The 140,223-nt window shown below is 57.4% G+C and overlaps 3 protein-coding genes and 2 pseudogenes across 10 annotated transcripts in view; 4 read left to right on the forward strand and 1 right to left on the reverse strand.

Annotated features, from left to right (window-relative positions):
- The first annotated feature begins 1,377 nt into the window (after positions 1–1,377).
- LOC140712472 (uncharacterized) lies at positions 1,378–58,356 on the forward strand (annotated as a pseudogene).
- LOC140712473 (uncharacterized) lies at positions 58,182–60,126 on the reverse strand (annotated as a pseudogene).
- Position 60,127: 1 nt separating this feature from the next.
- On the forward strand, positions 60,128–102,085 carry ADGRA1 (adhesion G protein-coupled receptor A1). Of its 3 annotated transcripts, XM_073019482.1 has the most exons (7): positions 60,128–60,423; positions 61,009–61,211; positions 69,915–70,042; positions 71,613–71,736; positions 75,277–75,422; positions 98,782–98,880; positions 99,818–102,085. In XM_073019482.1, exons 2-7 carry the CDS (start codon positions 61,209–61,211, stop codon positions 100,998–101,000), a joined length of 1,683 nt encoding a protein of 560 aa, XP_072875583.1. In that variant the 5' UTR covers positions 60,128–60,423; positions 61,009–61,208; the 3' UTR covers positions 101,001–102,085. The 3 variants fall into 3 exon arrangements, with proteins under 3 accessions (XP_072875583.1, XP_072875584.1, XP_072875586.1); XM_073019483.1 differs by lacking the exons at positions 60,128–60,423; positions 61,009–61,211 and adding an exon at positions 65,802–68,740; XM_073019485.1 differs by lacking the exons at positions 60,128–60,423; positions 61,009–61,211; positions 69,915–70,042; positions 71,613–71,736; positions 75,277–75,422 and adding an exon at positions 93,770–95,390.
- LOC140712434 (uncharacterized) lies at positions 102,053–103,516 on the forward strand. Its single transcript, XM_073019486.1, has 2 exons — positions 102,053–102,622; positions 102,927–103,516. Exons 1-2 carry the CDS (start codon positions 102,053–102,055, stop codon positions 103,023–103,025), a joined length of 669 nt encoding a protein of 222 aa, XP_072875587.1. The 3' UTR covers positions 103,026–103,516.
- Positions 103,517–119,944: 16,428 nt separating this feature from the next.
- KNDC1 (kinase non-catalytic C-lobe domain containing 1) overlaps positions 119,945–140,223 on the forward strand; it is a 78,395-nt gene continuing 58,116 nt past the window's right edge. For 2 of the 6 annotated variants that reach the window (XM_038009757.2, XM_038009760.2), the window contains exon 1: positions 131,994–132,468. In XM_038009757.2, coding sequence (XP_037865685.1) covers positions 132,367–132,468 — 102 coding nt within the window. In that variant the 5' untranslated portion in view covers positions 131,994–132,366. Of the gene's footprint in view, positions 120,471–131,989; positions 132,469–139,465; positions 140,140–140,223 lie in introns of those variants that run through there. The other 4 variants (XM_073019487.1, XM_038009759.2, XM_073019489.1 and 1 more) reach the window with 4 other exon arrangements.

Raw genomic sequence — 140,223 nt, forward strand, 5'->3', positions numbered from 1 at the left:
AGCTCACTGCGAAAACGGACTTAAACTGCTCTGCAGAATTCAGTTTGAATCATTAGCTACAAACTCAGAAATGCGCCTGTCACGGGCAACTCTGGGTTTCTGGCAGCTCGAAATCATTTCCACCAAAGGATCCCTCAGCTGCAGCGGCTCTGGGCCGGAGGAGAACTGTTTCCTGCCTCCCTCCTGCCCCGCCGGTGTCTATTAGATTCTCCCGAGTCCTCGGGAGGCCAGCCTGCCCTGAGCCATTGGAAAAACAATTTATTTGTAAAGAATTTGCTGAGCTCTTGTCACTGCTCAGGGGACGTTCCCAGGAGCCCTTTGGCCTTGGAACCCAGTGGAGATTTGGGCTTAGGATTGTCTCAAAATGGCCGAGCAGGTGTCTGAGCCTCACTCCCTCTCCCTTGTATCTCTCCGGCCGGGGCACTTTAATCAGCACCTTTCAACTTTGCCTCCTCGAGCACAGGAACGGAAGGCACCGCCTGTGCCCTGTGGAGCTGGTCCAGGCCTCCCCAGGCACTGGCCAGCACCTGCGTTTCCGGGAAACGTCCCCCCGGCCACCCACACTCGCAACCCAAGCCTGGCCGGGCCGTCTGCAGCACGTCTCAGCCAAATAGAAATCGGTGACACCAACCTGACCACGGCAAGAGTGAGCTGGAGTGGAGCCTCCGGCAGCCGTGACTGACTGACGCGGTTCGCAAACACACGCACACCTTCCAAGAACGCCAGGCTGGCCTCACACGACCGGGGCCTCACCGAGTGCAGTGGGTCCCTGGGTGTCAGGGCGGCTGCCCAGAGCTGTGGCTGCTCCCATCTTAGCCTCAGCCTGTGCCCGGGGCCCTGTGGATCCGCGTGGGGTGGCGGTGTTCCAGGTCCACGCGGGGCGGCGGTGTTCCAGGTCACAATGGAAGGAGGTGGGGCCACAGACGACTGTCCTGGGTCTCCAGCCACTGAACCTGCAGGTGTGATCACTGAGGAGGGCTCCTTCTTCCAGCCCCAGGATCTTTGAGCTCCTGCTCCTTCCAGCCCTGGGGTCTTCACTCTCGTTGCCAGGATGAAAGTGTGAAAGACGTGGCTGGGTGGGGGCCCTCGCGTTTCCTGTTCACAGAAAGGCACCTCCTCCTGAAGGCGCTCATGCTGACCTGAGTGTACTCCAAACCGGGGCGGAGACGTGGGGACTGGTGAGAAAATGCCCCGGCTCATGACGACCTCATCTTGCTAGAAACACACGTTCTCCTCTATGACAGCCAAAACCCAAAGTTTCCCTTTAAACATGTTTCCAGGCAGAGGTTTTCTGGGGGTATGAAGCCTCCAGGGGCTGTTTGGTGACTCTGGGCTTTGCCGAGGGCCGGGTGGCACCGTTCCGTTGACTTAGATCGGATGTGGCTGCCGGAGTCCTCGTCGCTCCTGCAGCTGGAACAGCATCTGCCGTGGCTGGTTCGGGGCCACCGCCGCCTCAGTGTTTCCGAGAGGTCCTGCGTTGTCTCGGGGATCAGTGAGCAGTTTGGAGGCAGCATCCTACTTTTACACTGCTTTTGATTTTTTTTTTCCTCCCTAAATTGAACACTTACTGTCTCTGAAAACTTGAAATCGGCTCCTTTGTCTCCAGGAAGCATAAGTCAGTCACGTAAAACTTTGCCCCAAGCATTTCAATCGCTTTTAAGTAACAATGGAAATGTCACTGGATCCGCTCTTGCCGCCTGTGAAGCTCTCACTCCTCCCACCTCAGAAAGCGGCCGGTCTGTTCCCGCCAGTCTCAGGGTCACACACCCGAAAACAAAATCAGCTCTGGAGATGCCGGGAGGGGCCCCAACTAGAGTGGCAGCAGCTGGCACTGCAGCAGGCTTGACGGCCTGTGGGGTGTCCTGGATCTATGGCCACGTTATTTTTACCATCTCCGTTTGCCGTGAGACCCGGCGGAGCAGTCCCAGAGTAACACTGCGGAGATGCGGGCACGGGGCTCCCTCCGCGTCCCTCGAGGCTGCAGCCGCTCCCGCTCCCGCCTGACTTTGGGACCACAGGGTGTCACGTCCAGTGTCTCATTTCCGTAACACTGGGAAAGGTACAGGCAAGACACGAAGACTATGGTTTTCGAGGTGAGCCCTCCGATCTCCCTGAGGCTCCCTGGGGCTTCCTGGAGAGGCTGGACACCCTGTGTTATCTGATCAGCACGAGGGAGTGAACCTTGGAATGCGGCAGCGCCCATCACGCCGGCTCCCTGCCTTCTGTCCAGCAGTTCCCAGCCCTGTCGGGACAGCACCGGCGCCCATCACGCCGGCTCCCTGCCTTCTGTCCAGCAGTTCCCAGCCCTGTCGGGACAGCACCAGCTCCCATCACGCCGGCTCCCTGCCTTCTGTTCAGCAGTTCCCAGCCCTGTCGGGACAGCACCGGCGCCCATCACGCCGGCTCCCTGCCTTCTGTCCAGCAGTTCCCAGCCCTGTCTGGGGACAGCACCGGCGCCCACACGGAGGACGAGGAGGGCTCGTGAGAGGTCTCCACATGGCACGAGGCGGTGTCCCGGGGCCACGGCTCCCGTTTGCAGCAACACCCTGCATCCCATCCCTTCACACAGCAAGGCCTGCAGGTGCACAGCGGCCGGCGGGTGGGGAGTCTTCCTCCGGAGTCCGGGAACGGCCGACACAGTGTGGCATTTTGGCATTTGGGGACACCCTTAATCTTTGGTTTCTGTTTATCTGCCAAGAGTCTGTTGCACACCTGTGAAGCCCAGGTCCAGCTTGGGGGAGGACGAGGCAGGAGCCCCCGGTCCCCCCCTTGCAGTGATGGGCTCAGAGGCACCGTCAGTGAAGCCCAGCTGAGGGCAGGAACAGGTGTGGGAACCGGAGGGGTCTGGGGCGACAGAGCCTTTGCCAAACAAAGATGGAAGGAGGGCCCTGCCGAGCATGAAGCATGGAGTGTGTAGGTGGGGAGGGTCCTGGGGGGGTCAGGGAGGCCAGCCGACCCCAAGGAGAGCGTCAGAGCAGAGGCCGGTGTGGGCAGACGCGGGCCCTGGAGAGAGGCGGGTGGAGGACGAGGCCTTGCTTCTGAGTGAGAAGCCAAAGGGTGGGACCCACAGCTCTCGGGGAAGAGGAGCCGGGAACAGGGCAGCCCGTGGCCTGACGCAGGCTGGGCTCTGCACGCTGGGAGCCACGCAGGGCAGTGAAACTCCCAGGTGGGGCGTGGGAATGTGTTCTGCTGGGGAGGCAGGTTTCCTCGGCACACGGACGTTGGCAAAGAAGGGAATGGGGAACCCAGGACTGCAGCGCCCATCTCTCTTCTCAGGCGCAGGGCATGGGGCACCCGCTTGGCTCCTCCAGGGGGGCCCCTCAGGTGCCACAGTGACGCCCCATGGCCCACATCATCCACCTCCTCACAGGAATCCCAGCGGCACCAGCCTCCTCTGCACCAGCAAGGCAGGCCCGGGCTCCAGTGGGGCTTTGCAGGGGACGCGTCCACAAGTCCCAGGCCACTCAGTGCCCCGCTGGGCGTGCTGCCTGCCTTACGATGTGTTCCGGGTACAAAACTCAACAGTTACCAACCGCCCCTCGTTTCCTGGCGATTCTTGCCTTTAAAACCCTGATGTTACTTTCAAAAAGTAAATGGTTGAAACAGGCTCACATGTATTAATGATTTACTGTGCTGGCTTGCAAAAATGAGCAGGATGTCTCTTGTCCAGCGGCCACACAGAACTGGACACACATGGCTGTCAGCTGCAGCTGGGGCCGGTTGAGTCTCTGAGTGGCCTTGGAGCCACCTAGTGCCCACCCCCTTTCTTGCTTGTAGTTCTCAAGAATCACTGCAGATTCTTGTTGGAAACTTCTCAAGAATCACTGCAGATTCGTGCTGGAAACGCAGCATCCTGAGAGAGGGAGGAGCTGGCCTGGCAGCCGGGCTCTGTTCCTGTCCCCCATAGAGCAGGTGTGCTGCAGGACCGCAGCCAGAGCAGGGTATCCAGAAGCACTGCAGCACATCCAGAGCAGGTGTCCTGCAATACTGAAGCCTGGTGCGTGCTGTCCCCTCGGTGTGGACTCAGAGCAGCACCTTCTGGATCCCTCCGCAGCAGTGCAGCATTAAGCAGATGAGGCCCGTCCTGCCCTGGGCTCCTCTCCTGAGCCCGGGGGACCAGCTTGTCACAAACCCTGTGAGCCTTTGGGGCCGGTTTGCCATGAACCCTGGACTTCTGCCCTCCCCTGCTGCCTGTCTGGGTAATCAGGTTGCTCCTCCTAACTTGTGTGAGTGCCCTGCCTCGCCCAGCTCAGGCGAACACTCTGATCCCCATGTGTGTGAGTTGCGCGGTGTTTCGAGTCCTCTCCTGAGGTTGGTGCCTGTGCACTGGGAGCTTCCCAGAGCTCACGGACAACAGCTTTGCCTTGAAATCTGAGCTGAACCCGTGGCACAGAATGTGGAGCCCGTGACCTCCGCAATCTAGCTGTGAGGGCCTTGCAGGGAGGCAGGTGGGCTCACAGTCTTCAGGTCCCATCACGTTTGTCATTTGAAAAGTCAACTGCAAGTGCCTTTTCCTTCTTCTTTCGTAATCAGTTGGCCAGTAGTCAGGCTAAGCATGGATCGCAGGACCAGCCTTCCAGAGCTCTCTGACGTGGGACTCAGCCCAGATGTGGCTTCTCTGATGTGGGACTCAGCCCAGATGTGGCCTCTCGGGGAGCTCGTTTCTCCTCTCCCAGCCCACCCCTGGAAACAAGAATCTCTTTTGTTGGAAATACTTTCTCCCTTCTGCACTGACGTTTATCTCAGTGTTTGAGGAGTCAGTTACTTGTGCCGCGCCTGGAGGCTTTGATTCTGGAGAGCAGGACGTGCATGTGTTTCATCTCCGCACCTCATTGTACCCGGGAGTCAGAGGGGCTGGATGTGTCTGTTGAGTGAACAGCAGGATGAGTGGATGAATGAATGGATGGACGGGTGGGTGGATGGATGAAGAGGAAGGTAAACAGATGGATGGGTAAATTGGTGGGTGAGTGGGAGGGTGGATGGAAGATGGGTGTGTGTGTGGATGGGTGGATGCATGGGTGGATGGGTAGATGGATGGATGGGTGGGTGGAGGGATGGGTGGGTGGTTGAGTAGATGGGTAGGTGGCTGGATGGGTGAATGGATGAATGGATGGATGGGTGGATGGGTGGATAGGTGGGTGGGTGGATGGGTGGATAGGTGGGTGGGTGGATGGGTGGATAGGTGGGTGGGTGGATGGGTGGATAGGTGGGTGGATGGATAGGTGGTGAAACTAGGGGGCTATTTCCTTGGGATAGATAGCTCTGGTGAGGACAGGGGTGTGGGCAGCAGGGTGGCCGTGCTCTGGCTGAGGCCTCTTGGGAGCATGAGACCCTGTTATAATTCACTCATTTAGGATAGAACATGGCTGCGTAGAGCACCCCTGGAAACTTGTCCAACCCCTGGGTCCTCTGCCCTCCTCCTAGATGTCGTGAATAATTTAGGAGCTTGGCATTTCCCTGGCAGGGCCATCACCCCCTTCAGGGCTGCCCAGTTCACACTGAGTGAGCCGTCCCAGGATCAGGGCAACACAGTTGCCAATGGACCCGTGGGCGGGTGTTGGGAGGCCAATCTCCGCTGCGTCCCATCAGAGGGCACCTGCAGAGGGTCCGAGGGCAGCCACAGCCGGCCCACCTCCACCTCCACAGGCGCAGCTCCTGGGCCTCTTCCCTAAGGGTGAGGGTCTAGGTTGCCCTGGGGAGACTCGGGTTGACCAGGTGCCGGCCGAGCCATGGAGCAGCTGAGCCTCAGCGGCCGCGCCTCCCCTAGAAGCCAGCGCAGTGCACGCGCCTCCCCGAGAAGCCAGCGCAGCGGACGCGCCTCCCCGAGAAGCCAGCGCAGCGGACGCGCCTCCCCGAGAAGCCAGCGCAGCGGACGTGCCTCCCTGAGAAGCCAGCAGCTTGCACCAGGTTTGAGCCGAGGCCCAATTCTCACCGGCCACGTTCCCAGGCTCTGGGTTTAGGGCTGCAGAGCTGTAGGGCCGTGCAGTCCTTTTCAGTGTGAATGTTTTCACCTTCCTGTTTCACGTCACCAGGGAATGAGGCCATGCCCCCACCCGCTTTCCTTCGACTTCTTTTCAGGGAGCTGATTCAGGGGAGCCTGGATGCCAGAGTCTCGGGGGCCGGGAGTGCCAAGCCGGAGTCCCCACGAGATGCAGAGGAAACGGTGGTGCCAGGAGGCATCCCTGTTGAACGGGCAGCTTAGTTCCGGATCACTGGAGGCTCAGGGCCATAGTGAAAAATTCAGCATCCTAAATAAAACATGAGAACGTTTAGATGAGCCAGCATTTTCCATTCTTTTCTTCAACAAAAATTGCGTGACAATATTGAACCAGGATGTGGTCCGAGTGCCACATGTCCCCTTCCTGGGTTCTCTCCCCGAAGGCAGAGGCTGCTCCTGAGCCTTGGGCCGAAGAAATTCAGGGCGTCACACTCCCAGAGGGCCGTGAGACCGTCAGACTCCTCGCCACATGCCTGGGCTAAACTGCTGTCGCAAGAACAGAGATTGCTGCCACCCCAACAACGCACCGGGAAACCCAAACCACAGGCTGCCCCTGTTACTCCGGGACCGTGAGGCCACGCCCACCATGGGGGAGGCGCCGGGGTCCCGTGTGCCGGGGTCTCTCAGTGACACAGGGGCTCCTTGTCCACAGGGGCGCATACTTGAGTCACCTGAGCTTCACCATGTCCCAGTTCCATTGCAGAACCCATGGGCAGTCCTCGAGCTCGGCTCCAGCCTGGTCCCATCGAACTCCTGGGTGTCCGAGGGCTCTTCACAGACAGACACACCCTCATTCCAGCAGGTGCAGGCGGGTTGGGAGACGCACAAGAAGCTCTGGAAGCTGGACTTCAATTCGTCTTTTCTCATTCAACACAAAGACGTCACTCATCCGCAGGAGGGACCGTGCCTCCCAGGCCTGGACCCCAGTCGCTGCGATTGGACGTTCCAGTTAAAAATACAACTTCAGAAGCACATCATTTGAGCTGGCCTCGAGAGCAACTAAATATTATTGCACAGAAACTCCAGGACCACTCGCAGCTAGCACCGGTAAATGCTGTTCTCTTCCTCTAACAGCAATAGGTTTGTTAGAAAAAAAAATGTCCACACTTTCTAACAAAAGCCAAGGGCGCCTGTCACTGTGCAGCCATCAAAGGGAAGGTGGATGCATCCCTCGTTATGGGCCGGCCCTCACAAAGTCCGCTCCATTTTATTTTTGAAGCATGTATCAAAAGCCCACTGGTTCCTCCGGTACTGAAGGCAGCGATTCAATAATGCGGCTCAACGGGCCCGCCCACTGCTGGCCGGGAAGCCGGCTACGAGCTGCCTTTGAGGACGCACCTGCCGCCGGCCGAGCTCCGTGGGGCTCTGAGGTCTGATCTCCCAGCAAATGGAAGAGTGGAAGGAACATCGGAAAGACAGGCGCTGTCTCCTGGGATTGTAGCTGGAGTATGCTCCGTGCCGCGGAGGCCGCGTTCGAGGCCCAGGTGGCCTTTATAATTGATGGTGGATGAGAAGATGGGCGCGGGTGGCATGTAGGCACCTGGCACACACGTTGTCTTTGACCTGCCGTTAAAGCGCATTCCCACGTGTCGCAAACAACGCCGTCCCTGGCGTTTCCTCATCAGGAGGTGTGAGGTGCTTCGGCCAGTTTCTCCTCCGCTGAGGACGCAGGCCGGGAGTTTGCTACGCTTTTTCTCATTTAAAGTTTTCATTGTCTTTCTTCACCCGGAGCCTGTGTTCTGCTCTCTGTGTGTCTTCCAGCGTGATTAGCGAGCTGTGGGAATGAGGGCAATTTTTCTTCCAAGCTCCCGCTCCCGGGGAACTGCAGGAGCCATGCTGGCGGCCGGAGATGCAGGAGGCTCTGCTCTTACAGCAAGGTAGATCCCCAACCGCGTTTGCCATTTAGGGTGAGGTCGGGGAGGGGAGCTGTGCTCCACGTCCCCTCCAAGGGGCCCGGCCACTGGTTGACTTGCCTGCCTGGCAGGAGGCACCTGCCCAGCCTTGTTCCTCTCCAGCCCCACAGATCTCAGGCCCGGCATCCTCAGACCTGGACAGGGTGATGGGACTCCCGGCGACTGCAGGCTCTCATCGCCAGAGTGGGGACAGGCCCTTTCAGGCCTCTCCCTGCTGAACGGGGCTGCACTGGGCCGGATCCGGCTCCTGTGGGCCCCTACGAGGCTCCTGGCTCCGGCTCCTGCTGGCTGTCCATCCGCCTGGCCTGGCCACATGTCCCTGCTCTGATTTCTCCAAGCCCAGCTCTTTCTCGCCCGGGGCCTGTGTCCTGGCTCGTCCCCCTGCCAGGAATGAGCCTTCCCCGCTCCTGGTATGGGGATACAGCACGGCCATTACCCCACTCCCCAGGGCTCGGTTCAAGGCCTCTCCCAAGAGAGGCCGTCCCGTCTCCACACTGTGTGCTCACTGGGTCCCCCAGCAGGAGCTCCGAGGACGGGGCCAGTCTGACTTGTCGAGGCTGTGGTCCCAGCACCAGCCCAGTCAGCCCGTGGAGGCTCCCACAGATGCCTGTCAGATCAATCAGTCAATTGGCCTGGAGCCCGGGGGTAAGGCAGGGGCATCCCACCTGAGTGGATCGGGGAGCAGGCACCCAGCCGTTGTGACGGCTCCATCCTGGGACTTGAGCTCTGTATGTGGGTGCAGGAGGCGGGAGGCGTGTGGGGTGGCGGGGGCCTTTGACCGGCCACCTGGCATGTAACAGGGGCAGGAGCTAGCCAGGGCACAGAGGCCATCACCGGGCACCAGGTGCTGAGGCACCAGATAGGTGGGGCTCCAGGGAACTGGCACAGAGGGCGTCTTTGTCAAACAGCCCAGAGTTTCTATCGTAGCTCCCACCTGAGCCCACAGCCTCATGGAGCACAGCGGTGGGAGGGCCATGTCACTGGCGTGGGGAGTGGGGAGTGGGGCTACCTCTCCCGGAGGCCCCCAGGCAGCTCACGCTAAAGGCCAGCCCAGGAGGAGCCTCTCTGTGACGGACACTGTCCTCTCCCCGCCCCCTTCTCCCTCCACATGGGAATGTGGCTATCCCGGGTCACTGTGGGTCGGGAGAGAAAGTGGACACGGGTGGCCCTGGGGGCAGACTCCTGCAGGTGTGCAGAGAGCAGGGCCCGGTCACAGCCCCCTGGTCATGCCAGCCCGGGAGACCCTCCGCTGTGGTGTGAATGTTCGTTCTTCCAGCCTCGTGTTGCACTGTGATCCCCCATGTTGGAGGTGGGACCTGGTGGGAGTGCATCAGTCACAGGGTGGATCCCTGAGGAAGGGCTTGGTGCCCTCCCTGGGGCAGTGAGTTCTTGCTGTGAGTTCCCCACAGAGCTGCCTGTTGAACAGAGCCCGGCACCTCCCACCCCTCTCTCTTCCTTTCTCCATCCCCATGAGATGCTGGTTCGCCTTCACCTTCCACCAAGTGTGGAAGCTTCCTGAGGCCTCAGCAGAGGCAGGTGCCAGGGCCACGTGTCCTGTGAAGCCTGCAGAGCTGTGAGCCAAAGGAAGCTCTTTTTAAATAAATTACCAGCCTCAGGCATTCCTTTATAGCAACACAGACAGACTAAGACCCCCTCTCTTCCAAGGGGGTGGGCGCCCCAACCCTCCGTGCTCCTCATGCAGCCTGGGGGCCTTGTCAGCAGACCCCTACCCAGCTCTTCACGTCTGAGACCTGACCCTGTCTGCATCCTCCGGGCTGCAAAATCAGAGCTCGGGAAGCATCAGAGGCCTAAAAAAGCCGCAAAGCAATGGAACCAAGTCACCAAGTCAAAGTCCCAGTGGAGGGAGATGCAGGGACATGGGGCTCCACAGAGGTGCTCCTGGGGAAAGAACAGAAATGCAGGACAGAAAACACAAAGCCACGAGTGACGAACGCAGTCCCGAAACACCCAAGAAGACGCAAGGGCACGGCCAGCAGAGGCCTCTCCCCACAAGGCTCCCGGATTGCAGGGAGACACGGCATCCTATGGGTACTCAGGCAGAAAAAGCAGGTTACATGTGGGGAGAGAAGCCTGTCCACAGGCTTCCCACAGAATCCCAAGACCAAGAAACATGTGAATTCTGCATCAGGAAACTATGGCCAAAAGTGGAATCCCAGGCAATAGACAGCAGCAGGAATTTCTCACATACGAGGGCACCGAGGGGATCACACCCATGAACTCCTCTCCCACGTGGAGGGAACGAGGGAATCACAGCCGTGAACCCCTCTCGCACGTGAAGGGAACGAGGGAATCACGCCCGTGACCTGCCATCACACATGTAGAGAATCCAGGGACTTGGGCAGTACAACTGCTCTTGAAAACTGACTCTTGCCCGAGTCCACCCAACCAAGACCAGAGCTGGAAAGAACCTCACGTCCGGGTAGTCCCAGCCCCATGATGCTGCCCGGGAGCCCCTTCCATGCTGAGCACCGGGAGAATCATGGCTGTAGGAGCCAAAACGAATACTGTGTGCTTTGCATGTTCACGTGGTTTGGCTGTGTTCCCTCCCGAATCTCCCCTTGAATTGTAGTTCCCATAATCCCCACGTTTTGCGGGAGGGCCCGGTGGAAGGTGGTTGGACCGTGCGGCGGTTTCCCCACACTGTTCTCATGACAGTGAGTGAGTTCGCACGAGAGCCGGGCGCCGGGCATCTCCCTTGCTTGCACTTTTCCCTGCTCCTGCCTTGTGAACAAGGTGCTGCTTCCCCTTCAGCCACGACTGTGATGAGGATGAAGCTCTGATTTTTTTTATCTTGCCGAATTCCTATCTAAGGAGTCTGGGGAGTCAATGCCCTACAAACCATCAATTCTCATCAGATGGGTTTCATTTAACCCTGTGCATCATGACTTCCTTTCCATTCTGACTCTGGCAGAACAAGGGAAAAAATCAAAATGTTTTACCCTAAAATATAGTTTCTTGCCGTATCTTGAAATTGCCCTCCAAAGTCTCCTGTGGGAAAAATCCGCGTTCTACCGAGAACCCCTTTCCCCTTTGTTTTCTTTCCTTTCTTTCCAGGTTCGGTAGATAATCAGCTAAGAGCCAGGCACCCTTTTAGGTCTAATAAGAAACTTTTTACAACCTGCTCTCTCTCTGAAGTCTGCTATGGGAGAGCTTCCTCTGGACGATGATAAAACTTGGTCTCCACAATCCTTTATCTCAGCCTGAACATTCCTTTCCATTGATCTCAGGTCTTCAGATAAACTCAGCCAATTGTAATCCAGAAAATGTTGAAATTCACCGATTGCCTGGAAGCCCCGCTTGAGTTGTCCCAACTTTCTGAACCAAACCAATGTATTTCTTCAGTGTATTAGATTGCTGTCTCACGCTTCCCCAAAAATGCATAAAGCCAAGCTGCACCCGACCACCTTGGGCACCTGCTCTCGGGACCTCCCGGGGCTGTGTCATGGGCCGTGATCACTCACATTTGGCTCAGAACAAATCTCTTCCAATGTTTTACAGAGTTTAATGCTTTTCATCAACAATTTCAAGTAAAATTCATTTGTAATGTTTTGTTGAAATAGTATATTATTCCAATAATCTGAAATAAATTCTTTTTTCTTTCGAGCTATGAGTATGTACAAAGAAGTATCTGATTGTGTGGTTGGATTTTAGGCAAGTTTTTACTTTCTTGGTAATTTTCTGCACAACTTGAATTTTTCTGAATGAGGAGCATTATCATATTTTACAAACACGATTAAGTCATTGCTATGAAAAGAGAATATCATGCAATGAGATGACGGACTGAAAGCAATAAGCCGTCGCTGCTGTAGGAACTGAGGGACTCAGGTACCCTCCCGGGGGTCTGGCTCCCCACTGGATCTGAGCGGCCTCCCCCGGGGTGGGCAGAGGGAGCTGAGCCTTCGCTCTACCACCCTGTGTGCCTGGTAGGCCAAGGTCTCTTTTCTCCCCCCCAGAGCAAGACGATGATAACACCTGCCCAAACGCCTTCCCAGAGGGTCCTTTTTTTTTTTTTATAGCTCAAATGAGATGCTGATGTTTGTAAAAGAGATCCACAGACAGTAAACAGCCTCAGATATGCCTGGGGTCCCGGGACGTCAATCAGTCTGTACTAAATGAATATGCTAATTTAACAAACCTTCCCCTTGCAAGGAAGGACTGCTAACATCCACTAAGAATGTTTTAAAAATCATTTACGATATAAATTTTTAAATGAGTAAACACATTTTTGGTATGCAGAGAAAACCCATTGTTTTTAGAAACACATTAATGTTTAAAGTATATGTAGATGAGGACAGAGATCTATCACCCAGTCTAAGAGAGCTTTAAAATGTAAGCGTTTCAAATAGAAGCTAATGAATTTTTAATTGATTTAGTTGCAAGTAAGTGCAGTTTCAGAATATTTTAGTGTAAAGCAAAATAAAATTCTAAGCCCCCCAACTAACTGGACGGATCCCCCTTCGTGGCCAAGGGAACCTGAGACACGGGATTCCCAGCCATGGTGGGAAGAGGCGGACACCTCTCGTTACGCCCCCTCCCCTTTGGTGTCCGGGCACCACTGACCAGCGCTGATGTTACAATAGAGTTCTTAGGATGGACAGACAGACTCCCGGCCTGACTCTGGCGCAGCCTCCCACACAGACGGCAGACGGCAGGCCCTGAGGACGTGGACACGGTGCTCGCCACAATACATGCCTTTGGCTTGTCTGCTGCGGGGGAAAATTGCATCTTAGAGGGTCTCCTCCCCTTTCTAGGTCTTTCCCAGACCTACAGAGGACTAACCAGGAGTCCGACACCTTTTAAATTTGGAAGAGAGATTTCCACCCTCCGTTCTCTCCGAAGGCTGTTTCCTACCTGGGAGCCTCAGCTGCTTAACAAGAACCTCAGCGTCTACAGCCCACTTGATCCCAACCCAGGCTTTTCTGTCTCCTGACTTCTTAAGGCTTAGACGAAGCTTAACTCTTTCAAGCAACTGCCCACCAGAAAACCGTTGAATCCAGGTGCAAGTCCCCACGTCCCACCTGAACCTTCCATGGACTGACGGACATCTTTGCCTGTAACTTCCGTCTCCCTGAAATGCATAAAACTGAACTGTGACCCACCCACCTTAGGCACATTCCCAAGACCTCTTGAGACTGTAGCTCAGGCCACGATCAATCATACTGGCTCAGAATAAACCTCTTTCAATATTTTACAGAATTTGGCGCTTTTTTTTTTTTTTTGGCAACATTAGGAAAACCTTTTAAGATACACTTTCCATTTCTGCCAGAATATCACACTTTACTTCACACTGATACAGAAGACAACATTATGGAATTAAGCGTACGCCCCACCCCAAAATTCGGAAAGACGGTAGAAAAAACTTGAGGTAACTCAAACTAGACCGTTTTCCTTTCCTGAGAAAATCCTCATGTCCTTAGCTCCAAAGTAAATTCCAATAAATAGTGACAATGTAACAAAGTAAATTATGCCAGCACTGTTGAACCTGTCTGTTGGGGAGCGGCAGGGCTGTGCTGGCTCCAGGCCTCTGCGCCTTGACGGAGTCGTCCCATGACGCGGGAGTGTGGGGTCCACCCTGCCTCGTCGGCACTGACGCTGTCCCACACACAGGCTCACCGTGTAAGGGTCCCTCCCGTACAGGGATGCAGAAAGCCGCAGCCTTGCGCAGCTGCCTGACTCTGCCCAGGCTGGGAGGGTCTGAAAAGAAGCCCCTGGAGTCTGGATCTTAGACGTGAGCCCCACGGATCATGGCTGTGTCCCTGACACCTCCCCGGAAACACCGGCAGCTCTCTCACCTGGCCTCAGCTGCCCTGAGTCCGCATGTGTTCCCCTGGGAGGCCAGCCCTGCACGCAGCCGGTCCACCACCTCCCGGAGGCTCACACCGTCTCCGCTGGCAAAGCCCACGTTTGGGGTCTCCGGAGAGAGACCCTTCCCATGCTGGATCCTGCTTCTCTTGCAATCCCAGCTCCCAGGCCCAGGTGCTCACGAGGAGGGCCCTTCACACAAACCTCGTCCTCCTGTCTGCTGCTGGCTGCAGCGTCCCCGCCCCCCTCACTGCACCAACTTCTTCCACCTCCCTCCTGGGTCCACCTCTCTCCTGGGTCTGAGCAGTGGGTCCCTGGGACTGAAGAGTGTAGCACATTGAGTAACGATCCCCAAAGAGATGTGTCTCCATCTTAACCCCAGAAGCACTCAGGTTTGGAAAAAGGGTCTTTTGAGGCAAGGTCATCCTGGGTTGTGGGAGCAGCCCTAATCCAGGCGCGAGTGTCCTGGTAAGGGAACATGCATCTGGGGGCGTCGAGGAGGCCGTGCACTGGGGCTGTGCTCCCCGCCGAGGCTGGGACCCTCTGCAGCTGCGGACGTGGCCCCACGCTTCTCTCACCTTCCCGCTTCCCACAGTGACCTATGACCCTGTCATGACTTGGTGCCAGCCCCTTGGAGACACTGGTGTCCCTCCAACTCCACTGCCTGGGGGTCAGCAGAAACCGGAAAGAGAAGAGCACGGCCGCCTCTGCCCGCCTGGTCCCCGGAAGCCCCTCTGACCCGGAGCAGCAGCCGCTCCCTGCAGCCTGTCCCGGAGACCAAGAGCCACCAGGGTGAGGCTGGAGCTGGGCCAGGAGGCTGCTCTGTTGGACGTGGAGTCTCTGAACCTGCTCGGTGCACGTGCACGCTCCCCTGAGCCCCACTGTTTTCCTTACAGGACCCTGTTCTCATCCCTGGGTGGAGGTGGAGAGAGGCTGAGCCGTTTGCAGGACAGTCTGAGGGGCAGAGCCCCGTGACTTTGAGACTGTGCAGATCTCCGGGACCTGGGGACCAGGTAAGGTGGGTTGGGGGCTCCCTTCTGCAGCCCTGAGATTGGAGCAGGCCTCAGGGGAGCCCCGCAGGGCCAGCACTGCCCAGGCCTGGGACTGGGGAATGGGCCAAGGGTCCCATCTGTGGAGCAGCTGTGAGACCCCTCGCAAGCCGGTGTGGACACTGGAACCCCATGTGCAGAGGCTGCTGAGCAGAAAGGCTTCCTCGTGCGCCTCCGTGCTGCCCCCGGGGCTCGTCTGCCCGACGGCCTCCCCAGCCAGGAGCACCCAGGCTCCTCCGACACAACGGGGCTCAACAAAGTCTGTGTGGAATGGAGATGAGATCACGGAAGCCTCCAGCCCCACTGAGGCAGGAGAGACGCGGCACCGCCCGGAACAGGGGTCTCTTATCAAAAGCCCTTGGCTTGCGGGGCCATTAGGGATTCTATGCACACAACCGGAGTGTTGAATAATGAATCAGACTGCCCTGGTGTGATGAGATTTCATAAATGAGCGATTTGCATATTGTGATTGATCACGGCCGCAGTCAGAAGCCTCTGGGGCTGGAGCTGGAGGAGCCGGTCAGGTGCCAGCTTCCATGTCCTCAGCCGGTGCCTCAGTCCTGCCCCAGGGGCTGCAGGGACGCAGACTCCCCATGGCATGTGGACCCTGCCCCGGGCGGCCGCTGGACTTGAGACTTGGGGAGGAAGCAGGCGATGTGGAAACGCAGGACCCCGGCAGAGGCCTCCAGAATCCAAGGGGACCGTGCTGCTGTCCTCTCCGCCGAGGGGATGAGGGCCACGGTCCCTCTGAAGGTCCCTGCCTTTGGGGGAAGCCAGGGTCGGTCCTCAGCGTTTGTGAGACGCAGCTCATGCCCTCTGCCTGGGAGCTGTGCCCTTTCTGGCCAAGGGCTCAAGCCCAGAGGTCGCTGCCCCCACCCGGCTCTGACATTCCCACACCTTCTGGAAGAATTCCAGCAGTAATGACGGCAGCCGCTCATAGAAAACCCAGGGCAGGCCGGCTCAAGGCAAGTCAGGCCAGGCGGCTGCAGGACTTAGCAATCTTCCCACCCGGCCTAAGCAGCCTGGAAACCGCATCCGCCTTCACGCAGCTAAGAACAGCCAGCTGTCCCTGAGGATGTGGGATGCAGTGAGGCCAGAGGCACCCTCGGGGCAGGAGGGGCAGGAGGGGCAGGAGGCCATGATGAGGTTGCTGAGTGGAGGCGAGAGGGACCCGGGACACCAGCAGCTCGGTGTGGGGGGCTGTGGGTGAGGCAGAGGGCGGGGAGCTGTGGGCGGGGCAGGGGCGGGGATGTGGGCGGGACAGGGCAGGACTGTGGGCGGTGCTATGGGCGGGGCAGGGACTGGGCGGGGCTATGGATGGGACTGTGGGCGGGGCAGGGGCGGGGATGTGGGCGGGGCAGAGGCAGGGCGGGGCTCTTCTTCAGAAGCGGACATTGTGATGTCCACTGTGGGAGGAGACACGGAAAGCCCAGGTCTGAAAGGAGGCCCAGGCCAGGCATGGTGCCTCACACCTGTAATCCTGGCACTTTGGGAGACTGAGGCAGGTGAAGCACTTGAGCCCCTGGAGTTTGAGACCAGCCTGGGCAACACAGCAGACTCCATCTCTAGAAATAGTAAAAAGATTAGCTGGACACTGTGGTGCACGCCTGTGGGCCCAGCCTCGAGGGAAGGTGTGGAGGGAGAGTCCTCACGCCCAGAAACAGCAGTGAGCTGAGATGGCACCACTGCACTCCAGCCTGGGTGACAGAGACTCTGTCTCAAGAAAAACAAAAGAAAAAGGAGATTCAGTTCCTCACAGACCAGCGGAGCAGGGATCAGGGCTGGGCCGTTCTCTGTGGCCTTCTCAGGGGTCCAGAGAGGCAGCGGGGCTGGCATTGCCAACCTTCAGCCCTAGGTCCAACTCCCTTCAGGGGTGGGGGGACCCTAGACCCATCCTCCTGGGAGGGGCTCCTTCACAGCAGCCCACCCCACCCACCACGCCTGGTTCTGGACACGTGCACCTTGTGAAACCCTCACCTCAGTCCCCGGGGACTGGCAGCGTTCCAGCAGGGGCACCTGGCAGGGGTCCGGGAAGGCAGGGTCCAGGAAGGCAGGATCCGTGGGGACAGGCAGGGTCCATGGGGTCAGGCAGGGTGTCCCACACGATGCAGCCTGTCCTCATACGGGGAGCCCTGAGACTCCCTGCGTGAGATGTTTGGGGGCAGAGCTGTGAAGACACAGAAGGAAAAGTTGCCGTCTGCACCAGGTTCCCCACTGTTGGTGGCCCTGTTGTCCATGGCCCTGTGGCCTGTGGCCCTGTCTGATGAGGCCACACCACATTCATGTGGACAAGCACCAGGAGCCCCGGGTCACGTGAGAACACTGTTTCCTCTGACCTGACTGCCTCTCTGCCCGACGGTGTCTGAGCCAGCATCCAGCCGGCCTCGGTGAGGTCTCCTGTGACATTGCCCCAGAGGCTCTTGCTGTGGGGCCGTCCAGTTTACGTGGGGTGACCTGCACCCTGAGCACAGCCCAACAGTTGGCCACACCTTGGGGGCCCGAGGGGCTGAGCTCTACCCAGAGCAGCTGGAAGCTCACAAGGGACTTTTCCCGCCTTGGTGGGAGCCAAGTTCCCCTGGGGGGCAGGTAGGCTGCTCAGCTCTGAAAGGCCTCAGTGCCACCGACACGCTGGGGCCTTTTGTGCAGACAGAGCCCAGGAAAGCACCGCGGGCGTGGAGCTGTGCTGTGGAGGCAGGGTACTGAGCCGATTCCCTGAGAGTGACCGTAATAAAGATGGCTAAATAGAGCATATTAGCACATTTTTAAACATTTATCAAAGCGAGCCCTGGCAGACACCCTGGAAATGCAATTTTCCCTCTCACTGAGCGTGTCATCAATCCCGGGCCGCGGCCGGAGCTGGGTCGCGATGGAGATGGCGGCTCCGTGGCTCCCCCTGATGCTGACACAGATCGCTGTTCCCTGCAGCTCTTCAAACCCCTGAGAGAAATTTGAGGGGAGCTTTGGCAGCTCTCTAAACATCTCCAGCTCAACTGGAGCCCTCTGGAGTCAAAGTGAAATCTTTCTGTCCGGGTTCAGGACAGGGAAGCATGCTGTCCAGCTCTGTGGCAGGCAGGGGACAAAGCCTGGACGTCGGCATCCTTGAGACCAGCCTGGACGGACGTCCCCCTGCTTGGACACCCCTTGAATGGACATCCCGTGCCTGGACACCCCACTACCTGGACGCCCCCATGTCTGGATGTCCTCCTGCCCGAAAGCTTCGCAGCCTGGACGCCCCCATGCCTGGAAGCTCTCCCTGGGCTGGGACAGTGCACTGCACTGAGTTCTGGGTCACATGTCATGCGTACTGACCCTGTGACCCTGGCCCCCAGGCGCCTTGGAGAGGCCTGGGGAAGGTCAGGTTTGGCCCAAGGAGCAGGCATGAGGCTGTAGCATCGCAGAACTCCTCCACTTAGGGACCTGGTGGGAAGTCACAGCCCACGCTCATGTGGGCATTGACCAACACAGCTGACCGTCCCCTGGGGTGCTGTCCAGGCTGCCCTACCTGCCCTCAGGTCTCCTTGACCAGTGGGTAGGTTGGGGAAGTGGGGCTGGAAGACCTGAGGGAGTCTGGGGTCAGGGATGGCAGCCAGGCGGTGGGGGCTGTGACCTTCCTTGTGAACGTGGAGACTGGAGACCCCCAGGCCCCCTGCTTCCAAGCTGTACCCCTGCAGCCCCCTTCTCCACCCCCCAGCTCCCCTCCCCGGCCTCCCCTCCCCTGGGGCCTGAAGCTGAGCCCCACAGCAGCATCCTGACACTGCCCTGTCCCAGGGACCGGGGCCTTCTGCCTGCTCTGCCCACCACAGCACAACACAGGGCCTCACCCTGCCTCGGGTGGGGGTGGGCGGTGTCCAGTAGTGCGGAGGCTTGAATGGGCTGGAGCTACCTTGATCCCAGGTAGGAGCTGAGCACACACGGGGAGCCTCATCCTGAGGCCGCTGGGAGTTGGGGTCAGTCATCGTAGGGGCTGACCCCCAGTCGTCCTTCTCAGGTGCATCCCCTGGAGAAAGCCCATCTGAGCACTCCGGCCACAGACTCCTCGGTAGGGAAGAGCTCCTGCTCCCCCCTCCCGGCTTCTCTAAGCCCAGATGAGACACAGAAGCTCATTTTATTCAAATGCAAACTTTTAATGGATGAAATTCTTCAACAGTGACTTTTTGGCTTTTCGTAATGAGAAAAAGATACGTTCTCTCCTGGCAACGTTCTAAAATTTTGCGGCAAGACATTTTTAGAGCCTCGGAGTCTGAGGCTGGAGGAGGCTGAGCTGTCCTTGTGCCCAGGGCCAGGGCTGCACACAGGAAGGCCCAGGGTGGGAAAGCCAGGCCCCCCTTTCCCACTGGACTTCCAGGGTGCTCGGTGGAAGGACGGCGGGGAATGGAGGCAGCAGGGGCAGGACGGGCTGCTCAGCGGGACAGTCAGGTTGCCGCCGGCCCAGAGGGAGGCTGCAGCCCAGCGGGGCTGAAAGGCACTGCCCTGGGTCTGACCTCACTAAGCCGTGGCAGCCACGCGTGGTTGTGCTGGCTGGAAGCACCCGTTTGTCAGAACAACTCACAATCAGGCCTGGCCCTGGAACTTGCCTTCCTGCCCCCGTGTCTCTTTGTCCTCCAGGCAGGGGCACCTCGTTCTGACCACAGGGCATCTGCCGTCCCTCAGGTCACTGGCTCACTGCTCCCCAGCTCCTGGTCTGCCCCCAACCCATGGCCCTGTCCAGGGTTTGCCGTCCCTCAGACCATGAGGCCACTGCACCCCAGCTCCTGGTCTGCTCCTGCCCCATGGTCCTGTCCAGAGTTTGTGAAATCATCACGGACTGATGACTCAGAATCAGATCAAGATTCAAAGTGTCCTGTGTCCCTTGCTCTCTAAGTGGCCTGGGGGTGAACCCATGAACCTCTTGAGGCCTCAGAAATGTGGGGAGAAAACAACATCAGCTGTGACATGAGGAGTCAAGCCATGGACTGAGGACATGGGGCTGGTCCACGCTGAGACACTGAAGACACGGGGCTGGTCCACGCCCAGACACTGAGGACACGGGGCTGGTCCACGCCCAGACACTGAGGACACGGGGCTGGTCCACGCCCAGACACTGAGGTGCCGAGCCTGCTGCTCAGAAAACACATGAAAGCTTCCTCTCTGCACGCAGCCCTGTCCCGCTCACCCGGAGCTCCAGGCCTGGCCCTGGTAACCAACACCCAAGAAACTCAGAAACTACATTCAGCTGCCCTCTGGGAGGGGCAAGACGGTCACACATCAGTATGTGTGTGTGTGCACGTGTGTGTGTGCAGGTGTGTGTGCATGTGTGTGGCTGTGAGTGTATGTGTGCATGTGTGTGCCTGTGTGTGCCTGTGTGAGTGTGTACAGCAGGCGTGCATGTAACTCCTCTCCTCCCCAAGACAGAAAGTCCCCACAGGCTGCACATGAAGGCATCTCGCTGCGCCCCACCCGAGGACGGCCCCAAGGGACTTGGCACCCAGCAGGTGTTCACGTCCTGGAGCAATCGTACATGCCAGGACATTCTAGATCACTCTGCAGGGATGTGTTAAGCTTCAAAAGTAAAAGGAAGAAAAAGCTGCAGGGCACAGTGGGGCATTCGCTGTTCTTTTCAGTAGGAATCTGCTGAAAGATTCCCGCCAGGCAGGCGGTCGCCCGTGCGTGGTCTCCAACCTTGGTGCTCAGCACAGCCACACGGATTCCTGCTCTCCTGACTTCCTGGAGCTGTCTCCTGCATGTCTGGCCTGCGTGGGCGTTATCGTGAGGAGTAAAATCCAAACTCTGATGACACCTGCCTGGAGGCCAGCTAGGGCTGAGTGTTTCTCCGAGCTGCTCAGTCCCTTCCGTGACCTGCTCCACCAGCAAAGGCTCTCGGACCTCGGAACGGGGGCGTCTGCTCTCCCCGCCCAGAGCGTAGCCCCCATGCTGGTGGTCCTGGGCCCCTGAACGAGGAAAACAGCCCCTTCACCTGATTCTAACTCCACGCCTGGTCCTCTCAGCAGCATGAGGCCTCTTCAGAACTGGTGGAGCACTTAATTGAATCTGCTCCCAAACTGCCAGCTAAATGTGCACTAATTAAATTTGCCAATGAAGCCAAGACAGAATTCCATGCGTCGAGGTCCCTGGCTCGGTGGCCTGTGAGGTGCATCCCAATTGGGGACTCAGAGGCTCCTCCTGCACCTCTCGCCCCGTCCCATCTCCCAACTGAGTCACTGGACTCTTCAAAGCTGTATTCATGTCAGAAATAAATTGGCTTTTTTTTTTTTTGGTTTTGCTTTTTTCATGGGAGAAGAGCATCTTCAAATGAAAACTGCTTTAGCAAATTAAGTCCAAATCAAGAAAGGAAGCTTGAAATTAATTTTTTAAAAAGCCTTCCATGCGTTATTGTTCAGTGCCCAGGCCAGTGGAATTGCAGCAGCGCACGAGGCTGATTCGGGGCCGGCTCAGGAATCGCTCACCAGGAAGGGGGCAGCTCCAGCAAACTTGGGCTTCTGTTGTTCCCTGGGAAAGGTGCCCGGAGCGCTCGGTGCACCTCAAAGAACAGTTGCTGGGAAGGCCCCAAAGCAAGTGTTTGGTTGGGTTGAGGGGTCACAGATTTGAGAACGATGCAACTATTTCCGTGTCCAAAGCGCAGAGGTGGTTTTCTCCGTCCGAGCTCGATTTGACCAGGGCCCCCTGGGCAGAGTCGGGCAGTTCTTGGGGAGCAGCTGTAACCACCCAAGAGTCTAAGTGTCCCCCCGACGTGTCCTCCCAGGCGTCCCCCCCAGGCGTCCTTTCCAGGTGCCCCCCCAGGTGTCCCCTCCAGTCACCCCTTTCCAGAAGCCTCCCCATGCAGAAGCACAGGGAAACGCGACCCGCTGAGGACTGTGTGCATCGCTCCGGATCTCCGTCTGTTCTGAATTTTGATTATTTTCTACTCAGGGCCTCAGAAGCCACCTTGCGATGCTGCCTTCGCGCAGCTGGCTCTGGTCAGCGCCCACCTCGGCTCTGACGTGGTCCACACCTGGAGTCCTTCGGGACAGAGCCTGCCCAGTGCACACCCGGCCCTTGGGCCCCCACTGCCCACTGTCAGGACTGGGGTCTGGACGCCTGGCCACAGCTCCAGGACAGCAGGGCCCAGCACCCACCCCCCCGCCCTGTGCGAGACTCTCAGATTCTGACGCACGACCGGCATGTGGCCTCCTGCACCCGAAGTAACCTCCTCTCCCTGCAGAGGCCGACCGCACACTTCAGCCGCCCCCCTCCAGTGTCACCAGCCAACGGCACGGCAGCGCTGCTCCATTCACGTGTGCGCCCGGCTCCTGCCTGCGCGTAGGCCCCGTCAGCTACGTCTCAGGCTTCTCGGGGTGCGGCTGTGCAGGCAGTGGCCTCTGCACGCACCATGGCTCACCGTCTGTCCGTGTAGAACTGACTCTAGACGCTCTGTGATGCTGAAGCTGGTATTGATCCACGGGGCCATCTGTCAGTGACGTCACGCCACCCACAGGCAGCGACGTCTTCCCGGTGTGGCCTCTGTCGCTCCGTCAGGCCTTTTGCCCACAGGACAGAAGCGTCAGCTCCTGCTCTGAGATGCGTTTGAACCCGCAGCAGAGAGCACAGACCCTGGGGCCTGTTCCTGCCTTGTCCCTCCCCGGCCGACTCAAGGCCACCCTGCACCCAGCCACTGGCTCTGTTCAGTTGTTTCTAACATTGGGCAAATGATTAAGAGGCCACTCGTGTGTTGACAGGAGAGAGGAAGGACCTCGCCGGGGCCAGAGCCGGAACTTTCTTCTCTTAAGTTCCAAATGTCGACTGCACACCAGGAAGCTCAAGTTGAGACGGTTCCTGGTTCCACTCAGAGGCAGCAGGGACTCGTCTCCTGCCCCGTGACCCAGGCTCAGAGAGCAGGCATCTGAAGTGCTCTTGGCAGCTGCTGGGAACCCCACCCTGCACCCCACGACCTGAGCCTCCCATGGAAGTGCCGCTGGTGCAGAGCTGGCAGCAGAGAGTCCCCGGCCTCCACCGGGTCCCAGGCTCCGGACTGCAGGTCCCACCCGAAGGTGCAGCTCTGTGGCCCAGAGGGTGGAGGCAGCAGGAGGAAGCCGTGGGACATGTGGGCTTGGACCTCACCCCCGCCGACCCCACCAAGGACACGGAGGCTCTCTGTGTCCTGAAAATGCAAAAGCTCTGCCGTTCACGTTCCTGTCTTCATGGCAGCTTAAATACTCCTGAAAATGTATATTTGTCCTTTCTCATCATCCATTGATGTGGTGGTTTCCTCCAGTTCTGACGGACAAGAAACGGGTGCTTCCCAAGCTGCTTTCCCGGAACAGCAGGGGAGGAGAGGAGGACGCCGCTGCATCCCGAGGAGGATCCCACCTCCCTCGGCCGGATGCTCCTGGGCACAGGGCGTGGGGTGAGAGAGGACAGGACTCCCGGTGTCAAATGTGTGAGCAGAGAGGGGACAGCGGGGTCCAGAGGAGCACAGGGCACCCATAGCATGAGGGTCACACAGGAAGGAGTCAGGGCCACGCCTGTGACAGACGCCCCCACCCCGGAGCTTGCTCCACAGACTCTGGGCTCTCCACAGCTCCACAGCCCTGACCCCCACCCCATCCGGACCCACAACCCACCCAGGCAGGGAGCAGCAGCCGTGGAGCCAAGTCCCCAGGCCCTCATCACCACGCGCTGAAGCCCATCTCCTGTAACCCGGGGGCTGGACTCACACGGGACTGCAGCAGGAGAGACAAGTGTTCTCCTGTCTCCCATTCGCCTATCTGTCTCCCGAGTTCCACCCAGCGTGAGAACCTGCGTGTCCACCTCCCAAAGCAGATCCGGAGTCTGTTGGTATCCTCTGCTCCAGGAATGCCCAGTGTCCAGCCCCTTCCCGGGAGGCGTCACGCGGATGCTCATTCAGACGGCTCTGCTGTGCGAACACACGTCGTTGTGAAGCCACCGGCTCTGCCCACTGCCCGTCAGCCCCGTTCGTCCTTCTCAATCAACAGGCAAACAGCTAACCCAGGGACTGACTGGGCCTTCGTTCACCCCTGAGCTCCCTGGGGGCCGAGGGGAAGGGAGAAGCCAGCGTGTTGGCCTGGAGAGACTTGTCCACATCCTTCCTTCCTTGACTGACGGCAAGGGTCGTGTCGGCCACAGCCACGGAGCGGGCCAGCTCCTCCAACGGGGTGGACAGTGCCTGGCACAAAGACCCTTCTGAGGCACCTCAGGCTGGCCCGAACCTGCTGCAGGTTCCTCTTTGAATCTCTGCCTCCACCACCTTGCAGACCTACTGGCAGCACTGGTTGCAGGGTCTGGCCTGGACTCTCTTCTCCAGGTCTGAGTTCCTCTCACGAGAGGCCTCTTGGTGCAGGCTCTGCAAGCCCCAGAGGGGCCATGTGCGGTTTGGAGGGCCCCCAGCAGACCAGGAAGCGAGGACCCCACCATGGGCCCACCTCCTGAGGCTGCACCTCCCAGCCTAGTGCCCGTTGGCGCTGGGAGAGGCCTGGCCCCATCCATGATCTCCCCAAGCCAGCAGGGCCAGGGAGGGTGGCTGAGCCCCAGCTCCAGGAAACCGGCCCTAGGTGGACGGGTGGTCCCAGAGGCTGGCCATGCTGCAGAGGCTTAGCCGCCCGCCCTGGTCCTTCCTGGAGACTCGTTCAGCCCAGCTTCCAGGGCCATGATGGCTCGGAGAGATCATGGATGGAGTGGGGGATGCCTCCCAGCACCAGTGGGCACAGCCTCAGGGCATGGGAGGGGCAGTCAGCTCTCCTGAGCGGCTCTCAGGGCCTCTGTCAACAGAGCTGCCCACCCCCACCACATGAAAAGAGGAGTTTCCCATCTGCATGAAGGCCCTACGCCCCCACCTCCCCACCAGCAGGCAGCTGTGAGCCTCAGGTGGACAGGAAGAGGGGCTGGCACTGCCCGCAAGTCCCCAGAGAACAAAAACTTGAAGGACAGATTTACGAGGACACGATGCGTTTGGTGTGGGGCCAGGGCTGTCGGCCGGGACAGGGGGCCTGGCCCCCGAGGCAGGGAGGGCAGTGGGTTTGTGTGAGGGAGGTCCCCACGGCGAGCCGCTCTGCCCAGCGCTTTCTGATGAGGAAGAGGGCAGGGGGCAGCTGCTTGGAGCCTTGCCAGGTTGCAGGCCACCCCCAGATGCTTTTATCAGGCTGGACAGCAATTCAGCTGGGGTCCCGGTGCTGGTGTCTAAATTCCGGCACTGATGTGGGGTCCTGGACACTGGTGTCTGGATCCCTGCACTGCCTCTGGGACCAGGCTCGGCAGCTCCGTGGCTCCGTTCTAGGGCACAGAACGCCAAGCCCCTTCCACATTCGTTTGTTCTCTCTGGCCTCACAGCGGTGGCCCCGCATCAGCGCTGACCACAGAAGTCCAGCAGGCCTCACAGCGGGGGCCCCGCATCAACGCTGACCACGGAAGTCCAGCCTGGAAACAGCGACGGGTGGGGATGTGGGTCCTGCAGGGAGGTCGGCCGCCCAACGGCACTGACTCCAGCACTGAGGTCAGAGTGAGTTATCTCTTCATTTAAATGCAGATTTCACGTGAAACCAAATCATTTTCCTCTTAAGAAATTGCCAACCTAAGAGTGCATGCTGAATTAGAGCAAGATAATTCCAGGTTATTTGAAAATCACTTTCTCCATCATGATTTTCAGAGGAAAAGAGGACAGCCGACGAGAGCCCTGCTCAGCCCTGAAGTCTATTCCCGGGTGGCAGGGCCCGCGACTAAGATCTAACCGCCGGGCTTCCCAGGACGGAGCACTGACTCCCCCAGGCTACTGACAGAGGCCCAGCAGCCCCCTGAGGAGGCCTCCTGGCTGGAGGGTTCTGTTTGCAGGGCTGCGGCCTGCGCGTCGTGTCCTGGGTGGTGTCTGCAGGGCTGCGGCCTGCGCGTCGTGTCCTGGGTGGCGTCTGCAGGGCTGCGGCCTGCGCGTCGTGTCCAGGTGGCATCTGCAGGGCTGCGTGTTGTGTCCCGGGTGATGTGAGGCGCGTCAGTCCAAGAGGGTCATCAAGGTGACTCCCTGGGCTCTGAGGGCCACGTCCAGCCGCTGCCTGAGCCTTGAGGTGCTGGGTGCTGGGGGCTGTGCGGAGAGCAGGGGGCCACCCACGGGGCCAGCCCGGGCCCCACGTCAGAGTTCAGGGAGACACTGGGCCCCGGTGGGATTCTGGCCCCAGCTGAGGTGGGCAGGGCTATGCTGGCTCCCACCACCCCTCACCCCCGCCACCAGGTCCTCAGGGCACCACGCTAGGCAGAGGCATCCACCAGCCTCCCATGGTGCCCACCAGCAGTGGCAGGAGAGACCAGCACCTAAGACCATACATGCAGGAGCCCAGAGGGCCGGCCACTTGGCCAAAGTCAGCCGGCTTCTCTGAGAAGCCACAGAGCTCAGGGCCACAGCCACTGTGCAGGTTCCTGGAGGCAGAGGGAATCTGGGAGGCCTCCTGGGCCCCCGACCCCAGCAAGGTCAGCACTGTGGGGTGAGGACACCAGACTGCACCGAGACCACCCTGTCCCAACCAGGACACACGCCATATTCACCCATTTCACACCGAGACCACCCTGCCCCAACAGGACACACACTGTATTTGTCCATTTCACACCGAGACCACCCTACCCCTCAACAGGACACACGCTGTATTCATTCGTTTTCACACCGAGACCACCCTACCCCTCAACAGGACAGACGCTGTATTCATCCGTTTTCACAATGCTATAAGAAATACCCAGCCGGGCGCAGTGGCTCACGCCTGTAATCCCAGCACTTTGGGAGGCCGAGGCTGGTGGATCACGAGGTCAGGAGATCGAGACCATCCTGGCTAACATGGTAAAACCCCATCTCTACTAAAAACAAACAAACAAACAAACAAACAAAAATTAGCCGGGCGCAGTGGCGCTCACCTGTAGTCCCAGTTACTCGGGAAGCTGAGGCAGGAGAATGGCATGAACCCGGGAGGCGGAGGTTGCAGTGAGCTCAGTTCGCACCACTGCACTCCAGCCTGGGTGGCAGAGCAAGACTCCATCTCAAAAAAAAAAACAAAAGCAATACCCAAGACTGGGTAATTTATAAAGGAAAGAGACTTGACTCACAGTTCTGCAGGGCTGGGAGGCCTCAGGAAAGTCACAGTCATGGCAGTAGGTGCCTCTTCACAGGGCGGCAGGAGAGAGAATGAGAACCAGCGGAGGAAATGCCAGACACTTACAAAATCGTCAGCTCCCATGAGACTCACTCACCACGGTGAGAACAGCGTGGGGGAAACTGCCCCCACGGTTCAGTGGCCTCTACCTGGGTTCTCCCTCGACACGTGTGGGTTATTATGATATGATTCCAGGTGAGGTTTGGGTGGGGACACAGAGCCAAACCACGCCACGTGCTCTGCCCCCAACCTGCAGCCTGAGAGTCTCGGTTGCTGGAGCAGGCGGGCCTAGCCGCTGGTGCTGTGCCTCGGGGGTGTCAGATGGGAGTCGGGGTTCTCTTCCAGCCAGCCCGGGGCTCTGCATTTACACAGTCAGGCTCCCGGTGGGCAAGGCAGCTCACGCAGATCCCACATCCCGGAGAGCCCATGTGATATTCACACCGCTCCGCCGGAGCATCCGAGACCAGTGTCCTGGGCCTGCCATTCTGGCTGCCTTGGGGACCTCACCAGCACCCGGCTCCTCCCCACTCAGGTGGGAAGTCCCCAGAAGTGTGGGGCCCTTTCCTCTCCTGAGATGTGGTGGGCAGAGCCAGACACGCCCTCAGCCCTCAGGTTGGAGGGTTCTGGTTTCTGCCTCGGCTTTGAACCCCAGCCCAGCACCCAACGAGCCAGGCCAAGACCCTGCCCGGAATCACCTGGGGGTCCATTTGCAGCACTCATTCTAGGGCCCACCCCAGCCTTGCAGAAGCAGCTGCCAAAGAAGGGCCCCAGGAATCTGCATGGCTGACAGCCCCTCCCACCTTCAGAGACCCCAAGAAACTTGAGGTGTTACCCAGCCTTGAGGTCACGTGGCTGCCTCCTTCTAACTGTTTGAAGCATGTTGTGTCAGAGAGGAGAGAGGTGTCACCCTGGGCCATGGTCCCAGCCCGTCATGACCCCATGACCCCACACAGGACCCAGCCATGACCTCGTGACGTGTGAGCAGACCTGAGCCCAGCCATGAACCCCAGGGCCTTGCACAGGCAGATGAATCAGGGAAGGCAGCTCGTGCTTGGGACCTGACTCGAGCATCCAGCCTTGGGGATATTTGCCTCAGCACAGGGAGCAGATGGGCTCTCAGATGTGTGGATGGGGTCTCAGGTGGGCAGAGGGGGTCATAAATAAACAGATGAGATCACGGATGAACTTATGAGATCTCAGATGGTCAGATGGTGTCTAAGATGAGCAAATGGGGTCAGAGATGAGCTGATGGGATGTGCAGATGTGCAGATGGGGACATGGATGAGCAGATGGGATCTCAGATGAACAGATGGGGACATGGATGAGCTGATGGGATCTCAGATGAACAGCTGGGGACACGGATGAGCTGATGGGATCTCAGATGAACAGATGGGGTCACGGATGAGCTGATGTGATCTCAGATGAACAGATGGGGACATGGATGAGCTGATGGGATCTCAGATGAACAGTTGGGGTCACGGATGAGCTGATGTGATCTCAGATGAACAGATGGGGACATGGATGAGCTGATGTGATCTCAGATGAACAGATGGGGACATGGATGAGCTGATGGGATCTCAGATGAACAGATGGGGACATGGATGAGCTGATGGGATCTCAGATGGGCAGATGGAGACATGGATGAGCTGATGGGATCTCAGATGAACAGATGGGGACATGGATGAGCTGATGGGATCTCAGATGGGCAGATAGGGTCACAGATGAGCTAATGGAGTGGGATTGACATATGAGTTCTCAGACAGATGGGGTCTCAGATGAACATATAGGGTCTCAGATGAACAGATGGGGTCTCAGATGAACAGATAGGGACATGGATGAACTGATGGGATCTCAGATGGGCAGATGGAGGCACGGATGAGCTGATATCACAGAGGAACTGATGAGATCTCAGATGAGCTGATGGGATCTCCATGGTCAGTCTCAGATGAACAGATGGAGTGGGATGGACATATGAGTTCTCAGACAGATGGGGTCTCAGATGCACAGATGGGGTCTCAGATGAACAGATGAGTGTCAAGTGGGCAGACTGGGTCACTGATGGGCAGATGGGATCACGTGTGAACAGTGGGTTCTCACATTGGTATATGGGGCAATGAATGGGCAGACGGGGTTTTAGCTGGACAGATGGGGTCACAGATGACAAATGGGGTCTCAGATGAACAGATGGTATCTCAGATAAACAGATGAAGTTATAGATGACAGATGGGGGCTTACATGGGCAGATGGGTTCTTGGCTAGACAGATGGGGTCTCGAATGGACAGATGGTGTCTCAGATGAACAGACGGGATCTCAGGTGGACAGAGAGGACCAGGAATGGTTGCTGGGACTTCAGATGAGCAGATGGAGTCTTTGATGCACAGAAGTGGTCACTCCTGGCTTGATGGGGCCTCAGGTAGGCAGATGGAACCTCGGAGTGACACGTGGGGTCCCATATGAACAAATGGGGTGAGATGATCGAAAGGGTTTTCAGAAAGATATGGTGTCAGATGGGGAGACACCATCTTGAATAAACAGATGGGGCTTTGGATGGACAGATGGGGTCTCAGATGGAGCTTCCCACAGCCACACACCCCACGGCCACATCACTGACTCGAGTCTGATTCGCTCCTGAAGCCATAGAGAGGGCATGCTGAGCGTCGGTGAGGAGCAAGGCTTCTGCTCACCTGGCTTCTAGCACCTGAGACAAGTCCACAGAGAGGCTGACCTTGGTCCCGTGTTCCCCAGCAACAGCCACACGGCTGAGCACTGGAATCCTTTTCAGACCTTCAGACCTGACCGCCATGTGCACAGCAGGTGTAGCTTCCTGAGGAAGCCTCCCGGGTTGGGGGTAAGCAGGGGAGGGGAGAAGCAGGAAATCCCTGCTCTGCCCTCGGCCCTTGCTGTGAGTCTCTGGATCTCCCTGGTTTCTTTTTTTTTTCTTTTCTTTTCTTTCTTTTTGTTTTTTTGTTTGTTTGTTTGCTTGCTTGTTTGTTTGAGACAGAGTCTTGCTCTTTTGTTCAGGGTGGAGTGCAATTGTGTGATCTCGGCTCCCTGCAACCTCTGCCTCCCAGGTTCAAGCAATTCTCCTGCCTCAGCCTCCCAAGTAGCTAGGATTACAGGTGCCCATCACCACACCCAGCTAATTTTTTATATTTTTAGTAGAGACGGGGTTTCACCATGTTGGCCAGGCTGGTCTCAAACTCCTGACCTCAGGTGATCGACCTGCCTCGGCCTCCCAAAGTGCTGGGATTATAGGCATGAGCCACCGCACGCGGCCAGGGTCTCCCTGGTTTCTAAGTGCCCCCAGGACAGGCTGTGGTCTTCTGTGATGGCATGTGGGGCACCGCCTTTGCTGTGCATCTCTGTATAATCCTCATGGAAACTGCTTGTTGTGCAGTGAGACCCTCTTGGAGAGGAACTGCCGCTCCTGAATGACCTCACTGAGGAAACAAGAGGCCCTCGCAGGAATGTGGAGCTGAGAGCTGCCATGGTGTGGCTTCCTGAGGGCTGAGGGCACCGTCCAGCCTATGTAATTAAGCCAGGAGGCTAAAGAAGAGACAGAGAACCCAGGATGGCATCCTCCATGGCTGGGCAGGCTCAGCTGCTGTGGCCAAGGGACAGCTGGCTCCGTGCGGGCAGGTCCAGGCCCTCTCAGAGGGAGGGGAGTGGATGGGGTTCTGGAGAGTGGGGTGAGGGGGTCTGGGAACAGTGGTGAGTAGAGGGTCTGCGTCCGGCTTGGGAGGTGAGCTGGCCACATGGGAACTGTGGGTGCGGGTGCTGCTGGAGCTGAGAGGGGCTGTGGTTTCCACGTCGAGCCACGAGGAGGCTCTTTGTGAGACGTAAGGGTCCTGGGAGCTTCCAAAAGCAGAATGGACGCTGGCCCCCGGGACACAGGCCTGAGGCTGCAGGCTGCCCAGTGAGCTCTGGCCCCTCAGAGCCCCCCTGATAAAAACGGCCGTCAGACCAGCTACTCGCTTAGAGATGGCCTGGGCATGGCTTCACAGCTGGGGAGCCGGGGGACTGGGGAGCCGCAGGCCCAGAACCCGAGGTCGTGAGAATGGCCCCCACAGAGAAGGCCGTGTCGTGGGGACCTACTGCCCGCGTACGGCCCGTCCACAAGCTCATCTTCCACACCAGGCCCCAGCCCCTGTGCTGGAGCCCAGGATACAGGAAAAGAGGACAGGAGAGAAGCTGCAGGGGTGGAAGGGATGGAGGGTGAGAACATCATCTGTCTCCATCTGTCTAGGACGTCCTTGCACAAGGTTTTCAGCTGAGAGGGCTAATTTAGAAGGAATAAAATAAATGATATCGACCTTGGTGAAAACCTTGTCCAAAATAATTTTCCATTGCCTTTGCACGTCACTTGGAGACTCTGAGGCCTGAGATGAAGGGAGGGGCAGCTGTCCAGGCCACATGGCCAAGAAACCTCAGGCCAGTCAGGAATCCATCACCCAGCGGCCACGGGTCCACGGGGGCAGCCACATGGCCACGGGTCACAGGCTCCCTTGCAGCTGTTTAGGAAAAGGGAAGAGGGGAACAGAGCCCGGGCCTCAGGGCGGGTGCCAGCGGCGTTCTGTGCTTCTTCCTGCATGGCCTGGGGCAGGGGCACATCAGACATGGAGGGGAGAGTGGGTCTGGATGCCCAGCCACAGGGCACCTGGGGGAGCAGCCCTTCCGGGGTGGGACAGGCTCAGGCCCGAGAAGAGGAGTGGCCGTCACTGACATCCAGACGGTGCCAGGCTGCAGGGACTCCAGGGCATTGCCTCAGACCCCTGGGGCCCGTGTGCCTGCACCTATGGACAACCCGTCAGCTCAGGGCCTCCCTCCCAGGAGGCTGGCTTCACCCGCAGGTGGTGACGCCCTGTGGCAGGTGCAAAGGCAGGTGAGGAGGGCAGGAGGAAGAACCCCAGCAGGATGAGGCAGCCCCACACCCACTGGGAGACAGCTTTGAAGGGCTGAGGTCAGCAGCGACCAGCGGGCGGAGGCACAGTTCGGACACAGGGGGGACTGAGCATCAGGTGACCAGCACAGGGGCCCCATGGCCTCTTCCAACCTGGAGCATTGAGCAGAGGAGGGAGCAGGTGATTTCACCCCAACCCGTGCCCTTCACAGGGAGGAGGGCAGGGCAGGTGTGCACTTCCTGGAGAGGAGGGCAAGGCTGAGTGAGTGCAAATCCCCCTCCACACCCCACAGGTTCTTCCCTGGCTCCCACCTGTGGGCTGTGCCTTGATTTTGACTTTGTTTATCTGGGCCCTGGGAAGAGCGGCATTTAGTCCTATTCATCAGGAATTACCGAAGGCGCTTTCTGAGAAACGGTGTATCAGGAGATACAGTTTCTGTGTCTTTACAAGTCACAAGTCCTCGTTCTGCCACAAACTTAATGGATTAGTTCTCAGAACCTCATGTCCCTAAATAAGAAGCCAGGCTCTGGTGCCTGTGGCCCCAGGGCAGGTGAGGGTATGTGCAGGTGAGGGACTGGGCAGGTGAGGGGTCCCGCAGGTGAGGGACTGGGCAGGTGAGGGACTGGGCAGGTGAGGGTATGTGCAGGTCAGGGACCAGGCAGGTGAGGGCCCTGCAGGTGAGGGACCGGGCAGGTGAGGGACTGGGCAGGTGAGGGTATGTGCAGGTCAGGGACCGGGCAGGTGAGGGTATGTGCAGGTGAGGGCCCTGCAGGTGAGGGTATGTGCAGGTCAGGGACCGGGCAGGTGAGGGACTGGGCAGGTGAGGGTATGTGCAGGTGAGGGTATGTGCAGGTGAGGGATCGGGCAGGTGAGGGCCCTGCAGGTGAGGGTATGTGCAGGTGAGGGCCCTGCAGGTGAGGGTATGTGCAGGTGAGGGTATGTGCAGGTGAGGGCCCTACAGGTGAGGGTATGTGCAGGTGAGGGTATGTGCAGGTGAGGGCCCTACAGGTGAGGGTATGTGCAGGTGAGGGCCCTGCAGGTGCTCCCTTGCCTCCTCTGGAGTCTCCTCTGCCCTTTGTGGCGGAGCCTGTGGGTTGGTGGTCTTCTTGGGGGGCTCTCCGTGCCCTCGGGTGTGGAAGTTCCCGTCCTCACTCCCTCCCTCCCCTCCGTTTCTTCACTTGCCCAGGTGGTGGCCCCTGGGTCAGCCCTGCAGCGGCCTCGCCCTCTCCTTTCTGGGAATTTCCTGGGCTTTCCTCCCAGCCCCTCCACAGGACATTTCTCACCCCCACAGTTTAATTTTGATTTCAGAGAGCTCCTTCTTTCTCTGACTTCTCTTTTCCGCTCACGTCTTGGTTTTGGTTTGTGGTTCTAACATCGTCCTAACCCTCGTGCTCTTGTGAAGGGTTTGGCTTCTGTGGGTTTTGTTTGCTTGGTGAAGGAGCTTCCTTTTGCCCCCCAAGCCCCTGTGTCTTCCATGCACCTTTTCAGTGTTTGGCCATCAGAGGCTGGACACTGCTGGAGCTGGTACTCCTGGGGTGGGGGCCTCCTCAGGGCGTGGGGGCCGCAGTCTTGACTGACACAGTCACCTCATCACCAGCCTTTTGGGGGGTGGGAGGTGGAGGACTTGGATGTGTGTGGTCAGCCCTCCTCCCTCACATATCATGAATCTGTTAATATCATCGATTAAATTGCAGATTGAACTCAAAATGTCATCCAACCTCACCCACTGCCTGTTCACCAGCCCTTTACACAGAGGGGCCACTCCCGCTCCTGTCACTTTGTGTCATCACCGTGGGACGTCCCAAGTCTTGTCTGGAGACAGCATCACCCGTTACCTTTATTTCCATTTCCTTTTCCTTTTTTGAGTCAGGGTCTTGCTCTGTGGCCCAGGCTGGAGTGCAGTGTCGCGATCTCAGCTCACTGCAGCCTCGACCTCCCAGGCTCAAGTGATCCACCTGCCTCAGCCTCCTGAGTATTTTTTTTTACGTTTTGTAGAGATGAGGTCTTGCTATGCTGCCCAGGCTGGTCTCGAGCTCCTGGACTCAAGTGTCCACCTGCCTTGGCCTCCCAAACTGCTGGGGTTACAGGCGTGAGCCACCACGCCTGGCCTCCATTTTCATTTCTTCCCAACTGCTTAGTGGAATTTAAGGTGGGGTTTTACCTTTCCCTAAGAAATAGACCTCTCTCGGCCCCAGGTGAACACCCTGATTTTAAACTACCTGGGGAAAGTGGAGGGAGCTGGGCTTTCTGTCCAGAGGAGCTGGACTCCCAGATTGTAGCCAGGTCTCCACGCCTCTGCCTGTGTCCTTACCATGTTGAGCACCTCTAGGTGCCAAGGGGGCAGGGCAGGGGGATTCTGCCCACATTTGGCAGCTGCCCACTCCCCACTCAGCCTGGGGCCTCAGGGCCCTCCCTGAGCGACACAGGCCTGGGGGCATCCGGTCCTCCCTGAGGGACTTCTGGTGGCTGCTGCCCACACACGCAGCCTCTGCCCAGATCTTCGCTCCTCATCCTGAAGGAACAATCCGGCTCTGCGTGTGTGCCCGGGGCTGGGTCCGGGAACCAGCTCGATTTCACGTGCAGGGAAACAAAGGTCTTCCAAAGTCACCTGCGGCTGTGCCAGCTCACTTCGAAATGAACACGTCACATTCACTTTCCGTATTTCACGTTACACGGTGCGGTAAAGAAACCCCCTAATGTACACGAGCTGGGGCTTCAGGGTCGTTCCTCCGCCCCAGGCTCCCGGTCGCCCTCTGCGTGGGGAGGCTGGCGGCCAGCCTGGGTGGCAGGAGGACCCCTCCCCAGCCTGACAGCCTATGGTGCCCACCAAGCAGGAAATTGGGGACTGGGAGCCAGGAGACACCCGGCAGTAACTTCCGGCAGGTTCACACCCGCCCCACCCGGGTTGGGCCCAGCACAGGGGGACTTGCACGGCGTCTTCTGACACTCCCCGTGTAACACCTGCAGCAGCAGATGGTTCTGGTGACTTCCAGATGAAAGAAAGCTCCACAGCTGGCACCAAACTGGCCGTTCCAGAGGCCCAGCAAGGCCACAGGTCAGGAGGGTGGGCACGGCGGGACCCCCAATGCCACCGCCTCAGGGAAACCCTCCCCATGAGCCCCAGGGACGGCTGCAGCTCCCGATCTGCCCATGACTGGCCTCCCCAAGGGCCAAAGGGCAAGGGCTGGGAGGGACCCTCGTGGGGAACCCACAGGTGCCAAGAGAGTGAAGCCGATCTGGCTTGCCCCACAGCCCAGACCGGCCTGCTGCAGGCTAGGGAGGGCCTGCTCCTTCTCTGAGGGTGGACCCACCTGTGGCTGGCCCGCTGGCCACGTCTGCAACACAGGCCAAGGTCCTCGACCTCTGGGCACACTTACAGGGTAGTCCATGGCCGATGGAGTTACACTGCCTGCCTCTTGCTGGGCACACCATGTGTGCCCCCGTCCCTGGGACTCCCAGCACAAAGCTGAGCCTGCCGCCCCCTCTCAGCTGCCCAAATGGCCCCCAGTTGCCAGCCAGGTAAATATCAACCCACCCAGCCAGCAGCCAGGCCTCCATGGTTGGGTCAGGCCTTTCCCTTCCTTAAGTCTGATGACACCAGCCTCCCCTGTCAGTCTTGTGCCCTCCCGGCAGGGGCCACCCACAGGCACCCACGCTTCCTTCCTCTGTGCCCTCCTAAGCCAGGTGAGGGCCTTGCAGGCGCTCCAGGCTCCACACTCATCTCCAGGCTCAGGTCCCTTCGCCAGCCGCCCTGCCCGGCGTGCAGTGAGTGCGCAGGTGACGTTCTGTGTTGGGGCAGCTGTGCGCTCCGTGCACAGGGGAAGACAAAGGCTCTCAGAAACAAAGCCCACGTCAGATTCCAGCCTCACAGTTGAACCCCATTAAGAGCTCAATCATTTCTAAAGGTTAAATATGCTGGTGCTTAAAAAATAATCCTATTTAGCTGTTTAGATTTAGGGCACTGACAAAAGTTCTATCCAAGAACGTTCTGTGGCTCCAGGTGGGCCACGCTCCCCTTGGTGCTGAGTCCTGAATTCGAGGCGGCGCGACCCTCTCCTCCATCCGGGTGCCGGCTGCCGAGACGGGGATTCCTGCTGAAAGTGGAGTGGCCCGCCTGCTGGCCTTACCCCTCCCCACAGGCAGCAAGGTGGCCAGAGTGGCCTGTGGGCGGCTTGGCAGGGCCGCTGAGCCACTTTCTGCCTCACGCTGTTTCTCTTCCAGTTTCCAGGCACCCGTCCTCACCCAGGAGCCCATTTGGAGGGGTGGGTTAGCTTCTGGGCACCCGTCGTCATCCAGGAACCCATTTGGAGGGGTGGGTTAGCTTCTGGGCACCCGTCCTCATCCAGGAGCCCATTTGGAGGGGTGGGTTAGCTTCTGGGCACCCGTCCTCATCCAGGAGCCCATTTGGAGGGTGGACTGGACCCTGATTTGGGGAGGGTTTTCCCACAGCCGTGGCTGCCGGGCTGGACTCATGAGCAGCAGAGCTGCATCTTCAGCATGCAGGTGGCTGAGGCTTCAGGCTCCCCGTGTCAGCCACCGGTCCCACAAGTAGAAGCGTCAGACCGGGGCCTGCCCAGCGTTGCCCTGGAGTGTCACATGAATGGGTCCTGTGCCGCAGGCCCTCCTGGGGGTGGAACCCATCCCCATGGTGGCCCCTTTTCCATTTCTGTGTGGCACTCCCCACATGGATATGCCCCAAAGCATTCATTCTAACACTGGACATTCAGGTCACTTCCAAATATTGGCTTTTAGGAAAAATACTGATAAGAACATTCATGTCCGTTTCCTTAGTAGACATACGTACTCATTTTTCTTGGGTGATTTCCCAGGATTAGAATTCAGGTCATGGGATATACATAGCTTAGCACCAGTAGACACCACCAAGCGCTGTTTTCCAAAATGAGTGTCCCAGCATACACCGCACAAAAATAGCCGGTTCCGGGGGCTCCGCACCCGCGTGGGGCAGCGTCGGTCCTTTCCGTTTTAGCTGCATGGGGGAGGGTGTTGGTGGAACCATTGTGCTTTCATTCCACGTTTCCTCAGTGACTCACCATGTTAAGTAACGTGTCACGTGCCTACTGGCCGCCACTGGCCGCTCCTGGGAAGAACCTGTCGACTCGGCTGCCATTTTCCCTGGATCATCCGTCGTCTTTCTCTTGAGTTGGAGTTCTCCAGGCTTTCTGGACCCGGACAAACATGGCAACACTCCCTGCAAATACCCTTTCCCAAAGCCACAGCTTACTTTGTAACGCTTCATGGTGTCTTTTAATAATCACAAATTCCTAATGTTAATGAAGTCCAATATTCCTGGTGTTTTCTGTGACAGTTTTTTTAATGCCTTCTTTTTAAAATCTTTGTCTCTGCAAGTCCTCAAAGATGAGTCGTCTCTCGGTTTCCCCAGAAGCTTCTCTGTCTTTCTTGTATTTCCCATCAGGTCTGCAAGCGCCTCAGGTCAGTGCCGGGGTGGTGTGGAGTGGGGCTCAACCCTTTTTCCACGGGACTTGCGTGGGTCCGGGGTCCTGGGTTGCAGGCCCCGCCCTCCCCAATCCCACTATGTGTGCAAGTCGATTCCGGGCCCTCTCCTATCCCTTCCGTCAGCACGTATCTCAGTTACTGCCGCGTTAGAGGAAGTCTTGGTGTTTGCAAGTAGAAGGTGCCTCTCATCCTCTTTCTAAGGTCGTCCTGGAAACAAGCGGGGTCCCACCTCCATCCCGGGGTGTTCACCAAGTCCTGGGCCTGGGTAGGACGGGGCTCGGGCAGAGGAGCCCTGAGGGTACAAGAGCCACAGGCCCGCCTGGAAGCACGTTGCCTGGATGTGCAGGGACAGAGCCTCTGCCTGCACTCATGCCCAGGGCCTTTCCTTGCAGAAAGCCACAGTCTGGAGGCCATGGGTGCAGCGGAATCCCGTCCTCTGGCTGCCCAGTGCTCTTAAGGGGAAGATTTTTCTTGGCAGATTTAATTTCATTAAAACTTACAGGACAGTTTACATGTCTGTTCCTTCTGGGACGAATAAGTCATGTCTTTCAAAGAGTGTGCCTATGCCGTCGGAATTTCCCAAGACAACCACACAAAACGGTTCCTTATCCGGGCTCCTCACGTTGCCTTTCCACGTCAGCTGCACCCGTGGTTTTGTGACCCTTTCATGTCTGAGATGGCTGATTCGCCCTTCTTTCGTTTCTGAGATCCACACACATTTTTTCTTTTTCTCAATTGTCCTGCAGGGACCTGTGTGTTTTGAAAGTGTTTCCAGTGAAACAGGGTTTGGCTTTAGCAATTTTCTGCTTCACGTTTTCCATCCTGTTTCCTTTGCTCCTCCCTTTGCTACTTCCTTTGGCTTCGACTCGCTGCTTTTCTAGCTCCTTGAGACGGGAGGCCGGGTCCCCGGTTTCCCACCTTCCTCCCTTCTTGCGTGTGCTGGAGGGAGGAACGTTTCCATTCGAGAACCGTTTTAAGTACAGACCCCAAATGTCGATAGCTGTTATGTTCGTTATTGTTTAATTCAAAATGTTTTCTATCTTTCATTTTAATGTCTTCTGTTACCCATTTCAAAGGGTATTGCTTGATTTCTAAATGTTTAGAGATTTTCTAGTTATCTTTCTCATTGGCTTCCTCTTAGTTCTACCAAGTCAACATGGTGCCCAGTGATTTTGGAGGCTGTGGGCTGGCTCATGGAGTGTGGCGTTCCGCAGGGCGAACACACACACGCACTTGAGAAGGCGGCATTCTGCTGGGCGAGCACACACACGCAGTTGAGAAGGCAACATTCCGCTGGGCGAACACACACACGCACTGGAGAAGGTGGTGGTTCTGCTGGGCGAACACACACACGCACTGGAGAAGGCGGCATTCCGCGGGGCGAACACACACGCACTCGAGAAGGTGGTGGTTCTCCTGGGCGAGCACACACACTCAAGGCGGCATTCCACTGGGCGAACACACATGCACTCGAGAAGGCGGCATTCCACTGGGCGAACACACACACCCACTCGAAAAGGGGGCGTTCCAGCTGGGTGAACACACACCCACTTGAGAAGGCGGTGTTCCGCTGGAAGAACACACACCCACTCGAGAAGGCGGCGTTCCGCTGGGCGAACACACACATGTTCTGCTGTGTGCAGGGCTCAGCATATGTCAAGTAGGTCAATACAGTCGGTCAAGCTGTTTTAGTGTCTAGGTTCTTAGTGATTTTCTTTCTGCTGTTACATCGTACACCCAGCCCCACTTGCCTTTTCACCCCATCTCCTGCCAATCTGTACCCCGACTCCCAGGCTTCAGGGACCCTCCCCTCCCCGGGCTGGCCACTCCTCTGCTCTTCTCCCTCTCAGCTGCCAATCTGCATGTTTGCCCCATCCACAGGGATTGGGTCCTTATAAAAGGGTGGGTGGGCAGATGGGTAGATGGGAAATGGAGACAGATAAGTGAGTCAGGGATGGATAGATGGATAGATGTGTGGGTGGGTGGGTGGGTGGATGGATGGATGGATGAGTGGGTGGATGGATGGATGGTGGATGGGTGGAGGGGTAGGTGGGAGATGGATGGATGGGTGGATGGATGGGTGGATGGATGGTGGATGGGAGGGTGGATGGGTGGATGGATGGATGAGTAGGTGGATGGGTGGACGGATGGATAGATGGTGGATGGATGGAGGGTGGATGGGTGGATGAGTGGATGGATGAGTGGGTGGATAGGTGGATGGATGGATGGTGGATGGATGGTGGATGGGTAGGTGGGGGATGGATGGAGGATGGATGGATGAGTGGGTGGATGGATGGGTGGATGGGTGGATGGATGGATGGATGGATGGATGGGTGGGTGGGTAGAGGGTGGATGGGTGGATGGATGGTGGATTGATGGATGGATGGATGGGTGGGTGGATGGATGGTGGATGGATGGATGGATGGATGGATAGGTGGGTGGATGGAGGGTGGATGGGTGGGTGGATGGATGCGTGGGTGGATGGAGGGTGGATGGGTGGATGGGTGGATGGATGGTGGGTGAATGGATGGATGGGTGGGTGGATGGGTGGATAGGTGGATGGATGGATGGAGGGTGGATGGATGGATGGATGGGTGGGTGGATGGGTGGATGGGTGGATGGATGGAGGGTGGATGGATGGATGGATAGGTGGGTGGATGGAGGGTGGATGGGTGGGTGGATGGATGGGTGGGTGGATGGAGGGTGGATGGGTGGATGGGTGGATGGATGGTGGGTGAATGGATGGATGGGTGGGTGGATGGGTGGATAGGTGGATGGATGGATGGAGGGTGGATGGATGGATGGATGGGTGGGTGGATGGAGGGTGGATGGGTGGATGGATGGGTGGGTGGATGGGTGGGTGGATGGGTGGATGGGTGGATGGATGGATGGATGGATGGGTGGGTGGGTGGATGGAGGGTGGATGGGTGGATGGATGGGTGGGTGGATGGGTGGATGGGTGGATGGATGGATGGAGGGTGGATGGATGGATGGATGGGTGGGTGGATGGGTGGATGGGTGGATGGATGGATGGAGGGTGGATGGATGGATGGATGGGTGGGTGGATGGAGGGTGGATGGGTGGATGGATGGGTGGGTGGATGGGTGGGTGGATGGATGGTGGTTGGATGGATGGATGGATGGGTGGGTGGATGGAGAGTGGATGGGTGGATGAGTGGATGGATGGTGGGTGAATGGATGGATGGGTGGGTGGATGGGTGGATAGGTGGATGGATGGATGGATGGTGGATGGATGGATGGATGGATGGGTGGGTAGATGGAGGGTGGATGGGTGGATGGATGGATGGAGGGTGGATGGATGGGTGGGTGGATGGATGGTGGATGGATGGATGGATGGATGGGTGGGTGGATGGAGGGTGGATGGGTGGATGGGTGGATGGATGGATGGATGGGTGGGTGGGTGGATGGAGGGTGGATGGATGGATGGATGGATGGGTGGGTGGATGGAGGGTGGATGGGTGGATGGATGGATGGGTGGGTGGATGGAGGGTGGATGGGTGGATGGATGGATGGGTGGGTGGATGGATGGATGGATGGGTGGATAGGTGGGTGGATGGATGGAGGGTGGATGGATGGATGGATGGGTGGGTGGATGGAGGGTGGATGGGTGGATGGGTGGATGGATGGTGGGTGAATGGATGGATGGGTGGGTGGATGGGTGGATAGGTGGATGGATGGATGGGTGGGTGGGTAGATGGAGGGTGGATGGGTGGATGGATGGATGGATGGGTGGGTAGATGGAGGGTGGATGGGTGGATGGATGGATGGAGGGTGGATGGATGGATGGATGGGTGGGTGGATGGAGGGTGGATGGGTGGATGGATGGGTGGGTGGATGGGTGGATGGGTGGATGGATGGGTGGGTGGATGGGTGGATGGGTGGATGGATGGATGGAGGGTGGATGGATGGATGGATGGGTGGGTGGATGGGTGGGTGGATGGAGGGTGGATGGATGGATGGAGGGTGGATGGATGGATGGATGGGTGGGTGGATGGGTAGGTGGATGGAGGGTGGATGGATGGATGGATGGATGGAGGGTGGATGGATGGATGGATGGGTGGGTGGATGGAGGGTGGATGGATGGGTGGATGGGTGGATGGATGGTGGATGGATGGAGGGTGGATGTGTGGATGGGTGGATGGATGGATGGATGGATGGATGGGTGGATGGATGGATGGACGGTGGATGGATGGGGAAGGGTGGAAGGGTGGATGGATGGATGGTGGATGGGGGAGGGTGGATGGGTGGATGGGTGGAGGGTGGATGGGTAGAGGGATAGGTGGGGGATGGATGGATGAGTGGGCGGATGGGTGGGTGCGGGGACAGGTGGGTGGTGGTTGGCAGGCATGGACAAGAGGAGAAAGAATGAACGAACAGATGGCTGGAGAATGGACAGGGCAACAGAGGGAAAGCAATACAGGATGGTTTCTCCTTTCAAAAAAAGAGGAAGGTGGCTCCAAGGAACAGCAGTCTAGCCTTAAGCATTTATTTTTCCCCGGGAATTCATTCTATCTGTGAATACTGACACACGGGGAGGACATTTACTGATCCACATCACAAAGAAATTTTTCTATAGAAATTCCAAAACTGGATGAAATATTAGAAACAAAATTATGTTTCAAGCCCCCCACAAAGGAACATTAGCTGATAAGTAACAAAGAAGCAGAGGGGCTGGAGGAGGGTTTTCCATTCCCTCCTCCTGGGTCAGAGCACAGACCTGACTCTAGAGGTGGGAGCTCCGCGGCAGTGGCTGGGCTCGGAAGGCCGCACTGTGCAGGCGCAGACACGGGGTGGAGACGCCAGGACAGCTCACTGCATGGACACCACTGAGAAAGGGAGGAGAAAACTGAGGGAACAAATGTTTTCTCAGTAACTTTCTCTTAAATTAGGTTAAGTATCATAAATATACAAATTAGTTTAACAAAACAAACATGTTTGGGACTTCCTCAACTACTTTGTGAAAATTATTCTGGTTTTATGTAAAGAAATGAAAGGTTTAGAGCTGTTTCTAAAAATGGCCATTACTGAATAAGGATGCAAAAGGCAGTGACAGAACAGTCCGGAAATGCGTGCGGTTCCCACAGCCTGCCGGAGCCGGTCAGCGTGGGTGTGCATGAAAGACGGACACACACAGACAGGCAGACACATGGACACACGGGCTCGAGGACACGCAGCGGGAGTCTCTGCCCCACACGTCAGGGCGCTGTGGCCCGGTGCCGGCCGGGGGTGGGGACGGAGCTGCTTCTCCTGGTCCTAGCTCAGGATGTGCTGCAGTGAGACCACCTGGGAGGTGCTGGACCTTCTCCCCGGGACAGTGAAGAGTGGAGCTGTGAGCCCCCAGTGTCCAGGCCCACCTGCCTGCCTGCCCCACCCCCACCCCGGCACTGTGCTGGCCGTGGCAGCAGACACGTGTCACATGTGCTAGAAAGCCTGTTCCCGGAGTCCCCTGCTCCCACCTCCAGCAGCCTCCACTCGTCAAGTGCTGGTCGTGACCCTGGGCCAGGCTTGCTCAGGGACAGATGTTTGGGTGGAGGGAGGCAGCGGCATCAAACCATCAGGGCAGAGGCCGGGGGCACCCTGGTCTCCTGCACAGCCTGGTAGGTGGACACTGGACCTTCTTGGCCTTCACAAATTGGCTCCACTTAGCCCCACACTGGCTGCACCACACACCTCGGCTGGCTGTGGGTTTGACGCTGCAAGGAGAGGGCTGGGCTGTGGGGCTTCTTAGCCCATTGGCTGAAAGTTGGGAGAGGTTCCAGAATGTTCTGCACCGAGGGGCAGGGCACCTGTACCTGGGTAAGCATCCAGCCCAAGTGTCCATGGTCACACAGACGAGAGGCCCCGCCCCCCCCCCGGCCACAGCGTGGCTCAGCAGGAGCCCTGAGAATCCAGCTTAGGGGGAGCCGGTGTTGGGGGGCACAAAGGGGTCTCTCAGCCCCATGGGTTGTCAGCTCTCCTGTGCCCTGGGAACAGTCACCCAGGCGTCTGCCCCACATCATCCGAAGGCGGCTGGCAAGTGCTGTCCCTGCTCAGACCACGCTGGTGTGAGGTCCCTGCCAGCTGCCACCAGGACTGGCCCCGAGCCGAGGGGTGGCCCTGCCGTCTGCCTGGACTCCCGGCAGGTCCAGTGTTCGGAGCAGCCTCCCCCGGGTGTGTGGGGGCCAAATTCCGGCCCGTGGCCCTGACTGTGCAGCTGAGCCTAGGCTCTGAGTCCCAGATCTGCCATTTCCCTGCGTTCTCTGCAGCCCCTGGGGCTGTCATCACTTTATTCTTTTAATTAACTCGGCGATTATAGCCTCCTGTCACTCATGCGGAAGCAGATTTGGGCTCTGTGGGGAGACAGGAGAGAGCTCCTCTGTGGGAGCCGCCTCTCAAACAGCACCTGTGGCCGGCGTGGCTGCGTTTTAATTATTGCAAAACCCTTTGGTGGCTTTTCATCTGTTTCAGACCAAAACCAATAAACACATTCATTTATGTCTAAGTGAGGCCGGCGCCAAGGGCTCAGTATGGTCATGGCGCACAAAGACCCAATCGTGCCCTTCGCTGGCCCGACGCCCACAGGATCGGCCGCCCCGGGCCTGGTTCCAGCTCCTGCCGGCTGCTGTGGGGGGCCTCGGACCCTGGGACCCACAGCTGGGAAGCTGGCAGGGAGGCCGGGGGCTGTCAGCTGGTCTCAAGCAGGCCTCTGGGGTGCTCACACCAACCCTGTCCCATGTGTGACCTCAATGGAGCGAAGAAAGGGGTGGGAAGGCGGCTGACGTTTTTCTAGAAGCACTGGGAGACGTACTTGGCTCCCAAGTTGTGTTTACAGAGGACGTCCACGTTTTCCCGGAGCAGTGTGAGGAACCTCGCCCCCCTCCGCCCAGGGCAGGCGTGGGAGGGCAGGGGGCTGTAGGGTGCAGAGCCAGGGGGCCATGGGGTGCAGAGTCAGGAGGCCGTGGGGTGCAGAGTCAGGAGGCCGTGGGGTGCAGAGTCGGGGACACTGGGTGCAGAGTCAGGGGGCCATGGGGTGCAGAGTCGGGGGGCCGTGGGGCGCAGAGTCGGGGAGCCGTGGGGTGCAGAGTCGGGGACATTGGGTGCAGAGTTGGGGGGCCGTGGGGTGCAGAGTCAGGAGGCCGTGGGGTGCAGAGTCAGGGACACTGGGTGCAGAGTTGGGGAGCCCTGGGGTGCAGAGTCAGGGTCCCTGGGGTATGGAGTCGGGGGCCTCTGGGGGGGCCATGGGGTGCAGAGTCAGGGGGCCCTGGGGTATGGAGTCAGGGGCCTCTGGGGGGGCCATGGGGTGCTGAGTCAGGGGGCCCTGGGGTATAGAGTCAGGGGGTCCTGGGGTGCAGAGTCGGGGGGCCATGAGGTGCAGAGTCAGGGGGCCCTGGGGTGCTGAGTCAGGGGACAGAGGTGACAGAGAAGCCACACCCTGCGACGTTTGACCTCCCTGTGCGGAGGAGGCCTCCCCGCAGCCCCAGGCTCCTCTCTACCAGCAGCTTGCCCTGTGCTGGGGAATCTTTGAGAGCTCAGCTTTTGTTCTTCTAGAGACAGGATCTCACTCTGTTGCCCAGGCCAGAGTACAGTGGTGCGATCACAGCTCACTGGAGCCTCAACCTCCTGGGCTCAAGAGATCCTCCTGCCTCAGCCTCCAGAGTAGCTGCTAATAGAGCTAGACACGACAATGCCTGGTGAATCTTTCTATCTTTTACTATGTAAACATGGGGTCTTGCTATGTTGCCCAGGCTGGTCTAGAACTCCTGGACTCAAATGATCCTCCCACCTCTGCCACCCACAGCGCCGGGATCACAGGTGTGAGGCCCTGCGCCTGACCAGAAGCTCTTCTGACCTCATTTCTCTCTCTATCTCTGCCCGCTGGCCTTTGAGGCTCAGAGGAGCTGGCCCTGAGGCCCTCACCACTCACAGACTCGCCGGCCTTCCTCGTCGATCTGCCCTAGGCCCTTCCCACGACTTCTCTCCTCTCCACTTGGTTCCTATTCATCTTTCAAAGCCACTTCCTCCAGGAAACCCTACCTGCTTGCTCCTCCCTTTCTTTGCCTCAGGTGAGCGCCTGTCCCTAGTGACTTGAGCCACAGCTATTTCTGTGCCTGTCTCTCCTCAGGGGCCGCCCACCCGGCTCACATCCTCCGTGTGACTTTGCCCATCTACACAGGCTGGTGACCTATTAGAAGGCTTAAGGAGCAATTTCAGAGATCAATTCCTCCATTGCTCTGCAATCTCTGATCTGAGTGGAGACACCCCAGCCTCTCAGGGGGTACAGCAGACCCAGGAAGGGGCTCCTGCCAGGCAGATGCAAGGCCATGGGAACCTCTCACGGCTGAAATCTCGATATGCTTGTCTGGGCAACGTCCATCACTGCTAGGCACAGATGGCGCACAGTGCGCCCTGCCGAGGGGGCTGTGTGCCACAGTCACCTGACAGCCAGGGCCGGAGAGCCAGGGGCCACACCCAGGACAGATGGATGGACAGGCCAACCGAGGCCCTCATCAACGTCAGCCTTCCCAGAGCAAAGGTGCTGCTGGGATCTGTGGCAGCTTCCCCCAGGACCCAAGCCCCAAAACCCATGTGCAGAGGCCCTTCTGAGGCTAACTCACACCAAGAAGCCTCCAGCCAGGAAGGAGAGAGTGGGGGAGCTCGGGGGGTTCCAGCACAGAGCTCTGTCCCTCCTGCTCTCCCTCCCTCTCTCCCTCTCTTTCCTTCCCTCTTCTCCCTCCGTCCGTTTCTCTCCCTTCTTCCTTCCCTCTCCCTCCGTCCGTCTCTCTCCCTTCTTCCCTCCCTCTCCCTCCCTCCCTCCCTCCCTCCCTTTCTCTCCCCGTCGGGCCTCCCCACTGTGCTGCTGCTCCCCCAGGGTCAGGCTCAGTAGCCTGTGGCCCCCAGCCTCACACACCCTGAGCCCTCAGTGGATGTCATGAACCGATGACTTTAAAATGAGCCAACCAACTCTCACCCTGGGGCCAGGCACAGCAGATTCCTTAACCCAACTGCTGCTATTGCTCAGGGTCACGGGCTGGCTGTGGCTGACAGCGTCCAGCCACACACTCCTTCCCCAAGACGTGGCCTCCCAGCTGGGGGGTCCAAGTGGGCTTTGGACCACTGGCAGAGGGAGGGCAGGCCTGGGGGCCTCAGGCAGCCGTGAGGTGGAGCACAGGGCAGGGCGACCCAGGCCTGGCCTTGGCCCTGGAGAAGGAGAAGCTCCACAGCTGCTCTCTGGGCAGCAGATGCCCCTGCCAGACGCCACAGGCCTCCAGACACCTCAGGATGGGAGGTGCCCTCATGGACGAGGGTCTTGAGAAGTGGCTGTTCCTAGAGACAGGCTCGTCCTGGGCTTCCTGTCTCTGCCTGCGTGGGTGCCTGCCGGTGGCAACACCATCCAGCCAGGGACTCAGGTGAGGCTGGTGGTGCCGGGGCCTGCAGAGGACGCCCTTCCAGGAGACTGCGGCGGCAGTGGGGAGAGTGCGGCCCGGGCAGCACCGTGGGCCTGAGAATGTCCTCCTGGACCACAGCCTGGAAGGGAAATGCCGGAGATTCCTGCTGAGGAACGGGCAGAAGCCTGGACTCCAGAGGGCTGCCCACAGGTGGGACATCTGCCTGGGGAAGGGCCTGAGGGTCCTGGTGACCAAGGACACTGGGAGCCTCTTCACTGGAGAAAGAGTCGGCTCAGGGTGGATGGAGTCTGGCCAGACAAAAGCAGTTTATCCCCCAGGATGAAAGGTGCCCCCGGGAGCCCGAGGCTGTGACCAGGAGGCCCTGGAGCTACCACAGGTGCTGACGGACCTGCACTCACCACAGGAGGTCCAGCCGGAAGGCGGGTCCAGGCAGGGGCCCCAAGGTCTGTCCTGCCTGGGGCCCTCAGGGTCTGTCCTGCCTGGGGGGCTGCCTGGCCCTGCCTGATTTGCCCCATCACTGGAGCGCCAGTTGGATGCCAAGTGCCAAGCTGGCATGGTTGTATCCATGGGTGTATCCACGGGTGTGTCCACAGGTATATCCATGGGTGTACTCTACCTCGCTGAGAACCGAAGAACTGTAAGTAGCACATTCACAAAATTCACACATCAAGCTTTTAAATTTCATTTCCAATTTAATATCATCTGTCTGAGTCTGTTTCTCCCGTAACACAGTCTTTAAAGTTAAGTGGGCGCGACCCACTTAACTGTTCCCACCCCTTCCAGCGCGGCACCCTCACCATCCTGGGCGCCCCCCAGGATTCTTGGGACCTGGATTTATTGACCTGCTCAGAGGGGAGCCCAGCGGCCATGCAGATGGGAAGGCAGCTGCTCAGAAAACAGGGCGTCTTTATTTGTTCCCGACTTTCCTAGGCAACAAATAACCAGAAGCCGCCGACTCGTTTGGGGAAATTGCTTCTGAGAACAGTGTTATTTTTGCCTCCGTCTTGCAATCCTCTCACCCACCCGGCACCCCACCGCCCAGTGCACGCAAGCCAAGTCCCGGAGCTGCCATGCTCGTCTGTGAGGAAACGCTGGAGGTGGGTCCTCAGGGCTGCTGGACCAAGTCCCGGAGCTGCCATGCTCGTCTGTGAGGAAACGCTGGAGCTGGGTCCTCAGGGCTGCTGGGGGTCCGTGAGCCCCCAGGGCCAGGCTGTGAGCTTGGTGAGTGGGCCCACGGCCGGAGGCTCCAGGCTGGTGAGGACCCCAGGCAGCAGGAACCCCCATTGCCTTCTGGGATCAGGGCTGATGCTACAACGCTGGCCCAGTGGCCCCAGGTGGCCTTACGGCCTCAAGAACAAGTGGATGCCAGAGCCCAGGTCTCCCTGGAGGTCCCAGTTACACAGGAGTCGCCGAGGCCGACGGCGGGGCCTTTACCCACACCCCACGCAGGCCGTTGTACAAAGGTCCCCCTGCAAGTCCTGATAAAAGGGCGACGTGTGTGCAAACGCGTGCACGGTGTGTGGGTAAAGTGGCAGAAAGGGTGTCATGAGGCAGTGACACTGCCGTCCCCACGGCCGCCCTCATCTCACTGATGCCTCCCTGTCCTCACGCAGATGATTTTGAAGCGAATCCCCAAGATCGTATCGCCGACGAAATATCCAGTGTGTATCCAGCGTGCATTGCTAAAATACAACGGCTGTGAACTCTTCAAAAATTAGCAATAAAATTCCTCTGTTTGATCAAGTATTAAGTCTAGGTTTCCATTTTCTGGGTTTTCTTTGTACAGTTTATTTGTAAAATCAGGACCAGCACAGGCCCCAGGTGTGGCTGGCTCATGTCCCGCCCTCCATCTGGGCCTGCCGGCCTCCGCCAGCCACCTTTGTCTCCCCGAATACTCTTTGCTGAAGAGACGCCACCATCCTCCCACTGAAGTTCCACCTGTGGACTCAGCGGTGTCACCCATGGTGTTGTTCACAGGGTCTTGTGGCCCCTTGTCTTTTCTTTTTTTTTTTTTCCTTTTTTTAAGAGACCAGGTCTCATTCTGTTGCCCTGGCTGGAGTACGGTCACCTGATCTCAGCTCACTGCAGCCTCAACTTCCCGGGCTCAGGTGATCCTCCCGCCTCAGCCTCCTGAGTAGCTGGGATTACAGGCACACACTACCACACTCAGCTAGTTTTTGTATTTGTGATGGAGATGGGGTTTTGCCATGTTGCCCAGGCTGGTCTCGAGCTCCTGAGCTCTAGAGATCCTCTTGCCTCGGCCTCCCAAAGTGCTGGGATTACAGGCGTGAGCCACCGCACCCAGCCCCTGTGTGTCTTATACGTTTGCAGCTGTGTCTGAGGTACTGACCACTCAGGTGATGGAGTCTCTCTTCCTGCAATGGCTGTTGCAAGTCCACTGACCCAGCAGGGGTCGGAAGGCCAATCCCCTCATCTCCTTTTCTTTCAGTGGTCCCTGTAGACGCCTGCATAGCTCCCCATGGTCCGTGGTCCCTGTAGACGCCTGCACAGCTCCCCGTGGTCCATGGTCCCTGTAGACGCCTGCACAGCTCCCCGTGGTCCGTGGTCCCTGTAGACGCCTGCACAGCTCCCCGTGGTCCGTGGTCCCTGTAGACGCCTGCACAGCTCCCCGTGGTCCGTGGTCCCTGTAGACGCCTGCACAGCTCCCTGTGGTCCGTGGTCCCTGTAGACGCCTGCACAGCTCCCCATGGTCCGTGGTCCCTGTAGATGTCTGCATGATCCTGTGTGGTCAGTGGCTCCAGAGTTCCCCCGAGATGATGTCGGCAGCAGCGGCCTGGATTTCTGGTGCTGTCGGACCCCGGGCCCTGATGCCACTCTTCCTGCTCCAGCTGGACATCACCATCGTGCCCAGGAGACCGGGCTCCTTACAGGGCTGTGTGCTTTAGAGACCAGAGAGTTTGCCCAGAGTGTTCACTGAGACTGGGCTGCTCAGTGCCTCTGGCCTTGTTTAACTGGGCAAACTAGGAAACATGGCAGCCGCCAGGCCTGGGGACTCACATTGGAGTGAGGAGTGGGTTGGGAACCACAGGTGCTGGCAGCCCGTGGGGACCTTGGCTCAGGGTGAAGATGGGGGTTAGTATGAGGACAGTGACACAGCCCTAGGGCCCGGCCATGCGCTCAGAAGCAGTCGCCCCTTGGGACCCTCCCCTCCGACCTCTGTCACGAGTTCCCTGGGGGTGGAGCAGAGGCTCCCGCTCTTCACAGGCCACAGCAGAAGCCTCAGGCCCCAGCCCTGGCCTGTGGTCACAGCAGGGAATAGCCGCAGGCCCGGAGCTCTGTAGCCCACGGCAGCCCCTGCAGAGGCCCAGCGGCTGACCTCTGTGCCGAGGCTTGACCGACAGCAACATGTCCAGCCCTGCTGAGGCTTCCATGTAAACTGCAGAGCACACAGCTCCTGCACCTCCCACACAGCACAGCCCAGTCAGGGAGCCCCAAGTCCACACAGGAACCAGCCGTTTTCTCCGGGTCAGCACGCTTACCGGGCAGAAAGGAGAGGGCAGAGTGGCGGTCGCAGGCTGCCCCAGGCCACGCCAAGCCGCATGGAGGGAGGAACAGGCCCAGCCTGGAGCGGTCACAGTCCCTGTCTACCTGGCAGGCAAGCTGGAGTCATGTGGAATCATATGTGGGCGCCCTCGGTCAGGAAGACAGCACCCACGGACCAGACATCGAGCGCGTTTCTCTGCAGCCTTGCCCTGGGAAGAGTGGGCGCTCAGGTCTGGTCCAGGAAGCAGCTGGGGCTGAGGTGGCCTACGGGCAGCAGGGCTGGCAGGAGGCTGGGGCCTGGTCTGTGTGTCCTCCCTGCTGGCCACACACCTGCTACCTGGGTCCTGTGGCCCTCGGGGTGTCCTGGGCGTGGCACGACCAGCATGGGGAGCCGCCTCTAAACCTACTGGCTCTTTGAGGAGTGAAAAGGGAGCGCAGAGATTTGGGGGAGGAATTTTAAAGTCAATTTGAAAGGCCAGCTTAGTGGATCTGGCTGTGTCCAAAATGCATTTGGAGAAAATTGCTGTGTCAGGAATCTTTTTTTAACGTGCGGATGAGGACTTGTTCTATCCGTAGTTCAGGAGTGACAGGGTTGTGCTGTGTGATGAGGTGAGTGCAATGCTGGCTCCTCATGCCCCAGTGGGGGGCCCTGGCCTTGGCATCCATGGGGCCGCAGGCAGGGTCCTCTGGGGAGTGGCCCACATGGGAAGATGCAGCCTTTTCTCCATCAAGGGCTGTGCCCGCCCCTTGCTCCCCCAGCATCACAGGCCAGAGGTCTGGACCTGGCCTGGACACCATTCCTGACGTGCCAGGCAGCCTTGGACCCTTCTTCCCCCCACCCCGGGCACCCTCAGGGCGTGGGGCAGGTGAGGGGCAGACAGGAGCAGACCCCCCACAGTGCAGATCCTGCAGATGCAGGCACAGCAGGCCACGGGGTCCAGGAGGAGGACGTGGCAATGCTGGGTGCGTGGGCTGCGGGCCAGGGGCAGGATCTGAGCAGGATCCACCACATCTGAGGGACACTGGGACGCCTCACGCCCTCTCAGCCGTGTCCCTGCACCTCGCTCACCCCTCCGGGTCCTCAAGCCCACAGCCCTTGCAGGGCAGGTGAAACTGGGCACCGTGGACAGGCCTTCGCCTCCGGCTCTGCCTCCACCTCATGCCTTGTCCTCTGAGTCTCCCGCCAGCTGCTCTGGCTGTGAAGATGGCTGAGCATATGGACGCACTGGTCAAATATTTGGAGTTTGTGAACTGTGTTTTGAAATTAATGAGGATTTTAGTATTCATAGACTTCCAAAATACATAAACATGCCAGCTTCTGGGGAGGATGCGATGCACCTGAAACCAACCGCTTGTCAGCAGGGCTGTTTGCTTCCGGGCGGCACCTTTAGGAGCCGGGCTCTGTGGCCGCGTGTGCCGGTGCCCGTGTCTCAGGCCCTGGGGGTTCCCCTGCCTCCTGGGTGACGATGTGGTTCCCAAAGTCTCCGCACCTTCCAGGGAGGATGCCTGTGCTGCCGTGGCCAGCTGCCCAGCCCAGATGGAGCTGCCATCTCATCACCAGCCCCCAGGGCCCCTAGCCTGGTCTCCCTGTCTCTGTGGCACCAGCCGCTACCCATGGACGCAGTTGGTTCAAGTGCTTATCACCCCCCAGAGCGATTCCTGAGGGCAGGGCCTCCCAGCGGTGCCCCCCACCCAGCCCAGTCCGGGAAGGCCCACTCGCTGCTTGTACGGGAGCCTTGTTTGGGGAGAGGAGCTTGTGAGGCTCTGACGGATGCCCTCAAGACCCCGGGCACGCGCTGCAACCATCTGTCCATGGCTCTGCGAGTCACCAGCTTCTCTCCTTTCCACGACGCGGGGAGAGGTCCCCACGGAGGGCCTGAGTCCCTGCAACCCACCCCCGCTTCTGGTATTAGCTTGTTCTGGGCTTCGGCTATTACCAACAGCTCAAAGCAGGAATCACTGGCTCAAAGATTATTAGAAATTTTTAAATAAAAAGATTATTTTTAGGCTCAAAGATATTTTGAAAGGAAAGAAAGCAATGTCTCAAGACATAAAGAACTGAAAAACTGCCCCACAGTGTGCCAAAATTGCTAATCCTAGAAAAACCAGCGACTCGGGAATATTAATTTTCAAACAAATAATTATTTTAACAAAATTGCCAGGTGGAACGACTTGCTTCCGACCACATCTAATTTGGTAAAATTGCTTTGGCCCAGTTGCCAGAGCCTTGGCAGGAACCAGGCTAAGGCAGCTGGGCCAGCCGTGGAGGGGAGCGCGGCCGAGCCAGGCAGGGCCAGGCGGCACCAGGCGGCAGGTGCGGTCAGACGGAGCAGGTCCCACGGAAGGGCCGGGGCTTGAGCTGGACAAAGGCTGGGCCATCAGGTGGGCAGGACTGCAGGGACCAGGCCTACTCCGGGGAGCACCAGGGACAGCTCCCAAGCTGCAGCCGGCTCTGGTCCCCAGGGAGGGGCTGGCTGCACCACGGGCCTGTTCAGAGTCCTCCAGACCAGACGCCCCAGGGACAGCGCCTGGGTTAACCCTCGAAGACACTCCAGGGCTGTGGGTGAGGCAGGGAAGGCTTCACGAATGTCAGGACAGTGCGGCCCGGGGGTGAGCCAGAGGCAGGCGAGGGTGTGGTTGAGAGGGAAAGCATGCTTGGTCCTTCCTTGGTGGTTCAGAGACAGTATTGTGGGGCCACCTGCTTCCTCCTCACTGGACCTGCCCTTTTGCCTAAGCAGGATCCAGAGGGCCGCGGTGGGGGCTGGGCCCCCGTCCTTCCGGTAACCACGGCCCAGGGATGGCTGGCCAGAAGGGGACGGTGTCCCAGCCCCGACAGAGCAGGGACGGGGCCAAGAAAGGCCACAGAGTCACCCCCACTCCTGGGAAGACCCCAACGGTGGACTCGGCCCTGGAGGGACCCCCAGAGGTGGCTCCCGACCCCCAGGGCTGGAGGCTGTTGTGAAAAGCAGGTCGTGTGGCTGATTATTCAGGTCTGGAAACTGGAATTGTCTCTAAAATGTAAAACCATCTGGACACTTGGCTGTTTCTGTTTCAGCCTTTATCCCACGTTGAGATCAGGGTAGACCCGGGAGCCAGCTGGGCGGGACGTGCGGCTCTGACACGGGGAAACCAGAGCCGTGGACACGTCCCATGTTGAGATCAGGGTAGATGGTCCTGGAGCCTGCTGGGCGGGCAGCACCGTTCTGACGAAGGGAAGCTGGATGTAAAAGCCCCATGTTTACAAAGCTTCCCGAGGACCCATGTTAACTTCTGAGCCCGGAAGGAATCATCCACATGAAATCGGGGGCCTCAGGGTGCTCCTGCATCTTGGCAAAGATGGTGTCTGGTGGCTGTGGGCTTCGCTGTCCGACTTTGTGGACGTTAAGGGGCAGGAGCGCGTGCGTGTTGCTGGTAAGGTCGGCCCTGCGGCTCTGTGGTGTCTTTCATCGCTCCCTGTGATGAGCCCTCATTACAGTTCCAGGCTGCATGTGACAGTTTCTGAGGCAGTTCATAGGAAGCGCGCTCACCCCACGTCTGTGGCCGGGTGCCCAGGCCGCGTGTCAGCCCTGGGAGGGGCAAAGAGAGACTCACATCGAACACTCCTGAGCCTGCCTGGAGCAGCCACAGTGCTTGGGGTGCACCGATGGGAAGCCCTCCTTGGTCTGCTGAACCCCAACTCCTTGTAGAGGGCTCGGGCCTCACCAGGACTGCCCTTGTGAGTCCAGGGCCGTCAGGGGTGGAGGAGAGCACCAGGAGGGCAGGCTGAGTGCCGGTGGGCCCCCCGAGGTCATCCACCCACAGAAGCTATGTTCTCATTATCAACACGCCCTCTGGCAGGACCCTCTGGAGACAGAGCATCCTCGGCAGCACCAGGCGCTACAACCAAACCCAGGCACCAGGCAGCCGGCAGCAGGGGCCGCGCTCAGATGCAGCTCTACGCGAGGATTTTGTCCCTGGCACAGCCACTGGCAGGCAGGGACACTGTGGGCTCCCAACTACTGTGGCCTGGTCACATCCGCTCCCTTCCCCTACTCAAGTGTCCAGACAGAGGCCAGGGGAGCTCCTGGGCTGCAGAGGCTTTATCCATCAACGCACAGCTGAGGACGTCAGAAAGCCGTGTCTGGGGTGGGGCCTGTGGGGCCGTGGGGAGAACGGGTGAGGGCGTGCCGCCCCCAGAGTGTGAGCAAGGCCACCCCCAGAGTGTGAGCAAAGCTGCAGCACAGCCGTTGCCCCAACAGCCAAGTGCACACCTGCCCCTCACACCTCCCACCCCCGACACCTGCGTGGCTCCCCTGGCCTGCAGAATGAGCAGAATCCCACACCCATCCAGCCCTCCCCACCGGATCCCAGACTGCCCCAGGTGCTCTCTGCCTGGGTCCTGGGTGGGTTCAGTGAGCGAGGAGGCCACGTGACTCCTCCAGGGCCACCGGCAGGAGCCAACAGGAGCTGTGGGGGCCCCAGGCCACACCAGGGACCCCAGGACCTTGTAGGATCGGGGTTCTGCATAGGGCCTCCCTTCCCGGGAACACCCACTCAGAGCCTCCTCCTGCCTTCTTTCAATACCCTCCACAGGCCTTCAGCAAAACCAAGGTTCACAGCTTGGACAGGGGAAGCCTTTATGCCTTTTCCAAGGAGGAGAAGGTACCGGAGGCCCAGTGGGTAGAGGCCTACGAGACCCCACAGCCTTGGCCTGAGGTGGGCATAGGATGCTGAGACAGAGCACACCCCTCACACAGCCTCAGAGTCCGCCCCACAACCCTGACCCTCAGAGTCCGCCCCACAGTACAGGCTGATGGAACCCTGTGAGCCTGGATGCGTGTGCCAGGGCCTTGCACTGGACACAGAGGCCTGGCCGAGGCACCTTGGACGCAGGCCCTGTGCAGTGAGGCCTTCCAACGTAAAACCCACCAGAGGGGCTCATTCTGCAGGGGACCCACAAGCGCCAAAGGGCCTGTTCGCCACACGTGGTGGTCAGTGGAGCCACGTGAGGTTCCCCAGGGCCTCCTGCCTCGGAGGGAGACTGTGCTTGCCCTGCGTGCTCTCGGGGGCTCTGCTGAGTGCTTAGTAAAGAGGCAGCAGCGAGAAGATTTTAGGTTTGTTAATTTTATTATTTGGTTCTCAAACGAGGCTTCACCTCAGGGTAAGCACGAATCTGTTGGCTTGAATCTTGGCTAGGAATGGTCTGCACAAATTCAAATTGACGCTGGGGGGAGACGGCTGGTTGCCGTGGCAACCAGAGAGCCGTTTTTAATTCCGCTGGGTGAGTGGCGGCTGCTCCGCGCTGTCTCGGGAGGACGGTGGCCCTGGGTCTCGCGCTCGTCGGCCAGGCTTCCCACCCCCGGAAGCCGCCATTTCACTCTCGGTGGGCTTCCAAGTTCAGGCTCTCAGAGTCCCCACCAAATGGCTGGAAACGAACTCTCTCAAAAGTGTTCCAAAAAGAGGCAGGTCCTGCCCGAGACACCAGTGACATGAGGCCATTGTTGCTCCAGAGTTCAGTGATGACGGCGAGCTCTGCACGCGAGTCCCCGGCAGCCACGGCCCTCCAAACGCGGGGCTGGGGAGGGGCTCACCCCCGGCAAGGGAGGACGGGCTGGGGGCTCACCCCCGGCAAGGGAGGACGGAGCTGGGGGCTCACGCCTGGCGAGGGAAGGCGGGGCTGGGGGCTCACCCCTGGCGAGGGAGGACGGTGCTGGGGGCTCACGCCTGGCGAGGGAAGGCACCCATCACCATCCTAAGCCTCCTGCGTCGGCCTGACCTCCAGCTCTGTTACCCTGCCTGAGGCAGCGTCATCCCTGGGACTGTTTCCTGCTCTCCCACAAACAGCCTGCAGATCCCAAAGCCACAAGATGCGGAGAAGCGTGGTCCCCGGGCTGAGGCCTTGCAGGCAACACGGCCCACTCTCTCCGGGTAGCGGTGGGCCCAGCCCCCATTGTTCCTTCCCTACAGAGGCAGTAGCCGCAGCTCAGGCCCCGAGGTGGGACTGCGGCAGGAGCAGGTGGCCACCCACGGGCGCCCCACATCTTGTGTCCACCAGGATCCCCTCTGAGGGAGGGAGCCCACATCCACTACTAAGAGGGCCGAAGGCTGCTGGGGGGAGGCAAGGTTTTGGCCACGGCCCCAGCGTTTTGGAGGAGGTCCGAGTGGCCTCCCCAGTGAATGGGGCCAGGTTCCCCAGTTAATGGAACCCCAAACTGACCTTTCCGGGAGGTAGGCAGAATCGCAGAGCAGTGGGAAGGGCTGGAGGGTCCCGTGTACCCGAGACCCTGTGAGCTGGGGCCTCGGGTGCCAAATAAATGACAAAGCCCTCGAGAGTCGCCTCAGAAGTGGGGTTCTCGGTGCTGTCAGGGCGACGTCCAGCAGCTGTTTCTTTGGAAGGTCAGTGTTGAAGGCGTTAGGATTTGTATCAGGAAGAACTGCCCCCCCCCCGTGCCAGCCCCACCTCCACCAAGGCCAGCTGGGCTGCGTTCAGACTGCCTGGCCCTCCGCAAAACCCTCTGCAAACTCGGCCATTTCTTCTGAGAACATCTTTCCTCCCACAGTGAGGCAGGAGCCACGTGCCTGCTTCGGTGTGGACTATGAGCTGCGTGTTCTTACAGTTTTAAACCATCAGAAAAAGTCAAAAGAAGAATAACCCTTCGTGGCACGTCCGTGGGTGACGCTTCGTGGCACACCCCTCGCTGGTGTGCTGCCCGCAGTGCTGAAGCCGGGAGGAGGCTGCCCTGATGAAGAACGCAGCTGGAGGGGCTGCAGTGGCCGGCCCGGGGAGTCCGCTTGGCAAGGGCTGTCCGCAGTTTTCCACTGAGCACTCGTGGAGTTGCTGCTGAGAAAGGGGTGGTGTAGACACGGTGACCGTGACCAGCACTTGGCCGTCTGCGCCGCAGGCCAAGGAGGCCTGCGTGGACCCACCTGGCTGCACTGGGGAGCTGAGCCTCCCTGAGGAGGAAGGAATCACGCCTGAGGCAGCAACAGCAGCTCCTGCGTGAGTCCCTCATGGAGTGAGCCGACTCCTCGATTCCTCTATTCCTCGCAGTAAAGCTCTTCACCTATGTAACTATGCATCATGTAAACAGGAACGTATCCTCCAGCTCTGCAACTCTGGTGGAATCCAGGCGATACCTGGTGAGACACCTTAACAAACACGTAAATAGACTCGGCCGTGGTGAGCACCTACACCCATGGGGCAAGCATGGGGTGTTTTCCTGGCTAGGAATTCCATCTTTTTCACCATGAGACTCGTCATGGACTTACATTTTGAAATAGCATTGTTTGGGTTTGTTAGGGTTTTAAATTTCATTCTTCTTTGCCTTATTTCCATTTCCTGGTCTTTTCTATCTTTTTTCTTTTGTTTTCCTCTACTGGGGAGGTAAGAGTCAGGAAGGCAGGCGGCACCTCACCCGTGTGCCTGCAACATGGACGAGACGCTTCCCTCCGGCCAGGACTGGAAAGGTGGGCCCTGTGGCCAGCCAGTGCCACGACCAACCCTGCAGTCCGGAAAGTAGAGGCTTTGCTGATGAACAACCAGCAGAGAGAGGGCTGAGGGCCGGGGGCCGGGAGCCGGAGGCCATGACATCTGGGGACAGGGCAAGTGCTGACGTCCCCGGGCTGCAGGGCAGATGGCCGCCGGCTCACCTTCTGAATGCTGCCCAGAGGCCTGCATGATCCTCCAGGGCAGCAGCTCCTTATCCCGCCGCACGGCGCCCGGAGACTTCTGGTACGCACAACTGCAGGTGGGGTCTAACCCGCAACTGGAAGAGCACAAGACTAGAAGAGCACGTGACTGTCTGTGCCTCAGTTTCCCCATCCACAGGCGTGCCACCAAGGCCACCATGTGGGACTGTTCAGCAGACAGCGCCCGGTCCCCAGCACCATCCCAGAGATGAGGCCTGAAGCAGGTGCCTTCCAAGGGCAGCTCCAGGAAGGGGCTGGCAGAGCAGTGGGGGAGGGGCCCAGGGGGGCAGCTGTGAGTGGGCAGGAGATGCCCAGCGCCCCCACCCCTCACAAGACTGGGCCCCACAGACTCTCCCCTAGGGCAGCTCTGGGACATGTGGCAATGCCAGCTCCCCCGGGATCCCTCTCCTTCACCCAGGTTAGCACTGGGTGTGGAATGGGGGGCGGCCCTCCCGGGTCCCAACCACAACGTTCGAGGGCAGGGGCACATTCACAAGCCAGTGCACCTATCTGCCTCAAGTGCCGGACCCCAGGGCCCCCACAGCACCTGGTAACCTTCTGTGTGTCCTACCCAGATACCAGCAGCCTTCAGGGCTTTCCCTTGGACAATCTTTCCCTTTGGAGCCTGTGGGGGCCCAGCCCAGGGCCCAGAACCAGCTGGGACTGAGAGGGGTAGTGGGAGTTTCTCTAGGGCCTCCCAGAGCCTGGCTGGCCCCACCACCTCCCTCTGCCTCCACAGCACCTTTGAGAAGTTCCCCCGCAAAGCCCCCATGGGATTCAGGGCAGGACTCGAGTTCGTGTGCAGGGAAAGAAACAAGCCAGGGCCCCCACACCAGCTGGGGCCTCCTCTGGGCCCCAACCGTGATGTGCCAGGAGCCCCCCGAGAAGACAGGTTGACCTGTGCTCAACTTGGTACTCCTCACCTGGAGCAGTCTCTGTGGTGGGAGCTGCTGGGTGCAGGAGGAAGATGTCAGGGCAGAGCCCATGGAGACCCCTCACCTGGGGGCGCTGGGGGCAGAATCCTCCCCTTACAGCCGGCCCCTTCCCAGCCCTCTTGTCCAGGACCATCACCCAGGGGATATCAGGGGGCTCTGAGGCTCCAAGGGGAACAGTGTCCAGGGAGTCAGGGCAGCCAGGGTCTGGGGTGCCTGGAGTGTCTCCAGCTGGGAACTGGACCATTGCTTGCCTGGACCCTGTGTCCCTCAGCTAGAGTTCAGGGCCCATCACAGCGTCCCCACAGAGGGGCTCTGGGGACACCAGCTAGATGGGGCAGTGGGGCCCCAAGGGAAGCAGAATGCTGTCACCCCTGCATCTAATTCTACCTCTGTGAGTCTTCATGACAACCCCCCACTAGTACATCCTTCAGGCCCCTCAAAATCCATGGCAGCAGGGCCTGGGGATCCCCTGAACAGGTGCCAGTGTCGGAGAACCTGGGGCAGAAGCAGCCATGCAAGGGTGGAGGCCAAGGACGGAATAGGTGGAGGGGAAGTGGGGTCACCCAGGGCCAAGGACGGAACAGGTGGAGGGGAAGTGGGGTCACCCAGGGCCAAGGACGGAACAGGTGGACGGGGAGTGGGGTCACCCAGGGCCAAGGGCGGAACAGGTGGACGGGGAGTGGGACACCGAGGGCAGTTCCTGAGACTTGCTGAGGCTGCCACCAGGCCAGCATGTGCCCCAGAAAACTGATCTTGCGACGAAAACTGGAGTGGACTTGAACCCACCTTGTGGGGTAGGAGGCCCCTGGGGGCAGGATAGGGGCCTGTGGGCTGTGCACAGAACCCACACCTTGCTGCGGGTGGGAGGCTGGTCTGTTCGGCCCCTGGCACCCCAGCCTCCGCACTCACCTGGGCTCTGTGTGCCCGGCTCTGTGGCCTAGGATGCAGGAGGTTGGGGTGGAGGGACAGGGACGCTTTCAGCACAGCCACGGGCCCTGTCTACACCGGCTGCGTCTGCCCTGCTGACTCACACTCAGACGGGTTCACGACAGCTGCACCTCGGTTCTGGCATATCTGGACTCGAGAATGTTAATAAAGGATGGAAAATCCCGTCCAAATCCATTTTCTTGTGTATATTTCTTTCTTGCAGCTTCTCCACGGATGGAGATCTCCTTCGGGAATAACACAGGGTCGTGCAGTCCGCCCCCCGGCGTTTTCAGGCGAGGGTCTGGTGCTGGGGCGCGAGCGCGGAGCCGGGTGTCTCTTTAAATGCGCTCTGCAGTGTGACGGCGGCCGCCCGGCTGGAAGAGCCATCCCACCCTGCGGCAGGAGCCCGCCCGCCGCCATCGCCCGCCCCGTCCCCATGGTTACGCGCCTGCCTCCGGCCCTGGGTCCCCCCTGTCGCCGAGGGAGCTACTCGCAGAGGCGGCGGCGCTGCTGGCCGGGCCGGGCCGCCCGTGCGCGGGGCTGTGACTCACCGGCCGGCGCCGCAGCCCCGCAATCTGTTGATAACTCGCTCCCAGCTCGGCCGCTGCCCTCGCGAATGGAGAGCGGGTCCCCGGCGGGGGGAGCGCAGCGCGTCCGTCTCCAGGAGCGCGGCCCGGCCGCCCCGGCAGCCGCTTAGGCCACAGCAGGTGGGAAGGACGAGAGGGTCTGGGCGCGGGTCTGGGCGGCGGGAGGGACGCGCGGGGCCGTGGCTCGGCAGAAACGCTCCCGCCCCGGGGTGACGCCGGCCGCGGGGAAAGAGGCTCCGAGTAACTTTCGGCTCCGCTGGGGCGGGAGGAGCAGCGGATAATCCAGGGCCCCCGCCCCGCGCGCCCGGCCGCAGCTCGAGCCACATCCAGGCAGAGCAGGCGCCGCGGCCGGGCTGGGGCGGGCGGGTCACTCGGTGCCCGTTCCCGATGCAAACGCCTCGCGCGCCTCTGGCTTTGTGCAGCCCGAGGTGGTTGAGTTTGGCTCCGGAGCCGGGAGTGGGGCGCAGATTGATTCTTAAACATGGAGAAGGAGACGCATCTGCCGCTGGCACGTTCGGTCCGAGCCCCCCGCCTCCCCCGGTCCCCACCGGCACCGCCTCCACCAGCCCCAGGCGCAGCCCCCACGCCGCCCGCGGAGGGGAGGGAGCGACAGGCGCCGCGGCTGCTCGCCGGCGGGGTCGGGGCTGCGAGCTGCCCTCCGCGGGGACCCTCCTCCCGCCCCGCTGACCGCCGCTGTCTTCGCAGATGGGAGCAGCTCCGGGACTGCGCCCTTCCCGCCACGGTCACCCTGAGGCCCGGGCCCGGGAGCGCGACCTCCTGGCCGCCGTCTGGGACTTTGACCTTCCGGAGGCCATGGAGGCTGGCGGGGAGCAGGGCGCGACCTGATCGCCTCCCCCTGGACGCCTCCTCCCGCGGCGCTCACGCTTCGTAACTTTGCAGCGCTCATGGTGAGTACGGGGTTCCCGGGGGTCCTGCAGCTGGGGCTGGGCCGCTGGGGGGGCCGCCACCCGTTCAGGGACTCCCAGGCTGGAAAAGTTGTGGAGTGGTGAGCTGGTGACCGGGCTTCCGTCCGGGCTCAGTGCCGGGGTGGGAGGCTCTATGGGGTGGGGGCCGGGGACAGGCCCGTGTCTTGGCGCCTCTGCTCCCGGTGGCTGGGTGCTGGTCATACTAATGAGTTGCAGGCATACAGCAATGTCGAATCATTTAATCAATGGAGGTGACGTCCCTCCCGCAGAGCCGGCATCCGTGTGCTGTGAAAACCCGGTCTGTGCCTGGGCTGAGGTCCCTGCCACCCCCGGCCCCTCCAGCCTGGTCACCAGGCCTCCCCCACACCACCATGCCAGCCCCTTCCCATCAGAAAGTTGATGAAAGGCAGTGGGGACACACGAAGGTGGGCTTCACTGGAGGCTGTGGCGGAGAGAAGGCGGCCGCACACACGACAGGCACGGGAAGGGTGTTTCGCCGGGAAGGGGCTCGTGGCTGGCAGCTGGCTGGAGCGGCAAGCGGGACCCATCCTGAGTCCCTCCCTGAGGCTCCAGCAAGCTTGTGCTGCAGTTGCTGAAGGTCTGGGCTCCGGAAGGGCTGACAGCTGAGTGCACAATGCATTGTGTGTGCTGGTAAGGGGCAGCTGACAGGCGGTGGGGACCCAGGGCACGTGCACAGAATGCCGATGGCCCCAGAATGTGCGGCTGCCACAGACGCCGGCTGGCGTGCCTCGGAGCAGACCCAGTGTTCGCTGTGTAAGGAGCCATCCGTCTGAGTCACTTGTTCATTTTCTTCTTGTTCCATTCAAAATGTCCAAGCAAGAGAGATGCCTTTGCCAACATTCAGTATCATCTTCCAGCAGCTGCTTCACCCTGAGGCTGGCTGAGGCCTCCGCACTTACCTTTCAGACACCTGACAAGGTTGCGTGTCCAGCACTGGCAGCACCTCAGGGGGCAGCAGGCCGGTCCCAGGGCTCCTGCCCACCCCCAGGCTCCCACCAGCCTCAGGAACCATTGCTGTTGTCCCACAGGTGCCACACCCAGCCCAGCCCCAGGCCTCCCAGTTGGCAGGATCTGTGGCTTTTCAGCCTCAGATTCAGGCCCTTATTTGCAAAATGGAAAGCTGTCATTGACAGAGGACAGTGAATGGAGAAGGGCTTCTGAAGGTGGGGGTGCTGCCGCAGCCCGGGGATCCCTCTCATCCCCTTCCTCGCCTCCTCCTCTCTAACCCTTGTTCCTTCTACGAAAAACTGTGCAGGGGCCTCCCCAATCCAAGAAGGGCACCCTCCCGTCACAGGCTGAGCCTGTTCGTGCAGTGTCCTCTCAGCTCCGGGCTCCTGGTAGAGCTTCCTGCTACCACCTCCTCGGCCCGGGGCCACCCGGTCCCAGCCGGCCTGGCAGCCCAGAGCTCCTGCTCACCCAAGACTGTGAAAGCCTGTTGAGTTCGATCTGCCTGGAGAGTGTGGCATTTCAGCCGCTCACTGGGTTTTTATTCACAACAAGTAACATTTGTACCTGAGAGAATCTCTGAAAGGGACGGAAAGTGTGTGGTGTTGCCCTCCTGTGCTACATCAATCTGGTACAGCACTTTTCTGCATGTGTCTCCAAGTTCACAGTGTAGATACCGGGGCAGGCTCACCCCATGGCCGTGGGGTCTTGGGAAGGAAGCCTGGAGGCCGTGGCCAGGGCAGGGTGGCCCTGACTCTGCCTGTCCCATTGCTGCGCTCTGGGGGACTCCTGACCCCTGCCAGCGGCAAGTTGACTGCTGAGCTCCCAAGTGTAAGGGCATAGGGCGCAGGTCACGGGTCAGATTCTTTGGTGGCACCGCTCCTGGTCGTGCACAAAGGCATGAGCCAGCCCTGGATTCTGAGCTGCTGTCCAGCAGGTTGGCTGGGCCAGGCCATCCTCCCAAAAGGCTGGTTTGTCAGCCCATGGTGCTCTACAGGATGGACAGTTTGCTCCCCTCTGGAGGACCCGCAGGCCACGTGTCCAGTGGTTAAAGCTGGGGCACCCCCTTCTGCAAGCTGTGTCTCCGTCACCACTGTTAACAAGCAAAAGCAAACATGAACTTGCCTCTGTCTCCGCAAGGGGTGCCGTCAGGACTTAAGTTCCAGCAGGCTGCGAAATGGAATAGGTGTCCCTTTGCACCCTGTAACCTGCAGTCCTGACACTTAACCCGGAGACCAGTTGTTCTCGAGGAAAGCCAACGTCAGTCTTCGGAATTAGATACAGCTGTGGAGCTTTTGCCTTCCCTGGGACCATTTCCCTCAGAGGATGTGAGTCTGGTGGCTTCACACTCGGCACAGACTCTCGCTCTCCTGGTAACACTGTTTCTGGCCAGAAATTAAACAGAATAATAAGATTGGCATGACTGATGTGATGTGGTGTGTGGTGTGGGCTGGTGTAGTGTGGTTGTAGGGTTGGGTGGTGTGGGCTGGTGTAGTGTGGTTGTAGGGTTGGGTGGTGTGGGCTGGTGTAGTGTGGTTGTAGGGTTGGGTGGTGTGGGCTGGTGTAGGGTGGTTGCTGTGGTTTGTGGTGGTGTGGGCTGGTGTAGGGTGTTTGTAGGGTTGGGTGGTGTGACTGGTATAGTGTGGTTTTTGTGGGATGGGGTGGTGTGGCTGGTATAGTGTGGTTTTTGTGGGATGGGGTGGTGCAGGCTGGTATGTGGTTGCTATGGGATGGGGTGTGGTGTGAAATGTCGTCTGGCCCTTTGTGGCTACTTTCATTCCACAATTGCAATATTTAGGTGCAGCTGGCGGCATGAGCTCACCCTCCCTCAGTGCTCAGCCCCGTGCTGGTGGCACCACTGCAGGTCACCATCTGTGTCCTGTGTGGTCACCTGAGAGCCGCCGGCTTTCTGTGATTAGGGTGGAGGCTCTCAAAGGAGACTGGACAGAGCCCCTTCCGGCTCTCAATTCAGGGCTGACTCTTGGTCATCAGAGGCACTGTTTGCTGCATCCTGCGGGTTCCCAGTGCCTGAACTGAGTGAGAGGCCAAGGCTGACCTGCTCCAGCTTGGGCTGGGGGACCCGAGAGACCTGGTGTGTGGGGAGCCCCTTGAGTCTAGCACTTCATTTCCCACCCTCTGAAAGGACAGGTGCCTTCGAAACCGCCAAGGAGACGAGGCGGGTAGCTGAAGGGTGAAGACCTCCCACTGGAGGGTGACAGGCTCAAGGTCAAGGCCAGGCTCCTGGCGGTGCCCCCAGGAAGGCGAGTCTCAGAAGCCGAGACTGAGGAGGAGCCTGCAGCTGCTCCCCGAGGCCAGGCCCGTGCAAAGTCCGCCCTGAAGGGAACCAGGATCAGGTGCTGGCCCACAGGCGGGTTGTGGGAGTGTCGGAGCTCTGAGCTGTTAGGAAGTACGTGAGCCCGCCTGTGGTGGGTTTATCTCTGCTGCAGGTTCACCCCACAGCCTCTGCCAGGAATGGCCGTTCAGGAGATGGGAGGGGCCTGTCACAGGGCGTAACGATGGTCGGTCACATTTACAAACATTTCAGAGCCGCACCGCGTTCTTTTCAGCTGGCTGCTTTTTAGTGTAATATCTAAATTACTAAAAATGGCTACAGTCTACTTCCTTCAACTCACGGATGGAAAGCTTCTCATCCCACCTCACATCTTCCCGAAAATTAAGAACTTTAAACAAGTAACTACCAGTCTAGAAAGAAGGCGTCTATGATATTTTAACACATTTTTTTCCAAATCTCTTCAAAACTTCACTAGCCCATCTACCCCTCCAAGAAGAAAATCATAACACACTATACAAACGTAATGCCGACTACAGGTCATCTGTGTTCTCCTCTACCTTCTGCCTTTCCCCTGGAACACATCCGTGAAAAGTCGACAGATCCGTAGAGGCAGTTATTATTTTAAAGGCAGACGAGGGAATACATCAGGCTCTCAGGAAATCAGTCTTTGTTGGCACAGAACCAGGAAGTAAAACAGAGAGAACCCGAAAAAACAAGAAGAGAACCAGGAAGAACCAGGAAGAAGCACCTGAATGAAGAAGGAGAAAGAGGGAGGGAGGAAGGAAGGAAAGAAGGAAGGAAGAGCTTGAACCTGGAAGAAGGAGAAGGAGGAGGACTCGAAGCACCTAGGAGGATATGTGTTCATTCCTCAGTCAGTCGGAGCTGCGGACCCGGCCCCGGAAGCCTCACCCGCGAGAAGGAAGGTTCCTCAGTCAGTCGGAGCTGCGGACCCGGCCCCGGAAGCCTCACCCGCGGGGAAGAAGGTTCCTCAGCCAGTCGGAGCTGCGGACCCGGCCCCGGAAGCCTCACCCGTGGGGAAGAAGGTTCCTCAGTCTGTCGGAGCTGCGGACCCGGCCCCAGAAGCCTCACCATGCAGGGAAGAAGGTTCCTCAGTCTGTCGGAGCTGCAGACCCGGCCCCGGACGCCTCACCCTCCAGGAGGAAGGTTCCTCAGTCAGTGGGAGCTGCGGACCTGGCCCCGGAAGCCTCACCCGCGGGAAGGAAGGTTCCTCAGCCAGTCGGAGCTGCGGACCTGGCCCCGGAAGCCTCACCATGCAGGGAAGAAGGTTCCTCAGCCAGTCGGAGCTGCAGACCCGGCCCGGAAGCCTCACCCGCGGGAAGGAAGGTTCCTCAGTCAGTCAGAGCTGCGGACCCGGCCCCGGAAGCCTCACCCTCGGGGAAGAAGGTTCCTCAGTCAGTCGGAGCTGCGGACCCGGCCCCGGAAGCCTCACCCGCGGGAAGGAAGGTTCCTCAGTCAGTCAGAGCTGCGGACCTGGCCCCGGAAGCCTCACCATGCAGGGAAGAAGGTTCCTCAGCCAGTCGGAGCTGCAGACCCGGCCCGGACGCCTCACCCTCCAGGAGGAAGGTTCCTCAGTCAGTCGGAGCTGCGGACCCGGCCCGGATGCCTCACCCACGGGAAGGAAGAGTCCTTCAGGCCACTGGCGTTCCCCAGGTTTGAAGAGGTCACTTTCCCACCTCTCGCTGCTGCAGAAAGGTTGTTTTTATCAGAAAATTCACACGTAGCTTGACTGACTGCTTTCTTCTCATCTTTCCTCCTTTATTTTTGTCTTTAACACCCTGACCCACTTGATTTGCAGAACACACCAAGGAGGAGACCTCCAGTGAAAATGAGGAAACAGAGGAGGAAGTTATGACTCAAGAAAGAGGAGACACAAATAAGCCAGAACACGAGTCCCCCGCACGCCGGGCTCGCACTCTGGCGGGACTGTTGGCTCCGCGCCCGGTGGATGGGAGATGGAAGCCCACCTTCCCCAGGGGAAGCAGAGACATCTCTGGGCGGCTTCCAGAGCAACCTGGGCCATGCTGCAGGCACAGAACCAAGCTGGCATTCCGGCCATTACATCTGGGCCAAGAAGGTCGGGTCACCTTCATCCGCCCCTCCCCAGCCCCCTTGGGTCCTCTGAGCCGCGTTCTTCACCCCCCAGGAGCCCAGCTGCTTTCCGTGCCGAGGGTCCAGGAGCTCTGCTTCTGTGGCCTCACGGGGACTGATCAGCGCCCCCCTGTCAGCCAGGCTCTGTTCAGCCACAGATCAGACCATCAGGCCCTGGGAACACTTGCAAAGAGGAACCCGTGCATGTGCAAACTTTAAAAGACAACACACGTCTCCACTGCGCGTGACCCACTTGGAATTTTAAATGTCATCTCTGAAAATATAGAAAGGCACTGTTGATAACTATAATTTGGAGAAAAGAAAAGAAAAAAAAGAAACCAAAGCAAATCACATGTCTGTTTCTTATAAAACATTTTGTTGACCCACGGATCATTGCACAGGTGAGGACCGTGGCCCAGGCCTCCAGCTCACGCGGCAGCTCCGGGAGTCCACACCTGCCCTTGCCACCTCAGTCCGTGTGAAGCCTCACAGCTTGGCCTTCAGACGAGAAGCCCCATGCCAGGCGGCACGGCCCTGGCTGTCACTGGAGCTTGGGCGGCATCCTCCCAGCGCAGCCGCACCTTGGACTCACGCTCTGCCGTGTTTGCCTCCTGCATGAAAAGCAGCTCTGACTGGGCTTAACACGAACGGGTTTGTGTCTGTGATGAAAAGCTGCAGACGGGAGGCTAAAGTGTCCTTCTGGCCCTGGGGACGGAGGCAGCGGGACAGGACGCGGCTCGCGGGCACCACACATCAGGGCACACACTTTCCCAGTTGCCATCTGCGCCTCTGTCCACCATGGCTCCACCCCCCCGCCCCCACCCCTGCAGCTGAGCAGGCGTCTGAACCCTGCAGGAAGGCATGAGGCGGCCACAGCAGCCCCAGGAAGGCCATGGGGGCATGTGTGAGGGCCCGGGCAGACCACCCCAGGATATTCAGCACACAGATGAGAACGAAGTCCTGGTTCCAGGCAACTCACGGAGGAAACGCTCCTGTTAGACTCAGAGAGGGCTGGACACGGAGTGGACCCCACTCTCTGGGATTCTCTCATGGATCTGGGTTTGCAACAGCAGCTCGTGGGAACTGTGTAGAGTGTTCGTGTTTATTTTAGACCCTGGGTCAACGTCATGGAGGAAAAGCCATTGACTCTCGTGAAAGAATCCTGGGAACAAGAATCTGGGGCGTCGCTCGCGCCCTGTTAAACCTTCAGTTCTTCTACCCACATGGGGTATTCCCCACCTCCCAGCAGCAGAGAACTCACTGGACAACCTGATGTCAGGATGTGGCCGGGAAAACGTGCTTTTCTGTGACTTTGGAGCTGTTTGCAAGTGGCAGGAAGTGGGCACCTGCTAAACCAGCAAACGTGGGACAACCGGCCTGGCACTGCCCGAGCCACGTGAGGGCCCCCATGCATCGCCTCCCAATGGCGAGTGCTCCAGCAGCCAGAACACCAAGGATGGGTGTGGGAGAGCGTCCACAGCTGGCCGGGCTGTCCCTGGGCTCTCTGGGGAAGCAGCAGCCCCAGCTGGAGCGCGGACGGGACACTCACCCCACAGCTGTTGCAGGAGGCAACTGACGCTTCAGGCTCTGGGGCACTCAGGAGAATCTGGACAGAGGCCCACCCAGTTCACCTCTTTACAGAGCGGCTGAGTGAGGGTGGGGCTCTCCTGGGCCCTGACCCTCCCGAAAACCCTCAGGGGCCTCTGTCCAGGGTGGGCCTCAGAGCCGAGCCTGAACTACAGGGTGCTGTCTCTCTGTGGGGTCCCGGTGTCCAGGAAGAAATGGGCAGATTCTAAACACTCCCCAGAAAGCAAAGCATCTGCCGTCACTCCAGCTCTGCGGCCTCACACCGACACCCGCTCCTCTCCCAGGTGCCTTCGCCCTCGCACAGGTCCAGGCTCCTTCTCCCAGGATGCAGGGCCCCTCCAGTGCCCACCTGGCCAGTGCTGCTCGAACCCTGGGACAGGGGCCCTATTTCGGACTTTGATTGTCAGCCAGTCCCGTGGCTCCCCAGAGCGCCCTCTGTCTATGGTGGACACTCTCTAGCCAGCCAGGGCCTCATCTTGGCTGGACGGACAAGAAGTGTGGCCTCAGGAGGGAAGCAGGAGCTCTCGGGCCGCTGGCTGCCTGCGTCCCAACACAGGTGACACTGCCTCCACCCATGGCCCTTCAGGCACAGGAGGGTCCCTCTCCACTTTCCGCCTCACTCAGCCGGGGCCATCCCAGAGGCCCAGCCGGCTGCCTCCTCCTGCCCCGATGCCCAGGGCAGCACCCACGACGTGGTCAGAGCTGCCGGAGCCTGGCACAGGTGCAGCGATCACCAGGGGGCTGGGGAGGGGCCAGGTGGCTGCAGCCCTCACCCCTGCTGGCACCCACTCACAGGGTTATTACAGGAACATGGCACCCACTCCGCTGGGCACACTCGCCTGCCTGACGTTCACAACGAAACACCCCACACTGGGGCCCTGAGGCAGACGTGTTTCCCACAGTCTGGAGGCCGGAAGCCTGAGACAGAGCTGAGTGCAGGCTGGTGCCCCGAGGCCCCCGTCCCGGGCCTGTACACGCGTGTTTCTGGACTCTGGTGCCCCGAGGCCCCCTCCCGTGCCTATACACGCCTCTGTGATTCCCTGGTGAGCTCACCTCGCTCACCTGATGAAGGAAAGATGAAACCCCATCAGCTCCAAGCCTTTCCAGCCGGGGCGATTTTCCCCTAGTCTACTCTGCCACAGAGAACACACATTCCCCTTTGAACTCTGACCCTGAACCCTCTTCTTGGGCAGTGAAGCAGGTGGAGTTGGTGCCCAACGGCCTCTACTCTTTCTGCATCTCACAGAAGCTCCTACAGGATCCTCCCGGGAGATGTTGACAAGCAGGGTTTCAATGAGTGTGGGGATCCCGGTGCGGCTGGGGGCCATCCCATGGGTTTCCCTGCCTCTCTTAAGGCCCATCCAGACCCCACCCAGCCACCCCCAGGCCACAGGAAGAGAGGAGGCTGGAGGCAGGCATCAGTCGGCCGAAACACCGTCTCAGGAGCCGGCCTCAGAGCCACACAAGGATGCCTTTGGCCAGCAGAGCCGCTGGAAAGCGAGGACAGACATCGCTTGGTGGCCACATGAGGCCCCTCCCGTGCACTCCCTGAGAATCTACAGACGCAGCCTGACCGTCCTGCCCCAGGCAGCCCCTTTCCCTGAGACCCCACACGAAAATGCCTGGAGCGGCTGCAGGGGAAGCTGAGCCCCAAGGGGATGCCCAGGGTAGGGCACCACCCACAGACCCCTCCAGGTCAGTCACGCACGTCTGCTTTGCTTTCTCCTCAGGATCTGAAGACAGTGCTCTCCCTGCCCCGCTACCCAGGGGAGTTCCTGCACCCCGTGGTGTACGCGTGCACGGCGGTCATGCTGCTCTGCCTCCTGGCCTCCGTCATTACCTACATCGTGCACCAGAGGTGAGCCTGGCATGGGCAAGGGCGCCCACTGTGCCCGAGAAACCTGTTCTTACCTTCAAAGGCAAGTCCCTGAAGGGCAATGTCGCTGCCCCCTCATGTAGCAAGAAGTCCCTGAAGGGACAACTCAGGTCTCCAGCCAGCTCAGACTTGCTCGGCAGCCTGGTGCCCACCACACAGCCGAAGGGTGGATGGAGCTCGGGGGAGTCACGCCCATCCACTCAGGCCTCCGTCAGGGTCTTCTTGACGGCATCCCCTGTGTCCTTAACTGGGTGAAATAAGTTCTTCCAGAAGTGGGTGCAGTGCTGGTCCAGGCGCCCTGAGAAGCTCAGGTCCCCCTGGGTGGTCACTATGGCCGGCGGAGCCTGGGAGAGGCACCGAGAATATGAGGGGGTCCAGCCGCAGTCAGGGTGGGCATGTCCACAGCCAGCCATGGGTGGGGGTTCAGGTTTGTCTGAGGCTAAGGTCGCCTTGGTCACGGACAGAGCTTGGATGCGCCCAGGGCCACAGTCTCATCAGAGACTTGGGCGCACACAAGGCTGTGATCACAGGAAGAGGCTTGGGCAGGTCCGAAACTGTCATCTCTGCTGTGGCAGAACACGGGGGCCTTGATGGTTCATCGACGGCAGAAACTGACTTCTCAGTTCTGGAGGCCAAGGCCCCAGATCAAGGCGCCCGTGACGCTGTGTCTGGAGAGTCTGGAGAGGGCCGGCTCCAGGCTCACGGACGGCGCCCACTGCCTGTGTCCCTGCCTGTGTCCCTGCCTGTGTCCCTGCCTGTGTCCCTGCCTGTGGGGGGTGAAGCACTCTCGGGGCCTCTTTCTCGAGGTCCTTGATCCCATCACAACGGCTCTGCCCAGAGGCCTCCGCTTCCGAATACCATCAGCTTGGTGGTTAGTGCCGTCCTACCAACTGTCGGGTGGGATAAAACACATTTAGACCAGAGTGGCTGTGATTACAGGGACAGGCTGAGGCGAGGCCGTGGCTAGAGTCACAGTGGCCGCCGTGCAGCCATCCCTGTGCTGGCCACAGCCTGGATGAGTCGGGCCCCAGACATGGTGGTCATGGAGAGGGTCACAGCCACAGGCGGGCACGGCGGGCTCAGCCCCAGGCTATGGCCGGGGTCATACTGAGCCAGTCTAATCACAGTCTCGTCCTGATGTGCCTGACGCCTGCTCTGAGGGACGCCCACGGCCTCCGTCTCTGAGACAGTGTGTGGCCGAGTCCTGGAGTCTCAGGGCCTCAGTATCTTCATCCGCCAAGAGATCAGGTTGCTCAAGCTTCTGCAAACCCCTTTCAGCCTCAGTGTGCCAGGGTGACGTAAGGCAGAATTTTCCAGTGGCCACCACTCAGGGCAGACTCAGACGGCCTGTCTGCTCTCCCCTGACCGGGTCCTCAGACAGCTGCCCCTGACTCCACAGAGAGCCCGGACTTCCCAGGGACAGAGCTTGCACCCCAGAGGGCCCCTTCCACGCCTCCCCGTGCAGGGGACAGAGCCTACGCACCAGGGGGGCCCTTCCAAACCTCCCTGTGCAGGGCTGCTGCTCACATGAAACCTCCTTCCTGCCCCACAGCGCCATCCGCATCAGTCGCCGGGGCCGGCACACGCTCCTGAACTTCTGCTTCCACGCGGCCCTGACCTTCACGGTGTTTGCCGGCGGCATCAACCGCACCAAGTACCCCATCCTGTGCCAGGCGGTGAGTGCCGGGGCGCCTTTGCTGGCTTCTACCAGAGGGGAAGTGTGGAGCGTTGTCTTGTTTACTGAATAATATTCCGGCGTTGGCTCAGCTATTTCCCGGGAAGGGGTCGGGCCCCGGTGTGTCGGCGTCTCGGCTTCACGCCGTACAAGGCCCGTGTGCCCCACGTTTGACCCCAGGGTTGAGTCCACCACACGGCCCCCTCCAGGCCTGCGCTAACCTGACATTTACCGTCCCCAAAGGGTGCACTCCCTGGGAGCAGGGACACAGCCTGCCCCTCCCGGAGAAAGTGGTGGGGGCAGCTCGAGGAGGGACACACGCTCCAGTCAAGGGAGGAACCTGCAGGTGCCGCTGCCTGAGTCCCCAGAAGGGCAAGTGCATCCTCTACACAGACCCCTGGAAGCCAAACAGAAATGTCACTCAGGAAACCCTCCTCCCCCGTCGCAGGGAGAGCTGGAGACTTGAAGCACACAGGAGTGCTCCTCACTTCCAGAGGCCCAGCCTGACCTTGGTTTAAAAGGGGTGACGTGTACCTCACACTCAGTTCCTGGCAGAGCTCATTGTAGAGACCCTCACATCAACACTAAGCCCCGTCCTCATCCACTTTGGGCTGTGGCTCATGGCCAAGGAGAGGACTTGCCCGGAGCCTCTGCAGCCACAGCTCTGGGGCGGCTCCTCCCTGCACACCCAGCCCAGTCCCGGTGGCCGCCCCACTTCAGCAGCCCCACAGCCCCGTACAGTCACCTCCAGGGCCCGGACACAGCCAGGGGGTTGCCATGGACGGCAGGGCAACTTGCCAGGGATCTGCCCTGTGGTTTCTAGGACCCTCCCGTAGTACCTGGCACTGACGTGCACCTGCAGACAGCGGTGGTCGAGACTCCCACAGGGGCTGCTCCACAGGGGTGTCTGGGGAGAATCCGGGCTGAGTGCACAGAACCCCCCCGACTCCCCCCAGGCTCCCGTACCTGCCTGCAGCGGCCATGGGCTTCCTTCCTTCCCAGCACCACACTTCCATGTGCCAGGCTGGGACGGGCACGGCAGGCGCTCACACAAACACAGGGCCCTGGCGTCTGGCACGCAGAGGAGACGCCCTGTCTGTGTGACCGCACATCATGCCAGCCTGCCCCGAGGCCGAGCCCAGCATGGCCCCGGGCGGAGGAGTCGCTGGCACGCACCTGAAGGTGGCTAAGGTCGGACGCACCCCTTGCCTCCTGAATCGTTCCTCTGATACGCTGGAAACAACCACAGCAAGTGCCTGGGAAACGCCACTGATGTCCCGCCTGTAAGTGCCTGCGAGAGGCCATCACCGTCACATCTGCACTTTGCCACCAAGCACGCCACACACTGGGACGGAGCCTGCTGGATCCGCAGATGGCCCCCACCACCGCCAGCCAAGGGCCCTTGGCAAACCCTGCCCGCGCCTTCGGGAGCACCTGCCACCGCCTGCCTGGATGGAGCTCCCGGGGCCCGGGCCTGTGGCGACAGCTTGGGGCGGATGCTGGGGTGTTGGGGCTGCAGCGGGCAGGTCTGGAAGGTTCTGGAGGGTTGCAGTCTTGGAGGAGATCTTGTTAAGGCTGCAGTCCTCAGGAGGAAATCAGTGGAAAAGACTGTGGCCTGTCTCCAGATGCCATCCTGATCTCCCAGGGAGCATGGTCCACTCGCTCACTCAGCAAACATGCTGAGGGCCTGTGAGGTGCCAGGCCATGCTCTGGGCACTAGGGCACTGCCAGAGACAAGCCCACATGGCTCACTGTGGAGCCGCATTCCAGGACAGGAAGCAAGTGTGGAAGACAAACCGTGGGAGCAGCCGGGGGTGGGAGATGCCTGCCGGACGCGTGACGCCAGGCTGGGGAAGCGGAGGCAGGGGCTGCAGTGGCTGCAGCCCCAGAACCACTCAGGAAGCTCACAAGGCAACGTTCTCCGAGCCCCCGATGCACTGTCTTCCCCTGTGCTCTGTGACGTGAACAGAAGCTTTCTCACTGATCTAACACTGAGGCCAGGCCGGTTCCACATTCGCAGCCTCTGGATAAGGAGGAAAATTCAGCCACCACCGGCTGGAGGAAGAAGACCTGAGGGTCTAGTAAAAACTAGACTTGGAGCCCGACCTGCCCACACGTGGGCCAGTGGTGCCCGGTCTGCCTGGCCCCCTACCCGCCTCACGCTTGTCACACCCACCTTCCTGCCCGCCTGCCCCACCCACCAGGGCCACAGCCCGGCACTGAGTGAAGCCCAGGCTCTGGATGGCTGGAGAGGACGGACGGTTGCTATGGCGACAGAGAGATGGCCACAAGCCCGTTCGCAGGCTGAGTGACATCGTCAACAGAGACGGGCGCTGGCCCTGGGTCTGGCGGGGTGGGCCGGCTGTGGAGCACTGTGGGACGCCGATGGCTTCCCTGCAGCCTCCCCACCTGTCCAGCCTGAAGTCGGTGTCGGGGACTCTGAGCTCTGCCGCTTACACCTTCTCATGATCCCCAAATGCACACGGCCTGGGTGAGGCTCAGCCCAGACAGACAAGGGGCAGGGCCGGCTCTGCCATCCTCCTCAGTGCCCCAGGCAGTGACAATGACAGCCCCGCGGCTGCTTCCTTGAAAGAAAGAACCCGAGGCCCAGCTGTGGGGCCTCTGTCCCACTCCTCCACATGGTGCCCCGGTTTCCACCAGGCTGCACGAGGCCTGGGCACGGGGATGGGACATGCCAGGCCAGGGGAAAGGGTGGAGCCCCCGGGGCCTGCTGTGTCTCCTGCCACCAGCGGCACGCAGGGAGCTCATCTGAAACTGCAGACGTGGCCGTCCGATCTTTCCAGCCCACCCCACAGTGTTCTCATCAATTATTGCAGAGCCTCCTTAGAAGTGAAAATGGAGCTCTGGATCTGATAAATCATCATAATGGTGCGACGTTAGCTTTATGCGGCGAATCTCTATATTCCTTAAACATTTATGTCCTTTCCAATTATAGCAGTATTTTACCTGTCATTTCAAAATGTCAGGTTATTACTCTAAAGGTAGCAGCGTGGCCCTGGTAATCAACTAACGCAGGAAGTCTCCATAGCAATGAGGAACGGCGACCTGCAGGGTCACACGAATGCGTCCCCATGGGGGGCTCATCCTATTCACAGTAAGAGCATCCTGGCGTGACCCCCCGGAGGACTTCACCTCCTCTCCCTTGGTGGACACCTGTCCAGGTCTGAGCTCAGGGGACGTGGGTCTGCAGCTCGCAGGGTCCCGTGCCTGGGCCACAGGGACCACAGTGGGTTGTGCATGCAGGGGCGTGTGAGTGCACAGAACCATTGGTCCCCACGGACTCCCTGCTCCCGTCTCTGTGCGGAAGGGGAGCAAAGTCGAGCCGTTCAAGGGTCTCTGCAGCTCGGCGTCTCCCTGTGACTCCCGGGCGGCTGTGGGGTGGCCGCCGTCTGCCCTGGGATACAGACGCTCCTGGCTGCCTGCTGCTCTCATTCTTGAAGCCGCAAGCCCGGGCCGGGGCTGCTGGGCTCTGGGGGGTGGGTGCCCACCGAGGGCCTGGCTGACCGCTGCTCCCCCACAGGTGGGCATCGTGCTGCACTATTCCACGCTGTCCACCATGCTGTGGATAGGAGTGACCGCCAGGAACATCTACAAGCAGGTGACCAAGAAGGCCCCTCTGTGCCTGGACGCAGACCAGCCGCCGTACCCCAGGCAGCCCCTGCTCAGGTACTGAGTGCACATGGGCGCGAGGCCCTGCCACCTGGGCCCTGGACACTGCATGCGCCTTCTGGGTCTTGGCAAACCTCCTCGCCAGGCCACCAAGGCCTGAGGACGATCCGGTCCGTGGGGGAGGGTCAGTGTTCCCAGGGAGGGTGGAGAGCAGGCGAAGGAGCTGGGGGTGGGGCAGTGTGCTGGAGGGGAGGGGCGACGGTCACTGGGGGTGAGGCGGAGGGGGCCCAGAGGGTGGAGGGTCCCGGGTGGGGTCTGAGGCAGGCGGTGCCCTGCCCTCCACATCTGCGGCTGGAGCCCAGCTGGTCTGGGGCTGGCGTGTGCTGGGGCTGGACGAGCCTCCTGTGCTGCAGAATTGCTGGCACGAGACCCTCTGTGCCCCGCAGGGCAGCCACGCCGGGGAAATGGGCTCTGGGTGGTTTTGGCTTCGGCTTCATGGTCTCCGTAACATCAGGCAGCTGACTGTTGGTGGGGGAAAACCTCACATGCTCAGGCACTCATTTCAAGGTGGCCCGGGCCTGGGCCTTTCGGACCAGGAGGCAGGTGTGGTCCCCTAGTTCCCAGCACCTCCCATCTCTGCTGTGTGAGGCCCGGGTGCTGGGATGGGACACTCGCCCCCACCCGCGGCCTACACCAGCTCTTGGTCCCCATCCATCCCCAGGCCGCGAATTCACCGTGGCCTTGGTGGGAGCCATGGGCCTGCCTGGGGGTGGAAACAGCCCATGATGGCACGGGCGCAGACCTCCCTCTCTCCCTCCCTCCCTCAGTCCAGAGCCAGGGAAACCCGGGCGTCCACGTCTAGGCGGCGGCAGAAGCTCCTCTGCACCAGCAGGAAAAAGCCGGGTCAGGGAGCCCGGGCAGCTGCTTTAGACAGGGGTCTGGCCGCAGCTGCGATGGGGCCGCGGAGCTCGCCAGGGAGTTCCAGCGCCTTCGGTGTTTCCTTTTCTGAACTGAGACTAATTCCAAACACTCAGTCGGCGACAGCCAGGCTCAGAGTGTGGCCTCGTGGCCTTGGGTGCCTACCTGGCCCATCCTCTGGGGTTCCCTGAGGCTCCCTGAAAGCCTGCCTTGGGCACCTTCGGTTTGCCCGGAGCAGCGCCCTGTGTGAGGCACCCCTGCCAGAGGCTGCTCTGAGGCCGGCGGTCCCCGGGGGTCTTGGAGGACATTCGTCCAGTTGCGTGTGAGATGTTTTTCCTGCTGGTGCACGGACACCTGCTTCCTCGGAAGGGCTGTCCGGCACTGTCCCGTCCAAAACCGTCTGAAGAATTCATTTCAAGGCAGATACAGCCACGTCCTGTGTTGTCTCGGTAAACAGGGCTCACTTCCACCCGGAGCATTTTCTGACACTGTTTGATTTTCAGATCCACGCAGACACGTTGCCACTTAGCAACCAGGGCTGGGTGGTGCTTCTGCCGCTGGTAGGGGCTGGGGAGGTAGGGTTTCATTATCTTGCCTCTCCTGCCAGGGAGGCCCCAAGTCCCCTGGGTTTATAAATCACTCTCAAAATGCATTTCCTCATCTGTAATTGATGGAAGAGCTGCCTGGTTTTGAAGACCAGGCTGGCAGCCGTGGAGCACCCTGGCACTCTTCTGTCTGCCGTCTGCCAGTGCGCACCACAGAGCCGTGCGTTTGTCCAGGTGCTGGGGGGCCAGCGGGCCCGGGCCTCGGCACTGACCGGCGGGCCCAGCGACGGCAAGGCCCTGCTTGCGGCCACGGCGCTGAGGCGACTGCTGTTCCTCCTGGGGCTGCCTGGAGACCCCCATCCTCCACCCCCTGCCCTCTGGGCCCCCTTCCTCTGTACAGAAAGGTCTTGACATTGTGGCAGGGGGAGTCCACATGGTGCCGTGTTCCAGCTGTGTTCCTTGGTTACTGGCCTGCCTGGTCACTCTGTCTCCCCAGCCGCTCCCCAGGTGCCTGGTTAGGGCTCGGCCTGTGCACCCCTGAGGCAGGTGCAGACTCGGGAGTGGTGGGTGGTGTTAGCTTGGACTTCGCTGAGGGCCTGCCCTGTCCGTGGCCGGGCCTGGGGCTGCTGGGAGACTGTGCTGGGAGACTGGGCGTCACCTCCTCAGGGAGACCAGCAGGCTGGAGCGGAGCCTTTCTCCCCACACCCCAGAGGGGCTCACGATCAGCCCTCCAGGCCCTGGCCCAGAGCCTCTTCTCACCTCCCCCTCCTCCACCAGGAAACCTCCTCAGAGAGGCCCTTCCCAGCGGCCCTGCCTCCCCAGCCCCGTTCCCTGGCCCACACATTATCACCCAACAGAAATTTGGTTCCTGAGTTCCAAGAATCTTGCAGTCTGGGAGGGAAGGGTGTGGACACCTCTCCAGGCAGCATGTTGCCCACACCTTCTCTGGCTGTTCCCATCCTGCCCTCTGAAAAGAAGACCCACAGCACTCCCTGCCTGAGCCTCCGCCGGGACGGGGCAGCACCGCCAGCTCCCACTCACATGGACAGGGGCCGAGTCTCAGCTGCTGCGCATGAAGGAGCCGTGTGTGCCCGCCGCCCGCCGGCCCAGCTCTGCAAGTGTTAACGAGAAGTAACGAGAAAACGGCCGTCCCCGAGAAGCGGCTGTGTGAACTCAGAGGACGCTCTGGAGCCGCCGACGTTTTGAGAAAGCCCTCGCCATCCTGAAGGCCCACAGCCAGGGTTTGCCACGTGCAGCGGCCGCCTCTGCTTGACTTCGTGGAAACCAAACCTTCAAAGTCCAGGGAAGATACAGCCACGTCAAACGTTGCCGCACTGGTGTCCGTGAGCATGGGGCATGCCCCACCTCTGCGTGAGACCTCCCCTCTCCACAAGACAGCCTGGTCGACAGAGGGGGCGGACACCCCCCAAGACCTCCAACTCTGCAGGGGTTGGACTCCGTGGGCAGGAACCTGCCCTCTGGTCAGGGTGAGGTCAAGGAGTGGAGGGGCCAGTCCAGGGAGGCCCAGCAGCAAGAAGCCAGAAGCTTCTGTGGCACAGCAGGGGCCCCATGGCCAAGGTCACAGCCACCGTCCACCTCTCCCGTCATGCAGGAGTGTGGCCCTTGTTACTATGACAACACAAGCCTGGGCTCCGCGCAGGATTCTGCCACTTTCTAGATGGTGATTCACCTGATCTCATCTCCCCGTGGTCCCAGGATGAGGACGAGCCCCCCACGCATGTGGGCCTGTGTGGAGAGATTTGGGGGCACCCTCTGCCACCCCAGTTAGGAGGTACTGCACAGTCAGACCCTCAGAACCGCCCTGGGCCTGCAGAGGGGCAGTGGCCTGACGGGTGTGTGGTCTGAAGCCCAAACCAGGGCGAGGGCGGCAGGACTGGAGCCCAAGGGGGGTGCCTTGGATTTGGGGGGCGCTGGAGCCCTTGCTGGCTGCAGCTTCCCTGCTTTGGTCCCAGGCCCATCACTCCCCTCCATTCACACAGTGTTTTCTCCAAATTCCAGCAGCATCGCAGCCGGTGAGGCCCTTTCCGACTGAATGAGTCACACACAGCCCCCAGCTCCTAGGAACCTTTGGAGACCCTTTTCCAGGCCCGAGCTGCAGCCCTGCCTGGGCCCCTGCCCAGCAGCCCCACCAGGATGGGTCCCTCTGGTCTCCTCAGCTCCTGCCATGCCAGGATCTGGTCATCTGCATCCACCCACACGGATCCCTGTGGGCGTCCCCAGCACAGCGGCTCTGGGCCAAGGAGGGTGCACAGGGTGGGCACAGCCTGGCCTCAGGGCACAGGGGACTGGAGAGCCCCCAGGAAGGGCAGCAGTCACCAGATGCTGGCTTCCCCACACTGGGGACACTGTGGCAGACACCCATCCCAGATCCTGTTGAGGTGAGGCCTGGGCGAGTGGATGGACGTCCCACAGAATGTGCAGCACACTTCCTGGGGGAAGGCCGTCGAGGCCAAAGACACTCAGATAAAGTGCAGGTCATGTCTCTGCACACAGTCTCACCCCCGCGGCTCAGAGTGGCCATCACGGGCTCCTGGGCAGTGTTTATCGGGGCCACGCCCCCTCTGAGCGTCACTGGAGTCACAGCTACATCTGAAGGCCGCGTTAAGAAGCACTACGCCTTCCAACCCGTGAGCACGGGACGTGTTTCCTTTTGTTTAACTCTGTAATTTCTTCCAGCAAAGCTTTGCCGTTTCCAGTGCACGCGTCTTGCGCCTCCTTGGCTGCATTTTCTCCCAAGGATTTTATTCTCTTGATGTTATTATAAATGGGATTCTTTTCTTAATTATCTTTTTGGATTGTTCATTTGCTTATGAACAAAACACAACTGATTTCTGTGTGCCAACCTCGTGTCCTACAGCTTTGCTAAGTTCCTTTATTGGCTCTAGTTGGTGTTTTGTTAATTCTTTAGTATTTCCTGTGTATATAATTATCACGTCATCTGTACACAGGGATAGTTCTACTTCTTCCCTTACAGTCTGGAGGGCTTTATATTTTTTCTTGCCTAGTTGTGCTGGCTACAACTTCCAATACAATATGAGTCTCTCTTTTTTTTACTTGTCAATCTAGCTAAAGGTCTGCCAATTTTCTTGATCTGTTTAAAGAGTCAGTTTGAGTTTCACTGATGGTCTTCATTTTTCTGTTGTCTATTTTATTTATCTCCACTCTGGTCTTTATTACTTCCTTTCTTCCATTAGCGTTGGATTTAGCTTGCTCTTCTCTTTTCAGGTTTCTTATGGTGTAAAATCAGATGGTTGACTTGAGCTCCTTTTTCTTATGTGGATGTTCATGGCTATGAATTTTCCTCTGTGTGCTACTTTTCCTGCATCCCTGAGTTATCTCATGGGGTATTTTGTTTCACTTATCTCCACAGTGTCACTTCTACTTTTCCTTGTGATTTCTTCTCTGGCCCACTGGTTGTTTAAAAGTATGCTGTTTAATTCTCACAGATGTCTAGATAGTCAGGGGAAAAAAACACCCTAAAATTGTGCTGCAACTGTTAGTGTCAAGCTGAATGAAGGGAATCCCTGCTCGATCAAAGCAGCATGGTTTTGGGGAGCTTGTCTCTGTAAGGAGATCTTCATTACAATGATGAAAAACATTGTTTCATTTCTTCCTTGTGATTTGGGTACAGCAGAGGGGTAGGAGGGAGTGGGTGACCCTGTGCATCCTGCTGTGTGGCCTGCCCTGGCCAGGCCAGCCTTCTTCCCTTTCTCCACGTGTGAGGAGTGGAGCGGGTGTGGGCACGAGGGGCCAGGGAGTGCCTCAAGGTTAGGCCTGGACCAGACGTCACACAGACCTCCCTGAGCACACCTGGGAGTGTGCAAGACCTGCTGCCCTGCTGGTGTCTTCAGTGCAAGTGTGGTTGTAGGTTAAGTGTGAGTCTGTTCCCTGGCCCCAGAGCTCTGCCTTGGGGCCTCCTGTGGGTGAGAAACCACACAGAACCTGGAATGAGCCTTCGGCCGATGGAAGTGCCACCCTCGGCCTTGCAGGAGGGAGTTTAGGGGAAGCACAGATGCAGCCTCAACCGAGGAGTCCATGGACTCTTGGCACTGCTAAGTGGGGCTAGGGTGACTCTGTGGAGAAGGAAGTAGGGAGGGGTGCCAGAAGGGGAGAAGGAAGCAGCTTGGCTGGGAGGAGACTGAGGTGTTGGACACAGGACCCCCCAGGCCCACACAGGCACTGGCTCAGCAACCCAAGCCCTCGCAGTGGCGTCTCCTTGGATTCAAGCCCTCACCTTCGACCAACATGGTGGCCACTGTCACCCCCCAATACTCTTGAGATTCTAGACACTGGACTCTGTCCCGAAAACACCACTGCAGTCTGCGCACCAGTCCTGACCACCACACACATTGGCCACAGCCTCCTGTTGCCTCCCTCAGATATCCCAAGACAGCTGACACTGTGTGCATGTGGCCCCAGCTCCACTCCTCCCTCAGTCCCACAAGGGAACCAGCTCCGTTTGGTCCCAGCTCCACCCTTCCCCTCATGTCCTCCATGGCCCCAGCCCCACCCCCTCCCCTCATAGCCTCCATGGAAGCAGCCCCACCCCCTCCCCTCATGTCCTCCATGGAAGCAGCCCCACCCCCTCACCTCTCGTCCTCCATGGCCCCAGCCCCACCCCCTCACCTCTCGTCCTCCATGGAAGCAGCCCCACCCCCTCACCTCTCGTCCTCCGTGGAACCAGCCCCACCCCCTCCCCTCATAGCCTCCATGGAAGCAGCCCCACCCCCTCACCTCCCGTCCTCCATGGCCCCAGCCCCACCCCCTCACCTCTCGTCCTCCATGGAAGCAGCTCCACCCCCTCACCTCTCGTCCTCCATGGAAGCAGCTCCACCCCCTCCCCTCTCGTCCTCCATGGAACCAGCCCCACCCCCTCCCCTCATAGCCTCCATGGCCCCAGCTCCACCCCTTCACCTCTCGTCCTCCATGGAACCAGCTCCACCCCCTCACCTCTCGTCCTCCATGGAACCAGCCCCACCCTTCACCTCTCGTCCTCCATGGAACCAGCTCCACCCCCAATGTCTTTGCAGCCAGCAGCCGGCACTGCTGTCCCAGCATTCGTGTCTGGGTGGTGGACATTGTGCCAAACTCTCTACCTGCTTTCCCAGAGGAGGCCACACCTCCAGGCCCAGGAGTCTTCCCCACCTCTCCTGTCCCTCCTCCTCTCCCAGCCCCACTCCCTGGACCTCATTTTTCCTGCTCTGTGGACTGCCCTGACCCCAGCGGGCCTCCGTGCCCTTTTCTCAGCCTCCTGCTCTGCCACCTCCACACCACCTGGATACTTTTTCTCCCCGGCTGGAAGCCTGACTACCTGCCCCCACGACCACCCCCCAGACCCCCCATTGCTGCTCAGCTCTGGCTCAGAGCTTCCTATCTGCCCCTTCCTGGCCTCGCCTGCCCTTTGGGCACTGAGGGTCAGTCCTTCCAGTGGGATGGGCACCTCCCATCTCCACTCCAGTCTCCTCCCTGCACCTCAGCTTCCTCTTAGGTGAGACCCCTGACCCTCTGCCTGGTGCCCACCAACTATTGCAGAGCAACTGTCCCCTGACCTCTCCTCCCCTAGATGACAATGACGGGAAGGTCCCTCCTGCTTCGTATTCTCCAGGCTTGGCATCCAGCCCCTCCTGGTTAAATGTTGAAACCAGAAAGAGACAAACGTCAGGGATGTAGGAAATATGTGTGAAATTGCCTCCATGCTCAACTGGGCTGGATGTGTCGATGGAAAGCAATCAGTTTCGTATTTGTTCTGACGCGTGGGTGAGCAGCACACTGCCCGTCAAGCGGTGTCAGGCCCCACAGCCTCTGCACACTCAGGGAGGGGCTGGAAGGACCCAGGACTCAGCAGTGGCAGCGTTTCTGGGTGTGGTTTGTCTCCACAGAAGGATCCACCACAGGGTCAGCGAGGGAAAAGGCGTCCGGCAGAGACCGAGACTCCAAAGTTCTCCCGGGAGACGGCAGGTGGGGAGGACCCACACAGAGCCTGCTCCTTCCTCCAGCAGCAAAACGCAGCAAAGTGCTCCGCACTTCTGCCCAGGAGGCCGCTCAGGCTCAAGCTCTGGGTTCTTGCTGGGACGGGTCACTCCTGTGTGCTCTGCCAGCTCCACTGGCCACAGCTACGGATCCTCACACTCCGGCGGGAAGGCAGGTGCCGCCATCAGTCTCAAGGTTCATGCAAACAGCCCAGGCTGCTGTAGTGCTACATCCCTGTAGAGCAGCCTTATCAGGCAGGGACGGGGGGAATGTGTTGAAAGCCACTGATCCAGGCCCCTGCCACGGCCCCGGAGCTGGCCCTTCTGCAGAGCAACACCGGGCTGCACAGGGTCGAATGTTCTTGAATCCACCGTTTCTAACTATATGGGTGAGAAGAAAGAAAGGCTGAGAGAGAGATTCGGTAAGAAATATAAAGAAATACTGGAAGAAAAAGAATAAGAGCAAATATGATGTACCCTGAGCTGATCCTTTCTACACAAAACAGGAGCCAGCAGCCTGATGCCCGTGTCTGAACGATTAGCCTGCTTCCTCTACACCCAGATCTCACAATCCAGATTTGTTATTTTCCAGAATTCCGTTTTGACCTCTATTCAGCCCCTTCCCCTTCCTTGTCTTTAGTTTCCTGCCCAGTCCCTTTGCCACAGAGTGATGTCTGCCTGGGGCCCTGGACGCAGGTGCTACTGGATAATTCAGTGATCCCCGGTCCCCAAGCACCTGCTCGGATGTGAGCAGAGCCCACTGAAGGGTTGTTTCTGCATCCTTTAAGTGGAAATGTGGCTGAACTGGGGAGGTTTTGGGTAGGCTGGGCCTCCTGCCCACCACGGGCACCTCCCCTCCTAATCGTGCCAAGCCACATGCCTGCCATGGGCACCTCCCCTCCTAATCTCGCTGGCCACCTGCCCGCCATGGGTGCCTCTTCTCTTAATCCCTCCATACCATTTGCCCACCATGGGCACCTCCCTCCTAATCCTGCTGGCCAGCCCACTTTGAGGAAGGGCCTCTAAATAGACTGAACTTTCCACATTTTCTGCTCCCACTGCCAGCCAAAGGGAAGCCACTCCAGAAACAAGCAGAACTTTTATGATTTCACAGGTGCTCGGGGGCGAATTCCCCATTCAGCAAAGAGTAATTACATCCTAATTTTGCAATCTGCCCACCCTTTCTGGTCAAGTGCACCAAGCTGTGTCGGTTATTTGAGGTCTGTGGGGTGTGTCGGTTATTTGAGGTCTGTGGGCTGTGTCTGCTATTTGAAGCCTGTAAGTTGAGTGGGTTATTTGAGGTCCGAGGGCCATGTCAGTTATTTGAGGTCTGTGGGGTGTGTCGGTTGTTTGAGGTCTGTGGGGTGTGTTGGTTACTTGACGTCTGTGGGGTGTCGGTTATTTGAGGTCTGTGGGGTGTGTCGGTTATTTGAGGTCTGTGGGCTGTGTCTGCTATTTGAAGCCTGTAAGTTGAGTGGGTTATTTGAGGTCCGAGGGCCATGTCAGTTATTTGAGGTCTGTGGGGTGTGTCGGTTATTTGAGGTCTGAGGGCTGTGTCGGTTGTTTGAGGTCTGTGGGGTGTGTCGGTTACTTGAGGTCTGTGGGGTGTGTCGGTTGTTTGAGGTCTGTGGGGTGTGTCGGTTATTTGAGGTCTGTGGGGTGTGTTGGTTACTTGAGGTCTGTGGGGTGTGTCGGTTATTTGAGGTCTGTGGGCTGTGTCAGTTGTTTGAGGTCTGTGGGGTGTGTCGGTTGTTTGAGGTCTGTGGGCTGTGTCGGTTTGGAATTCCACTGGCACCGAGACACTTGGATTCTGTGTCACAGCCCGGCTTGCTGAGGACGCCTGCTCCCACCTTTACCCGCCTCGAAGCCTCCCCGGTGCTGGCCAGCCACAGAAGGACGCTCGTCCCCACCCCATGGATGAGTGCTTTCCTGGGACTCTCAGCCAGGAACCCCCTCTAGGCCACAGGGCAAACTCTGGAGACTGCCTTGGGCTTGGGACCTGACCGTGGCCACGCACTGGGCCTGGCTTGGACCCCACAGGGCTGAGGCCCTCGGGCTCTGGGGCCCTGGGAATGGCCAGTGGGAAGCATCCACTCCCTCCTGTTCCATCTGGAATGCATGCCCGAGGCCAGTCCTCAGGATGAGCTGCCTAAGGGCGGGCAGAGGTCACAGGCCAGTGAGCAACCTGGTGCCTGCCACTTCTAAGAATGTGGGTTTACATGGAGAAGGCAAGGATGGGGGTGGGTGGGAGGCAGCCGAGGGAACTTTGTGCTGGGAAAGCCCTGGAGGGAGCAGCTCTGAGGTCTCTGCGAAGCAGTCCTCCCTCCCTTTCGCATCTCCCTGTGGACGCTTGGACGTCAGGCCAGGAAGGGCTCGGGCCTTCCAGTTGACCCTCTAGTCCAGCCCTAAGCTTTACAGATGGGGAAACCGAGGCCCCAGAGGCACGGAGGCTCGCCCAGAGTGCTGGCCGGGCCACCAGGACCTGGCATCTCACACTCTGGCCGTCCCCTGACTCTGTAGACACCGTGAGTACCTCCCCCTCCCGCTGGTCCTGTTGTCTGCTGACAGCAGCGTTGGTTGAGGATGGGAGGAGGGGCCACGTGGCACAACCCCTTCTCCACCCCCAGGAGTAGCACCAAGCCCAGTGCCAGCCACTTAGCTCCCCTGAGCAGGAGCAGAGGACACTGGAGCTTCGAGGGCAGAGCAGGACACACCGCCACTGATGCCTGGGTCCAGTGGTGGCCCCTCGAGGCCACACGTGGCCTGACATCCTGGAACACAGGCGCTCTTCACAGCAGAAGTGATCCTGCAGACCCACCCGTGGGTACCCACTACGAGCGGACACAGCGACAGTGCTATGGCGTTCAAAGCATCTTGTCAGTCATGACGCATTCTCGGCTCGTGTCTGGAGCCGGGCATTGTGGTGCCATCTGCAGGGCACGGCTGGTGCCTGGGACAGTGGCGCTGTCCTTCTCCACCTGACTGCTGTCTTGCCAACCCGCCTTCCTCCTGGTGCCCACGGCGTCGTCCTCCATCCATCCTCAGCGGTGATCGAATGCAGAGGAGCCCAGGATGCACTTCCGAGGCTGCCTGTGACTTTCCGGAGATCCTTAGACAAATGGCGTAAATGGCTCTTGGATCCTAGCAGGAATTCTCAACCTGATTTCTCTGAATTCAGAAGTCACAGTTAACTCAGAATGCTAACCGGGCCAGGGACCACCATCTCACAGACGGGTCTCGTGTCCCAGGGAGGTGAGGGTGCCAGGGCTGTCTCCTGAGGTATCTGCTACCTGCCCCTGCACTGCCCGCTCCCCGAGGCCGCGTCTGCACATGCGGTTTCCTTGGCTCCTTCTGCTCCTGGGCGGCGCCAGCCTCGGGTCCACACCTGGAATCCACCGTCTTTCCTGTGACAAATGGCCTCGGCGCATCGAAGGCCCCCTGGGGCCGCAACCTCCATGAGTGCGACTGGCTGGTGGGGCAGTGCTGCTGTCCTGGGGACGTGCTTCCCGTGGAGAGGCGGCCAGGAGCCTGGGGGGCTTTGTCGAGGGGCTCTGGAAGGGCTCAGTGGTCAAACTTCAACATGCACCTGGGCCTCACCCATTGCCTGAGTGGGGCTGTCCCGAGTCCACCCCCAGCTCCTGAGCCCTCCTCACCCCTCGGTCTTCCCCTGGGCGGGGCTGGCACAGGCTGGGGTCCTCCACATCATCTCCGGCAGGGCAATGGCACACAGGCTCTGCCCAGTGGTCAGCAGCAGGCACGGGCAGGCACAGGGAGGAGGCAACCCCAGAGTAAAGGGAAACCGACAGGGCCTCTGCGCCCGCGAAAGCTGGGCCCTGGATCTGGCCAAAGAACGGTCCTCATGAGGCCACAGCTGGACTCAGCCTAGAGGCCTGACCCCAAAGGACATGGTGGATCGGGGGTACCCTGAGAAGGGCGGCCCCCAGGCCTGGCCCATGCTTGGCAGAAGGGTGTGCAGCGCTGGTCAGCTGCCTCCTTGAAGACGGGGGGAAATGAATAATCACAGGTGGCTCCCCGGGAAGGAGCCCAGGACCCCACAGGCACTGTGAGGACTCAGCACAGCCAAGGACCGGCTCATGGCGCTGTCATCCCTCCTGGGCCCCTCGAACCACCCACTGCTGGGACCCTGGACACGTGGGCTGCAAGTCTCCAGCCCTCACTGTCCTCAAGATGGCCATGTCCCCTCATCCTCTGAGCTGCCAGGGCCACACATCAGACCCAGCCCCGAGACACCACTGCCAGGTCCTGGTGTACTACAGCCCCCAACCCCGCCCTGCCTTCCAGAGACCCTGCCCCAGGGGAGAGCTGGCGCTCTGCTCCAGCATCTACCCAGCAAGACCCTCTCCCTACCTGATCCCTCCCTCTTACCCCTCCCCCTTTCCCTCCCTCCTTTCCCTCCGCTTTCCCCTCTCCCTCCCTCGACTCCTCCCCTCCCCTCCTCACCTTCCATGGGCTCCAGGTCAAGCCCAGGGCTAGATGCATGCCTGGCCACCCATGCCGCTCTGCAGGGGCACTCCTGGTGGAGCCCAGGCCCGCTGCCGCCCTACCCTGGGCTGCTGCCCAGTGCAAGGCCATACTGGACAAGTGTGGATTGGGTGAAAGACACAGTAATGAAATGTGGTAAAAATGCTCCTGGAAGCCCAGCTGTCGCCTTCCACAGTCCCTCGGCCTTTGGGGAATCCCAAAGCTCTCAGCTCCTACACGGTCCAGGCTTTGTCAGTGCCCCCCACCCCCCTGCTGCCACACACGGTCCCTTCAGGGCCACCACGGCCGCTCCAGCTCCCTCAGTCCCTGTCTGGTGGGCGTCCCCTGGCCCTGCCCAAACCCTCCTCCCACCCAGACCACACCCAAGGCCGCCCCCAGCCGCCCCGCAGCACACCCAACCCCCCACAGGCGTCCTCTCCCTCCGGTGTGGCAGCCCTCAGCCCTCTCATGATGAAGAGCCTCCGACACCCAACCAGAAATATGGGGCAGCCTAAGGAGGGCCCCCTTCCTTTGTGGTGGGGACACCGCCGATGGAACCCCAGGCTTCCTTCCTGTTGGCCACGCCTCTTTCTTTCCTGCATCCTCTCCTGCCCATCAGACCCCACCCTCTGGTCAGTTCCGAGTCAGGCCAGGGGTGGGCAGGCCCCTGGAGCAGAGGCTCCTCTGGGAACCCAAGGCGAATGAGGAACGCCAGGATAGTGTCAGCAGACAGATGCAGGTCTGACCCCGGTTCGGGACAGAGGACGGGGAGGGTAGAGGGTGGTGGGGATGCTTTTCACCATCACTGTCCCCATCCAGTCACCGGCGCAGCTTGTGGAAGGTGGCCTCGGTCGGTCATGCTCTCTGTAGTGGAGTCCAGGGCTCAGTCCCAGGTGCTCTCGTGGAGGCACAGTCAGAAGGGGGAAGGTGAAGGTATGAGCCAGCCAGACGCCAGTGTCAGAGCACCCCAAGTGAGGGGTCAGTGCCCGGCAGGAGCTGAGAGTCACATGCTGTCCAGAGTGAGGACTGCTGGCCGCCCTCCTGCGAGTGGACAGAGGGACACAGTCCAAGGCACAGAGGCAGCACCCAGAGTCCACCCCTGCCCACTGCCTGGGTCCGAGACCCGAGAACTGTGCACACAGAGCAGGCACCTGCCCAAAGCCTGGCCTGAGTGAGTGCCCAGGGTGCCCAGCAAACACCCACGGAGCAGCCAACTGACGGTGCATCCAGCCTGGAGCCCCACAGAGGCCAAGCGCTCAGTGTGGCCACACCAGACCTGCCCCCTGGGAGGTTCCGTGCACTGTGAACGCAGCCAGGGCACGGCCCGGGAGATTGCCTGGGCTGGGAGGCCCCAGGATCAGGCCCTCACTAGCCCAGGCACCTGCTCAGGGCTGGTGCTCCCTGGTCTTACCCCTGGAGCTCAGGCCATGGACAGTCGAGAGGAGATTGGCAAGGGTCAGCTCAGCATCTGGAATGGGCCTGGAGAAGGGGATCGACTGTGTCCCTAACCTCAGCCGAGTCCCATGTATTCCTGGGTTCTGCACACGTGGCCTCAGTGGTTGAAATAACGGGCAGCCAGCAGTGACTTAGAGACACGAGACTGGCTACAAGGCCACTTGCAATCTGGTGACTTCATTCTGGGATCCTGGGAGGAGTCCCTGCCAGGCCCAGCTCCCCTGTCACCCTAGTTGCCAGCTCCAACCAGTGGCCAGGCAGCAATCATCCCCACCCGTCCCTTCGCCCACACGCTGGTCGTCCTCCTGTCCTGTCCGGGACAGCAGGTAGGGCTGTGGCCAGTTGACTGGTAAAGCTGTGTTTGACGGTGGAGCCTAGGAGGGAATGAGCCAGCTGATCAGGCCAGCCAGGTGAGCCCTGTGGGGAGCTGGACATGTCCCCAGGCTAACACCACTGCCCCCAGTCAGCACTGGCACCAGCTTCCAGATGATTCTCTGGTCTCACCGTCTCCAGGAACTGCGGCCCCACCAGCCTCTTCCTGCCTCATTTCCCAAACTCCCTTTTCATTAGAGAGCAAAACCCCTTGAGGACCAGCAGCTGTATGGTCCACGGAGGCCTCAGGTAACAGTGCCCACAGGATTTTTAAGTTAAGGTATGTACATTGTTTCTTTAGGCATAATGCTATCGCACTTAGTCAACTACAGTACAGTGTAAATACAACTTTTATGTGTTGTATTAGTCCACTGTCACACTGCTATAAAGAGTTACCCAAGAGTGGGTAATTTATAAAGGAAAGAGGTTTAATTGACTCACAGTGCCGCATGGCTGGGAGGCCTCAGGAAACTTACAGTCATGGCGGAAGGGGAAGGAGAAGCAGCACCTTCTTCACAAGGAGACAGGAGAGAGAAGGGAAGAGCAAAGGGGGAAGAGTCTACTATAAAACCTTCAGTCTTGTGAGAACTCACTCAATATCATGAGAACAACATGAGGGAAGCCACCTCCTGATCCAACCACCTCCCACCAGGTCCTGCCCTCAACACATGGGGATTACGGGATCACAGTCTGAGATGAGATTGGGGTAAGGACACAGAGCCAAACCATATCATGTGCACTGGGAAACCAAAAAATGTGTGTGATTCACTTTATTGCAGTGTCTGGAACTGAACCTGTACCATCTCTTCAGTGTGCACACGCATCACACACACATGCACTCACACACCACACACACGCATTGCATACATGTGCACGTACACTCATGCAGTTACATCACATGCACTCACACACACACCACACACACAGACACTTGCACCACACACGTGCACACTCAGGCACTTACATGCACTCGCACACCACACACACACATTGAACACGTGCATATTCAGGCACTTACATGCACTCACATTCACCACACACATACACTTGCACTACACACATGCACACTCAGGCACTTACATGCACTCACACCACACACATACACACACTTGCACTGCACACGTGCACATTCAGGCACTTACAGGCACTCACACCCCACACACACACACTGCACATGTGCACACATAGGCACTTGCATGCACTCACACCACACACATACACACTGCACACGTGCACACTCAGGCACTTACACACACTCACATCACACACACTCTTGCACTGCACATGTGCACACTTAGGCACTTGCATGCACTCACACTCACCACACACATACACACACACTGCACACGTGCACACTCAGGCACTACATGCACTCACACTCACCACACACATACACACACACTGCACATGTGCACACTTAGGCACTTGCCTGCACTCACACTCGCCACACACATACACACACTTGCACTGCACACATGCACGCTTAGGCACTTACATGCACTCACACTCACCACACACACTCCTGCATTGCACACGTGCACACACACTCATGCACTCACACACTCACATCACACTTGCACGCACACCCACAAAACACCGCACATGGAGCACAGCTCAAGTCACAGCACCGGTGAAACTTCAGCTAAGCGTAAACTGAGGCAGGTGTGGCAGAGGAGGCCATGACCATGACCTGAGGCCTTCGCAGACCATACAGCCGCTGGTTCTTTATTGCTAAAAAAAAATGCTAGTGACTTCCGCAAGTCATAATCTTCCTGCGGGCAGAGGGTCCCGCCTCGATGTGGACCGCTGGGGCTGACCAGGGTGGTGGTGGCTGAAGGCTGGAGTGGCTGTGGCAATTTCTTAAAATAAACAACAATAACGTTTGCCACATTGATTTTTCCTTTCGCAAAAGAGTTCTCTGTAGCACGAAGTGCTGTTTGATGCATTTTACCCACAGTAGAACTCCTTTCAAAACTAGAGTCATCCCCTCAAACTCTGCCACGGCTTTGTCAACTCAGTGTATGAAATATTCTCAGTCCTTTGTTGTCATTTCAGTAGTGTCCACGGCATCTTCACCAGGAGCAGATTGATCCCAAGAAACCTCTTTCTTTGCTCATTCATAAGACGCAGCTCCTCTTTGGTTACGTTTTACTACGAGACTATAGCAATGCAGTGCCATCTTCAGGCTGCACTTCTAATTCTTGGGTGGCCAGGAGCAGTGTCAACTAGCAGCAATATTTTGAAAAGAATCTTTTTGAGCAATAGGTCTCAATAGTGGGCTTTAAATATTCAGCAAACCATGCTGTCAACAGATGTGCTGACACCAGGCTTTGTCGTCCTCTTACAGAGCACAGGCAGAGTAGATTGAGCATCACTCTTAAAGGCCCTGGGATTTTCAGAATGGTGAATGAGGATCGGCTTCAACTCAAAGTCCCTGGCAGTGTTAGCCCCTAGCAAGGGCGTCCGCCTGTGCCTGGAAGCTTGGAAGCCAGGCACAGTCTCCTCTCTAGCTGTGAGAGTCCTAGAAGGCATCTCTTCCAGTAGAAGGCTGTTTCATCTGCGTTGCAGATCTCTTGTTTAGGCTAAGCGCTGTGGCTCATGCCTGTAATCCCAGCACTTTGGGAGGCCGAGGCAGGCAGATCACCTGAGGTCAGGAGTTCAAGACAAGCCTGGCCAAGACAGCAAAGCCCAGTCTGGACAAAAAAAAAAAAAAAAAATTACCCGGGCGTGGTGGCGGGCACCTGTAATCCCAGCTACTGGGGAGGCTGAGGCAAGAGAATCACTTGAACCTGGGAGATGGAGCTTGCAGTGAGCCGAGATCACGCCACTGCACTCCAGCCTGGGTGACAGAGCAAGACCCTGTCTCAAAAAAAGAAAAATCACTCTTGTTTAGTGCAACCTCCCTCATCGCTATCCTGGCCAGATCTTCTGGAGAACTTGCTACAGCTTCTCCATCAACACTTACTGTTTCACCCTGCACTTTTATGTTATGAAGATGGTTTCTGTCCTTAAACTTCATGAACCAACCTCTGCTAACTTGGAGCGTTTTTCCTGCTGCACCTCTCTCGGCCGTCATAGGGTTAAAGAGAGTTAGGGTCTTGCTCTAGATGAGGCTTTGGCTTGAGGGAATGTTGTGTCTGGTTTGATCTTCCATCCAGACCATTAAAACTTGCTCCACATCAGCCATGAGGTTGTTTCACTTTCTTATCATTCATGTGTTTGCTGGAGGCAATTTTCTTCAATACTTTTCCTTTGCATTCACATTGTGGCTGTTTGTCACAAGAGGCCGAGCTTTTGGCCTGTCTCTGTTTCGACATGCCTTCTTCACTAAGCGTAATGATTTCTAGCTTTATAAATAAAGCAAGAGACGTCCAACTGTTCCTTTCATCTGAACACTTAGAGGCCATTGTAGGGTTATTAATTGGCCTAATTTCAATATTTTTGTGACTCAGGGAATAGGAGGGAGATGGGGAACAGCCAACCCGTGGAGCAACCAGATCACACAGGACATTTACCCACTAAGTTCACCGTCTTACACAGGCGTGGTTTGTGGTGCCCCAAGACAGCTACCATGGAAACCTCAAAGATGACTGATCACAGCTCACCATGACAGACATAGTAATAGCGGTAAAATGTGACATATTTAGAGAATTACCAAAATATGACACAGAGACATCAAATGAACACATGCTGTTGGAAAAATGGCCCTGATGGACTTGCTCAATGCTGGGTTCCCACAGCCTTCACCTGTGAAAAACGCAGGACCTGCAAAGCCCAGGTGTACCTGTGCATGTGTGAGTGCCTGTGCGTGTGGAGGGCCTATGCATGTAGAGTGTGCCAGTGTGTGTGTGAGTGTGTGTGTGCGTGGTATGTGCCAGTGTGTGTGTAAGTGTGCATGTGTGAATGTGTGTGCATATACGTGTGGTGTGTGCCGGTGTGCATGTGTGCATGTGTGTACGTGTGTGCCTGTGCATATGGTGTGTGCCAGTGTGCACGTGTGTGCCTGTGCATGAATGTATGTGAGTGTGCATGTGTGCCAGTGTGCCAATGTGTGTACATGTGTGCCTGTGCATGTGGTGTGTGCCTGTGCGTGTGCCTGTGCATGTGGTGTATGCCATTGTGCATGTGTGCCTGTGTGTGTGTGAATGTGCGTGTATGTGCCATTGTATGTGAATGTGTGTGCTTGTGCATGTGATGTGTGCGTGTGTGCCAGTGTACATGTGAGTATGCATTTGTGAGTATGTGTGCTTGTGTGTGTGATGTGTGCCAGTGTGCATGTGAGTGTGCATGTGTGCCAGTGTGCATGTGGTATGTGTGTTCCAGTGTGGGGGGGCATGTATGCATGGAAGTGTCATGCAAGCAAATGTGTGTGCACATGTGAGCATGCATGTGGTGTAAGGAGAGGTGCAGCATGGAGGCAGAGGCAGTGCCACCCGCCTGAGCCCAGAGATGCAGTGTTGGTCTCAGAGGGGCTGTCCTGGGTGGCACCTGGGTCCGGGACCTTTTTGCTCGGGCTTTGATGGTGCCACTGCACCTGGGGAGAGGTGTGAAGCATCAGCCATGGCGGGAACCGAGCCATGGCGGGACCACACCCATGGTCTGAATCCTTGCTCCGTTTCCCCATGTCCCAGCGTGCGTTGATTCCGACCATCGGCTCCAATCAGCAGCGGGCAAGTGTGCCAGGAGGGATCACAGAGCCGGCAGCACCCAGGCGGGGCACATACTTCTATGGATGGTTTAAGGCACCCATCCTCACGCCACATCCGCACCATGGCTCCTCCGAGGCTCCCCAGTCACCCCCCGTGAGCAGCAGCATGTGCATCCTGTATCTGTGAGTGGCTAGGGTTCACACACCTCTGGGGCCGCACCACAAGCTCAGTGGATAAAGCAACTCAGGGGGATCATCCGACAGTTGAGAGCCATAAGTCCAAAATGGGCCCCGCTGGACCGACATCGAGGTGTGGGCAGGGCTGCCTCCCTCCCCCCGGCACCTTCTGGGGCTGCCTCGGCCGCCATCACTCCTGGGCTTGGGGCCTCCTCCACCCTGAAAGCCAGCAGCCCTGCATCTTCTCTCCACTGGGATTTCTGCCCTGCCTCTTAAGAGGACCCCAGTGATGTTGTCAGTCCAGCCAAACAACCCAGGACAGTCTCCGCCCTTCACCAATCGCTCATTTAACCGCACCTGCAAAGTCCCTCTTGACGTGTGAGGTGAAACCTTCACTGGTTTCAGGGAAGAGAACATGGATATCTGGGGGCGTTATTCAGCCGACATAGGACGGAGCTCCTGTTCTCCTGTGCGACGCTCATCTACCTGCCCCGGCACTGATGGTCACTCCTCCCTCACTTGGCCCTGGGTCACGTGGCGGTGCACTCAGGGCTGGTCCCGGGCTCTGCAGCCTCCCCGGCCAGGCCACCCTCCCCAGCTCTGCACCCGCCCTGGCCAGGCCACCCTCCCCAGCTCTGCACCCTCCCCAGCCAGGCCACCCTCCCCAGCTCTGCACACTCCCCGGCGAGGCCACCCTCCCCAGCTCTGCACCCTCCCTGGCCAGGCCACCCTCCCCAGCTCTGCACCCTCCCTGGCCAGGCCACCCTCCTCAGCTCTGCACCCTCCCCATCCAGGCCACCCTCCCCAGCTCTGCACCCTCCTCGGCCAGGCCACCCTCCCCAGCTCTGCACCCTCCCCATCCAGGCCACCCTCCCCAGCTCTGCACACTCCCCGGCCAGGCCACCCTCCCCAGCTCTGCACCCTCCCCGGCCAGGCCACCCTCCTCAGCTCTGCACCCTCCCTGGCCAGGCCACCCTCCCCGGCCTCTGAGCAATGTGCTCTGCTGTAAGTCAGCTCCCGCTTTGCTCCTCTGGACACCTCTGGGTCAGGTTCACAGCTCCCAAGGGGAAGCCATTAGGATTTCATCGAGATTCAGATCCGCCCTCCCTTTCTAGAAACCTTCATCTAACGCAGCCGTTGGCCTGAGCCCCGGAAATCATGTAACCCGGAGATGTTCCAGTGAGTGGCCTGGCATGGCGAGCCACTGTCCCGACACTGGGCACCTGGGCACAGAGGAGTGGCTGGACATTCCTCGACGCCCAGAGTCCACCTGGGGTGTAGATGGGATTCTAGGTAACAGAATACGACGCTTGAGTGACAGACGCGTCAGCGCCCAGAGGAGGAGGACAAGCTGGACCCCCACCCTGACTGGGGCTCGGAGCCATAGGAGAGGGTGTTCCCAGCTGCCAGACGGGCAGGAACCACTCCCCGGACACAGGTGGGCTGAGGCGGCTGTGAGTGGCCCACGTCGGGCGGTGGTTGGTGGATGCTGGACCCAGCAGAGCCCCCCGCCCCGCCCCAGCCCCGCGCCTGCGAGTCCACGGCAGTCGCTGCCCAGCGGCGGCGGCGAGAAAAGCGGCGGCCTCCAGCGCCCTCTGCCGGCCGACCTGCGCTGCGCGTCGGGACGGAGCCCGGAGCCGGTGGTCCTGGCAGGCAGGGACCGTCCGGGCAGGCAGGGCCGGGCACAGACAGACCCTCCCACAGGCTGCAGCGGGCGGCGTGTCCTCTGAGCAGCTGCCAGCAGCTTCTCCACGCCCGCTGCAGGACACTGGGGTCCTCAGGAAAAGACCTGCAGCTACAGGAAGGCAGGGGAGCTCACGGTGCTGCATCCTCTGGCCAGACCCAGGCAGGGCCTCCGGGACACGTCAGCTGCTCCATCATCCAGCCTTGGACGCGCAGAGGCCACTGCTGCAGGCCTTCTTGCGGGCTCCTTGTGGGTAACTGGGGCCACGGGCCACAGAGGAGCGTGGCGGGCTGGCCTTGCTGCACAAAGCGCGCCCTGAGCCGTCCCTGTCACAGCTGTGCCTGCTGAGGATGCCAAAGGGGACTTCAAGGCCAGAACCTGTAGCTCCGTCTCCTGCAGAGGGTGGAGGGCTGGCTCGGAGACAGTGGCCTCCTGTGTGTCCAGAGCGGGGTCTAGGGGATCCCTGTGCCTGGCAGCAGCAGGACCCTGGGGGGTTTTCTGTGCCACCGTTGACTGTGGGAGCAGAGCAGAGGTGCCCGTGCTGACATCACAGGCCGGCCAAGTGTGGACAGCTGAGCCCAGGCCCTGCTAGAACAAGCTCTGGATGAGACTGTCCCGGCAGGGTCCCCGTGGCCTCTATAAGAAGTTGGGTCTGCTTTCCCACTCCGTGTCCTGTTTTGCCACCTGCGGGCTTCACAGCCAACTCTTTGCCAAAGTCATGTGTGGCTCACTCCTCCGTCTTCACCTTCAGAGAAACACTGGCCTTTATTTCTCCCGGGCCCCCGCCCCGCTCGGCAGGAACAAACCGCCAGACTGGCTGGGTGACAGCGCAGGGCAGGTTTCTCCTGCTTCCCATCCAGTGGGGTGGTTGGACGTCTTCTCAGAAAATCAAAGGACTGTCTCTGGTCCGTCCCGCACCACAGCTGTGTGCCGTGGGTCCGTCCCGGACACTTCTGCATCCATGGGCCCCTCTATCTCACTGTCTTATCATCGACTTTGCCTGGCATCGGTGTCACCGCTGTAGCTCTCTTAATCTCACAGTTGGCATTGCATGGCTTTTTCCAACCAGTTACTTTCAACCTACTTGTGTCTTATATTCAGTGTTTCTATTCTAGTCATCATGTTCCATGAGCTTACTATCTATCCTGATAATCTCTGCCTTTGGATTGGAGCTTTTAGCTTGTTAAAATTAACTGGAATTTTGATTTGGTTGGATTTAGTCTACATTTTACTCTTTGTTTTCTGTTTTTACCACTTTAAGTGATTGTTTTGCTCTTTGGAATTCTTCCATTTCTCCTTTACTTCCTTCTTTTGGATTATTTTAACATTTTTAAAATTTTCGTTTTAATGTATCTATTAGTTTTTTTGTTTGTTTCTTTGAGATGGAGTCTTGCTGTGTCACCCAGGCTGGAGTGCAGTGGTGCGATCTCGGCTCACTGCAACCTCTGCCCCCCGGGTTCACGCCATTCTCCTGCCTCAGCCTCCCTAGTAGCTGGGAGTACAGTCACCCGCCACCACGCCCAGCTAATTGTTTGCATTTTTAGTAGAGACGAGGTTTCACCATGTTAGCCAAGATGGTCTCAATCTCCTGACCTCGTGATCCACCCACCTTGGCCTCCCAAAGTGTTGGGGTTACAGGCGTGAGCCACCGCGTCCAGCCTAGTTTTTACCTAGTTTCCTATGGTTGCTCTAAGGGATTAAAATCCACAACCTTTCCACATCCTATGTAGAGTAAAATTGTTCTCTTCATATAACACGTTTATAGAAAACTTGCAGCTGTATAGGACTGTTTCCTGCCTCCCAGCTTTCCTCCCACAGATGGTGGGCACAGCACCATCCCCACATACCCTGCACAAGGTGGTGCCCAAGTTCTGTCTTGAAACAGTCATTGAAAGAGGGAGGAAATCAAGAAGGGGGGGACACAGCTTTTCTATTTATCCCTCAGCGTTTCTGGTGACTTCCTTCCTTCCGGACAGTCCAAGTTCCCCCAAGCAGCCCAGGGGCTCCCTGCTATTCTGATGAAGTCCACAGCTTGGGCTCCCAGCCCAAGGCCCACCGTGCAGGTCTGGTTAGGGTTTTCCACAGGTGCGGTGCCTGGGGTAGTGTCCACTACCCCTCCACCATGAATAATTTCAGCTAACATTTCCTGAAATACACGTCCATACATGGCAAGTGCTCTTAGTTTTATTTTTATCAGAAAGTGTCTTTATTTCATCTTTATTTCTGAAGGAAATCTTGGGATATAGAGTCTGGGAAGCACAGGTTTCCTAGGGGGGTCCCCGAGAACTACCAGACCCAGGGCCACCCCTCCCACCCCTGCACCTTGGAGCCCACTGAACGCGTGGGGCAGGGGTCCGTGGCCGACCTGGGTGTTCCCAGCAGCCGGGGAGACAGCATCCATGGGGGATGGTCTCTGAGCCGGCCCCTAGGTCACCCATGCTCCATAGGACTGGCGGCCAGGGGGTCTCATGGGTCAGGCCAGGGGCTGGAGGTGGTGAGCAAATGCACCTGGTCTGGGACACACAGCATCATGCATGGACCCCTGGGTGCCCTCAGCACGATTGCCAGGCCCTGCAGAGGGGAAGGTCAGCCCCTGCCCTGGGCTTGGGCCGCGCCTGTCAGGATGAGACTGCCCCTCCAAGGCAGGGTTCCTGGGTCTGACAGGGAGCAGAGACTTCCGCCTTCCCAACTTCTTCCCCTGAGGCTAAGCGGGGCTTTAAAACTGTTTAAAACGGGGCACCACGGGTCACTGGCCACGCGCACTACCCGTGGGGAGGGGCCATGACCTGGAGGCTCAGTGGGACACGCAGCTCCCTGTGTCCCCACGCCGCCCCGGGGAGCGGTCCCGCCTGCAGCCAGGGGCTCCCTGCAGCTGCAGAGAAATCAGCAGCTAATAGAGCTCTCCCGGGGCCCACCTGTTCCGGGACCTGGCGAGGGCCCTCTCCAGGCGCAGAGGCCCGCGGGAGGCCAGGCGAGGCCGGCACAGGCTGCTCAGTCAGCGGTCGGGGGTCGGGGGTCTTGGTCCCCTCCTGCTCCGCCCGCGCCCGCCGCTCTCCCTTGCCCCGCGGAGTGGGGGAGGGACAGCGCTGTCCCCGGAGGATGCAGGCAGCGACTGCAAGGGGGTCAGTGCCTTCCTCTCCGGCAGGTTTTACCTCGTCAGTGGAGGGGTCCCCTTTATCATCTGTGGGGTCACGGCTGCCACGAACATCAGGAATTACGGGACAGAGGACGAGGACGCGGCGTAGTGAGTACCGGGCGCCCAGAGCTGGGAGTTGGGAGCAGCGGGTGGGCTCTGCCCGAGGTCCCTCCCGGGCACCTGCAGTGGGGGAGACCAGGACGAAGCAGCAAGGCCTGGGCCTGGACCTGGGGCTCGCCCAGAGCTGCGCCCATCCCAGCTCGCGCCCCCGAGGAGTGCGCAGTGCCCCCTCCTCTCCCAGGGACCCCAACCTAATCTTTGCCTCTGGATGAGTCAGGCCTGGTTAGCCTTCTATGGGAGGGGCCTGGGGACAAATAGCGATTTGGCAGCAGCACGGAGCTCAGCTGAGAAGGGAAACCCCATAGAGTAGAACCAACCCAGCCGTCCCGCCATCGGTGCCCAGAGCCAGCCTGGAACCCCTGATTCAGGCCCTCAGTTCCTTCTGTGGCCCCAGGATGGCCCGCCCGCCTGCCCTCCGCCTGGCCCCACCCACCCGGCTCCACCTCCACCTGACCCCGCCCACCTCACGCCGGCCACGCCCACCCGGCTCCACCCCCTCGCCTGGCCCCACCCATCCGGCGCCGCCCTCTGCTCAGCCCCGCCCACCTAGCGCTGCCTCTTCCTGGCCCCACCCACCCCACACCGGCCCCACCCACCCGGCTCTGTCCTCCCTGCTCCTGCCCACCCAGGCCCACCGTGCACCTGGCCCCCCGCCCGGCTCCACCTCCGCCCACACCTGGGACACTTTCCTGGCTCCCCGACCTCCCAAGCTGGTAGGGCCAATAGGGCCCCGTTCCCATCCACACTCTCAGCGACTCTAGAAGCGCCCAAGGCCCCCAAGCCGCAGTTGTGCAAAGCCACTTGCTGGTCCAGGCGGGTGCGGGGCCCTTTGCTCTGCAGGAGTCCTGAGTCCTGAGTCCTGAGTCCTGAGTCCTGAGTCCTGGCCGTGCTGGCCCAGCTGACGCTGACGTGCGTCTCCCCACAGCTGCTGGATGGCCTGGGAGCCTAGCCTGGGCGCCTTCTACGGCCCGGCCGCCGTCATTGCCCTGGTCACCTGCGTGTACTTCCTGGGCACCTACGTGCAGCTGCGGCGCCACCCAGGGCGCAGGTACGAGATGCGCGCACAGCCCGAGGAGCAGCGGCGGCTGGCCACGCCCGAGGGCAGCCGTGGGATCCGGCCCAGCACCCCACCCGCACGCGATGCCCCTGGCGCGTCGGTGCTGCAGAACGAGCACTCGTTCCAGGCACAGCTGCGCGCTGCCGCCTTCACGCTGTTCCTGTTCACGGCCACGTGGGCCTTTGGGGCGCTGGCGGTGTCCCAGGGCCACTTCCTGGACATGGTCTTCAGCTGCCTGTACGGCGCCTTCTGCGTGACACTGGGGCTCTTCGTGCTCATCCACCACTGCGCCAAGCGCGAGGACGTGTGGCAGTGCTGGTGGGCATGCTGCCCACCCCGCAGGGATGCCCACTCCACGCTCGATGCCAACGGGGCCGCGCTGGGCCGTGCCGCCTGCCTGCATTCGCCGGGCCTCGGCCAGCAACGGGGCTTCGCGCACCCACCGGGACCCTGCAAGATGACCAACCTGCAGGCCGCACAGGGCCACGCCAGTTGTCTGTCCCCGGCCACCCCGTGCTGCGCCAAGATGCACGGCGAGCCACTGATGGCAGACGAGGCACACGTGCACGCGCAGGAGGAGGGTGCCTTCGGGCACGACCCCCACCTGCACGGATGCCTTCAGGGCAGAACTAAGCCGCCCTACTTTAGCCGGCACCCAGCAGAGGAGCCCGAATACGCTTACCACATCCCGTCCAGCCTGGACGGCAGCCCCCGAAGCTCGCGCACAGACAGCCCCCCCAGCTCTCTGGATGGCCCAGCAGGGGCACACACGCTGGCCTGCTGCGCCCAGGGTGACCCCTTCCCCATGGTCAGCCAGCCTGAGGGCAGCGATGGGAGCCCTGCCCTCTACAGCTGCCCCACGCGGCCGGGCAGGGAGGCAGCACTTGGGCCTGGTCACCTGGAGATGCTGCGGAGGACACAGTCCCTGCCCTTTGGTGGCCCCAGCCAGAACGGGCTGCCCAAGGGTAACTTGCTAGAAGACCTGCCGTTTGGCACCGATGGGACTGGCAACATCCGAACAGGACCCTGGAAAAATGAAACTACTGTGTAGGCGGAGCAGGGGACACAGTGTTCCTGGAGGAGCTTCAGAGCAGAGCGGGGGGCCCATCTGCCACATGAGGTCACTGGGGGCACCAAAGTGACCCCACCTTTCGGAAGCAGTTCACACCCCTGCCCCTTCCTTGTGAAAGACCTCAGCGGGGAAAAGCTCTGGGCCACGCCCACTCCTTTTATCCCAGTTCCATGTGCTGGTCCCTGCACAAGGTCATCTGGTTTCTGTCCTGTGGCCTCCAGTCCTGGGGCGCCCCAGAGGCAGAGCAGGGGATTCCATCAAAGGACCCACCCAGACCCCAGCGTGGCCCTGCCCGAGATGCTGTCCATGGAGTCCTGGCTTCCCCTGGTGTGGCCAGGCGGGGCCGAGATCGCAGCAGGGGGCTGCCCTGACCTTTCCCAGTGTTCAATGTGTGTGTCTTGCATTCTACTCCGGGGTGGTGGTGGTGGCAGGTCTGTCCCCAGCATTCTCACCCTGGGCAGAATCCTTGGGACCCACTACTGTCATGTGTCTGAGCCAACCCTGCAGCTTCATGGGACCCCTGCACACCTCTGCCCACTCAGTGTCCCCTGTCAACCCTGTCCTTGTCATAGCCCCAGCCCTGCAGGGCTGAGAGCACCACGGATGCTGCGGGCTGCAGCCGTGCTCTGGACTTTGGGGATGGCTGTCGGCCTCAGAGTGCCAATGGGGTGCTCTCAGGGGCCCAAGCCTTGGGAAGATGCCCAGACATCCGTTAGTGAAGATTCGACTTCCAAAACCAGCCACCGTTGGGACTGGATTCCACTCCAGTATAGGCACTTGGCAACAAGGTTTATTCCAAAAAGAAGAGGGGCTGGCAGACGGGACATTCTCATGGACAAAATTCCTTTCCCTTTTTCTCATCTCCATGAACATCTGGGCACCAAGCCCTGACTCAAAGGACAGATGTGGATGACAACAAGCCTTCTGTGAAAGCAAGTGGCCCGTCCCTTGGTGGAAGGGAGTCCAGAGGGCCGTGGGTGTGAAACTGTACACAGTTTTCCCTCCCTCCCTCTCTCCTCCTTGTCTGTGACATGTGTTCACCCACACACACACACGCACACAAACACGTGCATATCGCACACGTATACATACACACAAACGTGCATATCACACATACAATGCACAAACACATGTGCATATCGCACACACACACGCACACAAACACGTGCATATCGCACACGTATACATACACACAAACGTGCATATCACACATACAATGCACACATGTGCATATCACACACATACGCACACAAACACATGTGCATATCGCACACGTATACATACACACAAACGTGCATATCACACACATACACATGCACAAACACATGTGCATATCACACACATACACTCACAAACACATGTGCATATCGCACACGTATACATACACACAAACGTGCATATCACACTCATACACTCACAAACACATGTGCATATCACACACACACACGCACACAAACACGTGCATATCGCACACGTATACATACACACAAACGTGCATATCACACATACAATGCACAAACACGTGCATATCACACACACACACGCACACAAACACGTGCATATCGCACACGTATACATACACACAAACGTGCATATCACACATACAATGCACAAACACGTGCATATCGCACACGTATACATACACACAAACGTGCATATCACACATACAATGCACAAACACATGTGCATATCACACACATACACTCACAAACACATGTGCATATCACACACATACACTCACAAACACATGTGCATATCACACACGTATACATACACACAAACGTGCATATCACACATACAATGCACAAACACATGTGCATATCACACACGCACACACAAACACGTGCTTATCACACATATACACGTGTGCACACACAAACACATGTGCATATCACATGCATACACACGCACGCAAACGTGCATGTCACATACAAACGTGCATATTGCACACATGCACACATACACGTGCATGTCACACACATACACATGTGCACACATAGTTAACACACACACGCACCTGCCATGCACATGTGTGCATACACGTAGCGGTGTGTTTTCCAGCCGCCCACACACTGGGTTTTCATTGGAGAGTGTTTCACCCTGCAAACGTCCATGTCAGCAGACTCGTGGGTGCACTCTGCTATCCGGTCGGGAGGTCTCATCAGGTGCAGAGCCTCCCTAACGTGCACCTCCGCGAAGAGGGCTGTTGGAGAGTGTTCCCGGCGCCTGCTCGGTGGAAGGGCTGTCTGGAGGCTGGTACTCAGTATGTGAGTATGAGGAGCCCCACTTCCCGGGGTGTTGGTAAACTTGACCGTGACGCTGTAACCCACGGTGTGCTCCTCCCAGCAAACCCCGTGTGTCCTTACAGGTCAACCAGACGGGCCACCGGATGACTGCCAGGCAGCTCTGCCTCTGCCTCACCTTTTCACCTGCTTCCGTAGCTGGTGTGAACCCGAATCCCCATGCTGTGCTGTGTACACACTGTAGGTGCAGAACTGTCCACACAAAAATACAGTCTTGGCATCGTTGGTTCTTTGTGAGGCTGGTTAATAGCATCCCCGTGTGTTTTTCTCACCCTAGATGGGGGTAGAGGGACACCTGAGCGTGTGGCCCCCTTCTGTGTCCTGGATCCCGGGGCGGGGCTGCTCTGCCTGGCCCCTCCAGCCCCTCATGAACTTTCTGCCCTCAGTGCTCCTGGCTGAGCAGAGAGGCCTCCCACCATTCAACCAAAGAAAGTCAACATTAAACATTAAACCTCTGTGTGTTTCTATACTGACTTAGCCTCGTGAGTCCACTTGGGACCGGTGTTGGGCCATATCCATTTGCACGTAACATTTTGGAGTATAAGCATCCACAGCCTGACCACCCCAAAGGGCTCCTGGCTCAAAGTCAGCTTCCACCAGACCACGGAGCCAGAGCCAGACCCCGCGTTTCGCATCTGACTTTTGTGCCACTTCCTTCCTTGAGTGTGCCTGGGTGTTGGATGGGATGGAGCGTGGGTGCATGCCGACCTGTGTGGGCATGCTCATGTGTATGCGTGTCAGATGTAATGAAGTGTGGGTGCACGCTGGCCTGTGCGGGTGTGTGTGCCTGTGTGCCTGTATGTCTGCGTCTTGGATGGGATGGAGCGTGGGTGCATGCCAGCCTGTGTGGGTGTGCTTGTGTGCCTGTGTGTTTGTGAGTGGCATGTGGGTTGTGTGGGTGTTGACGTGTGTGTGAGAGTGTGTGCCTGTGTGGTGTGCAGGTCCCTCTGTGGGAGTTGTGTGCACACATGCACGTGTGTTTGAGGGTAAGTGTGCATGTGTGTGCATGCTCTTCAGAGGAACAGCGTGAGGCGGCCCCTCCACCCGGCCTCTGGGCTGGTGTGTCACCTACCACACAGCAACACCGTGATGACTTTAGTCAGCTTAAAGGACTAGGAAGCAGAGGCCGCCTGTGCCTCCAGACCCTGACAGTTCTTCTCTGGAGCAGTCCTAGCTGAGGAGGCCTCCAGTCCTGGGAGACACACACACAGTGGCGTCTGCTGCGTCTCCCGCGAAGGCCCCGACAGGGCTCAGATCTGGGCAGCTCTGTCTCTGAATGAGCTACCCCTGCAGGGGCTTCGGGCAGCTAAGGAGCCCCCACAGGGTCTGTGGGGAAGGGTCTGGGTCGGGGCCCACAGGCTTCACCTGCCTGACCGGGACTGACGGCAGCTGCAGGAAGCCTGTGTGGGGACCCTGGAAGGAGCTCGGGGCCCTGCCCTGATGTGGTGAGTGCACCCCACATGCAGAGACCGGCTGCAACAGGCACTTCCCCACCTACCCAGTGCCCAGATGGTGCCTGACCAGTCCTGTCACTTGCCCCCTGACCCTTAGTGCTTGCATTTCCCAGGGGACGCTGTCAGGACCAGTATAGGCCTGAGCTGGAACAGTGGGTGTGTTCACTGCATGGGGACCGTGGACCCTGCTCCCCCGTGTGCCCCGTGGACCCTGCTCCCCCGTGTGCCCCGTGGACCCTGCTCCCCCGTGTCCCATGTGGACCCTGCTCCCCCGTGTCCCCCGTGGACCCTGCTCCCCCGTGTCCCCCGTGGACCCTGCTCCCCCGTGTGCCAGGTGGACCCTGCTCCCCCGTGTCCCCCGTGGACCCTGCTCCCCCGTGTCCCACATGGACCCGTGGACCCTGCTCCTCCATGTCTCACCTCGCCACACTTCCCCTCCACTGCGCTGCCAGGGTTTGCACCAAGCCCAGAGGCTTCCACAGAGCCGTTACCACACAGGCAGCTTGGGGTGGAAATCCTGCCCGCCGTACTCAAGGCCAAAGACTGTTCTGTGGCCTTTGAGGCGGGTGGGGTGGGGGTACTTTGGGCAGGTGGAGGCCGGCCCTATGTCTGCAGGGGCAGCGTGTGCACAGGGAGGCAGGGGACAGAGGAGGTGGGGAGAGAACAGGGTGAGCACTCCGTGAGGACAGACAAAGTGCTGTGAGGCCAGGTCAGTGGTGGGGTAGGGGCGGGGCCTGGTGGGCATCCGGGAAGGCTACTGGGGACAGGGACAGAGAAGCCAATTTGGAGGGTCCCTGGGGCCAAGTCTGAACAGGCATCTGAGTACTGTCGTTGTTCAGGGCAGGCGGAGCAGGAGGGGCATAGGAGGGCCTGGCACACGTGAGAGGCCTGTCCCTTGGGCCACAGTTAGAAGACCAGTGTCTCCCAGTGAGACAGGTCAGGCTACAGGGGCTCAGCGGCCAGACAAGCCCCTCATGCCCACCGTGCCGGCTCCTCTGGGCCCAGAGGGAGGGCTGCTAGGTGAGCTGGGGCCCAGCAGGGCAGCTCCCACCACCCAGTGCTTGCTGGCTGTCCAGGCCTCCTGGGGGCTGCAGGGCCAGAGCCTGAGCACAGACATGGCTGCCCACAGACGGTCCTGCACGGACCCAGGACCCCGGACCCCAGGCTGCATCTCCCCGGCCACAGATCTGCAGACGGCTGAATTCCAGAGGACAAGCAGCGCAGCTCAGGCCCAAGTGGGCGCGGACTCAGACCTCACACTTCTGTCCTGTGTCCCAGGAAATGACCAGGGCTGCCAAGGCCTGCATTTCCTTTCCACTCCCGTCCCAGGATGTGGGTACTGGGGAAAACCAGTGTTAAGAGGACCCTCTTAAACTCACTCTAATTACTTCTCTTCTACATAAATACCAACAACTTCCCTTGTAATCACAGCAGACTCCATACTCACAACTCCAACCACACCCAGCATAGCCCTTCAGGGAGGCCTGCAGCGCAGAAGCAGCAGCAGAGGCACCCAGAGCTCACGTCCCTCCTTTCCAGCCTCCCCCAGTCTCTTTCAGACGTGGTCACTGAACAAGCCACAAGAGGATACAGGGCTGACCACAGCCAGGGACATAGCGGGTGAGTACCGTGTCTGTGCCCTGGTTCAGAGATTTCTCCAAGTCCAGGTCCTAGATGGGTGAATACCCCTGGTGAGGGACAGTCTGGGTTAGTACTTGTGTCTCTGTCCTGGTTCGGAGAGTACCCTTGGTCTAGGTCCTATGGACTGAGTACCCTGGTGAGGGATTGCCTGGGTTAGTACTTGTGTCTCTGTCCTGGTTCGGAGAGTACCCTTGGTCTAGGTCCTATGGACTGAGTACCCTGGTGAGGGACAGTCTGGGTTAGTACTTGTGTCTCTGTCCTGGTTCGGAGAGTATCGAGGTCCACGTCTTCATGGAGTGAGGACCTCTGGCACGCGGTGCCTCCCTGTTAGGGTTGATGCTCATGCTGGATTCACAGTGAGGCTGTGTTGCTGGGTGAAATACTCGAGGCGACAGTAGTGAGCTGTGCTGCTGCAAGATGAGGACACATTTTCTGGGCTACTTTGTTGGTGCCACTGATGTGAGCTGAACTTTCACCCTCCGTGTGCCCAGGTGGCGGAGGTGGTGGTGCGTTTGCATGCACTACGCTGAAGCTGCGCCCGTGTGTCCTGTGTGTTTGGGAGGCTGAGTTCTCGTGGTCTGAGTCGTCTGAATTGAGTACTAGGTTCTGTGTCACGTGGGCTGTGTATCTGTGGTCTGTGTCTCCTGGTAAACACTGTTTAAAATGAGTTCCGGGGTCTGTGCCACCAAGAGCGTGCAGGACGCTGGCATGGGCTCAGCTGCTGGGGTAAAGACTCCTGTCTCCACTACAGCACCTGTGGCTTCGGTGCCTCGGTGGGGTGGGGCCGATGGCCTGCAGATGAGCAGCGTTAAAGGAAAAATGACTCAATGACGCTTGTTAAAACACAGCAGACTTCATTCAGGGCCATTGGGTCCCTGGGTGTGAGATAGCCTGGGTTAGCACCATGGGGGAGCTGGTCTCCCGGTCCCTGTTGGGGGGTTCTGGTCTCTGGGTCCTTGTTGGAGGGGGGCAAGTCTCTGCATCCCTGTGGGGGTGGGGGTGCTGGTCTCTGGGTCCCTGTGGCGGAGAGCTGGTCTCTGGGTCCCTGGGGCGGGGGGGGTCTGTTCTCTGTAGGGGGTCTGGTCTCTGGGTCCCTATAGGGGGGTGGTCTCTGCATCCCTGTGGGGGGCTGCGCTCTGGGTCCCTGTGGGGGGCAGCAAGATAGTCAGTCAGTGGTGGGATTCTCACCCAGACTTGCTCTTTGGACCAGGGTGGGCTCATTGGTTAACTGGGGAGGAAGGAAGAGGCAGCAGCCAACCTCAGCAAGCAACTGGGAAGCCCCAGCGGGGCCTCAGCTCCAGGCAGTGCCTTCGGGGGGTGCAAGGAAGGGCCACCAGGTTGGGACAGCCCTATGCGCAGCCGCCCCTGCATCTCGAGCTGCTCCAGGCCTGCGGTGGGGCCCACTGCCTGCTCCTCAAGCTGCCTCAGCTCCTCAGTGCTTCCCCCGGGGCACTCTGGGGAGTAAGGGGTGTTGGTGCCTGGGCTGCAGGGAATTTCTCCTCCTTCTTCAAGGGTGACCCTGGGAGCGGGTCCCGGCAGCTGGGAAGGGAACATGCACAACTAAATGCCCGCTGGACCCTGAGGCTGGACTTGCAGTTGGACAACCGACCTCGGCAGCCCTGGGTGGGTCGTCCCTGCCCTGCCTCTGCCCTGCCCTTCCCCTGCCCCTGCCCCAGCCCTCCTCTGCCCCTGCCCTGCCCGTCCCGCCCCTCCCCTGCCCCTGCCCCTACCCTGCCTCCCTGGCCTGCATCCGCTTCTCCATCCGGCCTGGTCTCTGGAGTGAGATGCAGCTCCAGCACATCCCTGACACCTCTGACCCTCCGGGGCTGTGAACTCGCGCCCATTCACACTCCTTCATGGGACCCCCCGGCCCACAGGCAAACCGGGGCCAGAGAGGGCCAAGCTGGCTGCAGGGGCATGGCAGACCAGTGGACGTGGCCTTATGTGGCGCTAGCGACAGCCTCACAGTATAGCCACGGGCCCCAGCCTGTGGGGCTGCACATTAACCACTCTAGCTTACTGTGTGTCACTGACACGTCATTAAAGCTTAAAAATGATTTCACACACACCCAACAAGAAGCAGGGTGACGTTGGGGAGGGGCCAGGTGCCTGGGCCTGGCTGAGTAACATCAGAGCGGAGGGCAGGGCCGGAGGAGACGGCCCAGCTGCAGGGTGTCAGCCTCCTGGATGCGCTAAGGAGCAGCCTCAGGCTCAGTTGGATTTCACGGGCAGGACGGTCATCCATGGGAAGCAGAAATAAGAACCTTGTTAGTGTCTTGTGTGTGCAGGGCCTCAGGCCTGCTCTGGAGGTGCTGACCCAGGGGCCTCGGGAACCACGGTGGGCTCCACGCCTCTCACATGCCAGGTCCCTAAGCCACCGTCCCTCTCCTTTCGCATGCCTCCCGCCTTAGCACCGTGCCAGGGCAGCGACCCTCCCCTGCAAGGCTGGAGCCTCCCCAGGTCACAGGGGAGAAGGGCAGGGAGGATGTGGGGGAGAAGGGCAGGGAGGATGTGGGGAGAAGGGCAGGGAGGATGTGGGGGAGAAGGGCAGGGAGGATGCAGGAGAAGGGCAGGGAGGATGCGGGAGAAGGGCAGGGAGGATGTGGGGAGAAGGGCAGGGAGGATGTGGGGGAGAAGGGCAGGGAGGATGCAGGAGAAGGGCAGGGAGGATGCGGGAGAAGGGCAGGGAGGATGTGGGGGAGAAGGGCAGGGAGGATGTGGGGAGAAGGGCAGGGAGGATGTGGGGGAGAAGGGCAGGGAGGATGTGGGGGAGAAGGGCAGGGAGGATGCGGGGAGAAGGGCAGGCAGGATGTGGGGAGAAGGGCAGGGAGGATGTGGGAGAAGGGCAGGGAGGATGCAGGAGAAGGGCAGGGAGGATGTGGGGAGAAGGGCAGGGAGGATGTGGGGAGAAGGGCAGGGAGGATGTGGGAGAAGGGCAGGGAGGATGCAGGAGAAGGGCAGGGAGGATGTGGGGAGAAGGGCAGGGAGGATGCAGGAGAAGGGCAGGGAGGATGTGGGGGAGAAGGGCAGGGAGGATGCAGGAGAAGGGCAGGGAGGATGCGGGAGAAGGGCAGGGAAGATGTGGGGGAGAAGGGCAGGGAGGATGTGGGGGAGAAGGGCAGGGAGGATGCGGGGAGAAGGGCAGGCAGGATGCGGGGAGAAGGGCAGGGAGGATGCGGGGGAGAAGGGCAGGGAGGATGCGGGGGAGAAGGGCAGGGAGGATGTGGGGGAGAAGGGCAGGGAGGATGTGGGGGAGAAGGGCAGGGAGGATGTGGGGGAGAAGGGCAGGGAGGATGTGGGGAGAAGGGCAGGGAGGATGTGGGGGAGAAGGGCAGGGAGGATGCGGGAGAAGGGCAGGGAGGATGTGGGGGAGAAGGGCAGGGAGGATGTGGGGAGAAGGGCAGGGAGGATGTGGGGGAGAAGGGCAGGGAGGATGCGGGAGAAGGGCAGGCAGGATGTTGGGGAGAAGGGCAGGCAGGCCCCACACAGAAACTTCTGCGACCAGATCCATGACGCTGCCCTCTGACATCAGCGGTATTTGTGCCTCCCCCAGGGGCGTCTGGGAGCTGGTGGAGTCCAGGCCACAGCTGGGAACGCCTCAAGGGAAACCGTGTGTCCCAGCCTCAGCCTGCAGCCCTCCTGCAAGGAGGGGTGAAATATCACAGCGTCCACAGTTGGAGTGCCTGGAGAGCACCAGGGACCCCAGCCTCCCGCCCCTCAGGCCACAGCATCGGGAAGGACAGCAGCCCCTGTGGGAGGTGTGGCAGGGCTCAGGCAAGCAGCCTCCACTGTGAGTATGAAAGCAAGGCCGCCAGGGAAGGGCCTGTGGCCGAGAGCACCCAGTGAGGTCCAGATCCCAGGGGGAGTTTGGTTGGGAGACCTCTGGTCCGTGGGCAACAAGGACACGCATGGTCCTGTACCGTCCCCTTCCCAGGCCCAGGAACCACCGGCAGCAGCGAGCCCTGGGAGCGCCCCAGCCAGGCTCTAAGGGAACATACAGGGGATCTGGTGACTGGGGCTGGGTCGGGGCTGGGACCTCCCGGGCTCTCTCACGTGTGTTTCGGCCCCATCTCCAGTGTTCAGATGAGGACGGGGCTCAAATCCCCGCACTGGGCAGGGGTGGAGCTGGGACCTTGAGCATCGGGTCCCAGGAAGGCCCCTCCAGCTGCTCATAAACACGTCAGGGCATCAGTGGGCTCTAGGACCCTGACCCTGCTCTGTGGATGGCGTCTGGGCCTCAGCCAGGAGGAGGCCTCCTGCTCTGAGCTGGTTTTCGGAGAAGCCATTGAGGCACAGAGGAAATGCGGGACTGCAGGACATCCTAGAGGCCGGGACACCCTCACCAGTGCTGGGATCCGGGGGCCCGACGCCCCCCAGGCCTCAGCCTCACTGAGCGGCCATCGTCACCCCGAGGGCCCACAGACCTACACAGCATCCCGGAGCCCCATGGCCTTGTTCTGTCCTGGACCGAGCACCCCGCTCCCGGGAAGTCCTGCCCCCACAGACACCCCGTGCAGGCCGGGACCTGGACCTGCAGAGCCACACACCGAGCAGCCCTGGTTTCTGCTGCTGCCCTGGGGGCGGGAGCCAGAGTGTCCCGGTGCTGAGGAGCACGGTCCCAGAGAGAAAACATGAGCGCATTAAGTACGTACCTGCTTCTCAGGTCTTTTCATCTTTTTCTGAGAAACGTATCCTATTTAATTGAATGAAAAGGAGCGTTCCGTTATTTTCCAAGAAACGACCTTTCATCCAGGAAAGGTGATGGGCTTTTTGAATTTTATTTACAGAACACTGCAGTATAAAATCAGTTTTGCTGTTCACGCATTTGGGAACGGCATGGCTGATGAACTAGACATGTCTTGTTTGGATTCAGTTTGAGCTTATTCTGGAATTTTGTTTTAAAGATAAACAGTCATTTATAATGGCTCAGTCTAAGGGCCAGGAAGGTCTCACCTGGCCCTGCCCCTCAGACACGCACCCACCTCACGTCACCCTTTGCCTCACAGCCTGACTGCCACCTCCCCCATCACCTAGTAAGGCCCCTTATGAAACCATTTCCACGAATAGAGCAAGAGGAACAACAAGCTGTTCTTTATGCATTGAGAGAACTGTTTCTTGTAAGCGTCTCCGTCTTCTTGCACTAAGTAGTGCATGTAATCTGCAACGTTCTGGCCCGTGATGCACTTCCATGTACTTCTGCATTAAATTCCTTGTTTTCAGAATCGTAACCAGGGAAGTGTTTGGTGCTGTGAGGGACAGACCAGCCTCCGTCCACGGCTCCATCCAGGGTGCCAAAAATTCATTGCCAGTGGTAGTTCTGGCAAGGCCTGCATCCACATAGCAGGTAAAGGCACCTGGCTGACCATCAATGCTTTCCACATTGTATTCATCACCAGTCACCTCCACTTCGCCTTCTTAGATCCTGTCCAGGCCAGACCTATTGAGAAGCCTGCGGGCCAGCAGAAGCCAGGACAATACCCTGCAGTATAATTTATCAGGACAACCTTCACATGGTGTTTTGGCAGTTCATGTGCATATGCTGCACAGACTATCATATCCCCCTCTATCTGGGCATAAGCAATCTGACAAATGATTTCTCTGTTTGTTACACGAACGATCATCCTGTATTTGGGTGTGTTGTCTTTATTTTTATCCTGAATCACCAAGTGTTTCCGAGCATAGTAATCAGTTTTACCCTCTCATCGTCTTCTAAATTTCACCTGGTATCTCTTAAAGTAGGCCTTATTCTTAACAACTTGAACAAACCCCATCCTGCGAAACAGAGACCCGCATCTGCAGCTTGACAGAGACCAGCCTCTTGTCCCCTTTTTCACTTTTAAAAACCTGCTTGTAAGAATCAATGCAAGAAGTCTAGTAACTCAAGTGGCCAGAGTGCTGTGTGTCCTCGAAACAGCCACACCAGCTCGCCAAGAAGAGGTCTTCACCAGGCTGGTGAACTGCCTGGAGTGACAGAAATAGAATTCAGAATATGGCTAGGAGCAAACATCGTCGAGATTCAGGAGGACAGCAAAACCCAACTCAAGGAAAATAAGAATCACTATAAAGTGATACAGGAGCTGAAGGACGAAAGGGCTAGCATGAAAAACAACCCCATGGATCTGACAGAGCTGAGGAAACACAATACAAGAATTTCAGGCTGGGCTCAGTGGCTCACACCTGTAATCCCAGCAGAGCCAAGTCACACAATACAAGAATTTCAGGCCCAGCGCAGTGGCTTACACCTGTAATCCCAGCAGAGCCAAGTCACACAGTACAAGAATTTCAGGCCCAGCGCAGTGGCTCACACCTGTAATCCCAGCAGAGCCAAGTCACACAATACAAGAATTTCAGGCCCAGCGCAGTGGCTCACACCTGTAATCACAGCACTTTGGGAGGCTAAGATGGGTGGATCACCTGACGTCAGGAGTTCAAGACCAGCCTGGCCAACATGGTGAAACCCCATATTTACTGAAAATACAAAACTTAGCCAGGCATGGTGGCAAGTGACTGTAATCTCAGCTACTTGGGAGGTTGAGGCAGGAGAATTGCTTGAACCCAGGAGGATGAGGTTGCATTGAGCCAAGATCATGACACTGAACTCCAACCTGGGTGACAGAGTAAGAATCTTTCTCAAAAAAATTCTTTAAAAAAGAATTTCACAATGCAATCACAAGTATTAACTGCAGAATAAACCAAACTGAGGTAATAATCTCAGAACTTGAAGACTGGTTATCTGAAATAAGACAGACAAAAATAAAGAAAAAAGAATGAAAAAACCTCCAAGAAGTGTGGAATTATGTAAAGAGGTCAAATCTATGAATCACTGGCAACCCCGAAAGGGAAGGAGAGAAAGCAAACAACTTGGACAACATATTTCAGGATCTCGTTCGTGAAAACTCCCCCAACCTTGCTAGAGAGGCCAACAGTCAAATTCAGGAAATGCAGAGAACCCCTGCAAGATTCTATACAAAAAGATCATCCCCAAAATGTCTGACATAATCATCAGATTTTCCAAGGTCAAAATGAAAGAAAGAATGTTAAAGGGAGCTAGAGAGAAAGGGCAGGTCACCTACAAAGGGAACCGCATCAGCCTAACAGCAGACCTCTCAGCTGAAACCCTACAAGCAAGAAGAGATTGGGGGCCTATATTCAACATTCCTAAAGAAAAAAGTCTTCAACCAAGAACTCAATATTCAGCCAAACTAAGCTTCCTAAGTAAAGGAGAGATAAGATCCTTTTCAGATAAGGAAATACTGAGGGAATTCATTACCACCAGGCCTGCCTAAAAAAGATCTTGAAAGGAGCACTAAATACAGAAACAAAAGACCAGCTAATACAAAAATGCACTTAAATACACAGACTAGTGGCACTATGAAGCAACCACACAAACACATCAGCATAATAAGCACCTAACAGCACAGGGACAGGATCAAATCCACACAGATCAACACTAATCTTGAATAGAAATGGGCTAAATGCCCCACTTAAAAGGCATAGAGTGGCAAGCTGGATACAAAACCAAGACCCAATACTATGCTGTCTTCAAAAGACCCATCTCACACATAATGATACTCATAGGCTCAAAATAAAGGGACGGAGGAAAATCTACCAAGCAAACAGAAAACAAAAAGCTGGGGTAGGAATCCTAACTTCAGATAAAACATTTCAAACCAACAAAGATCAAAAAAGACAAAGAAAGGCATATATGGTAGAGAGTTCAGTTTAACAAGAAGACCTAACTGTCCTAAATATATATGCACTCAACACAGGAGCTCCTGGATTCATAAAACAAGACCTACAAAGAGACATAGGCTCCCACACGATACTAGTGGGAGACTTCTACACTCCACTGGCAGTATTAGACAGGTCACTGAGGCAGAAAATTAACAAGGATATTCAGGACCTAAACTCAACATTGGACTAAATGGATCTAATAGAACTACTTATAGAACTCTCCACCCAAAACAACAGAATATACATTCTTCTCATTGCCACATGGCACATACTCTAAAATCACATAATTGGATGTAAACTAATTCTCAATAAATATGAAAGAACCAAAATCATACCAAATATACCCTCAGACCACAGCACAATAAAAAAAAAAAGTCAAGACTATGAAAATCACTCAAAACCATGCAATTACATGGAAATTAAACAACATGGCCCTGAATGACTTTTGGGTAAAATTAAGGCAGAAATCAAGAAGTTATTTGAAAATAAAGAGAACAAAGATACAACACACCAGAATCTCTGGGACACAGCTAAGGCAGTGTTAAGAGGGAAATTCATAGCATTAAATGCCCATATTAAAAAGTCAGAAAAATCTCCAATTAACAACCTAAATTCACAAGTAAAAGAATTAGAGAAGAAAGAACAAATCAACCCCAAAGCTAGTAGATGAGAAATAACAAAAATCAGAGCTGAACGGAAGGAAATTGAGACACATAAAACCATTCAAAGGATCAACAAATCCAGGAGATTTTTTTTTTAAAAAAGAATAATAAAATAGGCCACTAGCTAGACTAATAAAGAAGAAAAGAGAGAAGATCCAAATAAACATAATTACAGATGATGAAGGGAATGTTAGCACTGACCCACAGAAATAAAAGCAGCCATCAGAAACTACTATGAACACTTCTACACACACAAACTAGAAAAGTTAGAAGAGATGAATAAATTCCTGCACCCATACACCCTCCCAGGACTGAGCCAAGAAGAAATGGATTCCCTGAACAGACAAATAATGAGCTCTGAAATCGAATCCATAATAAATAGCCTACCAACCAAAAAAACTTCAGGACCTGATGGATTCACAGCCGAATTCTACCAGATGTACAAAGAAGAGCTGGTACAATTCCTACAGAAACTATTCCAAAAAATTGAGGAGGAGGAATTCCTCCCCAGCTCATTCTATGAGGCCAGCATCATCTCGACACCAAAACCTGGCAGAGACACAACAAACAAGAAAACTTCATCCCTGGGATGCAAGGTTGGTTCAACATATGCAAATCAATAAGTGTGATTCATCACATAAACAGGACGAAAGACAAAAACCACATGATTTTCTCACTAGATGCAGAAAAGGCTTTCCATAAAATCCAACAACTCTTCATGTTAAAAACTCTCAATAAACTCAGTATTGAAGGAACATACCTCAAAATAATAAGAGCCATCTATGACAAACCCACTGCCAACATGATGCCGAATGGGCAAAAGCTGAAAGCATTCCCCTTGAAAACCGGCACAAGACAAGGATGCCCTCTCTCACCACTTCTATTCAACATAGTACTAGAAGTCCTAGCCAAAGCAATCAGGCAAGAAAAAGAAATACAGGGTACCCAAATACGAAGAAAGGAAGTCAAACTATCCCCATTCACAGACAATGTGATTCTGTATCTAGAAAACCCCATAGTTGGCCCCAAAACTCCTCCAGCTGATAAACAACTTCACCAAAGTTACAGGATACAAAATAAATGTACAAAAATCACTAGCATTTCTATACACCAACAACAGCCAAATCAATATCCAAATCAGAAAGGCAATACCATTCACAATTGCCACAAAAAGAATAAAACATCTAGGAATAGAGCTAACCAGGGAGGTGAAAGATCTCTACAATAAGAATTCTAAAACACTGCTCAAAGAAATCAGAGAAGATGCAAACAAATGGAAAAACATCCCATGCTTGTGGATAGGATGAATCAGTATCATTAAAATGGCCATACTGCCCAGAGCACCTTACAGATTCAATGCTATTCCTATCAAACTATCAATGACATTCTTCACAGAACTAGAAAAAAAACTATTTTAAAATTCATATGGAACCAAAAAGGAGCCCAAATAGCCAAGGTAATCCTAAGCAAAAAGAAGAAAGCTGGAAGCATCACGTTGCCCAACTTCAAATGATACTGCAAGTCTACAGTTGCCAAAACAGCATGGCACTGGTACAAAAACAGGCACATGAACGGAACAGAAGAGATCTCAGAAATAAGACCACACATCTACAACCATCTGATCTTCAACAAAGCTGACAAAAACAAACAATGGGAAAAAGACTCCATATTCAATAAATGGTGCTGGGATAGCTGGCTAGCCATTTGCAGAAGACTGAACCTGGACCCCTTTCTTACACCATATACAAAAATTTAACTCAAGATGGATTAAAGACTTAAATGTAAAACCCAAAACTATAAAAATCATGGAAGACAACCTAGGTAATACCATCCTGGACATAGGAACGGGCAAATATTTCATAACAAAGACACCAAAAGTAACCGCAACAAAAGCTAAAATTGACAAGTGGGACCTAATTAAACTGAAGGTTTCTGCACAGCAAAAGGAACTATCAACAGAGTAAACAGACAACCTACAGAATGGGAGACAATATTTGCAAACCGTGCGTCTGACAGAGGTCTAATATCCAGCATCTACAAGGAACTTAAACAAATTTACAAGAGAAAAACAATCCCAATAAAAAGTAGACAAAGGACAAGAACAGACACTTCTCAAAAGAAGACATACACGCAGCCAACAAGTATGTGAAAAAAAGCCCAGTACCACTGATCATTAGAGAAATGCAAGTAAAAACCACAATGAGATACCATCTCACACAGGTCAGAATGGCTGTGACTAAAATGTCAAAAAATAACAAATGCTGTTGAAGTTGCGGAGAAAAGGGAACACTTGTACACTGTTGGTGGGAGTGTAAATTAGTTCAACCATTGCAGAAAGCAGCATGGAGATTCCTCAAAGAGCTAAAAACAGAACTACCGTCTGACCCAGCAAACCCATTACTGGGTATATATCCAGAGGAATAGGAATCTTTCCACCATGAAGACACAAGCACGCAAATGTTCATTGCAGCACTGTTCACAATAGCAAAGACATGGAATCAACCTAAATGCCCGTCAATGGCAGAGTGGATAAAGAAAATGTGGTGCATATGTACCATGGAATACTATGCAGCTGTAAAAAAGGAGATTGTGTCTTTTGTGGGAAAATGGATGGAGCTGGAGGCTATTATTCTTAGCAAACTAACACAGGAACAAAACACCAAATACCTCATGTTCTTACTTATAAGTGGGAGCGAAATGATGAGAACTTATGAACACTAAGAAGGGAACCACAGACACCAGGGTCTCGTTGAGTGGGGAGGGTGGGAGGAGGGAGAGGAGCAGAAAAGGAACTGCTGGGTACTGGGATTAGTACCTGGGTGATGAAATAATCTGTACCACCAACCCCCGTGACATGTGTTTACCTGCGTAGTAAACCTTCACATGTTACCCCAAACCTAAAATAAGAGTTAAAAAAAAATAAAAACCTGCTTATAATAAAGGCTGAACAGAGCTCACAGCCAAGGCAACCTGGAAGGGTGTCCCGGCTGGCTGCTCCCAGCTTGGCTGAAGTGAACTCTAAAGTTGTGTTTTGTGCCTCAGTTTCCTCCTTGGGGTCCACAGAGATGTGCAGTCCAATGAAGGGTGGCGGCCAAGGCACCCCCAGGGCCCAGAGCCTCCTCTCCAGCCGTGCCTCCCTTCTGGCACCTCTCAGGCTCAAACCCGGAAGCTCATCGGATCTTGTTGCTTGGGGTTTTCCAGAGTGTGGTCTCCAGACCCCTCTCCGGGAGGGCAGCGTTTCCCAGAAATTTCCCACCTGGATCCTATCACTGCTGGTCTCCCTGAGGACTCCCGTCCTGGGGCCTCTCCAGGGGGCCCACCTGTCCACCTCATTGCCATAACCGTGGAGTTATCACAGGCCTCCTCATGAATAACAAAAGATACTCCTGTCACTCAGAACCTTCCTGGGGTCAGGGATCCCCATCCCACACACGCTGACAAAACCAAGTGTGTTTCATAAAATACCACAAATAAAGAAAAGAGGGGTGAATTCCTGGGGGCAAGGGGCATCAGCTGGGCGTGGGGGCAGACGCCTGTAATCCCAGCAACTCAGGAGGCTGAGCCAGGAGAATCGCTTGAACCTGGGAGGCGGAGGTTGCAGTGAACCAAGATTGCGCCCCTGCACTCCAGCCTGGGCTACAGAGCAACACTCCGTCTCAAAACAAACAAACAAACAAAAAAGTAGTGCCAAAGGAGCAAACTAAAACTCTCTCTGGAGGAAGATAAAGTAATCCTAGGCCTCAAGTAATTTCCAAGAATACTTTTGCAAACACAGTAGCCAGCACACAATTTAAAATAATCAGGCACCCAAAGAGAAAAGATCACACCCATAAAAGCCATCAAGAAACAGCAGACAACAGGAGAGACGTGTGGGGCCGCAGCTCATGGAGTTCTCAGACAGGCTTGTGAAGGTGACCCGCGCTTGCCCACCATGCTCAACAACACACAGGAATCAGTCACTCAAAACCAAGGTCCCTGGAAATCCGCATGATTTTGAGCCCTTACGGGAATCAACAACGGGACCTGACTCACAGGACAGGCAGCTGCAACCTTTGTTCCCTGTTTGCAGATCAGCCTTTTCTTGACCGACATTGTTTTGTAAAATGTAGAAAACTGAAGGCGCCCAGGAAGACCCTTCCTCTTCCCTCTTGATCTTTGTTAGAATTAACTTGCCTTTCTTCCCTGACTGACAGAGACCTCATGACCACCACATAGTGTAAGTCTGTATGCTAAATATGCTCTTCTAAATGGAAAACAGAAAACAAACAAGGTATAACTAATCAAATTGCTATCACTCACGAGCCAGCCTTGTATGAAAAATGTTGTAACCCTTTTAAAGTTCTCTGTTTTCTGCATATATAAGGGAGACCTTAACTTTTCGGCTTTTTCTTTGGAGTCTGTGTTATCCGGATGGCTATTTTCAGCTTCACCCTTGAATATACTCTTTTAAACTGGATTCTGATCCTTTTGATGTTTGAGAGTTGACAGACATAGAAACTAAGGTTGAGAATTTTGGCAGAGAATCAGAAACTATTAAAATTTTAAAATAAAAGGCCTGAAAAAGAAATAATGGAAAAAAATCCAATGAATGCATTTAATGGTAGATTAGACATAAAGAGAGTTTGTGAACTGGAAGATAGACCATCTGAAAACATCCAAAATAAACCTAAAAGATAAACTACAGAATAGAGGGCAAAAGACACACAGTGCAGTGTGCACAGATCCATCACGCATGTGTCCCTGGAGTCCACGAACACCGGGACGAGCTGGGCAGAACTGTCTGTCACACATGCGTCCCTGGACTCCACGAATGCCGGGACTAGCTGGGGGCCGAGAGAGAGAGAACAGGAGGGAACGCTGAAACAGCGTCTAATGACAGAATGGTGAAAACTTTCCCAAACTGATTAAACACACAAGCCATGGATTCCAGCAGGTCTACATGAGGAGGGAGAGAGACCCTCTCATATTGTGTTATATTGTTTTATACTCAGTGCCTGTTTTAAGAAAAAAGCAAGGAAGTAAAACCAAGGACAAGCAGCCTGGTACCCAAAACCAGGCCTGGGCCTGCCTGGCCTAAACCCAGTAGTTAAAAATCAACTCATGACTTAGAAACCGATATTAGTCATAGATTCCAGGCATTGCATAAAAGAACACAGTGAAACTCGCGGCCCTGTTTTGTTTCTCTCTGACCACCGGTGCATGCAACTCCTGTCATGTACCCCTTGCTTGCTCAAATCGATCATGATGCTTTTTTTAGTGTTGTGAGCCCTTAAAAGGGACAGAGATTGTGCCCTCAGGGAGCTCGGATTTTGAGGCAGTAGCTTGCCGACGCTCCCAGCTGAATAAAGCCCTTCCTTCTACAACTCGGCGTCTGAGAGGTTTTGTCTGCGGCTTGTCCTGCTGCATTTATTGGTTCCCTGACCGGGAAGGACGGCCGAGGCAGCCCCTTAGGCGGCTTAGGCCTGCCCTGTGGAGCATCCCTGCGGGGGACTCCGGCCAGCCTGAGTGACGCGATCCAAAGAGCGCTCCCGGGTAGGCAATTGTCCGGTGGAACTCCTCACCAGAGCAGCACGTCGCAGGCCCCCGCGGAGGATTAACACCGTGGCTGAACACTGGGAAGGAACTGGCACTTGGAGTCCGGACATCTGACACTTGGTAAGACTAGTCTTTGGAACTTGCCCCACTCCATCTGAGTGGAAGCGTGGCCTGATCACCCACGGTGTGCCTGGATTGACCCTTTTGTTCTGGTTTTGTCTTGACTTGAATTGCTGGATACTTTGGATTTGGTTTTGACTCGGCTTAAATCTCTTGGTACTCGATTTTGAATTTTGCAGTATTCTGATTTGGGTTTGGTATAAAGGATAAAAGTGTGTGTGCCCTCTGTACCCATTCTTTGTTCTGTGGTGAGTGTGTGTGGTGAGAGCGTGGTAGTTTGTCTTGGGAAAACATGGGTCAGGTGCAAAGTAAGCCCACCCCACTAAGAACCATGTTGAAAAATTTTAAGAAAGCAAAAAAAGGGGGGGAAGCAGAATTTATATAAAAAGAATGTTATATGGTAAATTCTTGTCCTGAAATAAATTAACTGGTTATTTTTTTTAAAAAAAGTTTGTAATAAGTCAAAAAGTTGAGGCATGTCAAAAAAATTGCCTGTGGAAGTTGTAAAAGAAAAAAAGTTAGAAAAAAAGCTGTATGTAAAAAAAGTTATATAATTTAAAAGTAATAAGGCCTCTTGAGCACTCTTGAAAAAACAGTTTATGTGCAAGTTGTATAAAAAAGTAAAATATACCTTTAGTGAAAAGATTATAAAGAGGCATAAGAATGTGGATTTTTACCTACATTAAAAGGTCAAAAAAATATTGTTTTGAAGTTTTAAAACGTTAATTGTAAAGAAAATTCTATGTGTAAACATAATAGCTAAAGTTAAAAAGGTATCATCCAGTTTTTCTGTGAACTGGACATTAAAGTAAAAATGCAACAGGTTTTTCTTAAAACATCAACCTGCTCTTTAACAAAAATTATAAAAGGTTAACAAGAGTCTATAAAATCTTACCTTATGCTCAAACATGAAAAATTGGATGAATATGTCTACAAGGTTTTATTAAAATTAATAACACACTAATATAAAGGTAAAGTTTAGCTTATCTGGTATAAAAATCATACAAAAAGAATTATTAAATATAAAATGGTGTAGCTTTTTTTTTTGGTCTAAAAACTAATAAAATTAGGTGCTAAAGGAAACATTCATTTTACTAGAGGATCATAGAAGTTAAAGACTTAAAACAAACTTTGGCAATCAAGACAACACACCAAAATGCAAATCCCTGTTGAAATGGATCAAATATTCCATCTGCACGTTAAACAAAAGCAATTGTTATGCTTGTGCACATGGCAGGCCAGAGGCTCTGACTGTCCCCCTTCCACTAAGGTGGTCCTCCAGTCGACCAGGTGTGGGCTGCACAGTAGCTCTTCTCTAGAATTCTACAGCCTGGAGTAATAGGTCATGCCAGCCTCTCTCTGCTATATCCCAGAGTCCCTGCGGGTCAGCCCCCAAGGACCATCCAGCTTCCGTCTCTCAACACTAAGTTCGCTTCATGTCTCTCACGGCAGGGAGGAAACTTAGCATTCCTTGGAGACCTGAAGGGATGTGATGAGCTTAAGAATTTTCAAGAGCTTATCAATCAGTCAGCCCTTGTTCATCCCCGAGCGGATGTGTGGTGGTGTGTGGTGGACCTTTACTCAGATGTGTGGTGGTGTGTGGTGGACCTTTACTCGGATGTGTGGTGGTGTGTGGTGGACCTTTACTGGGATGTGTGGTGGTGTGTGGTGGACCTTTACTGGGATGTGTGGTGGTGTGTGGTGGACCTTTACTCAGATGTGTGGTGGTGTGTGGTGGACATTTACTGGGATGTGTGGTGGTGTGTGGTGGACCTTTACTCAGATGTGTGGTGGTGTGTGGTGGACCTTTACTGGGATGTGTGGTGGTGTGTGGTGGACCTTTACTCAGATGTGTGGTGGTGTGTGGTGGACATTTACTCAGATGTGTGGTGGTGTGTGGTGGACCTTTACTGGGATGTGTGGTGGTGTGTGGTGGACCTTTACTCGGATGTGCGGTGGTGTGTGGTGGACCTTTACTGGGATGTGTGGTGGTGTGTGGTGGACCTTTACTGGGATGTGTGGTGGTGTGTGGTGGACCTTTACTGGGATGTGTGGTGGTGTGTGGTGGACCTTTACTGGGATGTGTGGTGGTGTGTGGTGGACCTTTACTGGGATGTGTGGTGGTGTGTGGTGGACCTTTACTGGGATGTGTGGTGGTGTGTGGTGGACCTTTACTGGGATGTGTGGTGGTGTGTGGTGGACCTTTACTGGGATGTGTGGTGGTGTGTGGTGGACCTTTACTGGGATGTGTGGTGGTGTGTGGTGGACCTTTACTGGGATGTGTGGTGGTGTGTGGTGGACCTTTACTCAGATGTGTGGTGGTGTGTGGTGGACCTTTACTCAGATGTGTGGTGGTGTGTGGTGGACCTTTACTCAGATGTGTGGTGGTGTGTGGTGGACATTTACTGGGCACTCTGCCGGATAACTGGAGCGGCACCTGTGCTTTAGCCCCTTTCACCCTGGCATTTCATCAATCAAAAAAAAAAAAAATAGCAATTGGAGTTTTAACCCAGACTGTAGGACCCTGGCCAAGACCAGTGGCCTATCTCTCAGAACAACCAGACGGGATTTCCAAAGGCTGGCCCCCATGTCCAAGGGCCCTGGCAGCAACGGCCCTGTTAGCACAAGAAGCAGATAAGCTAACTCTTGGGCAAAACCTAAACATGAAGTCCCCCCATGCTGTGGCGATTTTAATAAATACAAAGGACACCATTAGCTAATAAATGCTAGACTAACTAGATACCAAATCTTGCTCTGTGAAAATCCCCACATAACCACCGAAGTTTGCAACACCCTAAACCTGCCACTTTGCTCCTGGTATCAGAGAGCCCAGTTAAATGTAACTGTGTAAAAGTATGGGACTCAGTTTATTTGAGTGGGCCTGACCTCCGAGACCATCCTTAAACATCTGTAGGCTGGGAGCTGTACATGGATGGGAGCGGCCTCGCTAACCCCTGCAAAGCGACTCTGAAAAAGACGACAAGCCTGCTCCAGTCACACCCGGAATCTGACTGTTCCACGCATGGCTGAAGCATGAGGAAACTCAGTGCAGGACTCATTTTCCTTAAAATTTGGACTTGTACAGTAAGGACTTCAACTGACTTTCCTCAGACTGCAGGCTGTTCCCACTGTATACATCAAGTCACTGAGGTAGGACAAAAGATTGCTACAGTCCTATTATTTTATGGTTATTATAAGTGTACCCGGACTCTAAAAGAAACTTGTTTGTATAATGCCATTCTATCCAAGGTATGTAGCCCAGGAAATAACCAACCTGATGTGTGTTATGACTCATTTTAAGCCTCCCATGATCACAGTTTTTAAAATAAGACTAAGGACTGGTCCTTTTCGAAGTGACACAAGTAAAGTAATAGCTACAACAGAAAAAAAGAGGGGTCCCCAAAAATGTAACCTTAAAATTTGACACCTGTGCCACTGTAAACAGTAAGCAGCGTGGGATGAGATGCGGTTCTCCAGATTAAGAAAAAAAAAAGTTACACAGCAGAAAATGAGTACATCTGTCAAGAATCCTGTTTATGTGAAATATGTCAATACTGGTCTTGTGTCATTTGGACTACTTGAAAAAAAATAAAAAATAAAAAAGATCCTGTTTGGCTCCAAAAGGGAAAAGTCAGCCCCTCCTGCATGAGTAAGAGCTGCACCCCTTTAGAACTGGTCATCACAAACCCTCAGACCCTGAAGCCATGTTTAAAAATTAGTTCCCAGCACTGGGAGGATTTAAAAATCTTATAATAAAAGTTATAATAGTAATAAGAACCTGCTTACTGCTCCCTTGTTTGCTACCTGTACTTCTTCAAATGATAAAAGAACTTCATCGCTACCTTAGTTCACCAAAATGCTTCAGCACAAGTGTACTATATGAATCACTATCAATCTATTGCACAGAAAGATATAAGTAGCAAAAATAAGAGTGAGAACTCCCACTAATAAAAAGTGAGAGTCTCAAAAGGGGGGAATGAGGAGAGAGAGAGACCCTCTCATATTGTTTTATATTGTTTTATACTCAGTGCCTGTTTTAAGAAAAAAACAAGGAAGTAAAACCAAGGACAAGCAGCCTGGTGCCCAAAACCAGACCTGGGCCTGCCTGGCCTAAACCCAATAGTTAAAAATCAACTCATGACTTAGAAACCGATATTAGTCATAGATTCCAGGCACTGCATAAAAGAACACAGTGAAACTCGCGGCCCTGTTTTGTTTCTCTCTGACCACCGGTGCATGCAACTCCTGTCATGTACCCCTTGCTTGCTCAAATCAATCATGACGCTTTCATGTGAAATCTTTAGTGTTGTGAGCCCTTAAAAGGGACAGAGATTGTGCACTCAGGGAGCTTGGATTTTGAGGCAGTAGCTTGCCGACGCTCCCAGCTGAATAAAGCCCTTCCTTCTACAACTCGGCGTCTGGGAGGTTTTGTCTGTGGCTCGTCCTGCTACATATAAACTTCCAACTAATATAGAATAGAAATGAAACAATACAATAATAACTAATACAAAATAAGTCAGAAGGAAAAGGGAGTAGAGAACAAGTGGAAAACAGAAAACACTTAACAAATGGTAGATTTAGGCCGAGCGCAGTGGCTCACGCCTGTCATCCCAGCACTTTGGGAGGCCAAGGCAGGTAGATCACTTGAGTTCAGGAGTTCAAGACCAGCCTGGGCAATATGGCGAAACCTGGTTTCTACTAAAAATACAAAAATTAGCCAGGCATGGTGGCACATGCCTGTAACCCCAGCTACTCGGGAGGCTGAGGTGGAAGAATCACTTGAACCCGGGAGGTGGAGGCTACAGTGAGCCAAGATATGCCACTGCACTCAAGCCTGAGTGACAGAGTGAGTCTCTGTCAAGAAAGAAAGAAAGAAAGAAAGAAAGAAAGAAAGAAAGAAAGAAAGAAAGAAAGAAAGAAAGAAAGAAAGAGAGAGAGAGAGAGAGAGAGAGAAAGGAAGGAAGGAAGGAAGGAAGGAAGGAAGGAAGGAAGGAAGGAAGGAAAAGAAAAGAAAAGAAGAAAAGAAAAAGGGTGAAAATCAGTGAGTTATACAATCATCTCAAGAATTTAGGAAAATAATAACAAATTAACCAAAAATAGAGGAATGAAATCGTAAAGGTAAGACCAGTGGCCAGGTGTGGTGGTTCACATCTATAATCCTAGCACTTTGGGAGGCCAAGGCAGGCAGATTGCCTGAGCTCAGGAGTTCAAAACCAGCCTGGGCAACATGGTAAAACCCTGTCTCTACTAAAAATACAAAAAAATTAGCCGGGCATGGTGGCATGCACCTGTAGTCCCAGCAACACGGGAGCTGAGGCAGGAGAATCGCTTGAACCCAGGAGGTAGAGGTTGCAGTGAGCGGAGATTGCACCACTGCACTCCAGTCTGGGCAATGGAGTGAGACTCCGTCTCCACAATAAATAAATAAATAAAATAAATAAATAAATAAATAAATAAGAGCAGAAATTAACAAAGTAAAAAATATACATCCTTTTAAAGGGTTGATAAAATGAAGATAGTCCTGGCAAATCCAATCAAGAAAAAAGAAAGAAGGCACAAGCAAGAAATATCAGAAATTAGGGGGGCTACTCCTTCAGACCCTACAGAAATTAAAGGGTAAAGAGCAGACAGATAATACATGCGAGTTGATGCCAATAACGTGGAAAAGAGAGAAATTCCTAGGAAATATGAAAGCTTTTTTTTTTTAGAAATGGGGTCTCACTATGTTGGCCAGTCTTTAACTCCTAGCCTCAAGTGATCCTACTGCCTCAGCCTCCCAAAATGCTGAGATTATAGGCATGAGTCACTGTGCCTGGCCTGAAAGCATCTTAATAGTTGTATAAGTATTAAAGAATTGAATTCATAATTTGAAACCTTTGTGTTTAAAAACAAATGCCTTTAGATCCAGTGATGGCCTCACCAGAGAATTCTATCAAACATTTAAGGAAAAAATAAAGGTAGTTTTACTAGAACTAGAACTCTTTCCGAGAATAGAAAAAGAAGAAACGCATCCCAGTTATGTCATGAAGAAGCATAATCTTGAGACTTACAGTTAACAAGGACGTTATAAGAAAGACACATCACTGGCCAATGAAAATAAACGCAAAAGTTCTTACACAAAATGTCAGTCAACCACATCCAGCATGTTCAGTACAGAGCCTACATCACAATCAGAGGGAGGGAATGCAAAATTAGTTCAACATCAAACATCGAGCCATGTAATCTAACACGTTATTGGAAGATGAGAGAAAGTCACAAAATCATCTTAGTAGATGCAGAAAACACATTTGATAAAATTCAGCGCCTATTTGTGATTTAATAAAACACTTGGCAAATTAGCAAGAGAAGGAGACTTAATTAATCTGCTAAAGGAAGTTAAAAAACCTGAAGCAAAATTACACTGAATGGTGAAATGGAAAGCTGGCTTTCTCTCCCACGGGGAACTCAGCAGAGTGGACGGCCACTACACCTGCTGTTCCATTGTTCAGGAAGCCCTGGCAGGGACAGTGAGGAGGAGGAAGAAAGACACATGAGAAGGATTAGTAATGAAGAAGTCAGCCTGACATTATTCTCAGATGATATGGCTGCTTACATAGAAAATTCAAAGCAATGTGAAGATCCGAATTAATAAGCAGGTTTAGCAAAGTTGCCGGATACAAGGTCATTATACAAAATCCAACTTTATCTTTATAGGCCAGCAATAAACAGAAAAGAAGTGTTTTGCAAAGACAGAACCTACAGTAGCACCACAAAATATCAGACATTCATGCTAAACAGAATAAAAGATGCCTAAGGCCTTTTCACAGAAAACTACAAAATATCACTGAGAGAACACGATGATGATCTGAACATGTGGAAAGAGATGCACGTTCACAGATGAGGAAGCTGTGCAGGTCAGCGCAACCCCAGCTACACTCCGAGGCACACGACATGCTGCTTCCAGGTGGGTCTCAAAATGCAGAGGACTGTGGGTAGCCAGGACCTTCTTGAAGAAGGAGGCGGGGGAAGAGGCAAGGGTGGGCTCTGTGGAGACTTCTGTGTCTGTTGCAGAACTGACAGAAAGACCGATGGGAAAGGACACAGTCTAGAAACAGACTCACACCTGGGCACACTCCACCCAGTAGAAGCCAGGCTGGCAAAGCAGAGGGTGAAGGGCACCTTCCCAACACACGCCCCCATGCCCAGCCATCGCCAGTGTGGGGAAAACAGGAACTTCATACATGTGTAACGTAGGACCCGGCAACCCCACTCTAAAGATAGGCCCCACAGAAACACGGGCACCCGAACAAAAGATGCCCCAAATCTAGAAGCCTCCCAAGTGCCCACCAGCAGTGGAAAGAGAACTGAGACTATAGAATATTCATGTAATTTAATACAATCCAGTAACAATAATCAATCAATGACTACTGCCCATAGCAACATGGTTGAACCTCAGAGACAGTGAGTGAGGAAAAATGCACGCACACACACAAATACACACACACACAAACACACACACACATACACACACATACATACACACAAACACACACACATACACACACATACAAATACACACAAATACAAACACACACATACACAAATACACGCACATACACACACAAATACACACACATACACACAAATACACACACACATACACACAAACACACACATACATACACACAAACACACACATACACACACATACAAATACACACAAATACACGCACATACACACACAAATACACACACATACACACAAATACACACACGCATACACACAAACACACACATACACACACATACAAATACACACATACACACACACATACACACACAAATACACACACATACACACAAACACACATACACACACATACAAATACACACAAATACAAACACACACATACACAAATACACGCACATACACACACAAATACACACACATACACACAAATACACACGCATACACACAAACACACACATACACACACATACAAATACACACATACACACACATACAAATACACACACATACAAATACACACACATACACCCACAAATACACACACATACACACACACATACACACACATACATACACACACATACACAAATACACACACAAATATGCACATACACACACAAATGCACACACAAATACACACAAACACACACATACACACAAATACACACACACACACACACAAATACACACACATACATAAATACACACACATACACCCACAAATATACACACATACACACACAAATACACACATACACACACAAATACACGCAAATACATGTACACACAAATATACACATACACACACACATACACACACAAATACAAACACACACATACACACACATACAAATATACAAATACAAACACACACACAAATACACACAAATACACATAAACACACAAAAATACACACATACACAAATACACATACACACAAATATGCACATACACACACAAATACACACACAAATACAAATACACACACACACACACAAATACACTCACACACAGGGGGACGGAGGGCTCCGTCTGCTCCCAGTTGCCCTGGTTACCCTGTGGGGTGAGCCTGGCAGGACAGGGCCAGCCCAGCAAACCGAGACAAAGTGAGGAGGCCGTGTTGCCGCCAGAGCCACAGGGCAGCTCCCTGCAGAAGGCGGTCATGGTCCACCGCCATTTACTTCAACATTTACTTTTTTCTGTATTAAATATCTGATTTATTGAAAATTACATGTGTGTTTGCTGCAAAGTGTGATGAGGAGTTAACAGAAACTAGGGCATAAAAATAATTCATCATGAGATACAATCTGGGCAAAAACCAGATGGCTATGATGCGTCTAAGGAAAAATGTTAGCATGAAGATCTCGGACCATTAAAGAAGACTGTGTTTACGGATTCTTTAAATGACTGACAGTAGGTATCAAAACCATTTTGGCATTTAGCTTCCTAGATACATTTACAGGAGTGACTGACAGTTTTATTTCAAAATGTGAGTATTTACATCACACCAGAAATGACATTATTAGCCATTATTTACATGTCTGGATTTTTAAAGAAACGTAGATGTTGACGTCAACACGTGCGAGTGGTTTGGCAGCTTTTCAAAATTGTTTTAGGGAAAATGAGAGCCAAGGCCCTGAAGACCCCTGCTCCACCTGCCTCAGCCCAGTCCAGCTGAGCGCCGACTGCGGGAGACCGAGCGAGAAGGACAAGGCCCATCCTGACAGTGTCCAGCCGTAACAAGGGCCCGGCAACCCCCTCCGAGCAAGGTCTCAGGAGAAGAATCTGGGTGTCCTACCCTGGCCCCCTCGTGGAGGAGGGAGGATGGGCAGGGCCTGGGCAGGGAGGGAGGAACCAGGTTCTTCGCTCCAGCCCGGAGCCACAGTTCAGGCAGTTGCCTCCAGCAGAGGGGAATGTCTGGTGGGAAAGGGCAGTGAGGTGCGGCAGAGGATGGATAGCGGCCAGGGAAAAGTTGGAAGTAAGAGGACAAGAGTGCCACCAAATCATGGGCCTGGACCACGGATCGTGCAGCCGGGAAGCCCCTCAGAATTCCGACACCACTGCAAGCGTCCTCAGGAGGAAGCCGTGCCAGCACATGCTGGGCACACAGGGCTGGCACCGAGAGGCAGGAGGGCTGGATGAGGAGGCCGTTCCTCGTGGCTCACGGAGGGCTCTTGGCCGTTTCTGCGTGGCGCCCAGAAGCTGCTCACCAGCTCTGGAAGACACGGGGCATTGAATCCAGATCCTGGATGATCTTCAGAACTACGCCCTCATCCAACACAACTGAGGCACCAGGACCAGGACCGACATCACACCCTCTGCTGGGGTCAAAGCTTTAGCACTGCAGGAGAGGGTGCGGGCACCTGGAATGACTCGCAAAACGTCTGGAAGTTCCCACCACTCCCCAAAATAACAGAGACCAAAGCCCACAGATCTTTAAAGGAAAGCAGCAGGTGGGTAAAAGAGCGAGCCTGCGGCCCCTGCCCGAGGCCCCTCCCCACACGCCCACACGCCCGGTCCTGAGCAGAAGCAGCTCCGAGTGACCCAGGTGCGGGAAATGCCTGCTGAGGGGTTTTAGGCTGCAAGAACCGAAACTTCCACGGCCGACTCCAGGAGCCCCTGAGTTCTGCATTTTACCAAATCGCATGCACTTCTTTCCAGGAGTGCTTGCTGTGTGGCTGCCCCCCAAATTATGGGGCTACCTTTGCCCCCTATTCAGTTTCTATGTCCTCACTCCTAAGCCTGCGAGGTGATGTGAGCACTCGGTGACAAAGTCCTGTGTTTGTGGGGTCCCTGGTGCCTTCCCTTTAGGGTCACATCAGCCCGGCATTCCCCCAGAGGCACAAATCTGGATGGCCAGAGGCGTCAGGGCCACATCCAGACCTGACAGAGGAGGCTGCACCCGACTTGCAGCAGAGGGCCTGGAAGCCCAGGGCTCAGCTCAGTGTCCAGGTCTGAGCACCCGCGTGCAGCAGGACCAGGCTCCTGGAGCAGCGTCTGCCTGCCACGTCGGCCTCCTTCCGAGACGGGGATGGGGGCACTGCAGGCCCTGTGGGGCCCACAGAGAGAGCTCGGGGACAGCTGGCTGAGGCCACACTTGGTGAGACGACTCCTCTCCAGCTGCACCCCACCCCACCTTGGCTGCTGCCCAAGCTTCCAAACACCCAAGGATGGGGGAGGCTGCACCCGACTTGCTGACTCGGTGGACCAGGGTGGGCCCCAGGGTGGGTATTTTGAATAAGGTGGGGCTGCCTGGCTGGACGCAGAGAGTCTGCCCAGCACCTGCCCCACTCCCAGCCTCGGGCTTCAGTGCCCACCTGGCTGCCGGGGAGCTGAGCCCCCCGCACTCCCTGCCAGGCCTGAGAGCCGCGGTGACCCGACCCGGAGACAGTGCTGGGAATTCACGTCCCTGAGCACACTGCACCCTCCGACTCTTCGGTCAAAAGCCCTGCCTCCTTCAAGCCAGGAGCATGTATTAAGTGCCTACTGTGTGCCTGGCCAGTCACACGGTGGGGCCAGGGGGTGGGGGGAGCTGACAGCCTGGCCCTGAAGCCGCCCCTCTACTGTGGGAGTACTGGGGGTGGCTGGGAAAGGTGAGATTCGCCTCTACCCTTCTTGCCCCGCGGCCAAGCTTGGGGTTATCCTGGCTCTTCTGACCACCCTGGCGCTGAAGAAAGCCCTGGGGGGGCTTTGGGGCAGGAAGAGGTAGATCAAGAGCCCCAGGACCCCCGGGACCGGGGAAGGTCGGGTACCCCGTGGGGTCTCTCTGACGCCTCCAGGTGGGGATGAGGCACCGTTGTTGCCCCCCCAACACCCCCGGGCCTCCGAAAGACCCTCGCTCAGGAGGGACCCCGGTCCAGCGACCGCCCCGCCCCTCCCGGGCCCCGCCCCCTGCGGCCCCGCCCCCACCCGGGCCCCGCCCGGCCCTGCCCTGCCCGGCCCAGCGCTTCTGCAGAGGCCACCCCGGGACTGCGGCAGCCTCGCCCGGCGGCAGCGGGTGTGGGCGGGGGAGGTGGGAGGCGGCGAGGGGGTCGGCCCGTCCGAGCTCTCCTGGGCGCCGACTCCGCCCCTCGACCGTTGGGGCCCAGGTGGGGCGCAGACCCCGGGCCTCCCCACGGAGGCCACACGCCTGGCTCCGCCCCCGGTGCCTCCCCCAGGAAGGAGCGACGTCCCCTGGGCGCTGGGTCCGGACAGCGCCGCGCAGCCCCCGCGCCCCCGGGGCCCGCCCCGTATCCCTGCCCGCGTCCCCCGGAGACACTGCGGCAGCTGCGGGCGGGCGGGGGCGGGCGAGGGCCGGGCGCGTCTCCATGGAGCCGGGGTGCGCGTAGCCGAGCCCAGCCCAGCCCTGCCGGAGGCCCCGGGGCCGGTGCGCGGCGCGGCCGCAGGATGCAGGCCATGGACCCAGCCGCGGCGGATCTCTACGAGGAAGATGGCAAAGACCTGGACTTCTACGACTTCGAGCCGCTGCCCACCCTCCCCGAGGACGAGGTGAGCCCCCGGCCCCACTGGGGGGCCCCTTCCGCCGCTGAGGGCTCCGCGGAGAGCGCCCGGGGGGTGGACCCGGGAGGGGCTGTGAGCTCCCGCCTCCCCAGGCGCCCTCCTTGGCCGAGGGGGTCCCACCGCCGTTCTCAGCCCCGCGTTAGGATTTTCACCTGGAGGGGACAGCACCCGCTAATGCGCACGGGACGGCGGCGGGTGGGCAGCCCCTGCAGAAGTTGGCGCGCCGTGGCTCCTGGTGGAAACCCTGGTGGGACAGTGTGGGGGCAGCAAGGAGGACGGTAGGGGGTCTGCTTACTCCCTGCCGGGCCCCAGGAGGCCAGCGGGGCGCAGGGCAGCAGATCCCAGTCAGGCGCGGCACAGGAGGCCCCAGAGCTGAGGTTCAGGAGCCGGGGGTGGGGAGAGCGCTGGACGACCGCCCCCCAAGACTGAGAGCTGCTTCCCTCTCTCTGGGTCTCCGGGCCTTCACGCAAGACCCCCCTACCCCACAAGGTGCAGAGGGGCTCTGCCTGCCATCTGCATACCCTGGTGCTTCTGCTCATGGACCGCCCACCCTACAGCACTGACTGCCCAGACCCCACCTTGGCTGGGTCTGACCCTGTAACTCAGCTCTGGCTTGGCTGGGATGGAGTGGACAAGGCAGCGTGAGAGGTGGCCCCGCAGGGATGCAGCAGCTCCCAAAGGGACCCTCATCCTCCAGGGATTCGAGATCTGCCAAACCTACAACAGGCAAGAGCCCAGATGCTGGGCCCCTGTGTCTCCAGTGACAGCGTCGTCACCTGCAGCCATTAATGGGATGCTGCGGCGGCCTCTGTTTAAACAGCCGGCCAAGCAAGGCTGGAGCAGGGAATCCCGGGTGCAGCAGCCCCAGGCCTCACCCCCTCGCAGCCCCCACCTGCTGCCCCAGGGGAGTGGGCTCTGAAGGGATAGGGAGTTTCTGCTGTGGAAGCCCCGTCCTTCTGGGAAGGTTCAGCCCCAGGAGGCCCTCTGTTCAGCCACCTAGAAAGTGCTGAGGCTGTGCGGGGGTTGGCGCTGCCCCCGCCCCCACCTTGGCCTGGATTTGGTGCAGTTGAAGGCTGCAGAGAGGAGCAGCCAGGGGAGTCAGTAAAGCTTCGAAGATCACCATGGCTCTGACCAAGAGGGAAGCGCAGCCCGCAGCCTTTAGAAACGCCCCAGGATACATCCCAGGGTATCTGTTAGGAGGCCGCCTCCCCATCACTCTGAGAGGCGACCCTGAGGACGCACCTCTTCCCACAGCCCCTTCACGGATCAGGGGCCTGAGCCTTGAGGGCCTCCCCACTCCACATGGAGGCAGCAGCCGGTGCCCCGAACACAGAACATGCCACACCAGGCATGAGCCCACTTGAAGCCACAGGCTGTCTTTCTGCATGCTCCCCACCCCCATGCACACACCAGTGTCCTCCGGCCGGCTGGACAGCTCCTGCCTGGCACAGTGCTGGGGTGGGGGCTCCACCCTGTGATGGCCACAGAGGCCGCTGAGTTAGCAGCATGCAGTGGGAATGTTCAGGTGGGCCCATCGCAGACACTCCTGGAAAGCATCAGGGGTGGTCCCTGGCCCAACCCTGTGGCCAGCACTGAGCCCAACATGTCCTGTGTCTCAGAATTCCCCTGGCGTTCAGACTGCTTCCTGCACATGTTCGGCTTGGAAGGTTCTGAAATCTCCATCAGGGCACGTGGCTGCACCTGACTTGCATTGGAAAACCATCCTGGGTGAGGTGAGAGCACGGTGAGGCTGCATCATCATCCCAGAGTGCCAGGAAGGCCAAGGGCACAGGGCAGCTGCTGGGAAAGCACGGTGGCGCCAGGCCCAGGACACATGCAGGCTGCATAAGATGTAGGAGCTCACTCATTCTACAGCTAGTTGTAACAGCTGTCTCCACGATGGGGCCAAGAAATAGACCCTTATGGACACCCACCAGAGCCCCTGGAATGTCCCTCCCTTGACATGATCCCAGAGAAAATCCAAATGGCTGCTGAACATGTGAAAAGATGTTTGCTCATTGCAATCAGGGAAATGCAAAATACACCCCCACAAATGCTTTCCCAAGACCGCCAGGCTGGCAAGAACTGAAGAGCGGACAGCGGCGTGTGCTGGCAAGGACGTCGCAGCAGCTCTCCCTCGCGCCAGTGGGAGGACAAATGGAGCAGCCTCTTTGGAAAACAGCCCAGCATTCGCTGGCAAAGTAGAAGGCACCAGTGCCCTGTGTCCCAGCAACTTCACTATGGTGTGGGCCCTGGAGACACATGGCCGTGCATGTGTGAGAACACTCTCAGCTGGAGCCCACCAGAGCATCAGCAAGTGGGCCAGCAGGTCCTGGAGGTTTGGATCCCTGGCCAGGTTGGATCCCTGGCCACTTGCAGGCAGCACCACTGGGTCAGCACAGGCAAAGAACCACCAGCACACAATAGACAGGAGATGTTCTGTAGGGGTGATGCAAGGAGGGCTTCCTGGAGGAAGTGTCCTTCCCGGGATTCCCATGAGATTTCATCTACTGTGGATGGCAGTATGGGATCTGAGGCAGAACAGCGTGATCCAGACAGAACAGTGGCTGCAGAAGAGGCACACAGGCCAGGTGGCCGGGGTCGATGGATGGGCAGTGCTGGCTGCCCCACAGGGATGCAGATGAGACAAAGCACGTGCACCGGTTTGGGTGCCAGAGCAGGACGTGTCCCAGGTCCCTGAGAGGCAGGCAGCACTGTCACCCCTTCTGGAGTTCAGCAAGTGCCTCCCAGAACCTCCTGTGTGCCGGTGTCAGGCTGCACTCAGAGTCTGAGGGTGGACGGGATGCAGTCACTGCCTGGAGGGGCACACAGCTGGGGGCTCCCAGTAAAGAAGAGCATGTTCCCTCTACAGGGTCCATATGGCATCTGTGCCAGGACGAGCTCACAGCAGAAGGCACCTTGGGAGCTGAGGTGGTTTTGTGGTAGGGGCCTGGCAGTGTGGAGAGAGCTGTCCAGAAGGTGGTTTTGTGGTAGGGGCCTGGCAATGTGGAGACAGCTGTCCAGAAGGTGGTTTTGTGGGGGGGTGGGACCTGGCAGTGTGGAGAGAGCTGTCCAGAAGGTGGTTTTGTGGTAGGGGCCTGGCAGTGTGGAGAGAGCTGTCCAGAAGGTGGTTTTGTGGTAGGGGCCTGGCAGTGTGGAGAGAGCTGTCCAGAAGGTGGTTTTGTGGTAGGGACCTGGCAGTGTGGAGAGAGCTGTCCAGAAGGTGGTTTTGTGGTAGGGGCCTGGCAATGTGGAGACAGCTGTCCAGAAGGTGGTTTTGTGGTTGGGGGGGGGCCTGGCAGTGTGGAGAGAGCTGTCCAGAAGGTGGTTTTGTGGTTGGGGGGGGCCTGGCAGTGTGGAGAGAACTGTCCAGAAGGTGGTTTTGTGGTGGGGGGGCCTGGCAGTGTGGAGAGAACTGTCCAGAAGGTGGTTTTGTGGTGGGGGGACCTGGCAGTGTGGAGAGAGCTGTCCAGAAGGTGGTTTTGTGTTGGGCCCTGGCAGTGTGGAGAGAGCTGTCCAGAAGGTGGTTTTGTGGGGGGGCCTGGCAGTGTGGAGAGAGCTGTCCAGAAGGTGGTTTTGTGGTTGGGGGGGGCCTGGCAGTGTGGAGAGAGCTGTCCAGAAGGTGGTTTTGTGGTGGGGGGGCCTGGCAGTGTGGAGAGAACTGTCCAGAAGGTGGTTTTGTGTTGGGGCCTGGCAGTGTGGAGAGAGCTGTCCAGAAGGTGGTTTTGTGGGGGGGCCTGGCAGTGTGGAGAGGACTGTCCAGAAGGTGGTTTTGTGGTTGGGGGGGGCCTGGCAGTGTGGAGAGGACTGTCCAGAAGGTGGTTTTGTGGTTGGGGGGGGCCTGGCAGTGTGGAGAGGACTGTCCAGAAGGTGGTTTTGTGGTTGGGGGGGGCCTGGCAGTGTGGAGAGAACTGTCCAGAAGGTGGTTTTGTGGTGGGGGGGGCCTGGCAGTGTGGAGAGAACTGTCCAGAAGGTGGTTTTGTGATGGGGGGGCCTGGCAGTGTGGAGAGAGCTGTCCAGAAGGTGGTTTTGTGGTTGGGGGGGGCCTGGCAGTGTGGAGAGAGCTGTCCAGAAGGTGGTTTTGTGTTGGGCCCTGGCAGTGTGGAGAGAAGTGTCCAGAAGGTGGTTTTGTGGGGAGGCCTGGCAGTGTGGAGAGGACTGTCCAGAAGGTGGTTTTGTGGTGGGGGGGCCTGGCAGTGTGGAGAGAGCTGTCCAGAAGGTGGTTTTGTGGTGGGGGGGCCTGGCAGTGTGGAGAGAACTGTCCAGAAGGTGGTTTTGTGTTGGGGCCTGGCAGTGTGGAGAGAGCTGTCCAGAAGGTGGTTTTGTGGGGGGGCCTGGCAGTGTGGAGAGGACTGTCCAGAAGGTGGTTTTGTGGTTGGGGGGGGCCTGGCAGTGTGGAGAGGACTGTCCAGAAGGTGGTTTTGTGGTTGGGGGGGGCCTGGCAGTGTGGAGAGGACTGTCCAGAAGGTGGTTTTGTGGTTGGGGGGGGCCTGGCAGTGTGGAGAGGACTGTCCAGAAGGTGGTTTTGTGGTGGGGGGGCCTGGCAGTGTGGAGAGAACTGTCCAGAAGGTGGTTTTGTGTTGGGGCCTGGCAGTGTGGAGAGAGCTGTCCAGAAGGTGGTTTTGTGGGGGAGCTTGGCAGTGTGGAGAGGACTGTCCAGAAGGTGGTTTTGTGGTTGGGGGGGGTCTGGCAGTGTGGAGAGGACTGTCCAGAAGGTGGTTTTGTGGTTGGGGGGGGCCTGGCAGTGTGGAGAGGACTGTCCAGAAGGTGGTTTTGTGGTTGGGGGGGGCCTGGCAGTGTGGAGAGGACTGTCCAGAAGGTGGTTTTGTGGTTGGGGGGTCCTGGCAGTGTGGAGAGGACTGTCCAGAAGGTGGTTTTGTGGTGGGGGGGCCTGGCAGTGTGGAGAGAACTGTCCAGAAGGTGGTTTTGTGATGGGGGGGCCTGGCAGTGTGGAGAGAGCTGTCCAGAAGGTGGTTTTGTGGTTGGGGGGGCCTGGCAGTGTGGAGAGAGCTGTCAGGAAGCCTCTGGGGATTGGCAGTCAGTGCTCCCAGCAGTGACTGGAGTTTTGTATTGGTCCCGTTAGAATCCCACGGCTGAAAGAATCGGTTGGTCATAAGACAGTGATTCGAAATGTGCCAAATGATCCAGGCGTCCCTGTGTAACCCTGGCTCAAAGTCTGCCTGGCCGTGTGGCGGGGGCTGTTGGAGCTTTCTGAATGCACAGAAGCCCCTAATGGGGACTTTCATGAGATGAGGGTCCCCGGTGGGAAGTGTGCCCTGCCCTCTGAGGCCCAGGGACTGGCTGATGTGCTGCTGTCCTGGAGAGCAGCCCAGTCCTGGGGGTTCATGTCCACCTGCCTTCCCAAATCCGTCCTCCCACCTGGGATGGGGGTGGAGTTCGTGGCCACACCATTGCAAAGTGGGGACCAGTCTTTCCTGCCCTGCTAGGAACAGGTCTTAGGTGGTCCACGCTCTCAGACCTACCCCATGGCTCACCCAGGCACACCTTGCTAGGGATGGCGAGGGGCAGGGTGGGTGGTGGGTGGGCTGGGCTGGGTCATGAAGAACCCTCTGGGCCTGCTCAAGAGGCTGGGTCTGTGCCAGCAGACGGAGTCACTGAAGGCTGACCAGCCACGACAAGGTCAGACTGTATTAGCAGGGGCAGGAGAGGCTGAAGTGTGGAAAGTCACGAGGCCCCAGCCTGCCGTGGGGCCCTCATGGGTGCTGGGCAGGCAGATGCGCAGGAGGGGGCGCTGGGCAGACAGACAGGCGTCCGCCAGCCGAGGCCGGCGTTGCTATTCACAGCACGTCACCTCCTTCCCAAGCGTCTGCCACAGCCCATTAAACTCCTGTCCAGGCCACCTCGGCAGCCCCGCAGCCCAGCTGGGCGTATTTTACTTGAGCAGGAAGCCTTCTGGCCCAGCTGTGGACTTGAACCCACCTGGTAGCAAGGCTTAGAGCCCCAGGGTCTCCAAGGGCCCCTTCTGGAGGTGACTGTAGGATGCCCAACTGGCTCCTGACCTCGGAGGTGGTCGTGGGGGTGTCTGCTGGGATGTGGGTGGGGCCCCCACGGACTTGGGGTCCCGAGGCTAGTGAGTGCTGCCTGTGTCTCTCCCAGTCTCTCTCGTCCTGTTCCGGCCTCTTAGGCCTGTCTGACACCCTTCCTCGCTCATCCAGCCACTGTGGATTCAGGCACGCGGGAGTAATTCCTCACACCTGTGGCAGAACAGGGCGGAGGCTGCAGGTCCCAGAGGGCAGGTGACCTGGGCCCAGAGTTCAGGCCTGGGAGCCCTCAGCACATGGCAAGACCCCTGGGTGGCTCCGGCCCCTGTGTGAGCGGAAGCCCCCCCTCTAGACAGCATGCACCAGAGGGGCTGAGACAATCCTGAGGGGAGGCTTCAGCCACAAACCCCATGGAATTCACCCCTAAAATCATCCAGAGAATCTCCGATGGAATTCAGACACGCCCGCCTCTCCTAGGCGCTAGGGGCTCCAGGTGTCCGGCTTCCCTGAGGGGAGGAGGGGGCTGCCCACTGGCAGGTGTCTCCCCTCTGGGTCTGAGCAGGAGGGCGTGCTGTGCGCGAGGGGTGGCCCTGCTGGCACGGCTGACCTGGCTCCCTTCCCGGGTCCACAGGTCTCGACACTGCTGTGTGAGCTGGCAGCAGGCCCCTGACCCGTGAGCAACAGCCAGAAGGCCCCCCAGGGCCCCGCAGGGGGACAGGGACCGGCTCAGACACGTGTCATGCTGGCTCCCTTCCTCCTAAGCAGCACAACCTATGGGGTCCTCAGACTTATTTACCGCTTAGTGCACGTCTGTGCCCATGTTTGCAGGCATGTGTGCGTGGGCACATAGCGCTGTGTGCATGTGTGTGCCAGTGCACAGGAGTGTGTGCATACGTGTGTGCCTGTGTGTGCAGGTGCATGGGTGCGCGCACGTGTGTGCATGTGTTTGTGTGTACACAGTGCCCAGGCGCCTCTTTAACCAGCCCCACAGGTGTCGCTGGGAGCTTCAGGCTTTCTGGAATCCTGAGGAGTCCTGGGCGGTACAAAGAGGACGGCAGGCTTGAGCGCAAATCAGAGACACCTTTGATCAATCAGCGAACACAGGAATGGGGCAGGGAGATTCCTGCGATAGAAAGAGCTGGAAGGGCCTGGGTAATGATGTCATCAAGTCCCTCCCTGGACCCCAAGAAGGAGATGGATGGGGGATGTGCCAAGACCCCACGGACAGACGCAGACCCAGCCGCATGGCCAGGCCCCACCGGGCGCCTGTGCCCTGATTCCGTCACTTGTTGGCCTCCTGCTTTGGTTTGAGCCCTTCATCCCTTTCCTGTGCCTAGAGGGCCTCTTGCAGTGCCAGCCGCTGGGGCATGGTGGGGGGACCAGAGGTGGGAGGTGCCTCTCAGGACCTCAGCCCAGTGGCACTGGTAGAGCCAGAGCCGCCCTGTGCACTGGGAGAGAGGGTAAGTCAGGGATGGGGGAGAAGGGGCCTCTGCCGCCTCCTCACCTGCCCTGTCCTCCGAGGCCCCGTGTCCAGAGCCTTTCTTGATCTCACCCACGTGCATCCAGGCTGCAGCCCCCAGCCACCCCCTCCTACCTGCACATGGGGTGCCCTGGCCAGGAGCAGCACACCCAAGAGGGCCTTCAGCTCCACATCTGGGTACGTGCGAGTGTGGATTGTGCAGTCTTGGGTGTTCCTGTGAGGGTGTGTGCGTGTGTGTGGGTATACGTATGTGTCTGAGTG

Source organism: Chlorocebus sabaeus, chromosome 9 (assembly GCF_047675955.1).
Source record: "Chlorocebus sabaeus isolate Y175 chromosome 9, mChlSab1.0.hap1, whole genome shotgun sequence".
In the NCBI taxonomy this organism is placed as follows: Eukaryota; Metazoa; Chordata; class Mammalia; order Primates; family Cercopithecidae; genus Chlorocebus; species Chlorocebus sabaeus.

Coding starts and splice junctions, on each gene's coding strand:
- ADGRA1 (XM_073019482.1), top strand. Junction 70,043..71,612: donor ACCTACATCGTGCACCAGAG/GTGAGCCTGGCA, acceptor CCTGCCCCACAG/CGCCATCCGCATCAGTCGCC. Junction 98,881..99,817: donor GAGGACGAGGACGCGGCGTA/GTGAGTACCGGG, acceptor GTCTCCCCACAG/CTGCTGGATGGCCTGGGAGC.
- LOC140712434 (XM_073019486.1), top strand. CDS start 102,053: ATGTGTTCACCCACACACACACACGCACACAAACACGTGCATATCGCA. Junction 102,623..102,926: donor CACAAACGTGCATATCACAC/ATACAATGCACA, acceptor ACATGCATACAC/ACGCACGCAAACGTGCATGT.